The sequence below is a fragment of the Gorilla gorilla genome, chromosome 17 (genome assembly GCF_029281585.2).
Source record: "Gorilla gorilla gorilla isolate KB3781 chromosome 17, NHGRI_mGorGor1-v2.1_pri, whole genome shotgun sequence".
NCBI classification, from domain to species: domain Eukaryota; kingdom Metazoa; phylum Chordata; class Mammalia; order Primates; family Hominidae; genus Gorilla; species Gorilla gorilla.
The window spans coordinates 29,879,792-30,023,970 of NC_073241.2; the positions used below are offsets into that span (position 1 = coordinate 29,879,792).

General features: G+C 35.7%; 1 protein-coding gene, 1 long non-coding RNA gene and 1 pseudogene across 2 annotated transcripts; all 3 read left to right on the forward strand.

The window, feature by feature from the left end:
• Positions 1–1,194: 1,194 nt before the first annotated feature.
• LOC129528460 (histone-lysine N-methyltransferase 2C-like) lies at positions 1,195–37,794 on the forward strand. The gene is given in 12 exon segments (XM_055368857.2): positions 1,195–1,233; positions 4,106–4,225; positions 6,994–7,110; positions 12,560–12,661; positions 12,854–12,958; positions 18,209–18,390; positions 18,646–18,810; positions 20,131–20,240; positions 20,746–20,811; positions 22,077–22,289; positions 35,458–35,593; positions 37,659–37,794. Coding segments are annotated over 12 exon segments (1,491 nt in total).
• A 6,483-nt stretch (positions 37,795–44,277) lies between these two features.
• Positions 44,278–61,451, forward strand: LOC134757390 (uncharacterized). Its single transcript, XR_010131277.1, has 4 exons — positions 44,278–44,409; positions 47,304–47,412; positions 50,059–50,115; positions 61,376–61,451. It is a non-coding gene; the product is annotated as an uncharacterized lncRNA (long non-coding RNA).
• Positions 61,452–67,097: 5,646 nt separating this feature from the next.
• LOC129528461 (putative tyrosine-protein phosphatase TPTE) lies at positions 67,098–102,396 on the forward strand (annotated as a pseudogene).
• The last annotated feature ends 41,783 nt before the right edge of the window (positions 102,397–144,179 follow it).

Genomic DNA, 144,179 nt, shown 5'->3' on the forward strand with positions numbered 1-144,179 from the left:
TTGAAAGGAGAGCAGTTGCAATTATAAGGAGCAAAATATGGAATGATGAAAAAAGATACTTTAAAGAAAGTTTTCCTCAGTACTTTGCAATGCACTTGCCACCTTCTGAAGAAAGCTGGCTCCTCCTGGAACCTTAGGGTATTTGGACCCATGCTTTGGAATGGGGTGACCATCAGCATCAAGCTAACTTAAATTCAAATTTGTGTGCATAGGATAAGAATAATTGGGTTAAATAAAATTCACTTTTAATCTAAAATGTCATTCATTAATTTGACCAACTTTCCTTACCACTGGCCACTTGGTCCTTGTCTTGTTTGACAGGGTTGTCAAACAAGGTTTGTTGTTTCCTTCTTTGAAGGAAAGAGTCAGTGTTTCTTCCATTCCAATGCATCCACTTGAGGAATTTTTAATAAAGTGGGCAATGAATGGGCAGCAGAAGAATTTACAGGCCTGCTAATCAAATGCTAAGTAATAAACCCTGGAAATTCTAAACTCGTTTGCATGAAGACCTTGCTTATTTTGTAACTATTATGTATTATCAAACATATACTTAATTCTTTGAATGTGTTAGTATGTGTTCAAAGTACACCTTAATTTTATATATACATATATTTAAATTACATAAAATAAATAAGCCACTAAAAATTTTTAAACATTTTCTTATATTTCCTTTCAGTATTTTTATGTGCATGCAACTGTACTTGGTAATATTGCTGAATGCATGTTTGCATTGACAAAGCCTCTCCCCTTGCCCAAACTCTAGTCAGGATCCTCTAAGCCTCCTCTCAGCCTCAGCCTTCAGTGTTCGTCCTAGTCTGGCCCACATCTCTCAGGTTTAGGAAGAAACTTGCAAAGAATCCCCCACTCTCAGTACTGATCACCTTTGATATCTGATCAAATTTGTTATCTCCCACCACCCTCCAGATGATTTCTGATCAGTCTGGCCTGCCTTCAGTAAGAATCCTGTTCGATCTGTTTAACCCAAATCCCCTTTGCCCCTGATGTTTCCTCTTAGTATCCCCAGTTGAGCCAATTTTTAACCATTAAAAAAATCTTGGAAAAATTAAGTTCAGATAGGTTCCAGAGTGCTTATGTTCATTTCTTGGCTTTCTGAAGACCTGGCATATCCTCTTTAAATTGCCTCAATACAAGAAAATGCAAAATGGAAAGAAGTAGACATTAGAAATTGGAAAAATGGAGAAATACAGGAATGAACATAAGTTTCTATTTCAAGTAATTAGGTAAATTGTAAGGTGTTTATATTTAACTTTTTCTCATTAGCTTTAGCCCCTTGAACCTTTGAGAACATGTTATTACTATATTTATCGAATGTCATATTTTTTATTTTAACATAGAATGGCATTTTCACTCAAATCTCTTGAAACATATATTTATAGTCAATAGTTAAATTTTATTTAATATCAGTTGTTTCTTTTTATTAGTATTTTCTTAAAAAATAATATTGGCCCGGCGCAGTGGTTCACACCTGTAATCCCAGCACTTTGGGAGGCTAAGGTGGGCAGATCACTTGAGGTCGGGAGTTGGAGACCAGCCTGAGCAACTTGGAGACAACCTTTCTCTACTAAAAATACAAAAAGTAGCCGGGCGTGGTGGTGCTTGCCTGTAATCCCAGCTACTCAGGAGGCTTGAGGCAGGAGAATTGCTTGAACCTGGGAGGTAGAGGTTGCAGTGAGCCGAGATCGCACCACCGCACTCCAGCCTGGGTGACAGTGCGAGACTCCATCTCAAAAAAAAAAAAAGAAAGAAAGAAAATGCCAGACATTTGTTGAAGGGCTGGGATGGTATAGTGAAGTGTTCTGAGTCAGTTGGGCTCTGATTGATAAAGAGCTTGGCATGTTTGAAGGACAGCAAGGAAGCCAGAATAGCTGGAGCATAGCAGCAGGGAGACAAGTGCCACAAGATGAGTTGGGGAAAGGTTTGTCTTTTAAGTGCTCTGAGAAGCAATTGAAGATTTGAAATAGAATAGTGGCTTGCTTGATCACATTTGTACTTTTGAAAAGTTCCTCTGGCTGCTGTGGGGAAAGGCTTGAGTAGATGCAGGGTGGGAGAAGCATAACCAGCAGTAGACTCTTGTGGCAGGTTAGGTGAGAGATGGTGGTGGCCACGACTGGGCTGCTAGTGGTGGAAGTGACAAGAAGTAGAAGGATCGGAGACAAAACTTGAAGATAAAAAGTCTTGAATTTGCTGATGATTTGCATTGACGAAGTGTTGGGGGAGAGGACTGAAGGAGCAGAGGAGAGTGACAAGGGACTGGATGCCATTTATAAGGATGGGGAAGACTGGGATGAAACCGGTTAAGGGAGAAATTTTAAACATGGCAAAATTAAGAGGGGTTTTATGTGAGAAAATGGAAATGCTAAGAAGGAAGTTGAAAATCCTGCTAATTTGGAGATCTTTGATTAAAACTAGAAATAAGAATGTGGGAAGCATCAACTTCCAAGATGCCCTCATTGTAGATAACACCATTTAGGATCTAGGCTCAAGCCCTGGGAAACTCCAGGGCTTCGGAAGTCAAATAGAGGAAGAACACGTACAGGAGATGAAGAAAGATTAGCGAGGAAGTCAGTGAAATATCCACAGGTGGGCTGCTGCCAAATCCAGCAGAACAGTATGCCAGATGTTAGGAGCATGAGTAAAATGAGAAAAGAGAAATGGCTTTTGACAACACTTCCCTACTAATAGTAGGGAAGAAGACATAGGTACAGATTCAAGTTGATTTCAAATTATGAAAGTGAGATAATTGACCTGCAGTGGTTGCTGCTCAGTGAAATCAGCATAGTGATTACCTGAGCTAGGTTAGAGATTTGATGGGTAAGAAAGAACACCTGAGGGTAATCCTGGAGGGGAAAAAAATAAAGTGTTTGCTGGAGAGAATGAGTTGGATTGCTGGACTTCAATGTGTGTGGGTTGAGTTTGTGACTTAAAAATGAAACCAGTCTATTGCTTGTGTGGCTTTTCCAAAATACTGTTATTCCATTACCTATCTCTTACCCCAAGAGTAGTCACATTCTTATTTCTGGTTATTTTAATTCCTGGTATTTGTACGTGATTAATGAGATAGTACTTGTTAATTTGATGATATTCTAGAAACCTGGTAAGTACTATGTACCTTGTCTTAAGTTTTGGTTACTTGATTGGTAAAATTATGCATGCACCATTGAATTACCTAATTCAAAATATATTCTTTTATTGTTTGACATTTGTCTTGTTTTTCTTTAAAATGTTATCTTTGTGGAGTAAACATTTTTCTTTATGCTGTTTAGCATCTTCAGATTAGTTCAGGGTATTGCTGAATGTGGTTGTTTGGAAGTAAAATGCTTTAGTTTTAGTTATATAGATTTTAATAAGATAATACTTTCTATATAATTTATCAGGTACTTTAGGCATTTTAATTTGCAAATTTAGGACAATTTGCTTTAACGTTTCTTCACTTTTGTCCATTGGATGTAATTTCCATAAAGTATTCATTTCTCTAAGTAAAAACCGAAACCAAACCGACAACTAATGGTCACTGAAGAAAGAGTGATTAAATGCTAAGGTTATAATGGTATTTGCATTTGAATGTTACCAGCTCTCTACAGTGTAAAGTTTATGCATTTATCGATTGCTTATGTTTCTCATTGCATTCTTTGGCCTACTGGTTTTGGTTGTTTATAGCCATAGAATATAGAATTCCTTATGGTTATCCATTTCTCCTTTTAAGTAGAGTGATAGTTGTTAGAAGAAAAATAACCCCCCAATACTTTCTTCTAGTGTTAATTCTTAAAGTGTGATTGACTTTTATTTACTTTTTGGTGCAGTAATTGCAGTTCATGAGTCAATGTTGATATCATATAAACCTTAATTTTTAAAGTTTCATTGTAGTGATGTCTCTGTAGCAGCAAACATTTAAGTTATTTAAGTTATACTTAAATGTTTAAATCACTGTTAGTGATTAGCTTATTTTGCCTTCCTTGAAGCAATTTGTACTAAATTTCCATACGTTTGCATTTGTTTTTGCTGTTCTAAAATTCCTTAGTTGCTGGCTTTGACCTTTTATGTTGCTGAGTTTTACACATCTATTTTCTCAACTGCCGTATCCTAGGAGGCTTGGAGTGCCCAAAATACAGTGAGCCCACCTTCCTGGTCCCCAGACATTTCAGAAGGTCGGGAAATTTTTAAACCCAGGCAGCTTCCTGGCAGTGCCATTTGGAGCATCAAAGTGGTAAATAAAATTGCATTTACATTCATATATCATTTCTGTCTGATTTGTTTTGCCCTACTGGGTGTTAAGAATTTAATCTTTCTTTTCTAGATTGAGCTTCCAGAAACACTATTTAAATCTAAAAATTGTAATGTAAAGAAATAATATGCTTGCATTTAAAAATCAAGTATACATTTTTAATACCTCTTTTTATGGTTAATTCCTTTTGTTGTGATTACTACTGGTTTTATGAGGGAGAAGTCCTTGACATGTAGACCAAAAGGTAATTAAGGACCTTTTCATTCATGATATCATAAAGCTTTGTTGCTTAGAAAAAAGCAGAAGAAAAAACTCCATTAATTTATTATGTTCTCATGGAGAAGAAATACCAAAATTGTGGCAGATTTCATTGTCTGTTTAATACCTTAAAATGACAAGGCTTTTTCCCCCATGACATTGGTTGATGGCTCTGCCAGTCCTTGAAGTGAGTTAAGTAGTGTGATGCATTTTGAAGAGAAAAAAATTAATTTGAAAAAGTATTAACTCAAAAGTTAAAATACTTCATTGACTGGAGATGACAGTTTTTCTTCATATTCTATATTTAATATTCTGGAATATGGCTGTTTAATTCAGACTAATGAAGGATTTTAAGGAATTCTAGGTTATACTTTATTTTCTTTCATGACTGGAAGAACTATTTTTTTTTTAACCTCCCTACCTCCCCATGATATCATCCAAGATATTGAGGTATAAATATACCTCATTTGACAGTTTGATAATATAGACCACCAATTTTTACTTACTTTTTTTCTGGGTCAGCATTTCATGTTTGAGAAAATAAATTGAGAGACTACTGTAGTCTTGATTTTTAATCGCTGACTTAATTTTTCAAAAATCTTTTATACCAATTTAATAACAAAACAAACTCGGCCGGGCGCAGTAGCTCACGCCTGTAATCCCAGCACTTTGAGAGGCTGAGGGGGCAGATCACTGGAGGTCAGGAGTTCGAGGCCAACCTGGCCAACGTGGTGAAACCCCGTCTCTACTAAAAATACAAAGAGATTTAGCTGTGCATGGTGGCATGTGCCTGTAATCTCAGCTGCTGGGGAGGCTGAGGCAGGAGAATAGCTTGAACCCAGGACACGGAGGTTGCAGTGAGCCAAGATCACACCATTGCACTCCAGCCTGGGCAAAGAAGCGAGACTCCATCTCAAAAACAAACAAACAAACAAAAAACCCAAAAAACTAACCTGACCCCATCCATCTGTTGTGCAAAGAAGCTGATGCACTTCTCAAAAGGGATCTCAAGGAGAGCAGGGTAAGAGAAGACAGGAGTGGCAGTTTGAAGCTGGGAGCTGGCTGTATTTATTACATCCAAAGGGAAAAAAGCCATTCCTCCCATTCCTTTTGTTCATGTGTTTCTATTTTATGCTTACAGTATCACCATCAATTTTTGACTTGGAAACCATTCTGCTAAATAGGGAATAAGTTCATTTCAAACTATGATAGGGACATCAGTTGAAGATATGACATATTATTTAACTTATGGTGAGGGAAACACCTAAGTATTTTCCTGAGCATCTGGATAATTTTAAATATACATAATTCATCTACTTAGGTAGGTGCCAGGTTTTTTCAAGGAGTAATTAATTAGTACAAACAAGGGTGAGGGGGCAGGGAACACCATACTCTGGTACTTAATGTCTGAAATTATCAGGGAATTTAACACATTTTCCAATAGGTTTATTTCTTGTGTAAGAAGTCAGATAAATTATTTCCATTTCAAGTATTTATTATTCAGATTATTTAAAGCAAAGCTTTCACAAAGCCTTTTGTCAGCTTTCCTGTAATCCTCAAATAATTTTTCCTGGCTGGACGCTTTGGCTTACTCCTGTAATCCTGGCACTTTGGGAGGCAGAAGCAGGAGGATCACTTAAGCCCAAGGGTTCTAGGCTGCAGTGAGCTGTGATCACACCACTGCACTCCAACCTGAGTGACGAAGAAAGTTCTTGTCTCAAAAATAAAAGTAATAACAATAATAATAAATTTTCCTCTAAATACAATGGTGAATGAGGTAGAAATGTTGAGTTCATAAGAGAGCTGTTGAATAGTGAAGGAAACTGACTTAATTTTAATGACAGGAAGAATACTGTTACACACTAGCAAAAATGAACTTTCATGCTGATGTAGCAGTACAGAATATGCTTCCAACCCAGGGACGCTGGAGCCAGACTTGCTAGCTACGCGACCTTGGACAAGTTACTTAACCCTTTTATTCCTCAGCACACTCATCTCAAATGAGGATAATAAAACCTACTATATGGGATTGTTGAGAGTAAAAAATACTTAGATTAGTACATAGTAAGTACTCAACAGATGTTAGCTATTACTGTAATCACCGCGAGACCAGTTAATGAGAGAGTTCTTCCTTATCCTTACTCTATATTGAATACAACTTGTTGCACTTCGAAATATCTGGATAAGGCTATAGTTGTTGTCGTCACCGAGAATGTAGGAGTGGGAAAGAGAAAAATCATGCAAAGCCTTGCTGATAGCGTTCACAGTGACAGCCCGAAAGTATGATTCTAAGGTTGTAAGCATTTTATATTTAGATTTTTAAGTTGTGGAGTATACTTTTAAAGATAAAAATAATAAGCCAGGTCTCTTAATACTTATCTAAAGAAGTGTTTGTATAACATTTAATAAAATATTTTATCTCAGTGGCATTTGGATTTAAAAATTATTTTGGGCTGTCACAGAATGTTGACTTTTCCTAATCTATTACATAGGGCCGTGGGTCTGGATTTCCAGGAAAGCGGAGACCTCGAGGTGCAGGACTGTCGGGGCGAGGTGGCCGAGGCAGGTCAAAGCTGAAAAGTGGAATCGGAGCTGTTGTATTGCCTGGGGTGAGGCTTGCTTCATGTATATTTTCTCTAATCTAAATGTCAGTTAATGATGAAAATCTCATAGCAAGTTATTTTGAACTTAAGAGTCATATAAATAGGTCAAAATGTTTATTTTACTGTCCTACTTTGCTTTTTTTTTTGAGCCTCTGGTTACGTTTTCTTGTATATTTACTTTCTCATCCTTTCTCTTTTCTTACCTTCCTCTTTGACTCCTTATCTTTCTATGCCAACCCTCTCTAAAAAGTCAGTATGTAATATAGTTGCTCTTTAATTTAAAAATTTTAAGATTGATATTTGCTTACTATCATGTTATGAGGCTTTATTTATATGTGTATTACAAATATATTTGCTAACTACTAGCAAATATTTTATGTAATAACTTTGCTATTTATTAAAATCCTGTTTTTAAAATTCTGAAATGTCATTTTAAGTATAGGAGACAGGTGAAATTGTTCAAGTTTACTACTAAACCAGGAATAAGGAAGCTTAGATTCTCGTCCTTTTTTCAAAAAGAAAAATTTTCAAACCAGGCTTATTGAGGTATAGTTGATATAAGCTATATTTGACATGTACAATTCCATAAGCTTTGATATATACATATACACCCTTGAAAACGACACCACAATCATGATAGTGAATATATTCATCTCCCAACGTTTCTTCATGTCCCTCTGTAATTTTCTGCATTCCCCCTGCCATCCGTCCTTGTCCCCAAGATTAGTTTACATTTTCTAGAGTTGTATATAGGTGGAATCATACAGAACTGTATGCTTTTTGGACTGATTTATTTCAGCACAATTATTTGGAGATTCATCTATGCTGTTGTACTTGTTAACAGTGTACTCCCTTTTCTTGCTGAGTATTAATAAAACTGTGGATGCACCACAGTTGTAGACCTGTGCACTTTTTTTCTTCTTCTTCTTTTTTTTTTTTTCGGAGACAGGTTCTCTTTCTAATTCCTGGCTGGAGTGCAGTGGTGCGATCATAGCTAACTCCAGCTTTGACCTCCCACCTCTGTCTCCCAAGTAGCTGGGACCATAGCTGTGTGCCAACACACCCAACTACTTTTTAAAAATTTTTAATAGAGACAGCATCTCACTATGTTGTCCAGGCTGGTCTCGAACTTCTGAGCTCAAGCAATTTTCCCACCTTGGCTTCCCAAAATGCTGGGATTACAGGCGTGAGTCACCATGCCCCCACCTGTAGTCTTACATTCTTGTAATGTCTTCATCTGGTTTTGGTATCAGCATAACTCCAGCTTCATAGAATGAATCAGAAAGTATATTCTCATCTTCAGTTTTCTGGAAAAGTTGTGTAGTAGTGGAAATGTATCTTCTTATATTATACATGAATTTATTAGTGAAAGCATCTTGGCCTGAAATTTTCTTTGTGGGGGGTTTTTGTTGTGTTTTCTTTTTTTCTTCTTTCTTTCTTTTGAGATGGAGTTTCGCTCTTGTTGCCTAGGCTGGAGTGCAATGGCACAATCTCAGCTCATGCAACCACTGCCTCCCAGGTTCAAGTGATTCCCCTGCCTCAGCCCCCTGGTTCACCATGTTGGCCAGGCTGGTCTCGAACTCCTGACCTCAGGTGATCCACCTGCCTTGACCTCCCAAAGTGTTGGGATTACAGGCGTGAGCCACCATGCCCAGGCTGGAGTGCAGTGGCGTGATCTCTGCTCACTACAGACTCCACCTCTCAGGTTCAAGCAATTCTCCTGCCTCAGCCTTCTGAGTAGCTGGGATTACTGGCATGCACCAACATGCCTAGCTAATTTTTGTGTTTTGGGTAGAGATGGGGTTTCGCCATGTTGGCCAGGCTGGTCTCGAACTCCTGACCTCAGGTGATCCATCTCCCAAAGTGCTGGGATTACTGGATGAGCCACCGGTGCCCAGCCTGTGGGACAGTTTTTAACAACAAATTGTATTTCTTTAATAGGTACCTATTTAGGTTATCTGTCTCTCCTTGCATAAATTTGCACCTTTCAAGAAATTTGTTCATTTTGTCTATCTTGACAAATTAAAGGAATGGAGTTGATCATAATGTTTCTTATTATTTTAATACCTGTAGAATCTGTAGTGATTTCACCTCCCTCATTCTTGATACTAATAATTTGTATCTTGTCTTATTTTTTTCCTGATCAGTCTGGCTAGAGATTTATCAATCTTATTGATCTTCTTGAGTCAGCCTTTGTTTTCATGGACTTTTCTCTGTTTTCTTTCCTCTTTCTGTTTTATTGATTTATATTCTCATCTTTATTTTTTCCTATCTTCTCACTTTGAGTTTAATTTGATCTTCTTTTTTTGTTTACTCTTACGTGTCCCTGCTTGGAAGGGACACTTGTGAAGTTTAGGTCAGAGCTTTCTATTCTCCTTGACTTATATCTGTGGTCTAGGAAAATGAAATTTCTATCACCTTCTGGATAAATCACACTATTATCTATGCAGGCAACAATAGCACATATTTTCTCAAAGATTACCTTTGCCCTCAAGTTAGGTTTTATTTTTCTAGCAGTCTAAAGGTCATGAAATAAATTATAAAATAAAAACAGTGGGTCTTCAAGCTAGATGATACTGTTTTCTTTCTTGCGTGGACAATTATTTTAAAATATTTTGGTTTTTCTGCACTTATTATTTAAATATGACTCCCCACCCCCACTTGAATCTAGGGACATTGCAGTTTTCTACTGCAGACTTTGTTTCTGGTTTATACTGGGAATATATTGTTTATCATTTTCAGTGAAAGCATCCACTGGTTAAATTTCCTTTTAAAAATAATAATGGATCTTTACAATTTCTTTGAGCTGCTCAGTGTGTACAATGTGTTGAATTTTCTGTTAGTAGTTGGGAGGTAGAAATAGATACTTTATCTCTATTTTAGCCATTTCCCTAATTATATATCTCAATAGTCTTGTCAATGCATCATTAGTCCTATGACTGAATTAATGATTACTTTTAGTAGTCACTTAATTTCTTACTGATGATGATGATTCTACTTCTGTGAATCATCTTGGATGATTCTCTAAAATCTTAGAAAGCTAATTTTGTTAATACTATGCATATAACACATCAATACATTTTCTCTATTAAAAAAATTAAAGCGCTATAGGTAGATCAGAATTTACCATTACTAACTCCTCAGTCCTCCTTATTTCCCTGTTACCAGTTTGGTATATTTATATATTAGGTTGATCCATATGAAATTGCCAATATTATTTCTGAACTGATGAAAAGCAGCAATTTCTTATGATTCAACCTGTTATATGTGCCCATAGACTACATGTAATGACTTTGCAGGTTTTTATATTATAGTGCTATACCTCAAATACTGTTCTGCAATTTATTTTTTCACTCAACAACGTCTTTTGTAATTTCTTTCATGGCAGTCTATACAAGTTTCTACCTCCCTACTTTTAAAATGTTGCATAATTTTCTAATGTTTGGATTTGTCATGGCTTTACTTACTCCCTAATGATGAATATTGGCATTATTAACACTTGTAGTCATTAGGGTTCATATGACTATAAATTGCTCTTATAAAGCATTAGTACTATCCATTAAAACTGCTTTTAGGCTGGACACGGTGGCTCATGCCTGTAATCCCAGCACTTTGGGAGGCTGAGGTGGGTGGATCATGAGGTCTTGAGATCAAGACCATCCTGGCTAACATGGTGAAACCCCATCTCTACTAAAAATACAAAAAATTAGCCGGGCATGGTGGCAGGCACCTGTAGTCCCAGCTACTCGGGAGGCTGAGGCAGGAGAATGCCATGAACCTGGGAGACAGAGCTTGCAGTGAGCTGAGATTGTGCCACTGCACTCCAGCCTGGGTGACATAGCAAGACTCCATCTCAAAAACAAACAAACAAAAAAACAAAAAAAAAACTGCTTTTAAATGTATTTGTATTGAAAAATACTGAGATGTAGTCCTTCTATTTAGTTAACCAACCAACCTTCCTTCCTTCCTCTTTTTTTTTTTTTTTTTTTGGAGACACGGTCTCACTCTGTCACCCAGGCTGGAGTGCAGTGGCATAATCTTGGCTCACTGTAACTTCTGCCTCCTGGGTTCAAGTGATTCTCCTGCCTCAGCCTCCTGAGTAGCTGAGACTACAGGCATGTGCCACCACGCTCGGCTGTTTTTTGTATTTTTGGTAGAGACAGTATTTCACCATGTTGCCCAGGCTGGTCTCCAACTCCTGAGCTCAAGCAATCCACCCACTTCAGCCTCCCACAGTGCTAAGATTATAGGCATGAGCCACCACACCCAGCTGGTTAATCTTCTTTCAGTTGTTCCTCAAGAAAAGTAATTCAATTGTTTTATGTTTTGACCTTGAACATAACCTGTTGTGTTTCAACTCTGTCTTTCCAGGCTTAGGTTATAAGCTTTTTAAAGAAACAGGATTGTATTTTATGATTTTGGCAGTGCCCTCCTTGTCTTCTTTCTACAACTTCTAGTTCAGAGCTTTATTTTGTTTCATAATCACTCTAGAAATTATTAACAAACCAGTGGGTACTTAGTTGATTTAGTCAAATAGAACTAAGTCCAGACTGAACAATATTGGTTGATAATCATTTGGCTGATACTGAAATTTGGATGTTATTAAAAATAATATTCTAAAGCGGTGCTAATAGAAATATAATGAGAACCACATATGCAATTTAAAACTTCCTAGTAGCCACATTGAAAAGTTACAGTGAGCTGGGTGCAGTGGATCATTTGAGGTCAGGAGTTAAGAGACCAGCCTGACCAATATGGTGAAACCCCGTCTCTACTAAAAATACAGAAATTAGCTGGGCATGGTGGTGGACAACTGTAATCCCAGCTACTTGGGAGGCTGAGGCAGGGAGAACAGCTTGAACCAGGAGGCAGAGGTTGCAATGAGCCGAGATCGCGCCATTACACTCCAGCCTGGGCAACAAGAGTGAAACTCATCTCGAAACAAAATAAAGGTTATAGTGAACAGGCGAAATTAATTTTAATGCCTTCCATTTTGACCGATATATCTAAAATATTACCATTTCAACATGTAATATGTAATTATGTGCTGTATTTTATGTTTGCAGGACATCTCAGTTCAGACTAACTACATTGCAGATCCCAAGTGTGTGTCATTAAAATAGTGATAGATTTGTGTGTGTACATACTTATAATATTATCATTTATAGTTTCTTGATTAGAATTCTGCATAATCAAGTCTTACTAAGACAGGTTTATTATATTTTCTCATTACTTCTTGGTCTAAAGGAATACTACCTCTAAAGAGAGAATGAGTTGAATAATAAAATGTCATGACTCCATTTTACTGTAGTATCTTAGCATTAATATTTGGAATTGTTATTCTAGGCCTTAGCAAAAATATATGTTTTGATTATGAATTTTCTGAAGCTTTCCAGTTAAGTGTAAAACAAGTGAAAAATATAACTTTGTATTTTGTGTATTTTGCTTTTTATAGGTGTCTACTGCAGATATTTCATCAAATAAGGATGATGAAGAAAACTCTATGCACACTACGGTTGTGTTGTTTTCCAGCAGTGACAAATTCACTTTGAATCAGGTTTGAACTTGACAATTTACTGTCTTCCTCATTGAATTCCTCCTTGTATATTTCTGCTTTATCTCATATACACAGAAGTGATCCAATATTTAGCTATAGAGCTGTATTAGTTAAGAAGGTATTTTTAAAGTAAAATTTGTAGGTTTTTAGCTTAGTCTCCATTTAAAATATGTTCTGTTTTCTTAACTTCAGGATATGTGTGTAGTTTGTGGCAGTTTTGGCCAAGGAGCAGAAGGAAGATTACTTGCCTGTTCTCAGTGTGGTCAGTGTTATCATCCATACTGTGTCAGTATTAAGGTAAACATCCTTAAATTGAGTTAACAAATATGTATTAATTTTTATTTGGTTTTAGTAGTAACATGAGCTCCCAGTTCTCACAATTAAGTATTATGATTATTAAACATATGTGACAGTATTTAAGTACTTTAAATACTGCTTTTAAGGGTTTGCTATCTGAAGAAATTTGCTTCTCTATAAATCTTATATTGTACTGATATCCTGCTTTTGTCTTGAAAAAGTAAAACATAAAAATATATGCATTTAATTTAAAAGACAATTTATACTATTCACAAAGGTTTTAGGTTTAGCTGATTCATTTTGTCTGTTGATTTATAAAGCTGAGAACTGGAGTATTTAGTAAAAAATTATTAGCCCATTCTGTTCTTTCCCACATTCTCTCTCCTCTGTGCTCACTCATACACAAAATGACATTTTCTCCTTATAGCCAAAAGAAACAAGTGTCATATTTAATGCAATTGGTAATAATCGAGAGTCAGCACTGCTCACTTTCAAGCATTTCAGGATAGAGGCTTTCTGGGGAACCTTTTAAGTGGTATCGTGTGCTTGGTTTCAAATATGGACAGGTCTCAATACTTCACTAGTTGTATCTAAGGTTCTTGGTTTTTTCTTTTTAAGAACTCAGTCTTAATAAAACTTACATATTTGAATAAAGTGTCATGGCCACTGGAAGCAAGCATGGAGGTATAGCTGTACAGCAGAGGTCTTAAACTGTATACTCCACAAGGAAATCTTTTCTAGTATTGCCATACCTTGTAATATAAATACTAACCTCAGTTTCAATAATAGGTTGTGAATCATGAGTGATTTTTATACCATTCTCCCTGCCCTTCAGACATCACTGTGTTATATCATTGTCAGTAAAATGTCAGTATAGTAAGCCAATCAACATTATCTCCTTCAGAATTCTTTGTTGATAACTACAGTAGTATTTATTTTATAGGGTAATACAGGTTTTTGTGAATTTAGGAATCAAAATGAAAGATTGTAATTAATACTATCCAAAATAGAAGACTAGTACGGTTAATTTATGTAGTTTTTTAAAATTAGTTGCTCATGGTATATGACTGAAAAACACAGAGTATATAAAGCCAATTAAAAATGAAGTTATATATGCATAAAACATGTTTCTTTTCTTCTTTGTGCTTTATATTCTGTATAAAAGTAGCTGCTATCATTAGATTTTGTTTTTTAGAATACTTAATGTTTTGGACCTAAGGAAATTGAATAAGATCCCTTTCAAGATAGTAATATATTTCTTTTAACCCATCCAACAATTACCGAATTCCCATTTTACAGATGAGTACGACTTACATAAGTTAAGTTTGGACAATTAGTGCACTATCAGACACCTAGTTATTCCTGTTTTTAAAAATTATGTGTGGTTCCTTTTACACAACACTGTTTTGGACAGTATAGAATACTGCAGTCTCATTGAGAAATACAGCAGTATCTAGAAATATACTAGGGATATGTGAATTGGCTCAGCTTGCATTTTTATTGCAGGAGGCAATTGTTTGTGGATAAGCTTGATACCTTTGAAGCTTCTTTTTAAGCTTGCTGGGGCAAGTCTAGAAAGCCTTCACTCTAAGGTGGATATTTTCAAACTTTATGGTTTTAGAACCTTAACAGTCTTTAAAATTACTGGGGATGCCATAGTTTTTGTTCATGAGGATTTTAACTATGGACTATTCAGCATTTTAGAAATTAAAACTAGGAACATTTTGTAACACAAGACTACAGAAGCACAACCTGTACAATGTCAGTGTAATATTATGATACAACATGTAGCTTCTATAAACACCACTGTATAATTGTGAATAAAGTGAAAAAAGGCAAATTAAATCTTAGTATTATTTAAACTTGTTTTAAGTTTACAGACCCACTGGGGTTCCCTAGTCCACATTTTGGTAGCTGCAGTCCTAGCATTAGTTTAACCCTATACTTAAGTTTCTGGGATCACTACTGAAATCTACCCCCTGTTCACCAGTGTCTTTGTACTCTGACTGGTTGTGCTTCACTTGTCTTTGAGCCTTTTGCAAGCTCTGGTAATTGTGCAGCTTACAAATTCCCAGTAGATGTACTTTCCCCTGGTTGTGGGTCTTTGGGCTTCTAGAAGTACGGCTTGGTGTTCCACCAAAGACTTCAGGGGATCCTTTGTAGATTTCTGGAGCTCTTAGTCCTTATTGCTTCTTCATTTTGAGTACTGTGTCCTGCAAATTCCACTGCCTCACCTTCCCTAACCTCAGCGAGGCCATTGATTGTACTCTGCTGAGGTTCTCCCTCCCTGGGCAGCGTTCTGGAAAATGTTTCTAGGCAGAATATCATAGGACTCCCTGAGTGTTTCCTTCCTCTCAGAGACCACTGTCTCCTTTACTATGTGTTGTCCAATATCTGAAAACAGTTGTTTCATACACTTTGTCCAATTTTCTACTATCTTATGGGAGAACAGGCTGGTCCCATCTACTCCATTATTGTTGAAGCATGTATCCGTATTCGATTATAAAACATATCTGTAACAACTTTGGACATGGTACCATGGATGGAATCCTGGATGACATCTTATTTGAAAAAACTTTTAAAACTAAGGCTAAACTGGTTCAACAGAAGAAAAAAATGATAGTACAACCCCAGTACCTAAGTTAAAAGGAAATTTCAAAGAGGGAGAAATTGTTGAAGTGTTGAAGTACTAGAAGTCAAGAAACACAAACACTAATGTTTCCATTAGATTTGAGAATAAGAAGGTCTTGACAAGCCTGGCTTAAGCAGTTATGAGTGGATGTGGGTGTAGAGACCAGACTGTAGTGTTTTGAAGAGTGAATATAAGCGGAGAAACTTGAGAGTTTGGTTGTAAAAGGGACCACAGGTATCTGTGAAGAAAACTTAATAGGAATGAAGATAAATATTTTAAAAATTCTGCCACTAAACACCTCAGATCTGTCTGCCACTTTGTCTTCAGGTCATTGTTTAAGCCAGGGTCGGGCAGACTGGCCCATAGACTAAATCTGGCCCATTTCCTGTGTTTGCAAATAAACTTTTATTGAAATATGGCCATGTTCTTTTGTTTACATATATTTGTAGCGGTTTTTGCATTACACTGGCAGAGTTTTTATAAAGTTGCAACAGATCATATGGCCCTCAAAACTTTGTGTTTACTCTCTGGCCCTTTATTGGAAATGTTTGCTGGCTACTGCTCTAAGCCACCCTGATCTTACCCCAGGCCATTTCCTTCATTTGGGCAAATAACATACTAACTTGGTAATCTAAGACAAATTCTTAAAAATCAATAAGCTAATCAAAATAATAAATATACATGTTTAAAAATCAAATGACATTAAAAGCCTTGTAACGGGTCGGGTGTGGTGCCTCACACCTGTCATCCCAGCACTTTGGGAGGCCGAGGTGGGTGGATCACTTGAGGGCAGGAGTTCAAGCCAGCCTGGCCAACACAGTAAAACCCCATCTCTACTAAAAATACAAAAATTAGCCGAGTGTGGTGGCTCATTCCTCTAGTCCTAGCTACTCAGGAGGCTGAGCCAGGAGAATTATTTGAACATGGGAGCCGGAGGTTGCAGTGAGCTGAGATCACACCACTGCACTCCAGCCCAGGCAACAGAGCAAGACTCCATCTCAAAAAAAAAAAAAAAAAAGGCCTTGTAATGAACAACCAACTCTTGTCTTACTCTACCTCCACATCTGAGGCAATCACTTTTAATCTTTTCAGGTCTTTTTTCTTGTGGTTAATGTTACAGCTCTAAATAATCAACTGGTTTACTGCTTTATCAATGCTAGATTTTGTTGACTTTCTGCTATGAATAAATAAATTCTGATTTAGCTCTTAAAATACACCCCCTTCCTTCTCCCAATATAGTTGTATTACTATGTTTAGTTCAATTAATAAGGTGTTGGTTATGACTCAGTAAATGTTCACTGCAGATCTAAACAGTATACTATGAGTTTCTTTTGTCTTTCATGGAGTTTTTAATAACAAGAAAGTAATAGTGACTCTCCATTCGTTCTTTGTTTTTGCCTACTATAGAACTATCATATAAGATTATTTTTTAAAGCACTGTTTTTTTCTGGGAGAAGTCCTACCCTCCTTCTAGACATTCCCTTCTCCTGCTCTGATATGTGCCAGTGGCTTCTGGGTGTGTTGTTCTCATCCTTAAACTTCCCTGGCCTGATGTTCTTTGTTGGATCTGTTGATTTATAGATCCCAAGTCTTCCTTTTCTTTGTAATACATCCTCATTCTGTTCCGCATATCTCTAAGTAACTTTATTAGAAGGAGAATGAAGGAGCTGAATTTTGAGTCTTCCTGTGTCTACAACGTATTCTCTCTTCACACATAGTTGCTTGTGTAGCTAGGTTGAGAATTGTACTTTGAAAAGTATTTTCCTGTAGAATTGGAAACTTATACTCTTCTAGCATCTGGAGTTGGGAAGTTTTGTGCCATTCTGATGGGTGTTCCTTTGAATTTAACTCTTTTATTTTCTTCTCTGGTAGCTTTTAGGCTTTCATGTACCTCATGATCTGAATTTTTATTCCGTACCCTCATTACTTGCTGTTTCATTATAATGTGGGCACTTGATTGGCTCTGTCTGACGATCCTAGTCTTTTGAGATGTTAAAGAAGTTCCGCAATCTTAATATTACATGGTGTGGTTTCCTTCAGGAGTTTGTTAGGGATTTGGAGATTCCCAAATATTCTGCTAACTTATACCCTTGAGAGAGGGGAGAATAAACAGAGGAATGAATGTGAACTTCAGAATTCCTAGCTTCATAGTCTAAATAGAAATCCTCTAAGATCATAAATGTCCCTAAGAACTCACGCTTTACATTAATTTTTTTGGTATTTTTTCTATTGATTCTAAGCATGGAAATGTAGATGGAGATTTTGTTGATGTATTTTCAAATTATGTATCAATAACAGTGAAGCTTACTTGATTTCTTTAAAATCTGGTCACTATATCTATAAATATAGTGGACATTAAATGTACAGCATAAGGTAATTATGTGGACTTTAAAAAGGCATTAAAATATGTGCCATTTTCTATTATTCTGCTCAGTAGGCTCCTAAAAGCGTGTATGAACATGCCCAACCCAGTATTGGGCCTCCGTAGGTGCTCAATAAATGTTAGTTGATTGCCCCTTTCTGCTTCTAGGTACATAAGCACCATATTAATTTATATAGTATATTTGATTATGTTAGGTTAATGCATAAATCACATGGATTGGTTGTTTCTTTCACAGATCACTAAAGTGGTTCTTAGCAAAGGTTGGAGGTGTCTTGAGTGCACTGTGTGTGAGGCCTGTGGGAAGGCAACTGACCCAGGAAGACTCCTGCTGTGTGAAGATTGTGACATAAGTTATCATACCTAGTGCCTAGACCCTCCATTGCAGACAGTTCCCAAACGAGGCTGGAAGTGCAAATGGTTCTCTAGGGTTTGTTTGCCTTGTCAGTCTTTCAAGTTCAGAGCTTTCTCATACCACTTTAGTTTTTAAAAATTAGCCATACCTATTTAATTGAATAATACACATATTCTATGATAGATACCACTAATCAGAAAAATTTTCACATACACATTAAATCATTTGCCCCATTATGTTCGTATGTAGCTTCCTGAATTACAGTAACTGAATAACTAAGAAAATAAAATTGAGACTTTTCGGGGGGATTTGGATTTCAGGTGTGTTTGGTGCAGACACTGTGGAGCAACATCTGCAGCTCTAAGATGTGAATGGAAGAACAATTACACACAGTGCGCTCCTTGTGCAAGCTTATCTTCCTGTCCAGTCTGCTATTGAAACTATAGAGAAGAAGATCTTATTCTGCAATGTAGACAACGTGATAGGTATTGTGCTATTTTTTCATCTTTTTAAAGCTTTTCTCTTTGAAATGTAGCAAAAAAAAAACTGGAAAATAGCTTTTCCTTAATCACAAGTTTTAGGTATGGAACTTTTTGCCTTGTAGATTTTTAGTCACCTAGAAACTTACAGAATTGATTTCCTGTTTTGAATTCTCAACTCCAGACTAAAGTTTTGTTTTGTTTTGTTTTTAAATTTAGAGACAGAGTCTTGCTCTGTCGCCAGGCTGGAGTGCAGGGGCGCTATCTTGGCTCACTGCAAACTCCACCTCCGCCTCCTGGGTTCAAGCGATTCTCCTGCCCCAGCCTCCGGAGTAGCTGGGACTACAGGTGCATGCCACCACGCCCAGCTAATTTTTGTATTTTTAGTAGAGACGGTTTCACCATGTTGGCCAGGATGGTCTCCATCTTTTGACCTTGTGATCCGCCCACCTCAGCCTCCCAAAGTTTTATGATTATAGGCATGAGCCACTGTGTCCACCCAAGACTAAAGATTTTTAATTTAGGCCTTTTTGAGGGTTTAGGAATCCCTTGAAATTAGATGGAGAATTATTGCCTTCATCTATGCCGTTTCTTATGAAGGGTTTCTGAATCTTTTAATAGATTATAAAAAATATCTAACACTTTCTGTTCTCCTTAAACCACTTTCTCTTAAAGCTCTAGATACTAGATATCTAGGTATTAGATAGCACCTTCTGCCCTCCCTACATAATTATGTGGAATTTCAAAATCAAGAATGTTTCTTTGCTTTCATTGGTATATTGTTGTACTCTTCAGAAGTTAAGCAGTGAACATATATTGATAGTATTATTTTATCAGTAGTACAGTATTCTTGGGACTCTGGCTACTAATTATCTGTTCCATTGCAAGACAACTTTTTACTTTATTTCCCAATTACCATTCAACATCGCTTTCCATGAGATATGTCTACTTCAAGTTAGATGCATTGCCTGGAGCCCATATATGCTAGCACTGCCATTTGCAGTTTTCTGAATACCTTTGTGTTTGCCCTAACTAGCTTCCTTGCTGTCTTTGAAATATTTAATATATGATTATAAAATAATTAGCTTCCTTATGTAATGTGCTTTGCTTCCTCTCTAATAGTTGTTCTCATTCCTTTTTATTTCCTCCTTAGCTCTATGAAAGTTTTTCTGTTAATAGGGATAGTTAGGAGAAAAGGGCAAGGTAGGAGGAGCATGTGAGGCTTAGGGCTTTTAAGTTTGAAGACTCAGTGTTACAGGTTTAAAAGGTAGCAGTTCTCAGTATATTCCATTTTTTTAAAAAAATGTACAAATATGGTCTTTTTAGATGGGTGCATGCAGTTCGTCAGAACTTAAATACTGAGGAAGAAGTGGAAAATGTAGCAGACATTGGTTTTGATTGTAACATGTGCAGACCCTATATGCCTGCGTCTAATGGTAAGAGAATAATTTAAACTGTGAGTCTGCACTCTTGTACCACTCATTTGCACCTTACTGTCCATAACCAATGAATTAGCTTAGCTCTACTCTATTTTATCTTTGTGAAACTTACTTTGACAAGTATTTTATGAAAAATATTATTGTTGGTTATACATGACTTATCACAACTTGTTATAAAACAATTTACATGAAACAATAAAAAGCACATACTTTAGATGTAAACTATAATTTTGCTTCCAAGGAACATGATCTTGTAGTTATTGACAATATGTCAAAATCCAATGTGTTGATTCTTTCTTAGCCAGGTTTTCCTCCATGACTTGAGTATTTCCTTCATCACTTCTTGTTTTGTTGTTGCTTTAAAAAGTGCTTTTAACTTTAGTGTTCAAACATTTATTTTAATAAAATGAGTATAGAAACAGAAAATTTAATCATATATAAGTATGTAAATACACTTTACCTTTTCTGAAAAGAATTACCTGGATTTTTTTTTTCATTTCAGTGCCTTCCTCAGACTGCTGTGGATCTTCACTTGTAGCACAAATTGTCACAAAAGTAAAAGAGCTAGGTAAAATTTGAACTGCTTTACTTAATTTAATTAATTTACTTTGCTTAATTTTTACATAATTGGCTTACCACTTGTAAAATCTGCTTCAATCATATGGGTGTTCTATCCAAATTCCATAATGTTGGTAATCATTTCCACAATGATATATAAAATGTCATCCAGCTTTACTGGGGCAGTATTCCTATAAATTTCAGCAAGTTGGCAACAAAAATAACAGCTCTTAGAATAACCATTAATGCCATACTTACTTTGGTTTCATTGATATATTACTGTGCTTAATTATCAGTTAGCAGAAAATACGGCCTAGTTAGCAAGCAGATTTCTTTTAGAATTAATTCAATCTGTTAATTTTTAAAATAATTAATAAGCCTAGTATGGTGATTAATATGACATTCTTATTAAACAGTCATTCTTTTGAATACTTGTATTTAATAGTACCTGATACAAAAACATTTGGATAGTACAGGAATTGTTCTAAGGAACAACAGTTTTGTACATTTAAAATTAAATCTGCAGGATTTGTACTTATTTATTACTTCTCCCTATTAGTAATTATGTTGATACTCTGATTTTTCCAGATGAGCTTCTGGAGTATTCTCTCTTTTCTTGTGTAAATAGATCCCTGCCTTTTGATCTTTTCCAGGAAAAAGCTCATAGTGGATTAGCTGAGCATTGCATTTCTTTGCAGTGCTTCTAACTCTTTTTGTTGGGACATGAAAATAGAAATGCCAGGAAGACTTTTTTGAGACGGAGTCTCGCCCTGTCACCCAGGCTGGAGTGCAGTGGCACGATCTCGGCTCACTGCAACCTCCGCCTCCCGGGTTCAAGCGATTCTCCTGCCTCAGCCTCCCGCATAGCTGGGATTACAGGTGCCCGCCACCACGCCCGGCTAATTTTTTGTATTTTTAGAAGAGACAGGGTTTCACTGTGTTAGCCAGGATGGTCTCGATCTCCTGACCTCGTGATCTGCCTGCCGCCTCGGCCTCCCAGAGTGCTGGGATTACAGGCATGAGCCCCCGCACCCGGCCCAGGAAGACCATTTTTTAAAAACATGTAACATTTCTGCCTATAATCCAAGGAAGTTTGACCTATTTTTCCTAGTTTTTATTGGGTTTCATGAAGTTAATTATTCATGCATTTCATAGATACGTAATTGCTTTCTGGAACTACAGTCACATTCCCTTGACATGGGTATCAGTAATCAGTAATCAGTCAAATTTAAAATGAAAGTTTAGATTTGTATTCTTGGGATTTTGTAATTTTAGACCCACCCAAGACTTATACCCAGGATGGTGTGTGTTTGACTGAATCAGGGATGACTCAGTTACAGAGCCTCACAGTTGCAGTTCCAAGAAGAAAACTGTCAAAACCAAAACTGAAATTGAAGATTATAAATCAGAAGAGCGTGGCCATCCTTCAGACCCCTCCAGACATCCAATCAGAACATTCAAGGGATGGTGATATGGATGATAGTCGAGGTAATACTAATTTATTTTCCATGAAATATGTGTGCAAGAATTACAGCATATAAAGTAACTTTTGAAATATGTGTATGATTTACCAAAGGGTAAATCACACTGACTTAGATAACCCCGATGTGACCCTTGCCATCTCCAAATGAGTGATCTTCTTAGACCTTGCCTTTTCAGGTTCTCTTCCTTTCACACGTTTTAGAACAGACCTACCTTACAGAAATCTCAAGGAGCACCATATCTTTGAAGATCACAGGTGGGGAAATACAGAGGGCTTGACTTTAGTTTGCTAGATAATGACACAAACCTTCTCAGATACTGTGAGCTTGGATAATACCATGTTTAAGTGAAGGTAGTTGATGCATACATTCTAGAAATGGAAAAGCTGTCATTTAATATTACTTCAGGTATAACTTCATATTCACCAGTGTGCATCATAAAGTATTGGTTTATAAACATTTTCTTAATCAAAGTAAATATAAGGTTTTTCTAGCTGAATTCTTTTTTTTTTTTGGTTGGGAGACAGGGTCTTGCTCTGTTGCCCAGGTTAGAGTGCAGTGGCATGATCTTGGCTTACTACAACCTCTGCCTACTGGGTTCATGCGACCCTCCTACCTCAGCCTCCTGAGTAGCTGGGACCTTGGATGCGGGCCACCACGCCTGGCTAATTTTTGTATTTTTTTGTAGAGATGGGGTTTTGCCATTTTGCCAAGACTGATCTTGAACTCCTGGGCTCAAGCTATCTGCTCTGCTCAGCCTGCTGAATCCTTGAGATAGCAAAATGTTTTAATAGTAACCTAAAATCCAATATGAATTAAAGAGGATTACTGTAGGTTTCCTCATTTTTGGGGTGGTTATTTATTTTCAACTGATTCAGAATTGAAGCGATAATTATTTCTGTTCCATTACATTTTATTTCATAGTTTTTTTTTTTTTAAGGGGCAGTGTCTTGTTACATTGCCCAGGCTGGTTTCCAACTCCTGGGCTCAAGTGATCCTCCTGCCTCAGCCTCTCAAGTAGCAGGTACTATAGACATGTGCCTCTGCAGCCGGCTTTGAGACAATAGAATTTATTGAATACCTACTGTATGTCAGATGTTGGAAATCATATCAGTGTACAAAACAGGTAGAATTCTCTGCATAGAGTTTATATTTTAATGTTAGGTAACTCAACTCTTAAAAAAAATCAGTTAATTATAATGTGTTTGGCAAGTCCCATGGTAAAAATTAAGTTTGATAAAGAGGAATTGCCTGGCCAGGCACAGTGGCTTATGCCTGTAATCTCAGCACTTTGGGAGGCCAAGGTAGGTAGATCACTTGAGGTCAGGAGTTCGAGACCAGACTGGCCAACATGGTGAAACCCGTTCTCTGCTAAAAATACAAAAATTAGCCAGGCTCAGTGGCATGCACCTGTAATCACAGCTACTTGGGAGGCCAAGGCAGGAGAATTGCTTGAACCTGGGAGGCGGAGGTTACAGTGAGCCGAGATTGCACCACTGCACTCCAGCGTGGGTAACAGAGCAAGACTCTGTCTCCAAAAAAAAAAAAAAAAAAGGAATTGGAAGTACAGACAGGTGTTTAGGGTCCATATGAACAGAAAGCAGTATTTGAGCACAGATTTTAAAGAGGTGAGTGAGTGAGCCACTTGATTACCTGAGAGAAGAGCATCCCAGACAGTGAGGAAGCCAGTGTAAAGGCTCTGGGTGAGAGTGTGCTGAGCATGTTTGAAGAGTGTTGTGGAGACCAACAGAGTGAGCAGAGGGGACAGTCAGAAGGTGAGAAGATTAGAGATGTGAGGACAAGAAGGACGGCTCAGTATATCTCACACAACCATAAGGTGATGTGTCAGTAGTTTGTGCTTAATAGCAATGGAATAGGAGGCCATTGAATGTTCCTGAAAAGGAGAACACCATGATCTTATTTATATTTTAAGAGGAACACTCTCCTATGATATAAGTAGATGATTAGATGCAAGAGTTATGACAGGTAGATCAGTGAGAAACAATGGTCCAGGTGAGAGGTAATTGTGGCTTTGAAAAGGTATGTCTTTTGTGGCCAGGCTCGGTGGCTCATGCCTGTAATCCCAGCACTTTGGGAGGCCAAGGCGGGTGGATCACCTGAGGTCAGGAGATCAAGACCATCCTGGCCAACATGGTGAAACCTTGTCTTTACTAAAAATACAAAAATTAGCTGGGCGTGGTGTCAAGCACCTGTAATCCCAGCTATTTGGGAGGCAGAGGCAGACGATTGCTTGAACCCAGGAGGCAGAGGTTGCAGTGAGCCAAGATCGAGCCACTGCACTCCAGCCTGGTGACAGAGTGAGACTCCATCTCAAAAAATAAATAAATATATGAAAAGATATGTCTTTTGTATGTTCTTGATAATTTTTGTTTTTTAGTGTGTTTTGGGTCTATGTTGCTGGGAGAAACACTTTCTGATGCTTGTATGTAACTGATTTTCAGATACAGTTGAACAGGTGATTTGATTTGGGGGCTTGGAGTTTGCAAAGAAGTAGTCCATATACTTGGAGGAATTGATCAGATCAGCATTAACAAGAATTTCCATTTCTGAGGATGTTAAAAAACGTCTGAAAAAGGTTTCCATAGTCTCTTAAATTGGGGAAGTGCTCCATTTCACAAAATATGAAAGGTTTCTTGATAATAGTACACATTGTTTCCCAAATTATGTGATTATAATACCTTTTTAAAACAACACAGAAGACCTTGGAAGGTTTTCCTTGTGACTTACCACTTGTAAACACTGAGAAATGGTGATATGTTTCAATTTCATATTTTCTCATTGACTCGTATCGGTAAAAGAAAATCAGTTGAAAAATTGCCCTTGATTTTTTAAAATTTACGTGAAAAAAATAGCCCATCTGAGTTTACTGAATTTGTCCTTATTTATATTGAATATGAAAAAAGATTCTTTAGTGTGTTGGATGTTAAATGCTAAGACAATTTTAGAATTTAAGGAATTGAATATACAGTATTTTCATGACTAGTCCCTCATGTTCATTTACATGCCAGGATCTCACATCCTTTGCAGAAGGAAAGGTGCATTCCTAGGGATAAAATAAATGCATGTTACTTGGACAACATTTTTGCTTTCTGTTTGCTAAATAAAAATCATTTTTAAAAATTTAGTATTGCCACACTTTGCCATATTAAAAATGTTTTAGATTACTATATTATCCTGAAACTACATGTACACACACACCCCTAAAATAAGTTTTATGGTATTTCATATGCCTGTATGGGAGAAAAAATAGGAAAAGAATACAATCATCATAAGTTCTTATTATTACGTTATGCTGAGATTTCTAATAACGCTGCCCCTTTCTGGGTATTTTTTATTAACCTAAAATTTGTGATGTTTTAGACTGTTTCACTAACATGTTTTGATAACGTCTCAGTACCCTTGGGAAAGCATTATAAAGTAGTGGGCAACGATGAAACCTACTCTGGATGTTTTTAGGCAAATTTTTTAACTTCTCTGATGCTAGTGTTCTCATTTATAAAATAGGTTAACCAGGATGAGCCCATAGGATAGTTGTGCTGATGAGGTGCAAGGATGCATGCCAGGCACCCAGCACTGGCTCTTCCCAGACATGGAGTGCTCAGTAACTGTGAGCTATTAGAATACAAGTGCCCAACCAGTGCTTGAGCAATTGTGTTCTCTGTCCAACAGAATTCAACAGAATCCCACGTTTGTCTTTATATGTGAATTCAGTTCCTTTTGAGTTAGTAAGAAATTATGCCTGTGTTGGGGTAATTGAACTTTCAGGAGGAGGGAATTGTCTGCCACAATTATTCTCTGAGCTTAATGTTTCCATGTCTTTTTCTTCATTTTGGAAGTTGTGGAAAAATTATAATGAAAGAGTATATAAACGTTTTCCTCTGTATTATAGCGTATCTGACAGTTTCCTTTATTAAAAAGTATGATATATTAGGGAGAGACTTGATGAATTTAAAATTAAAGTTTGAAAAGTGTTACTGACTATAAGTGATCTTCAGCTGTGCAGTTTTCAACTTGAGGTTGTCAGAATGTAATATTACACATTATATTACACACATCTACAGAATCCAAATTGTGATGTTCCTGGAGTATTGGAACAATGCCTATGACTTTTTGTTTCTATTGATTTTTAACTCTTCTAATAACCACTTCTTTAAGAAAAGTCATACATCATCACTTTGGTGTATCAGAAACAAATTCCTTATGCAATAAAAGCATACTTCTTTCTCATTCACCTACTGGGATCTACAAACCCTGTTAATGCAAGAAAAAAATCCCAAACCTCAATAAAATAACACTCTGTTTGTCTCAAGAGTGGAAACACAACACATTTCCTCTCAACTGGTGATCCCAGATCGACCATCACAGTGTATGGATGTGTTTGGAGGTGTGGGAATAGGACTGCACTGAGGCTCTAGAAGGCCAGCAGGTGGGGCAGACTGAATGGAGGGAGGAGAGTGGCATTCAGTAACTACTGGAGCGTGGGAAGAGTGAGGTAGACTGTCCATCTGTTGAAGGTGGCTGCTTCCTTGAGGTTTGTTACTTTCTGTAATGTTAATTCCCTCAACTTTTAAAATTTGATTTTTAGACAAGTTATACATTCAAATGATTTAAAAATTGGAAAATAATAAAAAGGTAAACAGTGAAGTCTCTCCCTTTCCCATGCCTTCATGCCCCCAGTTTACATCTCCAGAAACCTCAGAGGTTTCTCGTGTAACCTTCCAGATGTGTTTTATGCATGTACAAGGAAATGTGTGTGTGTATATATATATATATTGTGTGTGTGTGTGTGTATATATATATTTTATTCTTTTTGTCTTACTACTTTTTACTTTCCTTCATTTTTTTATGGCTGCAAATATTCCTTTGTATGGATATATAAGCAGTTTAATTTACCTGTTCTTTCCCCTGTTGATAGACCTTTGGGTGTCTTTCAATCTTTTTTTTTTTTTTTTTTGAGACAGAGTCTTGCTCTGTCACCCAGGCTGGAGTGCAGTGGCACGATCTTCGCTCACTGCAAGCTCCGCCTCCTGGGTTCACGCCATTCTCCTGCCTCAGCCTCCTGAGTAGCTGGGACTACTGGCGCCCGCCACCATGCCCGCCTAATTTTTTTGTACTTTTAGTAGAGACGGGGTTTCACCATGTTAGTCAGGATGGTCTCGATCTCCTGACCTCGTGATCTGCCTGCTTCGGCCTCCCAAAGTGCTGGGATTACAGGCGTGAGCCACCGTGCCCGGTTTTCTTTCAATCTTTTACTGTGAATAGTACAATGAATCAACTGGTATATTTATACTGTTGTATGTAAGTGGGCCTGCAAAGGTGAATTCCTTGCTAAATCCAAAGACATAATGCATTTGAAACTGTTTTTGGAAGGTAGGATACAGTTTTTTGTTTTTTTTTCATTTTTTTATTATACATATCTGAGGTATACAACATGCTTTGTATACATAGTGAAATGATTACTATGGTCAAACAAATGTCTGTATCCTTCACAAAATGTCTGTTTCTGTGTGTGTACACCTAAAATCTCTTTCAGCAAATTTTCTGTACACAATATTATTAACTATGGTTCTCATGCTGTGTATTAATTTGATCTCTAGAATTATTCATCTTACCTAACTGCAGATTTGTACCCTCCGACCTACTTCTGCCCATCCCACCCATTCTCTACCTCCAGACCCTTGAAAACCACCATTCTACTCTCTATACGTTCAGCTTCTCACCCCGCTGCCTCCCATTCTGCTTATTAAGTGAGATCATACAGTATTTTTCTGTGTCTGGCTTACTTTATTTAGTATACTTTCCTCCCGGTTCATCCATGTTGTCACAAATGGCAGTATCTCCTTTCTTAAAGCTAACTATTCCATCGTATAAAGTCCTCATTGTCATCAGTAAGTTCTTACAAACTGTGGTTAAGAGGGGAAAAAAAGTATGACAAAACTGATTTTTTTTTCATTTTGCATTATGCCAAAATTAGATTGAAGGAAACAGTGTTACTTGAGGACCTGCTGTATGTTCATTTAGCTTAACGTCTCAGTTCCCAAGAACCTATTGATGACATTAAGGGAGGACTTAATATATGTATATACAAACGTCACAATTTCTTTATCCATTCATCTGTCCTTGAATGGGTAAGTAAATTGTCCATCAGGACACTTAGTTTGTTTCCATATCTTGGCTATTGGAAGTAATGCCGCCATGAACGTGGGAGTGCAGATGTCTCTCTCAGATGCTGATTTTATTACCTTTGAATATATGCCCAACAGAGGCATTGTTGGATCTTATGGTAGTTGTATTTTTTTTTAAGGAAACTCTATACTGTTTTCAATAATGGCTATACTAATTTACATTCCTATCAACCATGTACAAAGGTTTCGTTTTCTACACATCCTCACCAACACTTATGTCTTTGCCTTTTTGATAATAGTCATTATAAGAGACACGAGATGATATCTATTGTGGTTTTAATTTTCATTTTCCTCATGATTATGATGTTGAGCATCTTTTCATATACCATTTGACCATTAGTGTGACTTTGGAAAAATGGCTATTCAGGTCCTTGCCTATTTTAAAATCCAGTTATTTGGGTTTTTTCTTTTTTTTTTTGCTACTGAGTTGTGTGAGTTCCTTATATGTTTTGGATTTTAACCCCTTATCAGATGTGTGGTTTGCCAGTATTCTCCCCTAATCCCTGTCCTACCTTTTTACCCCTGTTTTGTTTTGTTTTTTTACTGCTATGCAGAAGCTTATTTGCTTGATGTAGTCCCACTTGCTTATTTTTGCTTTTGCTACCTGAGCTTTTGATGGGATATCCAAAAAATCATTGTCAAGGAGGATATTAAGAAATTTTTCTCCTAAATTTCCTTCAAGGAGGTTTATGGTTTCAGGTGTTAGGTATTTAATCTATTTTGAGTTGCTTTTTATGTATGATGTGTAAGATAGGCATCAGGTCCAGTTTCATTCTTTTGCATATAGATATCTAGTTTTCTTACCACTACTTATTGAAGACACCATCTTTTCCCTATTGTATCTTGTTGGACTTGTCAAAAATTAGCTCATAATATATGCTTGGGTTTATTTTTGGGCTCTGTATTCAGTTCCATTAATCCATGTGTCTGTTTTTATGCCAGTACCATACTGTTTTGATAACTATCACTTTGTAATATAAGTTGAAATCAGGTAGTGTGATACCTCCTACTTTGTTTTTCTTTCTCAAGATTCTTTTGGCTATTCAGCATCTTTTATGATTTAATACAAATTTTAGAATTGTGTTTTCTATTTTTGTGAAAAATGCCTTTGGAAATTTGATAGGGATTGCATTGAATCTGTAGATCACTTTGGATAGTATGGACATTTTAACAATATTCTTCCAATCCACAAACTTGGGGATATCGTTATATTTATTTGTGTCTTTAGTTTTTTTCTGTTTTTTGAGACAGAGTCACACTCTGTTGCCCAGGCAGAAGTGCAGTGGTGTGATCTCAGCTCACTGCAACCTCCGCCTCCTCCTGGGTTCAAGCAATTCTGCTGCCTCAGCCCCCCAAGTAGCTGGGATTACAGGTGCCTGCCACCACGCCCGCCTGGCCAATTTTTGTATTTTTAGTAGAGACAGGGTTTCGCCATGTTGGCCAGGCTGGTCTTGAACTCCTGACTTCAGGTGATCTACCCGCCTTGGCCTCCCAAAGTGCTGGGATTACAGGCGTGAGCCACCATGCCCGGCTGTGTGTCTTCAGTTTACTTTGTCTGTATTTTATAGTGTTTAGTATATAAAGCTTTCACTTCCTTCATTAAGTTTGTTCCTCAGTGTTTTATTTTTTTGATGTTATTTTAAGTGGAAATGTTTTCTTGATTTTTTTCAGATCATTATTTGCATAAAGAAATACATCTGATTTTTGTATATTGATTTTGTATCCTGCTACTTGACTGAATTCATTTATTCTAGTAACTGTGGAATTTTTAGGGGTTTCTACATACAAGATCATGTCATCTGCACACAGGGATAATTTTACCCCCTTTTTTCTGCTGATGCCTTTTATTTCCTTTTCTTATGTGATTGCTCTGGCTAGGACTATGTTGAATATAAGTGTTAAGAGTAGGCATCCTTGTCTTGTAGCAGATATTGAAGAAAAGCTTTCAGTCTTTCCCTGTTGTAGGTTTGTTTTTGAATAGGCAATACCTGTGCATGATACAAGAAATACAAAGGTCTTAAAAAGAGTGAACAATGTTAAGTTAGCCTACCTTTTGGCCATCCCTTCCTTGGAAAGAACCAGTGTTTTCTTATAACTTTCCAGAGATTAGTCATCTAGATACAAGTATGTATATATGGGAGAATTTCTCATATTTGGGTGATAACGGTCTTTTTCTCTTTTCTTTTCTTTTCTTTCTGTCTTTCTTTCTGTCCTCATCTCATCTCTTCTCTTTTCTTCGTTTCTTTTGATGGAGTCTTGCTTTGTCGCCCAGGCTGGAGTGTAGTGGCACAATCTCGGCTCACTGCAAGCTCTGCCTCCCAAGTTCATGCCATTCTCTTGCCTCAGCCTCTGGAGTAGCTGGGACTACAGGCACCCGCCACCACGCCTGGCTAATTTTTTGTATTTTTAGTAGAGATGGGTTTTCACCGTGTTAGCCAGGATGGTGTCTGTCTCCTGACCTCGTGATCCACCCACCTCAGCCTCCCAAAGTGCTGGGATTACAGGCATGAGCCTCCGTGCCTGGCCAATAACGGTCTTTTTCTTTATTTCAGCATGTGGGAATCAGAAGGCCCTTGTGAAGATGTTGGTTAGAAGAGACTTTAGCTACAGTGATACCACTTGTGTTAGGGCACTGTATGTGCTACTTTATGCCATTTGTCTCAACATGTATGCTTACTGGTGTCACTATGAACCTCATCAATAAAAGTGCTCTCTTGGTTTTTACTGTCCTTGTGTGCATTGTTTCAGGTGAAAGGTGGTCTTTGTACTAGATCCAGTGCTATCCTTGGCCACAAACCATTACATATGATTAATTTGGGGATTTCCTCTTTATCATTCTGGAGATCATCTTCTGTTTTCTCCTGTGTTACATGTGTTTTCTGCAATTTCATGAATTTCCCTTTATTTCTTCCCTCAATTTGGGTGGAACGTATCTTCCGTAGCTCCCTGACAGAGAATGTGTGGAAGGTAAGTTTTGAGCATTATATACTTCTGAAAATGTCTTTATTTTACCTTCCTACCTGACTCATCTTTTCCAGGTTGGAAATACATTTTCATTTATCATTTTTAGTCAATTGATCCACCGTCTTTAGTTTCTAGTATATGAAGAACTCGGTTTTTTCTATGTGACCTGCGTTTTCTTGGAAGCTCTTAAGATTTTAAGAAATTCTTTGTCCTCAGTGTTCTAAAATTTCATGAGGATAACGTCTGTTTTTGTCTATTTTTGACATTTAAAATCTGTTTTGTTAGGCACTGAGTGGTCTCTTTCAGTCTGCTGTCTTATATCCTTCAGTGGTAGGAAATGTTCTTGAACTATATTATTGATAACAATTCCCTCTCTTTTTCCAGAATTCTGCTTTTCAGATGTGAAACATACTCAGTTTTTCTCTGCTTCTTTCCAATCATGTCCTTATTTTATCTTCCTCTACTGAGTTTTGTTTTTATTTCAGTTATTTCAAGAGCTTTCTTTCCTCCCTTTGAATGTTTCTTTTGTAGCATCCTATTCTTGCCTCAAGGGTATCTTATATTATCCCTCAGAGGATTTTAATCTTTTTGAAGATTTTCTTTACTTCCTACTTAGTCTGTTAATTCCAAATTGTCTTTTATGTTCTCAGGTCTCTGTCTTTTATGTTACAGATCAAGGGTGTTGCAGATCTTCTGGCTTCCATGGCCCACATTGGAAGAAGCATTGTCTTGGGCCACACGTAAAATACACTAATGATAGCTGATGAGCTTTTAAAAAAAAAACAAAAAAACCTCATAAAAAGTCTCATAATGTTTTATGAAAGTTTATGAATTTGTGTTGGGCTGCATTTAAAGCATCTTGGCTGCAGGTTGGACAAGCTTGTTATAGACCATTGTCAGATAATCTTTATGGTACATGCATGATTAAAAGTGAAGAACTAAAGATGGAGACTGGATAGATAGTATTTTTATTTTTAAAAAAGGAATTAAGTAGTTGATTAGAAAGCTTTGAGTATGTGGTGGTGCTTGTCGATTTGTAAGTTTAGTGGGGTGATTTGTGCTGACCATTTGGTGAACCCTCTGGTTTCAGTATCTTTAGATGTTCTTCTTGAACTGATCAGGTTCCCCACAACAGTCTTTTCAAACCTCATACTTGGAGGCTAGAGATCTGGCTGATAGCTTTCTGAGAATTCAGTGGGGAAATGTGGGGTCCGGCAACGGGAGCAGAATGGGGTTGTCCACCCTTAGTATGCCCATATTTTCTTGGTCCTATTTTCGATCTTCATCCCATTGTTCCATTTAAGGTCACCCAGGAATCCTGCATCCCACAAATGAGAGTAGCAGCTTCTCAGTGTGTAAACCTAGGAAGCAGGTGTAGGGAGTATAACTTCTGCAGATAATTAAATCTCTTGTTGCTTCAGTTTTCTCCCACTTATTTCCAAAGGTGGCCAGTTTTCCTAGTTTCTCAGCCTTCTGAGGATTGTTATAAACTGGATTCTTTTTTTCAGTTCTTTCTGCTCTCAACTGAGAATTTGCCTTTGTTAAGTTGTTTTTCTCCTTTCCTATTGTCTTTTTTTTTTTTTTTTTTTAAGGAGATTGGGTCTTTCTCTGTTGTCCAGGCTGGAATGCAGTAGTGTGGTCATAACTCACTGTAGCCTCAACCTTCTGGGCTCAAGCAATTCTCTTCTCCCACCTCAGCCTCCCAAATAGCTGGGATTACAGGCATGCCACCATGCCACAGCTTGATTTTATCTTTTAAAAATAGATTATTTCAGTGTGTTTTTAGTAGGGTTTCAGGAGAATAATTTTAATGTATGAATTTAGTCTGCCACCTTAACCCAAAATTCCCTGTCATTAACTTTTAGGTGGGTTTATTTGAAGGTAAACAATTGGTATTGTCATCTTTGGTGTTTGTTTTTTTCAGTAATTTTCTTTTTTCTTTTCTTTTCTTTCTTTCTTTTTTTTTTTTTTTTTTTTGAGACAGAGTCTCGCTGTCACCCAGGCTGGAGTGCAATGGTGCCAACTCCGCTCACTGTAAGCTCTGCCTCCCGGGTTCACGCCATGCTCCTGCCTCAGCCTCCCACGTGGCTGGGACTACAGGCACCAGCCACCTCACCTGGCTAATTTTTTGTATTTTTAGTAGAGACGGGGTTTCACCGCGTTAGCCAGGATGGTCTCCATCTGACCTCATGATCCGCTCACCTTGGCCTCCCAAAGTGCTGGGATTACAGGCATGAGCCACCGCGCCCGGCTTTTTTTTTTTTTTTTTTTTGAGAGATGAAATTTCACTCTTGTTGCTCAGGCTGGAGTGCAATGGCACGATCTCGGTTCACTGAAACCTCCCCCTCCCGGGTTCAAGCAATTCTCCTGCCTCAGCCTCCTGAATAGCTGGGATTTTAGGCGTGTACCACCACGCCCAGATAATTTTGTATTTTTAGTAGAGACTCACTATGTTGGTCAAGCTGGTACGGAACTTCTGACCTCAAGTGATCCACCTGCTTTGACCTCCCAAAGTGCTGGGATTATGGGCATGAGCCACCGTGCCTGGTCTATAAACTTTTCTTTTCATGGTTTAGTCATAAGTCCATAGCCATTATCAGATTGTTATGGAATTGGCCTCAAATATAGACCAAATATAATAAAAAAGAAAAGACAAATACCCTGTTCATGCCATTACAGAAATACGTTATCTCTAATACTGAGAATATTGAAGGAGTTAACAACTTGATTTTAAAATGTATTTGATAAACATGTCTTTTTCCTGCAATACAATGTAAAGCATATATAACTTGGAAAAGTTTGATTACCACAGTGTTAAAATAGCATTCTCTAAAATAGCATTCTCTAAGCATTCCATTTACCTCATTCAGTGAAGTATTTATTGAACATGTGTTAGGTATCCTACTAACAATACATCTGTTACTAAGAAAATCTGTGTACCTGTTCTCATGGAGAATATAATCTAGCAGGGACACAGATTTTAAAGGACCAATAAAAATGAAGCATGACGTTCACACATACGAGCATAAAACTGTTTGACATAATCTTATCTAAATATCAGGAATTCTTTAATACAGTGAAGTTTAGAATAAATCCTGAAAGATAAGTTAGGTAGAAGGCAGAAACTGGGGAAGATAGTGGAAGAAAGAGCTTGATACATTCAAAGAACTGAGTGTAGTTCACTGGTGGGAGTGAGATGAAGCTGGAAAGTTTACAAGAGACTGTTGTAATGGGCCTTGCAATTTGAAGTTTATTTTGAGGGCATTGGGAAGACATGAAAGGATTTTAAGCAGAAAATTGATACATATTTATAGAAAGATCATTTATGCAGTAATTTAAAGAATTGATTGGAGAGAGGTAAGCTTTGAGGTGGGGAACTAGATAGGAGCATATTGTATTAATAGTGAGTCATCTGAGGTTGGACTAAGATGGTAGTAGAGAGTGATAAAATGCATTTCAGAGGTATTGAGGAGTCTTGGTTGTAGGAGGAAAGAGATTAGGAATGATTAAGGTGGTCTTCCAGGCCTCTGTCTTCTCCAGGTTACATTTCCATGCCTTTTAACGATGATAGGTAACATGGGAAAAAGGAGAAAGTTTATTTTAAATTAATAGTTCATTTTGGATATACAGTTTTCAGTAACTAGGTAATATTCAATTATAGCTGTGGTTGAAGCTCAGAAGAGAGTTCTAGTCTAGAGACCTGGACCTGAAGACATAATTAAAAGCAAATGAATTTGTTAAGTGCAAATGGATTGCACTTAACAGAACTCTGAGTTCTGTGTTCCCCTTCTCTGATTATGTTTTATTTCATGGGAACACTGCACTAAGCAGCACAATTTCTACAACCATTTGGGGCTGCTTCTATCTCCTTTCATACTTTCCCTACCAACAGGGATGTACAATTAAAATGGTTCAGCAACAACCCTACTTTTTATTCCCCATTATGTAGGGATTATATATTTGATAGGGTTTTCCAGTTTTGTGTATATATTTACTTTTTTCCAGAAGGAGAACTTATGGATTGTGATGGAAAATCAGAATCTAGTCCTGAGCGGGAAGCTGTGGATGATGAAACTAAGGGAGTGGAAGGAACAGATGGTGTCAAAAAGAGAAAAAGGAAACCATACAGACCAGGTATAGTGCCTGAGGTAGACATTTCAATATCATCAACACTTGGTTAATTAAAGAAAAATACAATACTGAAGACTTCAATTAAAATTAAATATTCAGGATTAAGAACTGTCTAAACAAAAATATGTGTGCATAAATTAAAGAACTAAACTATTTGAATACGACTTTTTAGCTCCAGAGTTCTTTATTTTGAATATGTGAATACTTCACAATGAACCATTATTGAATGCCTTATCCCAAATGTTAACCATTTTATTAAATGCTTTACTAGATTGGCTTTTGTTCATACTTGGAGTTTGAAGGCCATTTATATAGTTCCTCTGGATGTGTACTTCTGTAACGCTTTTAATTTTCAGTATTCACTTTCTAATATCTTTTTTTGAAAAAACTTATTTCAGTGTTTATGCAGGAATGCCAGTAAGTATACAGTGTGAAGGGGAACAAGACAGAGTTATTATGGCTCCTAGAATTTATAGTCTAGTTAAAAACCATGACTGATTAAACACTCATTTCTTATCTGCCTCAGGAGTGGAGAGAAAAGCGGTCTTGCTTGTCAGTTTTATTTGCCTTATTGGAAAAAATTATTAAAATTGTCACAATACAGAAGTTGTAGGCTTTTATGTATTTATTTAAAAAATTTTTTCCACTTTTCACACGTGTTGAGTAGGCTTTCCTTAGCCAGTTTATTAATGTCTGTTTACCAATGAGGTTTTAAATTGGATTCGTACAATCTTTATGCTTCTTATTGCTTATATTTTATTGGTAAGAGTGATCTAAATCCCTTTTGATATGTAAGGAAGAACTTTCTTACTTCATTCGTATTCCATGAGACCTTAAAAGATAACCTGTCTTTTAAATAGGTCATATCTATAATAAGGACCTAAGATGAGTTGCTTCTAAATCGTTTTATGAAAATGATTTCATTTCTTCCTAATCATGAGGCTTATAAGTGTACTTTTTTAGACATTGCAGATTTCTTCCAGGAACTTGTATTTACTGTTTTCTTTTCCTCTGCCTCACATGGAAGTCAACCCTCTAATTGAGGGACCCATTAGGTCACAGAGTATATTGCTAGACAGCGATATCATTTCACAAAAGCTTATAGTGTTGACTGTGTACCAGACCTCTATTCTAAGCACTTCACTTATGTTATTTGTCCTTTTAACATATGTATGAGAAGCTGCTTTGCCTTACCCCCATTTTTAACCAGTGAAAGAATTGAGGCATTGAGAAGTATTTAGTGAGTAAGCAGAATTACATAGTCTGACTCCAGATTCCATGCTCTTAACCACAGGGCTCTATGTGTCCCATGTATAAATGCCCTCATACGTTGGAGTACCAGACACCGTTCCCCATGAAATCATATCAGTCAAAGAATATTTGTGTCATCTAGGTAGTTTGTGTCTTCTGTCCTCCAGCTAATGTACCAGTTAGCCGGTTAATATACAGACACAGTCATCCATCACTTAAGTTCAGAGAAATACATCATTAGGCATTTTCATCCTTGTGTGAACATCATAGAGTGCACTTCCACAAACCTAGATGGTATAGCTTACTACACACTTAGGCTGTATGGTACACTAAATTCATTTTAAAAAATAAAGTAATTGTGCTACGGTGTTATAACTATGGTGATGTCTGTATGTGGTGGGAATTTTTCAGCTCCATTATAATCTTATGGGACCACTGCCTTAACATGCAGCCCTTTGTTTACCAACATCATTATGCAGTGCATGACTGTTATGTGATGTATGAGACACTAATATTTGTCAAATAGATAAGCCAGCGTAATTTAGTGTTTGATATTTACACTGACACTGTTTAGAAGAGGAAGTGCACACAGGTCTTTTTGTATTCTGTTTGATAAGTGATAACAGTGGCTTTGCCTTTTTTTTTGTTGTTGTTGTTGTTTTTAACTTCTATTTTACCTAAAACTCAGGTTATTTATTTAGACTAGCACAGATTTAATTTTGGAAAATGACTTACTATTCAAGATAAAGCATTTTTAGCCTGTGTACTGTGGAAACGTAGGGAGAAATTATTTATCAGTTTACCCAATTTCTTTTTTGGATAAGTATTGGTGGATTTATGGTGTGGCAAAGAAGTCGAACTGGGCAAGGGAAAACCAAAAGATCTGTGATCAGAAAAGATTCCTCAGGCTCTGTCTCTGAGCAGTTACCTTGCAGAGATGATGGTATAGTACTGACTTAAAATTTTTTTTTTTTTTTTTATGTAACCCCTTGATCCTGATATTTCTATTGGAAAGAACTATCCTAAATAATGTTACAGTCAATAAGAACCTTATTGCCTCTTATTGTTACTCAATAAGAGTCTTATTGCCTTTTATTGATGAAAGGATTTGAGTGCATATAGAGTTCATATCTGTAATACAGCAATCAGGTTTTATAAGGAAATGGTTTAAATCCAATAGACTTTATTCTTTTGAGATTTTTTGACAAGCTCTTTTTTCCTGTATCAAGTTATTAAATATATTTTCTATATTTAAATATAAATGGTTTAGGGACTTAATAACTTAGTTACATAAGGTACTTTCTGGTCATCTCCAAAGCCTTTCTTTGACTGCTTTAGATACTTATCACATAATTTGAAATTCTCAAGTGACAGTGCACCTCAATTTTTATCTATGTATGTATGTATGTATGTATGTATCTATCTATCTATCTATCTATCTATCTATCTATCTATCTATCTATCTATCTATCTGTCTATCTTAGGGTCTCACTATGTCACCCAGGTTGGCGTGCAGTGGCACAATCTTGGGTCACTGCAGCCTTGCACTCCTGAGCTCAGGCAATTCTCCTGTCCTCAGCCTCTGATGCAGCTGGAGACCACAGGCACACAACCACCATGCCTAGCTAATTTTTAGGCTTTTTGCAAAGACAGGGTCTCACTTTGTTGCCCAGGCTGGCCTAGAACTCCTGTGCTCAAGCGATCCTCCTGCCTCAGCCTCCCAAAGTGCTGGGATTACAAACGGGAGCCACTGCGCCCAGCCGTTAGGGAGTTCTGTTATCCCCATCTGTAAAATGGGGAAAATGGAGTCAAAGAGAGTTCAAAGGAAGCCCCAAGGTGGCACAGCTGGGGAATCGAGTTTTGATTTGAACCCAGAGAGCCATTTTCAAGAGCTCAGCCCTGACCTGCTGTGGGGGTCACTGCTCCTAGGTGCCACTTTGTATTCTGGGAGACTTGGATTCCAACTCTGCTGGGGGATCTCAAAATGGAGGATGGCGTGCTTGCCCCAGAGTCAATGCCCAATCAGTGATTGTTATTATTCTGTTTTCCTAAGGCCAAGGTCAACCACTTAAGACAGAAAAGAATGGTATGAGTCAGCATGGCTTTTGGCATTGGATCTGGGCTAGAATCCCACTTTCTTCTAGTTGTAGATCTTCAAGTAAGAGAATTAAGTCAGAAAGTTAACATCAGGCCCCAGTTTCCTCATCTGCAAATGGATTTAAGCATGAAGGTTATCAGGAGAACTAAGTAACACCATAATATAAATCAGCTTTGGATCTGAGAGTGGTACATAGTGGGGGTGCAGTAAATCATTTTGTTTTTCCCCTTTTATTATTATTATTATTTTGAGGCAGAGTCTCTGTTGCCCAGGCTGGAGTGCAGTGGCTCCATCTCTGCTTACTGCAACTTCTGCCTCCGGGGTTCAAGCGATTCTCCTGCCTCAGTCTCCCAAGTAGCTGGGATTACAGACACGTACCACCATGCCCGGCTAATTTTTGTACTTTTAGTAGAGACAGGGTTTCACCATGTTGGCCAGGCTAGTCTGGAATTCCTGACCTAATGTGATCCTCCTGCCTCTGCCTCCCAAAGTGCTGGCTTCCCACCGAGCCTGGCCTGTTTTTCCCCTTCTTATCCCTCCTCTTCTCCTCCCTGTTCTTCTTATTTTATTTATTTTATTTTTTGAGACTGTCGGCCAGGCTGGAGTGCAGTGGCACTAACACTGCTCACTGCAGCCTCAACCCCTTGGGCTCAAATTATCTTCCCATCTCAGCCTCCTGAGTAGCTGGGATTAAAGGCGCATGCCACCAAGCCCGCCAAATTTTTATTTTATTTTATTTCATTTCATTTCATTTCATTTCATTTCATTTCATTTCATTTTATTTAAGACAGTTTCACTCTTTTTGCCCAGGCTGGAGTGCAATGGCATGATCTTGGCTCACTGTAACCTCCGCCTCCTGGGTTCAAGTGATCTCCTGCCTCAGACTCTTGAGTAGCTGGGATTACAGGTGCCTGCCACCATTCCTGGCTAATTTTGTAATAATTTTTGTATTTTGTAGAGACAGGGTTTCGCCATGTTGTCCAGGCTGGTCTCGAACTCTTGGACTCAAGCAATCTGCCGGCCTTGGCCTCCCAAGGTGCTTGGATTACAAGCATGAGCCAGCCACTGTGCTCAGCCCTCTTCTTACTATTATTATTATTACTGTTATGGTTGTAGAAGTAACCTGAAATAGAGATACATTTAAATATCTGAGTGATTTCAGCAAAGGAGAGAGCCCCTGTGTTACTATTTTAGGAGTGCTCTTGATTGTGTGAACCCACTTACTAACCGAGCCCGGCCATTTTGCTCGGATTATTCAGAGCTCTCAGGACCATTCAGAATGAAATTCAAAATCTTTACCATGGCCAGAAAGATCCGTGCAATCAAGATGCACCATCCCTATCCTAATTTCCTGGCTTGTCTCCATGCCAGCCACAATGCCATGCTGGCCTCCTTGCTGTTCTTTGAAACACTGGGTGCACTTTGCTTCAAGGACTTCGCTTGCCTGTCCCTGAACCTGGAATGCTCTTCCCCTAGAACTCCTTGTGGCTGCCACTGTCACCCCCTTCAGATCTTTATTTAGATGTGTCTATGATGAAGCCTTTCAGGGCCAATCTGTTTAACATTTCCCTCACCACCCCTCCACTCTGTAGCCCCTTTGCCCCTTGTATTTCTCTCCATAGTACTTATTATAATATCTAACACACTATAATATCAAATGTTAACTCCATGAGGATAGGCATTTTGATCTATTTGGTTCCCTGCGGCATCTCCAGCACATAGAACAATGCCTGGTGTACATAGTGGGTGCTTATTAGGTACATGTCACATGAAAGAGGAAAAAAAACGAGTGTATTAAAGAATCCAGGAGCCGGGTGAGGTGTGTCATGCCAGTAATCCTAGCACTTTGGGAGGCTGAGGCGGGTGCATCACCTGAGTTCGAGCCCAGCCTGGCCAACATAGTGAAACCCCGTCTCTACTAAAAATACAAAAATTCAGCTGGGTGTGGTGGCAGGTGCCTGTAATCCTAGCTACTAGGGAGGCTGAGGCAGGAGAATTGCTTGAACTGGGGAGGCAGATGTCGCAGTGAGCCAAGATTGCGCCATTGCACTCCAGCCTGGGCAACAAGAGTGAAAAACTGTCTCAAAAAAAAAAAAAAAAAAAAGAATCTAGGGAGGCCAGGAGCAGTGGCTCACACCTGTAATCAATCTCAGCACTTTGGGAGGCGGGCAGATCACTTGAGGTCAGGAGTTGGAGACCAAAATGGTGAAACCCCATCTCTACTAAAAATTCAAATATCAGCCAGGTGTGCTGGTGCACGCCTGTAATCTCAGCTACTCAGGAGGCTCAGGCAGGAGAATCACTTGAACCCCAGAGGTTGCAGTGAGCTGAGATCACGCCACTGCACTCCAGCCTGGGCGACAGAGTGAGACATTGTCTCAAACAAACAAACAAACAAACAAAAACCCAAGGAGCACAGAACAGCTACATATTGGAACAGCTAAATATTGGAGCACCTACTGTGTGTTGACCGTTCCACAGCATGGAGGAAACTGGTCTTCCCTTGGAAGAGCCTCCCCACTATTCAGGTGGTAAGAGAAATAACATACCCAGGGCTGGGCATAATGCAGACAGTGTTATAAAGGAGGCATTGAACAAAGGAGAGAGTAACTGAAGGAGGTGGCATTTTGAGTGACCTTGGGGCCGATTAGGGTGGTTACAGGTTGATGTTTATATATATGGCATATACGTTGGGGGATTGGGTGGCGGGGAGGGGGGCAGGCATTCAGAATAGAGCAAAGAGAGGAGTAAGTATAGAATGGTGTATCAAATGTTTATCCAAAAGCAGGATATGGAACTAGTAAACATTTTATTCACAGTGTGTATTTTTTTTTGAGAGGAAGTCTTGCTCTGTTGCCCAGTGGCACGATCTCGGCTCACTGAAACCTCTGCCTGCTGGGTTCAAGTGATTCTCCTGCCTCAGCCTCCCAAGTAGCTGGGATTACAGGCGCACGCCACTACGCGCGGCTAATTTTTGTATTTTTAGTAGAGACGGGGTTTCGCCATGTTGGCCAGGCTGGTCTCAAACGCCTGACCTCAGGTGATCAGACCACCTCTGCCTCCCAAAGTACTGAGATTACAGGTATGAGCCACTGCATCTGGCCTGTTGTCTATATTCTATTTTTTTTTTTTTTTCTGAGATGGAGTCTTGCTCTGTCACCCAGGCTAGAGTGCAGTGGCACGATCTTGGCTCACTGCAACCTCTGCCTCTAGGGTTCAAGCGATTCTCCTGCCTCAGTCCCCTCAGTAGCTGGGATTACAGGCGCCTGCCACAGCGCCCAGCTGATTTTTTTGTATTTTTAGAGGAGACGGGGTTTCACCATGTTGGCCAGGCTGGTCTTGAACTCCTGACCTCGTGATCCACCGCGCCCAACCTGTTGTCTATACTCTAAAATTTGGATAATTTGGATATGGTATAGTTTATGTGGCAATTTTCTTTTGGAGAACATGTAGGTTGTTTCTAGCTTTTCGCTATTGGAAACAGTGCTGCATCCTTGTGTATGCTTTCTGCATGAGTGATATTTCTCTAGGATACATACTGTAATTATATGCTTGTCTATTTTTTTGTGTTTTAATTTATTTAATGTCTGTGCTTCCTGTTAAAATACAAGCTCCATGAGGGGAGGAATCCAATTTGTTTTGTGCCGCACTCTTTAATTACTATCTAGCCAAGTGCTTGGGAGAAAGGAGAGGTCAATAAATATATACTGAGTGAATCAGGCTGAAAGATTGGCTGGGGCCATGGTGTGGTTTTGTATCCTAAGAGAGGGAGCCTGACTTATTTTGGAAAAGTAAAATTTTTTTTGGAGAATTTCACACAAAGCAGTAGCAGGATGGTTATTGGTGGAATTTAGGAAAACGTCTTCTGGACTAGAAAGAAGGCAGGTACAGGAGGTGCGATTATGAGATTATTACACAGGCCAGAAGGAAACAAAGAAACATGGGTGGTGAGAATAGAAAGGAACGGGTACATACATTTCAGAGAGATTAGAAGGATAGGATTTGTGAGATTTACTAAGTAGCTATAAGGGGTGAAGTAAAGAAAGCATAGAAGGAAAGTTGATTTCTAGCGTAGAACATTTTAATTTTACAAACATTTATTCTCTCTCCCAGCTCCATGGAAGAAGTACTCACTAATTGCTGTTGGTATATTAATTTGTATTACATTTTCTTCCCCACTTTCTCTTTTTTTTTTGAGACAGGGTCTGTGGCCCAGGCTGGAGTGCAGTGATGCCATCTTGGCTCACTGCAGCCTTGACCTCCTCGGGATCAAGAGATCCTTCCACCTCAGCCTCCTGAGTAGCTGGGACCATGGGTGCCAGCCACCATGCCCAGCTAATTTTTTTTTTTTTTTTTGAGACGGAGTCTCACTCTGTCCCCCAGGCTGGAGTGCAGTGGTGTAATCTCGGCTCACTGCAGCCTCCGCTCCCTGATTCATGCCATTCTCCTGCCTCAACCTCCCAAGTAGCTAGGACTACAGGCACCTGCCACCACGCCCGGCTAATTTTTTTTTGTATTTTTAGTAGAGACAAGGTTTCACTGTGTTAGCCAGGATGGTCTGGAACTCCTGACATCGTGATCCGCCCGCCTCGGCCTCCAAAGTGCTGGGATTACAGGCGTGAGCCACCGTGCCCAGCCCTATGCCTAGCTAATTTTTATATTTTTCTTAGAGACAGGGTTTCGCCGTATTGCCCAGGCTGGTCTTGAACTCTCGGGTTTAGGTGAGCGCCTTGGCCCCCGAAAGTGCTGGGATTATAAGCATGAGCCACTGTGCCTGGTTTCCCTTTCAAAAGAGATTTTGGGTGTTTCGTGTCACTGTATCCACGCCGCGTGCGGTCTCTTGTGCGTGGCTTCTTTTCCTGAGCACGCACAGCTGCCTTCTAACCCGCGAGCAATGGCTTTAAGGTTTTTGTTTGTAATTCGGGGGTGACCCAGGGGTTCGGGCCGCGGGCCCCTCCCCTCGCCCAGGCACACCTTGCAGAGGAGGGGGCGGCGGGGACAGGACCCGGGTCTGTGCCTGCGCACACCCTCGCGGGCCAACCCCACCCCCCCGCCGGGTACCTGTCACGGCTACTGCCGCGGCGCGCGCCCGCCAGGTTAAGCCGGATGGCGGGAGGAGGGGTGCGGGACACGGGGTGCGGGGAGGGTGGCACGGCGCGCGCGTGCGCAGGAGTCGCCGAGCAAGAACTGGTAGTGCGCGCGCTCGCCGCTCGCTCGCGTCCCGGAGGCGGAGTCTGCGGCGGCGGGCGGAGCGGGGGCGCGCCTATGCTAGTCACGTGGGCGCTGGGGCGGGGCCGGGGCGGGGCCGGGCGGCCGTTCAAGGCAGGGGGCGGGGCGCCTCCGAGCGGTGGGGCCAAGGGAGGGCGCAACAGCTGCTACCTCAACACTTTCTGACCCAACGGTCACCCAGCGCCGGACTCGCTGCGCCCCGGCGGCTCTAGGGACCCCTGGCGCCTACACTTAGCTCCGCGCCCGAGGTGAGCCCAGGCCCTAAATCCTCCGGGCGGGGGTAGGGGTGAGGGACGCTCCTTTTTTGTTAGGGCGGGGGTCTTGGAGGCGCGAAGGCACTAGGCGCCTCGGCGGATGGCTGCACCCCTCGCCCGCTGCTCCCCGTGTCTTTTTGGGGGCCGGGTGCGGGCGCGGAATCCGAGAGGTGTCCGCACAAAAGGCCGAGAAAAACTCCGAGACGCCTACCTCCCTCCCTCCGCCCTCCCCGCCACCTCCTCTCCGCGCCCGCTCCTCCTCATTCAAACCCGGCCCGCCTGTGTGGTGTCAGCTCAGTCCTGGCCGCCGCCGCATGAGGAAATGGCCGAGGAGCCGGAGCCGCAGGTAAAGGGGGCGCGCCCCCCGCCCGCGCCAGCCGGGGCGCCCGCCCGGTCCTGCGGAGGCTCCCGCGCCGCCCCCGAGGCGCCCGGCTCTCGTTGTCTTGTCCCCTCCCCAGGCTGACCTCAGTTCCCCGTGTCAGCTTTCTAGCCGCTCCTCTAGGGCGCGGCCTCCCCAGCCGGCTCCTGCACTTCCGCCCACGGGAAGGTGCGGGCGATCCCGGGCTGCATCCGCTCTTGGCCGTCACACTCACACTGCACGATTTAGAAGGGCTTGGGGTGCGGGGTTCCCTGAATCTCCGCTGGGAGCGGGGGTCCGGGGGTCTGCGGTGGTGGGCGGTGGGGGTCTGTTCCGAAAAGTTGGGTCGCCCCGCGGGGCGGGTCTCCCAATTTGCCCAGTTGGCCCTTGGGGCGCGGGCGGAGGGGGGCCGTCGGCGTAGGGTCCCCAGCGATACCCCGGGAAGGGCCGGGGCAAGTTGGAAATGGTCAAAACAATGCGTCTGGACTGGCAGCATTGCTTCTTATTGTAGTTTTAATCTGCATTTCTCTAATAGCTAGTGATGATGACCAGTTTTTCATTTGCTTATTTGCCAGTTGCAAATCTCTATTAGTGAAGTATCTGTTCACATATTTTGCCCATTTTTTAAAAGTTGGGTTGTTTTCTTATAATTGAAGTTTATTTTTTCTTATACTCAAAATTTTAATTCACACATAATAAATTGTACATATTTATGAGGTACAATGTGATGTTTCAGTACATTTTACATTGCATAATGATCAAATCATGGTAATTAGCATATCCATTGCCTTAAACATTTACCATGTCTTTGATGTAAGAATATTCAAAATCCTCTCTTCTAGCGAGAATATGAGTGTATTTTAAATGTACATCTATTTGTTTTCTCACAATCCTATAAAATGATAGCTTGAGTCAATGAGTTATCCCCCCAAGTCCTATCAACCTTGTCTATTTTAGTGAAATTTAATATTGTCTAGAAAACACTAAGCAAACATAGTTATTCAGAGAGCATAACTGAGCCCTCTGGTTATTCTCTGTAACCCACAAAGGAAGCTGAACACTTGATGTAAACTTCTTTATCAGAGTAAATAATAAGAATCCTCTCCATTACATACAAAAGAAAAAATAACTGGAGAGATAGTCTCTGCTCTGAGGTTATTATCCTGTGGTCTTTGGTTTCGGTACATTCTCCCCCACCCCATGCCCTTCTCCCTCATCTTTAATGAGTATCTGTATGTATGGCAGAACAGTATTTTTTTTTATTATACTTTAAGTTTTAGGGTACATGTGCACAATGTGCAGGTTAGTTACATATGTACACATGTGACATGCTGGTGCGCTGCACCCACTAACTCCTCATCTAGCATTAGGTATATCTCCCAATGCTATCCCTCCCCCCTCCCCCCACCCCACAACAGTCCCCAGAGTGTGATGTTCCCCTTCCTGGGTCCATGTGTTCTCATTGTTCAGTTCCCACCTATGAGTGAGAATATGCAGTGTTTGGTTTTTTGTTCTTGCGATAGTTTACTGAGAATGATTTCCAATTTCATCCATGTCCCTACAAAGGACATGAACTCATCATTTTTTATGGCTGCATAGTATTCCATGGTGTATATGTGCCACATTTTCTTAATCCAGTCTATCATTGTTGGACATTTGGGTTGGTTCCAAGTCTTTGCTATTGTGAATAGTGCCGCAGTAAACATACGTGTGCATGTGTCTGTATAGCAGCATGATTTATAGTCCTTTGGGTATATACCCAGTAATGGGATGGCTGGGTCAAATGGTATTTCTAGTTCTAGATCTCTGAGGAATCGCCACACTGACTTCCACCGTGGTTGAACTAGTTTACAGTCCCACCAACAGTGTAAAAGTGTTCCTATTTCTCCACATCCTCTCCAGCACCTGTTGTTTCCTGACTTTTTAATGATTGCCATTCTCAAAGAACAGTATGTTTTTAAGTGTCTGCAGTCTTGGGCCAAGCTCGTTCTATTCCCCACTCTACAAGAATCACAAGAGCGCTAGGATTCTGTTTGGGGTTGCTGTGGACACAGAGTTCTTATTACAGAACTGACTTATTCTCAATAGGAGGTAAAGACCTAGAGGTGAGGTCTCTAAGCAAGGGAGTCCCATCCCATCCTCTGCCCTCTCTGTTGGCTGTTGTCCTCTCATCTTCATCAGGAGAATTAAAATCATGTAAAGTTTTGGCGGGGGGACTAGATGGTGGTCTCTGCGGCCCATAGACAGGAAAGTTTGCTTATACCCAGCGGGGGGGGGGACCACTAATTGACATTCCTTTCCCCTCCCAGGGACCTTACAGAGTCCCCTTACCCTCACGGTACTGGGGGACAACCCGTGGGTGTAAGGCCAAATAGCAATAACCTTGTTACTTGCCAGGAATTGGGTCAAGATTTGATTTAACAAGCTTGGTTTTGGGAACTAAAAAATGAAAAAAGGAAAAGCCATAATCTTGAAAGGCAACAAGAGAGAAAACTGCTAACAGGATCTTGATTAAATTTCTCCCTCTTAGAGAATGTTGGACCGACGACACAAGACCTCAAACTTGTGTTATTCTAGCAGCTGAACACACCCCAGGCTCTTCTGACCGGCAGTGGCTCTGGAAGCAGTCTGGTCTATAGGTAAGCATGTCCAGGGCTTACAGGGAGAAGCTCCCAGAAATCCAGCTCTGCCTTGGGTTGCCCCGGTTCACGTCCAAAGATGTGCTTGGGCCACATCTCTGGAGCAAAAGGTGGTAGACTGAGAGCTTTGATATTTCTACTCCTACGGCAGTTGAGCTGGTATAACTCCAAAGGTATGGAATTTGCTGTTGTCTGTGACCCAGCAAATAAAAATAGGAAAATAATTCGATAGAAAAATAATAGAAATAGAAAAAATTTAAAAAACAAACCAAGCCTCATTCTATGACATTTTAGGCAGTGTGATAATATGCATATACTGGTCACTTTAATCTTTCCTACAGGGGCAGCTGGTTGCCCTAATGTTGGATGCTCTGTTCAAGGATGGTGAGCTAGTGTTCAGCTCAGGAAGCCACTCCACAGAGATGGCCACCAAAAGGGCTTCAGTGGTCCCATCTCAATTAACACCTGAAACACTGTTAATAATTACAGTAAAGGTCACAAATGGGTTTTTATTAGTGAAATTGATGGCTTACAAAGCAGCATGATAGATGTTACAATTATATGACATTTTAAGATCTGTTAATCAACTAACGTGTTTTGGAGACAGCCCATCCTTGCATAAACAGGATAAAGGTGTATGAGGGTGGCCTGTAGTGTATATTTAGAGACGACACCCAAGGCTTGATCCTCATATGGTCCTATCTCCAGGAAGGTTTAGGAAGATTTTGGCCTCTGAAACATTAGAAATCTGTTGAGAATGAAGCTTTCATGCTTGGAGCACCTAAAGTGCGGAAAGCTTACAGAAGCTTGTGTACTGAGTCTGCTTGCTACTGAATGTTTTGTTAAATGAATATCTGTATGTGTGGCAGATTTGGTCGGAGACCTACTTTTCATTATAACCTGGTAGCATGATTATAAAGATGTAGCTAACCTTCAGCTAACTCAAACTTCTGTGGTTGCTCCTATCTACCAAAAAGCATTTAAGAATTCTGCATGACCACTTCAGTTTAGGACAGTTTGCAATTCTCACCTTCCTTAGAGGGCAATTTAGCTAGTTACTTATTCATGTCCCATGAGGGAAGTCATTCTGTGCCCCAAAGCAGCTTATCAAAGTATTATTTCAGACTTCATGCAGTACTCTCCCTGAAAGGAATTCAGGTAACATCTATGGATGTCTCGTGCCCTTTTTGGAGATTAGTTTCCCAAGGAACTTGCTTAGCAATCCTGGCTTGTCACCTGAATCTGGAGTAATTTGAGTGTCTTCCAGTTCTCTTGCTCAGTAGAGGATGTCTGAAAAATCCAGTAATCATTTAATAAGGCTGCTTATGTCAGAAACTCAAATTCTTACCTTTTTGGTGTTTTGAACATTTTCCCCTGTTATGATTTATTAGTGTATTCTGCATAGACAATCCAATTATTCATCCTGCTGAAAAGTAGCGGATGCCTATAGATGCCTTTCTTTTTGTAAAAGGTATTGTTTTTCCTGAGACCTGGATGAATTTCCAGGAGCCATTCAAGGACATGAGAACACCCACTTAGAACTTGAAAGGTTCACCTCATGGCCCTCAGACCAGGCTAATGAGATGCGATAATTTGAACTCTGGCACTCCTTTCCTCACAGGCTGAAAGACTAGCACAATATTAGTGTCTATCTGTGCTTAAAGGCTGGAGCTATTGATCAGAGTCCAAAATTAGTTTGTGTAGGGGAACTTTTCTTAAAGACATAAAAAGATACCATTTAATATATTGTTTCCAAAATGTGTTTCTCACACATTTCCACTGTGAGAAAGAGGTTCTGTGGTCAAATAGGTTAAGAAACCTCAGCACACTCTTAGAGAATCCCAGTTGTTATCAGCAGCAAAAAAATGTATGTGATCAGTTTCTTAAACTTATTTAAATGTTTGAAAAGTTAGAAAATTGTGGCAAAGAGCATTAATTCTTGAGTCTTGCGAGTGTATTACCTTGATGAGAATGTTTGTGTATTTGAAACTAAAAATGTGTATCAGTTTATATTGCCACATACTGATTTTTATGGCATAATATATGGTGTAGAGAGCAGGTTGTCTAAAAACCAATATTGGCAAAATGCTGAATATTCAGCATGGTTTTATGAAGTTGACAGATGTGGAGTGTATTTTGCATGTGTCTTAACTTACAGATGAGGAAATGAAGTAGCAGAGAGATTAAATTAGCCAAGCCAGGGGTTTCGGTGCTAGGAAGTCTTGATATTGTAAAACATAGCCATATAACTTTAAGAAAATGAATCCAGACAAAAAGAAAACAAAATCATTGTAAACACATAGTCCACTTTAAATTCACAAAATGTTTTAAACATAATTAAGGCTATGCTTGACTTATCTACTTGTTTATTTCCTACCAAGGATGACCGGGAACTAGCCATTGATATAGAAACATTCATTATTCTTACATTTTCTTTCTTTTTTCTGTGTCCTCTCTCTCTCTCTCACACACACACACACAGTCTCAGAAGTACTAGTGCTGTATCCTGAAATTGTTTCTTTAGTTCTTGTCAAAATTCCTCCGATTTTATTTTTTGTGTCCTGAAATACTGTTGACATTAACATCCTCATTGCCTTCCAAAATATCTGACTTTATTTTTTGTATGTGCTTTTTACTCTTTGGTAGAGTTATGGATTCACTACCAGATTCTACTGTATGCTCTGACAACTATGACCACAATGGGTGAGTTGACTGATCTAAGTGGTGAAAAACACTGGGAGCACCAATGGCAATAACAGCTTTCTATCAGAGACTTTAAGCATCTTTGGTAACATTGTTTTTGAACCAGAGTGGAAAAAATAAGATCAGGTCAGAAGAGGGATGCTTGGTACTCAAAGATTGTTTGTGACTCTAAGTAATTAGCAAACAAAACCTTAGGAAACTATCAGAATGCCTGTGTATGAGACTCTCTCAAGAGTGATGCAAGAGAGTAGAGAATCCTACTTGGAGAAAGAAGGTGGTAGCATTGGACAGGCAGCAGAGGAGCCCTCAGCATAAAGAAAGGAGCTAAGAGACCCTGTATCTGTCCCTCACCCTTCAGAGCTGGTGCCCCAAACTCAAAGCCATCATCACATTGGATGGAGCCCCTGCCTCAGGTTTAGTCACTTGATCCTATTTGAGGAGAAGCAAAGATATCTGTGACTCATGAAGAGCATGAAGGTGGTGGAGGGACTTGATAATTAGGAAATCAAAATGGGCAAGAATAATGTGTGACTACAAATGGGACATGAATTTGAAGGAAATTTAAGTTAAATTTGCTGCCACACATGATGATCAGGTTCAGTAATAAAGAATTGTATTTAAATCTTGATTCATTAAACTTTTTTGAGAGTCCTAAACAATTTTTATTACCAACACATAGAGACTTGTTTCTAGAGAAAAATCAAGTACCAGGTGCCAAATAACAGATTTACATGAGAATTTTTAAGGACAACACATTGTAATTTGTAGCGCAATCATAGCCAATTTGAACCAAAAAAAAAAAAAAGTCGTGTATGCATTTATGTTGTTTCTTACTATTTACCTTTCAATCCTTTGAACTGACTCCAATGAATTGACATCAGAAATCTGTGCTGGAGTCAACAATGAAAGGTGATGTCATAATATATATTGGAGATGGGAGGAATTCAGGTTTGTGAAATTCAGTCTCAGAATTATTCATGGGAAAATAGTTTCCTGGACACTGATTCTAAAATTCTTTCTAAAAAGTTGGGTCTTAAGTAAGCTAAGTCATATTTATCATATCTTTTAGATTCAAGGAATTTTGTTGTTCAAATAAATTGGTCATATCACCGCTCCATGTGGCAAATCTCTAATAGATTTTTGCATTTGATGTTTGAAGTAAAATGCAGCAACCTTACATAGAGCTTTATAATAAGCTTCATGTGTTCAAATATAATTGGTACTTTTATAACCGATGCTGTTTGTTATACTCAGAAAGTTATTTCTTATCGTAAGATTACCAATATAGTCACCAAAATATTTTTTTATATTTTGAATTAATTTTCCACATTTAAATAAAACAAGCGCTGCTGCTGTTGTTACTATTCCCTTTTAACATCTCCCCAAATTAGTGTTTTATTCTGTACACTTTATGAGATGGCAGCTTAACAATACCCTTAATATGGCCCAAGGATTCTACAAAAGGAAATGCTGGTGTGTTTGTCAAAAGTGTTTTCTGGCTGGGCATGGTGGCTCAAGCCTGTAATCCCAGCACTTTGGGAGGCTGAGGCAGGTGGACCACGAGGTCAGGAGTTCAAGAACAGCCTGGCCAATATGGTAGAACCGCGTCTCTACTAAAAATACAAAAATTAGCTGGGCATGGTGGTGCATGCCTGTAGTCCCAGCTACTCAGGAGGCTGAGGCAGAAGGATCACTTGAATCCGGGAAGCAGAGGTTGCAGTGAGCTGAGACAGCACCGCTGAACTGCAGCCTCGATGACAGAGCAAAACTCTGTCTCAAAAAAAAAAAAGTGTTTCCTGTGCAGATTATCTATTCACCACTTGCAGATTTGAAGTTTACTAAGCATGTGTGATATCTGAAAGTTCATTTGAAGAATAAGTTTCAATGCCAAAAATGTTTAAAAGTGGGATATAGGAAGATGATGCAAAGATCGAATATCCAAACATTTCCATTTTCACCAGGAGGACTTAATAGAATGTCTAACAGCTACTTTTAGATATTTTTGAAATGTGAGAGGGGTGAGTTAACATAAAGTAGACTGTGAGATTAAAATGTCTGTTCACTCTAAAATCTCAGCATTCACTTTCTTATTGTCAAGTTATTCATCAGACTCTTTTCAGAGACAACCTAAATGCAAGCTCTTAGAATATTACAACATCTTTTATATGAGATGACAGGAAATAATTTCATGGCCTTTTAAAGGATAGATGAGGGATTTGAATACCACTTTCAGATTAAGTAACTCCTCTATTGAATATTACACTGTTTTATGGTTCATATCTCTATTGTAGTTGAGAGGTATTGCCAGATTTAATCGCTGACAAGTAAATATTATTCAGTTTATAATTAATATCCACGTTGGGGGGACATACTTTAGTCTATGTTAAAACTATCTTCAATGTTCAGTATCCTGTTCCACATAAAACTTTCATGCCCTAGTTTTAGCATTCATTGATTTTTATGTGAATCAGTTGTAACTGTGATCATTACAAAATGGTGATTTCTTTTTAAAAAAAGTAGTTTTTCTGTGTTTAATAAGTATCATTCTATTATAAGGAGAGCTATTCCTACCCCTATTTGTTCACTATTACTATGAACTTATAAATTCTTACATTATTTCAATGAATTACAATCCTTTCTGTCATTATTTATTTTGATCTTTAAATGGTCCCATATTTGGCCAGTGGGACTCCCTAAAAGCTAGCCCCTGTGTCCTTTTGACTTGACATGTTCCCATCACTTTTTGAGCATTTCCCCAGCCCTGGAATCAGCCATTTACCCAAAGAACCTCATGCCCTTTAGAAACCAATCAATATTTTGCATTTGGTATGCTGATTGCCATTGGCTCATTGCTACTTGTAGGCCTTTTTAATATATAGATGAGAGTACAGTTATACATATTGACATATACAGATATATGCACATATGCAACAATTTTAATGTTTAATACACAGTATATACATTTATATGTGTTCTGTAAACTACGTATTATTGTTTTGCCTATATGTTTTTAAATTTACTTAAATGGTATTAAGTTGTATCTCATTTTGTTAGTTTTCTGCTTAGTAACATAAGATTATTCTTCTTGTGCATACCTTTTGTTGTTGCTTTTAACTGGTATGAAAAATTGCACAGCATGCATGCATCCCCTAGTGAGGAACACATATATTGCTTCCTACCATTTGCCTTCACAAAGAGTGCCGCTAAATGATTATCCTTATGCCAGACCCCTATAGACCTGTTTGAGTATTTCTGTAGGAATATGAAACAGGACTTGATGGGCCATGGGATTGCATATTTTGAATTTTACTGAATACTGCCTATTGCTCTCACAATGGTTATACCAGTCTGCATCTCATGAACAGTGCATGATGGTTCCTACACATACACATTCACAACAACACTTGACATTATCAAACTTTCTAATTTATATAATCAATCTAATAGGTCATAACATATTGCATTATGTTTTACTTTGAATTTATGTGATAACTTATGAATTTGAGCATCATTTTATGTTCTTATAGCATTTGGGATTTCTTCTGTAATGGTCCATTCATGAACTTAGCCCGTTTTTCCACTAGTGTTCCTATCTTTGTCTTGTTAATTTACGTGTGCTGTTTTTGAATATTTTATATTTTAGAATAAGTTAATCAAATTTCTTTTAAAATTATGTTTAATTTTCAAAGTGATTATGTTACATTTGTAAACAATATAGCAATGATTCACTCTTTTTAGTAACATTAAAAACATGGTGCTATTGTTTGGAGGTTTGTACCCCCAAACTGCATGTTGAAATTTGATCCCCAATGTCGGAGGTGGGGCCTAATGGAAGGTGTTTGGAAGATGAATAGATTAATTCCCTCCCTTGGAGTGAGGGTGAGTGAGTACTCACTCTATTAGTTCTTGCAAGAGCTGGTGGTTTAAAAAGAGACCAGCGGCTTCCCGCACCTTGATTCCCATCTTGCCATTTGATCTCTGCACGTGTCAGTTCCCCTTCATCTTCCACCATAAATGGGAGCAGCCTCAGAAGCAGATGTTGGCATCAGGCTTCTTGTGCAGCACACAACTGTGAGCCAAATAAACCTCTTTTCTTTATAAATTACCCAGCCTCAGGTATCCCTTATTAAACAGACTCAGATGCATGGAATCCCATTCAAAAGTTTGGACTATCGCTTTATGTATTCAAATCATCCTTCATGTCAGTTTGAGACATTGAAGTTATGTTCTCTAATCCGTCATCTGCCTGTTAGCTTTGGCATTGTTGTTCTTCATTCTCTTCATGACAGAACTTTTTGCCTTATTATTTTACTTTTGAAGTTTGAAATTTTCCCACTTTCAGTCTACAAAGGTAATTTCTAATCCTCATAGTTTTAATTTACACATTTAATGCTTTAATCTACTTAGAGTCTACCCTTCAATATGGTGTTAGGTAGGGATTTGGTTTCATTTTTCTCCCAATGGTAGGCTGATTTTCCAAATACCATCTATGAAACAATTCATCCTTTTTGCTTGTTTATGTAATCATCGTCAGTGACATATATCTACATAGGTTTATCTCTGAGCTCAATATTTTGCTCCATTGATACTTATGGCATCCCTACACCTTTTTTTTATTAGCATGATTAGTTAAGTTATTAATGGAGCCTTTATATGTTGACATAGATTTTGTAGTAAGTATGTCAATATTCTAAAAAATTTTGAAAAATACCTATGTGGGCCCTGTGGTGTTTGGGAGAGGGAAGGGCTTTAAATACTAGGTTGATTTCTTTGTTACTTGAGTATTCTATTTCTATATAAATATATTTTCTTGCACTAATGTTAGTGTTTTATATTCGTCTAGGAATTTTTCCATTCCATCTAAGTTTTCACATTTATTAGCATATAATTGAATAATCTTATTTTAAAAAATTTTAGTTGTGTTCTAGTTATGCTCCCTTCTTGTACATTTTATTTGGATATTCACTCTGTTTGTTCTTGATTATTATTGCCACAGGTCTATTGTAGTAATCTTTTCAAAGAGACACACTTTTGTTTTGTTAATCTTCTCCACGGTTTTTTCTTCTCCAGTTCAGTGACTTATGCTTACCTCCTTATGTTTTGCTTCCTTATTACTCCATAGACTTTGCCTTGTGCTCCTTTTCCAACCTCTCTACTTAAATGTGTACTCTTTGCTTTTAACCATCTTGACTTCTTATTAATGCTTATATATTGGTAAATTTTCTTCTAAATATTGCTTCATTGTATCCTACAAACTTTGTCATGTTATTATCAATCAGTTCTTAGTATTTAAAATATTTCATGATTTCCCTTTTAACATAAGAGGCATTCAGTAATGTGTAATTTAGTTTCAAATGTGGGTTTTTTTTAAAAAGCGAATCATATTACAATATATTCAGAGAACAGCAATATGATATTGATCCTGTGGACTTTATCCTGTGGAAGCTTTCTTTATGGTACAGAGAGCTATGATGTTGGTCTGTCCTTGTGCCCTCATAGGTCTTTTGCTGTTTCTAGAAGGTGTTAGAATTTTCTCTTTGTCTCCATTAGATACTTAAAGCTGATATGTTTCTTCTTTCTTGAATTTTGGGAAATTTATCATCATAAATTTTCACATTTTATTTTGCATTTTTAGTTTTCATTTCTTCTTAGATTTTCATATTCTAGATGTTAGATAGCTGTTTTTATCCTCCATAACGTTCTTCTTTAGTATGTTCTCTTTATTCTTTTCTACTATTTTCTGGGTAAGTTTCTCAATCTAATCTTCTAACTCTAAATTAATTAGCTTTTCACATGTATCCAAACTACTATTTATCCCTCAACAAGTTATATTTTTTTGAACGTCATACTTTTACAGTTAAGGCTTTCTCTTTTATTTTTTCTTACGACTCCGATTCTCATTTCATGTTTCAACATCTTCCTTTGTGTCCTCTTATCCTTAAGAATATTTGTCATGCTTACTTTAAAATCTTGGTCAGTGTGTTCCAGTAGTTTTGCTACAGTCGGTATGCTGTTGTTCAGCTTGTTGTATTTCTTTTTCAGTAGTTGTATTCCTCAGATATCTAATCATGTTGGTTTGTGAACTCAGATTTTTTGTGGCTGTTGGCTACTCTGGTCATTTGTATTGGGGAAGGACTGAAGGACAATCTCAGTCTGCTGCTGTTCTTGCAACATAATTATTAATAGCACCCACTTTTTCCTTTCAAAAGTGTCCTGGTTTGGGCAGGAATTATATAGTCAGTCTCACTGAAATCTAGGACGTAAGCTGTGTCATTGTCAGTAAGTTTAAAATGAAGAGAAGTGATGTGCCCCAGGGTAGAGAGTCTCAGGAACCATGAAACACTGACCAGGCAACTCCTCTGGGTTGTGAAAAGGAAAAACTTTAGACAAGGTAAATTTAAGAGTTTAATAGTGCAAAAATGATTCTTGAGTTGGGAAGCTTTTAGAACGAGAACAAGTTCTGAGAACTGCAAGCTGGCAACGTGGCCAGACAGCATTATGGACAGAAAATGGAAGTGAGGTCCAGAAACAGCTTTGTTGTTTACAACTGGTTACAGCTGGATGTTTTGTCTTATTTGAATCAGTCAGCCACCCGCAATTGACTGAAGCTCAGCTGCTGCAATTGACTGAGACACAGCTATCTGTTACAAGTGTATATTCTATTCATAATTATGCTGTTAGTTTACACACTAGGTTAGCTTGCAGTTTGTTGCATAAGGACTCAAGTACAGAGGCAACCACAGGGAAAATTTTGTTTAATTAAACAACTATATCACCTTGAAGCTCCTGAACAAAGCAGCATTGGAGGAGACAATCTCTCTGGTTTGTAACCTGGGCTTTGGAGATGGAGGCAGGTGGAGGAGTGAAGGCCCAAGGATGGCTCTTCAGCCCTTCCCTGTTTTCATCAGCCAGCCTAATGCTCTCCTAATTTTACTGTAACTACTCCTGGGTAGTTGCTGTTGTTGTCTATGGAGACAGGCAGGGATGGTCACTATTGTTTCCAAATGGCTAAATTGCATGTGTTTTGTTTTGTTTTGTGTTTTTAGAACAGCTAGTTTATTAGTTGTAGGGTTATTGTAGCTAATTTGAATAAAAATTAAGCCTACAAATTCACATGGTATTTGATTATGTACAATTTAGTTTAATTCTTTAGCTCTGACCCAAATGAAGTGATATCACTAACCCATGATGGAGTCCTCAGTGAAAGTGAAACGATATCACTAGCCTATAATGGAGCCATCAGTGAAAGGTGTTATGTGTGTGTACGTTCATAAAGATACACACAAATGTTAACTATAGAGTTTCTTGGACACTGTTTCTAAAGTACTGGTAGTTTCAGCTTCTGTATGTAACATCCTTTTCTTTTTTGGGTCTAGTTGGATACAAGATAAGTAGATCACAAGAAGTCTACTTCTTCTTCCTAGCTGAATTGACTAGTAGCTAAAACTTTTAGAAAACTGTTGGATTGCCTGTGTATGAGATTCTACCAGGTTAGGCTATATTAGTTTCTAGGGCTGCTTTAACAAAGTATCACAAACCAAGTGGCTTAAACAAAAATTAATGATCTCATAGTCCTAGGGACTAGAAATCTGAAATTGAGGTTGTCAGTAGGGTTGGCTTTTTATGAAGGCTATAAGGAAGAATCTGTTTGATACCTCTTTGCTAGCTTTTTCTGGTTGCTGGCAATCTTTGGCATTCCTTGGCAGGTAGACTCTTGTCTAGAGTAACTGCAGCTATTTGACCAAAAGTGTAAGTCCAAATTGTGTTTGTATCTGAGTAATATGCTTTTATAATTCCCCAGCCCACAGCCAATTGAGTCGATGGTAGTAACCTATGATAGAGCCACCCATGAAATGTGAATGAGAAACAAAGATTTATATACAAGTAAGTGTATATATACATATATACACATAACATACACGCATGCATACACATACACACACAGAAACATAAAACAATGAAAGAGAAAGAGAAGTTGATATTTGTAAAATTCACTGTCAGGCATACCCTTGGAAATACAGAGTATCTTTGACAGTATCTCTAAATCTTCTCACTGTAGGATCTATAGATAACCTTCTATTTTTTTTTCAGACCAAATTGGATAAAAGAGGATGAAGTCATGAAAGGGATGCTTCTTCCTCTTAGTATATTTGTCACTCTAAGTTAGTAGTATCCAATCCCTTAGGAACCTCTGAGGTTTTCCATTTATGAGACTCTCCTACTACTAGAGTGGGCCAAAGGGAGAGAGAATCCTATATGGAGCAATGGGGAGGTAACAGGTGGCAGGGAGGAGTGAAGCACTCAGCAAAAAGAACAGAGTTCATGAGACCGTAATGGGTTCCTCACCTTCTAGAGTTCTACCACCATGTGAGGCTGGTGCTCCAAACCCAAACCCACAATCATTTTGTAGGGAGTTCCTGACTCAGGCCTACAGCTACATGGTCATATCTTCTGGGCAGGAAAGACAGCCATGATGGGTGAAAGTAAAGAAGTGACAGAAGGACTTAGGAATCAAGAATTTAGATGGGGTAAGAGGCATGTTTCCTTACAGACTGCAGTTACATTAGAAATAAATGCCACTGGCCAGGCATGGTGGCTCATATCTGTAATCCCAGCACTTTGGGAGGCCAAGACAGCTAGATCACTGGAGGCCAGGAATTTGAGACAAGCCTGACCAACATGGCAAAACCCTGTCTCTACTAAAAATACAAAAATTAGCCAGGTGTGGTGGTGCATGCCTGTAATCCCATCGACTCAGGAGGCTGAGGAAGGAGAATTGCTTGAACCTGGGAGGCAGAGGTTGCAGTGAGCCAAGATGGCACCACTGCACTCCAGCCTCAGTGAGAGTGAGACTCCACCTAAAAAAAAGGATACACCTAGTTCGAATTAGTGATATACACATGAATATTTAAATGTCAACCAGATAGTACATCGTAGAGTAACTGTAGCTGTTTGATTCAAAAAGTAAGTTTAGAATTACATGTGTGTCCAACTATCTACTTTTATATTCCTTTAGCCTGCATACAGAATTGACATCAATGACCTATGATAGAACCACCAATGAAATGTGAATTATAAAATATATATACACAAATATTTAAAGAAATATATATGTAGATATACATACTTCTGTCTATCTAGACACACAGGGAGAGAGAGAAAGGGAGAGAAAGAGAAAAGAGAGAGAGAATCGACAGAGAGAAAGACGAAGATTATGTGCTTACACTCAGGATCATCTATGGCCATACAGAATGTCTTTTACACTGTTTATAAACCTCCTCACTATAGGCCCTGCGGGCCCCTTATCCAACTTTTTGATTAAATTGGATAAAAAAGGAACAGGGCAAAAAAGGGAAACTTCTTGTTATTGTCTTGTCACCCTTAGTAGCAGGCACATACTTAGGAAAGTCAGATTTTCTGTGTATGAGACATACTAGAGTGGACCAAGGGAAGAAAATCCTATGCAGAGCAACAAGCGAGTAACAGTGGACAGGGAGCAGTGGAGCCCTTAGGGAAAAAAACAGAGCTAATGGCCCTGGCAGGGTTCCTCACACCCAGAGCTCTACCACCATGTGAGGCTAACACTGCAAGCCCACACCCATCATCACATTGTATGGGGCAGTTTCTTGACCCTGTGTGAGAGCAGAGAAGACACCTATAATGGCAAAAATAAGGCACTCATGAAGGGATTTTAGTGTCAGGAAATGAGATGGGGTCAAGGAGATTTGTATATAGAAACTGCAGCTGAATTTGAAATAAAGTAAACCACCAAATTCTTAGTTTGTGCTGTATTCAATTGTAAAGAACTAAACATCGCTTGTGAGTAATTCAAACCAGAAAGTGAAGTCCAGGATGTCATATTGGTGTTGGACGATACATATATATATTTAAATTCTGTAGCACTGCCAAGTCTAAATTCAAATCAGTACCCTGGAGTGGAGCTGTCAGTGAACTGTGAGACAGAAATAATATAGAGGCTGGGCGCGGTGGCTCACGCCTGTAATCCCAGCACTTTGGGAGGCCGAGGTGGGTGGATCACGAGGTCAGGAGATCGAGACCATCCTGGCTAACACAGTGAAACCCCATCTCTACTAAAAATACAAAAAATTAGCTGGGTGTGGTGGCGGGTGCCTGTAGTCCCAGCTACTCAGGAGGCTGAGGCAGGAGAATGGCATGAACCTGGGAGGCGGAGCTTGCAGTGAGCCAAGATCCTGCCACTGCACTCCAGCCTGGGCAACAGAGGGAGACTCCCCCTCAAAAAAAGAAAAAAAAGAAAAAGAAAAAGAAATAAATCAATATAGATATAACGATGTATGAACAAGGGAGGAAACGATTATATACCATTTATATATACCTATATGCATTCATATTAAATCAAGGCATGCACCCACAGGTACTGCAGAGAAATATAAAGGTTGAGATTAGGGAAGTTCCCATTCAAGGGCATTAATGGAAAAACAAAAAACTTTTGACACATGTGTCTGCGTGATCTCACTGTGGGATATGAAGGTGACTTTATGTCTTGAATGAATTTAGATAAAAGATGGCCACATAAAAAGAAGAATGATTTTTCTTACTAGTCTGTTTGATACTCTTGAGTAAAAATAAAAAATAATTTTCAGACTGCCTGTATGTGAGACCTTACTATAATGGCTGAGGACAGCAGAGAATCCTCTTTGGAAACAGGAAAGCACAGCAGGGATGGAGAGTAGTGAAGACCTCAGGAGAAGAGAAAAAAGCTAACAACCCTAGAAATGTTTTCGACCCTGCAGAACTCTGCCACAATACAGGGTGGTACTCAAAACCCCAAATACCATCATATTGGATTGTGTCCTTGACTCAGACCTGCAGTTACTTTACCGTACTTGTGGACCAAGAGAGACAATCAAGTGAAGAAGTAATGGAGGGCTTTCGAGGCAGCACATTTAGTGGAATAAGAGGGCTGACTACCTCCACGCAAAAGTTTAGTTTGAAATAACTGCCACCACAAAGGCTGTCACGCATTGGGACTGAGGTCATAATAAAGAGGTTTATTTAAATCTGAAAGCATTACTATTTTCCCCAGCCTAAGATGTTGGTTGCCATCATATAAATCCTCCTTTTTAATAAAAAAATGACATTTTAGAACCAAATAGTGCTATACACATGAATAGTCAGAACTTAACTGGTTTATGTGCAGAGTAATGAAAGTTAGTTTTACCAGAAAAGTAAATTTTGAATTGTGTCTCCTGTCTGACTGTATTCTTTTGTCATCCTCTAGTCCACCCACAAATGAATTATCAGGAGTGAACCCAGAGGCACGTATAAATGAAAGGTGAGTTATGCATATGTGTGTCTTTATTTATCGAATTATAACTGAGCATAGAAGTATTCACACACACAGGCACATAAACAAATATATCCATCCATCCATCCATGCATCCATCCATGCACACTTCTCTCAAACACATCCACTAACAAATCCATGCATACAGTGGAAACATACAACAAGGAGACAGACGGCCGGACATTTGTGGAGTTTATTCTGGGAAGCCTGCGTGGCCATAGAGAGTGGTTTTTAACAGGATTTCCAATTCTTCTCCTCGTAGCCTTTGTAGGTAACATTGCTTCCTTTTCTAACGGAGTGTTATAAAAAGGAGCAGGTCATAGGAGAGCTGCTGCTTCGTATGTTAGTGTATTTGTCACTGTTAGTTCCTAGTAAGCAGCTTCTTAAAGGACTCAGATTTCCTGAGTTTGAGAGCCCACCAGATTGACAGAAAGGAGGAGAAAATCCTGTTTGCAACACGGAGGAGATAGCAGCTGACAAGGAGCAGTGAAGCCCTGGGCAGAAAAGAACAGAGCTAATGGAACATGGACTTGTCCCTCACACTCCAGAGCTCTGTCAACATATGAGGTTGGTGCTAAAACACAAACACAAGCACACCACCTCATTGGATGCAGCCCTTCCTTAGGCCCACAGCTACTTGCCTGTGTCCCATGGACAGGAAAGACTAGCATGATGGGTGAAAGGAAAGACGTGATGGAGAGATCCAGGAAGTGGGCCATAGATGGGATTAGGAGGAGGAATGCCTACACAGTGGAGTTGAATTTAAAAGAAATTCACCCACAAAAGGCTGTCTGTCGTGCATTGGCCAGCTCCAGTGGTAGAGTTTTGGTGAACTCTTGAGTAGTGAGTCTTAGATAGATGTGCTGCAATCATATAAAGTATGATGTGTAGGGTAAATGGCATGGTAGATTCCAAAGAACCAAATACACACATGACTTCTGTAAGGGTAAGGCAATTTACAGGTTGAAAAGTAGTTGGAAGGTCGGGTGCGGTGGCTCAGGCCTGTAGTCCTAGCACTTTGGGAGGCCAGGGCGGGTGGATAACGAGATCAGTAGTTCAAGGCCAGCCTGGCCAACATGGTGAAACCCCATCTCTACTAAAAATACAAAATTAGCCGGGTGTGGTGGCGGGCACCTGTAGTCCCTGCTACTCGGGAGGCTGAGGCAGGAGAATTGCTTGAACCCGGGAGGCAGATGTTGCAGTGAGCCGAGATCATGCCACTGCACTCCAGCTTGGGTGACTGAGTGAGACTCTGTCTCAAAAAAACCAAAAACAACAACAAAAAAGAAAAACAAAAAACCAAAACAAAAGCAGTTGGAATTATTTTGAACTGAAAACCTTAAGTCTAGGAAGTTACATGTTGTCTTAGTATGTACATGTTAACTTCTTTGGCATGGCCCTGTGTGTGAATTGAGAGTACCTTCTAGTAGGCTGGCCAATGCACCATGTGATATCAAGGAATACAGTTATACATGTATCTATGCATATACAAACACATACATACATGCATTCATACACACAAGAGAGACTGAGTAGGGCTATTGAGTGTGACAGGCATCCATGGGAACAAGGAGTTCCCTTGAAACTATTTCTAGAGTCCTCTCAGAATGAGCTTTGTATGCAATATTGTTTTGTTTTTTGGATGGAGGTAGGAAAATGGGGAGGAACTCATAGAGGGAGACTTTTTATGTTAGTGTTTGTCACATTACCTTTCTGTGAGAATGAGACTTTCCTAGTAGCATGAACCAAGGGAGAAGCGAATCCTGCTTGCAGGGAGAAGGAGATAGGAGTGGACAAAGATCAGAGAAATCCCAGCCAAAACAAAGAACAGAGCTAATAACCCTGGAATTATTTCACCCCCTCCAGAGCTCTACCGTTAAGCGAGGCTGACTGCCTTTGCCCAGACCCACTCTCACATGGGATGGAGCCCTTGCTTGAGGCCTCCAGCTACTTGGCCGCAACTCTTGGGCAGCAAAGAAAACTAGGATGGGTGAAAAGTGAGGAGGTGATTGGAGGTGATAGAGAATGAGGAACTCAAATGGGATTATAAGAAGGGAGACTCAGGAACTAAATTTGAACTAGAATTAAATGCTCTCCAAAAATGCTGTTACACCTTGAGGTGTAGATACCCTTACTTAATCTGCATGCATCGCTATGGTCACAGCCTAAAATGCTCACTGTTGGCATATGAAACCTCATTTCTAATAAAAAGACAAATGCCATCCCAGGTCAATTTAGTGATATACATACATGCGAATAATAAAAGTGTAACTGGGGAATGACACATAGACTAACTGTAGCTATTTGTTGCAAAACATTAGAATTACGCATTGTGTCTGACTCTGACCATATTTGTCCTTTAGTCCCGATCCGACTGACCTGGTGGGAGTCATCATTGGCTCAGCCCCAATGACAGGTGAGTTATAAAAGATGTACACATGACCAGGTGCAATGGTTCACACCTGTAATCTGAGCACTTTGGGAGGCTGAAGCAGGCAGATACCCTGAGGTCGGGTGTTTGAGACCAGGCTGGCAAACATCGTGAAACCCTGTCTCTACTAAAACTACAAGAACTAGCCAGGTGTGGTGGCAGGTGCCTCTAATCCCAGCTACTCAGGAGGCTGAGGCAGGAGAATCGATTGAACCTGGGGAAGTGGAGTTTGCAGTGAGCTGAGAACATGCCGCTGCATTCCACCCTGGGCAGCAGGAGCGAAACTGTTGCAAAAAAGAAAAAAAGAAAAAAAAAAAGATGTACACACACACACAAAACAGTGACAGAGAAAGAGACCGAGATTAGTGGGATTAACTCTCAGATGTGTTCATGATAATACAGTGTTTCTTTCACACAGGTTCTTTATCATCTCACTGTATCATGTATAGATAACTTCCACATTTTTACATTGTTTAGAAAAAAAGAAACTGACTATAGATAGAGGCTTCCATCTGTTACTGTCTTGTCACCCTTAGTAAGTAGCGGGCAAATGCTTTGGAAAAGCAGATTTTTTGTGTACCAGACATACCAGAGTAGGCCCAGGGAAGAGAGAATCCTGTTTGGAGTGAGGAGGAGGTAGGAGTACTTGGGGAACTGTGAAGCCTTCAGCAGAAAGCAACAGAGGTATGAGCCTTAGAGGTGTTCTCCACCCTCCAGAACCCTGCCACCACAGAGGCTGGTGCTCCAAACCTTAAATCACCATCCTATTGGATTGTGCCCCTGTGTCAGACCTCTAGTTACCTGACCCTTTTTGTGGGACATGAGAAACCACCATGCTGGGTGAACATAAGGAGCTAATGGAGGGCCTTTTAAGCAGGACAGTGAATGGAATAAGAGGGCTGACTACCTACAAATTGGAGTTGAGTTTGAAATAACTGCCACCACAAAGCTGTCACACATTGGGACTGAGGTCATAATAAAGAGGTTTACTTAAATCGGGAAGCATTACTATTTTCCCCCGCCTAAGATTTTGGTTGTCGCCATATAAATCCTCATTTCTAATAAAGAGGAAAAGACATTCCAGGTTCCAGTAGTGCTATACACATGAATAGTCAGAAATTAATTGGTTTCTGTCTAGAGTAATAAAAGGTAATTTTTCCAAAATATAAATTCAGAATTATGTCTCCTCTCTGACTGTTTTCTCTTATCATCCACTAGTCCACAGACAAGTGAATTTAAAGGAGCAATCAAGGAGGCACCTGCGAAAGAAAGGTGAGTAATAAATAGTTAAAGTCACCTGTCAGCATAAGTGTGCATAGAACTATACACACACAGGCACATGAGCAAGTATACCCCATCCATCCATCCATCCATCCATCCATTCATCCATCCATCCACACGTCTCTTCAACACACTTACACAAACTAATCCATGCACATGATGGAAACATAGACCAAAGAGAAAGGAGACTGGTGGACATTTGTGGAATTTACTCTCAGGAGCCTGCATGGCCATAGAGATTTTTTTTTTTTTAACAGAGTTTCCAATTCGTCTCATTGTAGCATTTGTTAGTAACTTTGCATCCTTCTTTGGTGGAGTTCTATAAAAAGGAGCAGGTCATAGGAGATTTGCTTCTCCCTGTGATGTATTTGCCACCCTTAGTTCCTACTAAGCAGTTTTTTTATGGGACTCAGATTTCTGACAGGAATTCATTGGTTTCTGTCTAGAGTAATAAAAGCTAATTTTCCAAAAAAGTAAATTTAGAATTGCATCTCCTATCTGACTGTATTCTTTTATCATCCTCTAGCCCACACACAAGTGAATTTAAAGGAGCAGCCCTGGTGTCACCTATCAGTGAAAGGTGAGTTATAAATACATGAAGACACACGTATGCATAAGAGTGCATAGAGCTATACACACACCAAGCACATACACAAATATATCCATCCATCTTCATCCATACACACTTTTGTCAACACATTTACACAAACAAACCCATGCAAAAAATGGAAACACAAAACACGGAGACAGATGGACATTTGTGGAATTTACTCTCAGGAGCCTGCATGGCCATACAGAGTGTTTTTTAACAGGGTTTCCAATTCTTCTCATTGTAGCATTTGTAGATAACTTTGCACCTTTTTTTGATGGAGTTGTATAAGGAGGTCAGTTCGTAGGAGAGCTGCTTCTTCCTGTTAGTGTCTTTGTCACCCTCAATTTCTGCTAGGCAATTTTTTAAGGGATTCAGGTTTCCTGAGTTTGAGACCCTACCACAGTGTTCCAAGAAAGGAGAGAATCCTATTTGCAACATGGAGGAGATAGCAGCCAATAAGGAGTAGTGAAGCCCTGGGAAAAAAAGAACGGAGCTAATGGAACGTGGACTTGTCCCACACACTCGAGAGCTCTGTCCACATGTGAGGTTGGTGCCTAGACCCAACCCAAACCCACCACCTCATTGGATGCCGCTTTCCTCAGGTGTGCGGGTACTTCACTGTGTCTTATGGGCAGGAGAGACTAGCATGATCAGTGAAAGGAAGGAGGTGGTGGAGGGTTTTCCCAATCATGTGAAAACCTCTCCTGGAAATAAATCATAAAGTTGTAAGTAATATGGAAAACCTGATTCAAGTTAATTATAGTGTAATGCTCAAGAAACCTTGCAAAATGAATGAGATTTTACAGAAGGAATAAAAGGATTGTGTTTAATCAGTGGCTGATTAAGGAAACATCTAGGTGAGAATTCTTAGCTGCTCATTAAGCAATAGCATGTGAGTTTTGTATGTAGTATTGATTTTTAAGCCAATAAATAAATTTTTAAAAGAATTTATTTTATAGGACATTGGAGGCATGGGCAAATTAAAACGTATTTCTATTATTATTATTATTTTTTGAGATGAAGTCTCGCTGTTGCCCAAGCTGGCATGCAGCGGCGTGATCTCGGCTCACTGTAACCTCCTTCTCCTGGGTTCAAGCGATTTTCCTGCCTCAGCCTCCTGAGTAGCTGGAACTGCAGTCATGTGCTACCATGCCAGACAAATTTTTTGTATTTTTGGTAGGGGCAGGTTTTCACTATATTGGCCAGGCTGGTCTTGAACTCCTGCCCTCGTGATCTACCCGCCTCAGCCTCCCAAACTGCTGGGTTTACAGTCATGAGCCATCAGATTGTATGGAGGCCCTGCCTTGGGTCTGTAGTTACTTAACCCTATCTGAGGGGCAGGAAAGACATCCATGATTGGTGAAGAGTTACTGGTGGTATTTGAACGTGAGAAGGCAGAAAATTACAAGGGCGAGCAAGGTGGGTGTTTACAAACTAAAGTTGATTTTATGTAAATTTTGCCAGAAACAGTAACTTGGGGATTAGGTTTAGGAGTAAAGAAATGTATATAAACTTGATTCATTAAGTTTTTTTCACAGGCTGAAAAATTTCATTACAAACATCTAAAACCTCATTTCCAGAGAAAAATTAAATACCGTGTTTCAAATAAATAACTGATTAATGTCCATTTTTCAGGGGAACTAGATTATAAATTGAAGAATAATTATTACTAATTTGTATCAGAAAATTAAGTCTAGGATAACATGTGGAGTCTTGCTATGTTCATTTTTAATCCTTTAGCTATTACCTCATTGAATTAAAAAGAGTAATGTGTGGTAGAGTAATCAATGATGGGTGAGATTTCAAAATACGGAGAGAAAGAAGAGAGGCATATATTAAGATTGGTAAAATTCACTCACAAATGAAGTAATAAAGAACTGCACTTAAATTGTGATTCATTAGTTTGTTTTTTAAGGCCCAAGAGCACCTTTACATAATATAAGGTTTTCTTCTAGGAAAAAATGATATACGCATTGACATATACATTTTCAGAGTTCAGCCAGTTTATAAATGTAGAGCAATTGTACATAATTTCAGCCAGAAAAGTATGTCTCTGAAGTCACTTGACCTGAAGTGTACATTTTTAATCGTTAGCACTGGCCCGGATAAAATGACATCAGTAGTCTTTCACTAATTTGATATATATTTGTTATAACTCACCTTTCAATGGTGGTGTCATTGAAAACTACTGACATTATTAATTTGGGTCAGTGCTAAAGGATCTATCTACACACACACACATATAACACACATGTATGTGTGTGTGTGTATATATACAGATATATCTTTTAGCTATATATGTAATATATATAGATATATAAATATGTATTTGTGTGTATATAGATATACATATATCTATATACATATGTCTACATATGTATATAGATACACATATCTATATACATGTCTACATATGTGCATATTTAAATGTGTGTATATATATCTATATATACATATCTATATATAGATATATTCTTTAGCACTGACCCAAATTAATAACATCAGTAGTCATATATATCATTTAATATACATATAAGCATGTGTGTGTATATATATGTAAACATATATGTATATATCCTTTAGCATATATATGTATATATACACATATATAGTTTATATATACATATGTGTGTGTATATGCAGGTATATCTTGTTTTATTGTGCTTTATTTTATTGCCCCTCAGATATTACTTTTTGTAAACTGAAGGTTTGTAGCAACCCTACATTGAGCAAGTCTCCTGGTTTCATTTTTCCAACAGCGTGTTCTCACTTTGTGTCTCTTGTCACATTTTAATAATTCTTGCAATATTCCAAACTTTTTATTATCATATCTGTTATGATCTGTGATCAGTGATCTTTGATGTTACTATTGTAATTGTTTTGGGGCAACACGAACCATGTCCATATTAAGATGACAAGCCTAATCAATGACATGTTTGTTGTGACTGCTCCACTGACTAGCCATTCCCCCATCTCTCTCCTTCTCCTTGGGCCTCCCTATTCCCTGAGACACAACAATATTGAAAGTAGGCCATTTAATAAGCCTATGATGGTCTCTGAGTGTCCTAGTGAAGGGAAGAGTCACATGTCTCTCACTTTAAACCAAAAGCTAGAAATGATTGTGAGGAAGGCTAGACTTCTTGCACCACTTCAGCCAAGTTGTGAATGTAAAACAAAAACAAAAACAAAACAAAACAGAAAAGCCAAAAAACTTCTTGAAGAAAATTAAGACTGCTACTCCAGTGAACATACAAATGTTGAGAAAGCAAAACAGTCTGATTGCTAATATGGAGAATGTTGTAGTGGTCTGGATAAAGGATCAAACCAGCCACAGCATTCCCTTAAGCCAAAGCGTAATCCAGGACAAGGCCCTCACTCTCTTTGATTCAGTGAAGCCTGGGAGAGGTAAGGAAGCTGCAGAAGAAAAGCTTGACGCTAAAAGGTTTGTTCATGAGGTTTAAGGAAAGAAGCCATCTCTATCACATAGAAGTGCAAAGTAAACAGCCAGTGCCGATGCAGAAGCAGCAGCAAGTTATCCAGAAGATCTAGGTGAGATAACTGATGAATGTGGCCAAACTAAACAACACATTTTCAATGTAGACAAGATAGCGTTTTATTGGAAGAAGATGCCATCTAGGACTTTTATATTTAGAGAGGAGAAGTCAATGCATGGTTTCAAATCTTCAAAGCACAGGCCAATTCTCTTGTTAGGGGCTAATGAAGCTGGTGACTTTAAGTTGAAGCCAACAATCATTGACTATTCTGAAAATCCTGGGGCCCTTACGAATTATGCTAAATCAAGCAAGATGGGTGACTAGAGATGTCTGGTGCTCATCTCCCCTACAAGAAAGAACCGAGGCAAGAAATACACATCTAAGATTTGATTAGAGTATCAAAGGGATAGTCCTGGAGTGCAGCAAAGGAGTGGAGACACATCTGTGGTGACTGAAAGTTGCCATAGTACGGAAGCACTCAGCCTGTGCAGCCCCTTCTGTCCCATCTGGATTGAATTGGCCCAGAGACAGGAGGGACTTCTCATTGCAGGGTGAAGGTAGGCAGAAGATCCCCACCAGCCCCACTGCCATCACAAACACAAAGTCTTTACAACAAGAGAATCTCACAGTCTTTGCAAGCCCTCAGGCCAGTTTGGAGTATTGCCAAGGATTCACACTGCTGCATGTCCTGGACTAGGAGTACAAGGTGAAGACTTCCCACCCCCAGAGACTTAAGCTGCAGCAACACAGCACCATCTTGAGAACAGAGTCATCTCTTGAGTGTGCCCTCCTCTGGGGGCCAGTAGTCACTGTGCCTCTCCAGCACTGGAGCTTTATCTTCAGTACACCAAGCCCACATGGGTGGGTTAAAGCCACAATCCCAGCTGTGTGGAGGTTGGTCCCAGGACTGGCTGTAACTCAAGTAATGCAGAGTAGGGAAATCAACCCCCACCACCACACTTCCAGACAGAGGAATAATCTGCAGTCCCATCCAGGGTAAATTCACTCTTAAGACAGCCAAACCACTACATGCCCTCTCCCAAGTGGGAGAGGCCCCTAAGCCTCTGAGCAGCTGATACACCCGCAGGTCAACAAAGTGACTATGAGCCCATGCTCAGGACCTGAGAAACAGCCTTGCGGGCCCCATCAACCACAGACATGCTCCTGGCGTGCCCAGTAGCCCTCTGCTTTTAATAAGGGCCTGAGAAACAGTCCTACAGGCTGCCCCCAGCAGGCACACCACCAAGTGGGCCTTGCACCTGTGTCTCATACCTGAGAGACAAGCAACTGTGTATGCCCAAGTCTCAGGGCTGAGAAGCAACCCTGGGAGCTTACTCAGGCCAACTAAGCAGCCACATACCTATGTCCCAGCTTGAGGAACAGCCCTTTAGGCCACCGCCCACAGAAACACTCCCAGGCCAACTAAGCAGCTGTGCAACCTTGGATGAGCCTGAGAAATACTCCTGTATCCATTCCCAGCAGATGCACCTCCAGACCAGCCAATCAGCCATGAATGCCCATGTCCTGGACCTAAGAAAGAGCTCCATGGGCTACTCCCAGAAGACATGCCCTTACGCCAGCTGAGCAGCCTCGTGTCCACATCCTGGCTCATAGAAGCAGTCCCCAGGGCTTCCCCTGGCAGGCACCACCCAGGCCAGCTGAGCAGCAGTGTGCCCACATCCTGAGCTAGAATAGCTCTATGGACTACCCCCAGCAGACACACATCTAGGACAGCTGAGAAGTCATTTGACTGTATCCCAGGCCTGAGAAACACCCCTCTTGGCCAGCCCTGGCAAAGATACCTTCAGTCCAGCTTAGCAGCTATGCACCTATATATTTGGCCCATGAGTTTCCCCCAGCAGACTGCCCCCAGGCCAGATGAGCAGCTGTGTACCCACATACCAGTTATGGGAAACAGCCCTTCAGGCCACTCCTGGAGTGCATGCTTCCAGGCCAGGCAAACAGCTGTGTGCCTGCATCCTGGGCCTGAGAAACTGTCCTGCAAAGCACATCTGGAAGTCATGCCCTGGTTGAGCAACTGCATCCCCATGCTCCTGGCTAGAGTGATGGCACCATGGCCAGCGGCATAAAGCCATACTCCAAGTTTTCTGACCCACTGTATGCCTGCACACACCCTTACCCTGAGAAACAGCCCAGTGAGCCCACCCCTGGCAAGGCTGCACCACCATCACTACAAACTTCCTTAACCTAGGCCACTGAGTAACTTGCAAATGTTACTAGTGTGGATCACAGCTGAATAAACTACATGGAGACTACACTTACTGCATCCATGTAGAACCAAGGCCGGTATACCCCCAATGAACTGACATCCAAGACCCGTTCATACAAATTAATTCATACAAGTAAACCTACTCCATAAAATTGGAAAAGGTGACTTTTTCACCAGATGCATAGAAATCAATTTAGAAACACAGCAACCATGAAAATGCAAGAAAACATGTCACCTACAAAGGGAAATAATAATTATCCAGTAATAGAACCCGATCATAAACATATGATGTGACAGAAAAAAGAATAATCTTAAGGAAACTCAGTGAGATGTAAGGTAATACAGATAGGCAAGTCAATGAAATCAGGTGAAAGAGAAATTCAGTAAAGATACAGATATCATAAAAATAACCAAACAGAAGCCCTAAAAGCTAAACAGTTCAATGGATGAAATGAAAAAATACAATCAATGGCTTTACAGACAAGAACAAGCAGAAGAAATAATTTCTGAACTTGAAGACAAGTCTTTTGAAATAACACAGACAGGCAAAAAAGGATAAAAAAGAATGAAAAAAGCCTACAGGATTTATGGGACACCATTAATTTGATCAAATATTCATATTATGGGCATTCCAGAAGGAAAAGTGTAGAGAAAATATGAGGAAAACATATTTAATAAAATAGCATAAAACTTCCTAACTCTTGAGAGAGAGCTAGACATCTATTTCCAGGAAGATCAAAGAACCCCAAATACATTCAACCCAGACATTATAGGCAAATTGTGAAAAATCAAAAGACAAAGATTTTTTAAAATAGCAAAAGAAAAGTAACACACTTATAATGGAATCCCCATTAGACTAACAGCTGATTTCCCAGTGGAAAACCTTAGGCTAGAAGAGAATGGGATGATACATTCAAAGTTCTGAAAGAAAAAAATCTTTCAGCCAATAATATTATAGCCAGCACAGCTATCCTTTACAAATGAAGAAGACATAAAATCTGTCATAGATAAACAAAAACCAAGATAATTCATCACCACTAGACCAACATTACAAGAAATGCCCAAGGGAGTCTTACATCTGGAAGTAAAAAGATGATAACCACCATCATGAAAACATGCAAAACTTTAAAAGTCACTGTTAGAGTCAATACATAAAGGAGAAAGAGAAAGGAATGAAACCTTATCACTACAGAAAACTACCCAACTTCAAAAGTAAACAGGAAGAAAGGAATAAAACATATACAAAACAACCAGAAAACAATAAAACGTTGGAAGTAACTCCTCACCTACCAATAATAACTTTGAATGTTAATAGATTAAATACCCCATGAAGGATATAGACTTACTGAGTGGATTAAAAAATAAGACCCAACTATATTTTATCTAAAAGAAACTCACTTTACCGGTATAGAAACACATAGACTGATAATAAAGGGATGGAAAAAGATATCCTATGCAAATGGAAGCCCAAAGTGAGCAGGGATAGCTATACTTGTATCAGACAAAACAGAGTTCAAGTTAAAAACCATAAAAATTGACAAACAAGAGTATTATGTAATAATAAAGGGTTCAATTCAGCAAGAAATATAATTGTAATATGTGTATAATTGTAAATATGTATGCACTCAAACACCAGAGCACCTAGATATATAAAGCGAATATTACTAGATCTAAAGAGGGAGATAGACCCCATTACAATAAGAGTTGGGCACTTCCGTATCCCACTCTCAGCATTGGACAAATCATCTAGACAGAAAATCAACAAAGAAACATCAGACTTAAACTCCACCATAGACCAAATGGACATAAATAACAAACATATACAGAACATCTCACCTAACAGCTCCAGAATACACATTCTTTTCATCAGCACATGAAACATTATCCAAGATAGACCGTATGTTAGGCTACAAAACAAGTCTCAAGAAATTTTTAAAAATTGAAATTCTATCAGGTATCTTATCTTACCACAATGGAATAAAACTAGACATTCATAACAAGAGGAACATTCAAAACTATACAGACATATGGAAATTAAACAACATGCCCTTGAGTTACAGTGAGTGAAGAAAGAAATTAAGAATGAAATTTAAGAATTCCTTGAAACAAATGTAACTAGAAACACAGTATACCAAAACAGGGGACGCAGCAAAAGCAGTTATTAAGAAATATGTTTTTAGCTTCATCCGTGTCCCTACAAAGGACATGAACTCATCATTTTTTCAGCAAACTGTCGCAAGGACAAAACACCAAACATCACATGTTCTCACTCATAGGTGGGAATTGAACAATGAGAACACTCGGACACAGGAAGGGGGACATCACACACTGGGGCCTGTTGTTGGGTAGGGAGAGGGGGGAGGGATAGCATTAGGAGATATACCTAATGTAAATGACGAGTTAATGGGCGCAGCACACCAACATGGCACATGTATACATGTGTAACAAACCTGCACATTGTGCACATGTACCCTAGAACTTAAAGTATAAAAAAAAAAGTATATTTTTAGCAATAAATGCCTGGATCAAAAAAACTAGAAAACTTTCAAATAAACCACTGAAAAATTCTACCTCAAGAAACTAGAATAGTAAGAACAAACCAAACCCCAAATTATTAAAAGGAAATAAATAATGAAGACCAAACAGAAATAAACAAATTTGAGGCAAAAATTACAAAAGGTTAACAATGAAAAGGTTTAAAAAATATCAACAAACCATTATCTAGACTAATTAAGAAAAAGGGAAGACCCAAATAAGTAAAATCAGAAACAAAAAAAGAGACCGCATAACAGATAATGACAGAAATAAAAATAATTATTAGAGACTATTATGAGCAACTCTACAATAAATTTGAAAACCTAGAGGAGGTGGACAAAATCCTTGACCCATACGACCTACCAAGACTAAACCAAGAAGAAATAGAAAACCTGAACAGACCAAAAACAAGTAATGAGATTAAATCAGTAATAAAAAGGCTTTCAACAAAGTCCAGGACCTGATGGCTTCACCACTTAATCCTCACTTGTGAAAGGAAGAGCCATTTGCTACAGCTAACTTCATTGTTGTCCTATTTTAAGAAATTGTCTCAGCCACTCCGACCATTGGCAACCACCACTCTGATCAGTCAGCAGTCATGAACATGGAGGCAACGCCCTCCACCAGCAAAAGGTGATCATTAGCATTTTTAAACCAATAAAGTAGTTTTTAATTAAGATATACACATAAGTTTTTTGAACATAATGCCATTGTAAACTTAACAGGCTACAGTGTAGGGTAAACATAACTTTTATATGCACAGGGAACCCAAAACATTTGTGTGAGTTGCTTAATGCAGTTTTTGCTTCATTGCAGTGGTCTGGAATGAAACCCACAATGTCTTTGAGATATGTCTATACACATATTATTTATATATTATATAACCATATACATATTCTTTTATATATCTTTATATACATATATATAGAAAGAGACAGAAAGAGAAAAGAAGATAAAAATATGCAAAATTCAGTGTTGGGAGTATCCATGAGGAAAGAGTTTCTGGTTAATGATTGTAATTTTCTTTCTTAAATATTAGGTCTTCCAGTGAGCTAAGTCATGTTTACTATATCCTTTAGATTCATGGGATTCTTGTTATTCAAATATATTTTTCATCACTATTTTGTGTAGCAAATATCTAATGATATATTTTTGCTTTTTTTTTTTTTTGGTGGCTAAAGTGTGTTAGCACGACTTTCCAAGTTTGAAGTTGAAGATGCTGAAAATGTTGCTTCATATGAGTAAGTCAGTTTGAAGTTTGAAAGGAGGGAGCCATTGATGGATCTCTTACCTTTAGTTAAACAGGGCTTCCGCTGAGGCAAGAAGGAAAAAGGGAAACTATGGAAAGATATCAAAATGTATGGGTGGGAGGGTACACCGTATTTACTCCAGTTGAATTCTTAGACAAGTATTATTTTGAAAAAAAAATTCCATCCATTCAGAAATAAATGTTCTTCTAGCTTGAAAATGTAAAAAGTATTCTTAGAGGAAATTAATTCCATTAAAAGTTTTTTTAAAAAAAAACAGGAATGCAGAATGCTACTTAACTCATCAATAGTGAACGTTTCTCATTTTTACTGGATATGGTGTGATTCCCAATTTTGTACATTTTGCCTATGAGCAAATAGTATTGATAGCAAAAGCAAACATATTTTGCTGACTAAGACCTCTTTATGCTCATTGGGATTTTATTCTTATTTGTTTCTAATCTCACTAGAGTACTTCCTGTTGCACTGACCTGAAGGCATTTTATCATGTACTCACTGTAATGAAACAATACATTCTTAAACTGGCTTGTGTCTGAACTGCAGACATATTCAGGAGATTTTTCTTCTGCTTCTTTCTTGCCCAGTTGTATAACCATTCACCAGCTTGTGTCAATGCTGGAGAGGAAGTACTGCCATAGAGGAAGTTAACTCACCATGGTTGTAAGCTGTTGGTGACTAAACAAAGATTGGAAACAAAGAGGGCAAATAAAAATAGTTCTTCAAATTACCCTGAATTTGCCACTGAATTAAACTGTGTGTCTGCAGATTAGCTATACGTTTTCTGTAATGGAGCTGCCCAGGGCTGAAACAAAATTAGACCGATTAAGCAAGGCAAGCATTTCCTTCTTTCCCCACTCCAAACAAAATAAAGCAGGTTTTCATTTTATTTTATTTTTAAATTACAAAGTCTCATTACATAGATATAGGAGGAATTTGCAGTAGTCCCTGTGAGAAATGCTGGTGTTTCATAACAGGGGAATGATATTGGATTTATAGTAAAAGCTGGAATCAGTGCTTGGCTTTGCCATCATATATTCATTCACCTGATACTCAGCAAGTCACTAACCCTCTTTAACTTTCAGATTATTCAAATGTAAACTGGCTATTATGCAATCCATGTATTGGATATTGTATTTAAAAAATTAGTAATAAAATGAAAATAACATGCAAAAATACTTTGAAAACTCTGTAGTTCTGTAAATAGGTTTTATTCTAAAAGCTAAAAATAACGTAAGAGTTCATTAAGGAAAATCTGAAAATACAATCAACAAATCTACCCACATTTAGTCATTCTTAAACTTTGATGCATGCACTTCTAAGTTCTTTAAGCATACACTTTTTTTGTTTACAGATATGAGACCATACTTATTCTTTTGCAAATAACCTTATTAATGACATCATAGCTATATTTTTTGTTAATATATATTCATGTGCACTTACAACATTATTTGTAACAGTTGTGTGATATTTCATGGTGTAGATGTGCTATAATTCATTTAATAGTCAGATATTGCTGAACAATTCAGTTTTTTACAAGTTTTTAACTTACAAAAATGAATATATTTGAGGCTAAATCTCCGTATATTGTTGGTTATTTGCTTGTCATAAATTCTCAGAAGTGGAAATTCTGTGTCAAAGGGAATGATTGTGACGCTATTGATATTGATATATGCTTTAACATCAAGATGCAAAGTGTACATTTCTCCCCTCCCACACTTAACACTAGCCATCATTAATTTCTCTGATATTAGTAAATATATTTGTTCTAATGCACGTTCTTTGACACACCTTCATTTATCCTTTTCTGTCTTTGGACTGAAAAGTTAAATCTATTGATCCTTTTTCTATTTTATGTAATATAAGCAATTTCTCCCAGGTTGTCTTGCTTTTCACTACATAAAAGCATTTAATCCTCATGTAATCAAATGTATCTGTACTTTTCTTTGTGATTTTGCCTTTAATGTTATTCTCAGAAAGTCCTTCTCACCCCAAGATTTTAAATATATCCACCAAAATTTCTGTTTTGAATTTATTTTCTTCATTTAAATAAAATATCTGCCCTGAATTTACTTTGTCTTAAGGTATAAAGTGTAGAAATTTACTTTTCTCCTAAGTGACTCATAATTATTTCAGCATGAACATGTCATCCCTCTGTATTGTCCTTACCCTGTTTTAGTGATCTAGAGTGAGCAGGAAGACCAGAGTCACTACAGTGTTTTTCATGCTTTGCATCATGGCCACCTCCCTACCCCCAGAGTCTGCACAAGAGAAAAATGTGTCCAGTGGGGGAGATAGCACCTGCCTTCAATACAAATCCCATTTCATTAAACACGGTCTTGTTAGTGTCATGTAGCTTCCACCTTCTATTGATAAAAAATGAGTCATGTTCATAGTTAATATTTGTGCTTTTAATTCAACTTTGATATTATTGGAACTTTCAGTGTATTAAGGTTTAGTATCTCATATCTTTTTTTCTCTCTTTTTTTTTTTTGAGCCGGAGTCTTGCTCTGTCACCAGGCTGGAGTGCAGTGGCTCCACTCAGCTCACTGCAACCTCCGCTTCCCAGGTTCAAGCGATTCTCCTGCCTCAGCCTCCTGAGTAGCTGGGAATACAGGCATGCACCACCACGCCCAGCTAATTTTTTGTATTTTTAGTAGAGATGGAGTTTCACCATGTTGGCCAGGATGGTCTCGATCTCTTGACCTCATGATCCACCCACCTTGGCCACCCAAAGTGCTGGGATTACAGGCATGAGCCACCGCACCTGGCCTCTATCTCTTTATTTTTGAATTGCCATTTAAATTTAGTTTTTGTCTCTCGTGTATAGCATGTAATGCCTTTAATTTCAAAGTTATCTGAGAGTATTTCTCAATATGCAATATGAGAGTAATATGTTTGTATTTATGATTTCTGGTACGTTTGGTTTTATTTATCATCTTTTTCTTTATTAAAAATACTTTGATATTTTCTTTGTAAATTTGTCTATGTTTTGCTATTAATTGATTTGTTTTTATCCCTTGCATTTTTTGTTGATATGCAAGTCAGAAGCCCATTTCTAGTCTATCAATGTTTATATTTAAATGTTTAGAAAACATAATTATACCATTTTTCCATCAATATCGAGAATAAAACTGGACTTGTACCTGTGAAAGATAAGAAATGCAACCTGCCTTTACTTCTATCTTCTTCCACACCTTGAATCCTAGTGTAAGAATGCCTAAAAATTCAAATCGATACTATTATTCATGATTTTATATCATTTATCTTTACTTTTAGGATCATTTATTTACATTTTCACCTGCTACTTTTTTTTTATTATTATACTGTAAGTTCTAGGGTACATGTGCACAATGTGCAGGTTTGTTACATATTCATGCATGTGCCATGTTGGTGTGCTGTACCCATTAATTCATCATTTACATTAGGTGTATCTCCTAATGCTATCCCTCCCCCATCCCCCCACCCCATGACAGGCCCTGGTGTGTGATGTTCCCCTTCCTGTGTCCAAGGGTTCTCATTGTTCAATTCCCACCTATGAGTGATAACATGCAGTGTTTGGTTTTCTGACCTTGCGATAGTTTGCTGAGAATGATGGTTTCCAGCTTCATCCATGTCCCTACAAGGGACATGAACTCATCCTTTTTTATGGCTGCTTAATATTCCATGGTGTATATGTGCCACATTTTCTTAATCCAGTCTATCATTGTTGGACATTTGGGTTGGTTCCAAGTCTTTGCTTTTGTGAATAGTGTGGCAATAAACATACGTGTGCATGTGTCTTTATAGCAGCATGATTTATAATCCTTTGGGTATATACCCAGTAATGGGATGGCTGGGTCAAATGGTATTTCTAGTTTTAGATTCTTGAGGAATCGCCACACTGTCTTCCACAATGGTTGAACTAGTTTACAGTCCCACCAACAGTGTAAAAGTGTTCAGTTTCTCCACATCCTCTCCAGCACCTGTTGTTTCTTGACTTTTTAATAATCACCATTCTAACTGGTGTGAGATGGTATGTCATTGTGGTTTTGATTTGCATTTCTCTGATGGCCAGTGATGATGAGCATTTTTTCATGTGTCTGTTGGCCGCATAAATGTCTTCTTTTGAGAAGTGTCTGTTCATATCCTTTGCCCACTTTTTGATGGGGTTGTTTGATTTTTTTCTTGTAAATTTGTTTGAGTTCTTTGTAGATTCTGGATATTAGCCCTTTCTCAGATGAGTAGATTCCAAAAATTTTCTCCCATTCCGTAGGTTGCCTGTTCACTCTGATGGTAGTTTCTTTTGCTGTGCAGAAGCTCTTTAGTTTAATTAGATCCTGTTTGTCAATTTTGGCTTTTGTCGCCATTGCTTTTGGTCACCTGCTACATTTTTGTTCTTCATTTTGATTCATTGCTCAGCTGACTCAAGCACTTTGAGTAATTGTTTTTAGGAAAGGTACATGGAGGCTATGCTTCGTGTTGCTTCATGTTGGAGTGTCTGTCTGTTGCTCCCGAGTGTGAACAGTACTTTTCCTGGATATGGATTTACTGAGTCATAGTTATTTCCCTGCAAACTCTGCACATAACTGCTTGAAGCTTCATTTACATAGTACTCTTTTTTTAAGCAAAAAAGTCTCAATTGTGTATTTACTTGGTATAGTTTCAGGATACACTGAAACAGATTAAGGGGCTAAAGCCACCCAAGCCACTTCTTCATGCCTTCGTAATCTGTCAGACTTGGTTCTGTATGGTGACATTGTCAAGTGAGTTCAGATTTATGACATTTCCTTGATACCCAGAGATCTAGTAGACTGTGTGGGATCAGAGGTTCTTGTAGTAAGGGAATGGCAACTTGAGGAGAGAGTTCACCTCTTTTGGCCAATTGATCCTCCATCTACATCAGCCTTAACTCTCCAAGCCTGGGTGGAGGTGGTGGGTCCAGGTGGAGAGGGGAAGATTAGAAGGATTGGGGATTTCCTTTATCTCAGGTTAACCTAACATCATTCATCAAAGACCAATGTTTTTTTTTTTTTTAACTTTTATTTTAGGTTTGGAGGTACACGTGAGATTTGCTACGTAGGTAAACTTGTGTCAGGGAGGATTTTTTTTATTTTTTACATATTATTTCATCATCCAGGTATTAAGCTCAGTACCCAAATAGTTATCTTTTCTGCTCCTCTCTCTCCTCCTGCCCTCCCCACTTAAGTAGACCCCAGTGTCTATTTCCTTCTTTGTGTTCATAAGTCCTTATGATTTAGCTACCACTGATAGGTGAGAACATTCAGTATTTGGTTGTCTGTTTCTGCACTAGTTTTCTAAGGATAAGAGCCTCCAGCTCCATCGATGTTCCCACAAAATACATGATCTCATTCTTTTTTATGGCTGCATAGTATTCCATGGTATATATGTACCACATTTTCTTTATCCAATCTGTCATTGATGGGTACCTAGGTTGATTCCATGTCTTTGCTATTGTAAATAGTGCTGCAGTGAACATTCATATGCATGTATCTTTATAGTAGAATGATTTATATTCCTCTGGGTATCTACTCAGTATTGGGATTGCTCAGTCAAATAGTTCTGCTTTTAGCTCTTCAAGGTATTGCCATAGTGCTTTTTACAGTGATTGAACTAATTTACACTCCCACCAACAATGTATATGTGTTCCTTTTTCTCTGCAACCTTGCCCGCATCTGTTATTTTTTGACTTTTTAGTAATAGCCATTCTGACTGGTGTGAAATGGTATTTCATTGTGGTTTTGATTTGCATTTCTCTAATCTGTGATATTGAGCTTTTCTTCACATGTTTGTTGGCCACAAGCATGTCTTCTTTTGAGAAATGTCTGTTCATGTCAAAGGCCAATTGTCAGTGCCCCAGTTCTGCTCAGTATCTGCCCTCTTTGTTCTCCCATCTTAGGCACAGGCTGTGAGCATTGTCTTAGGATTCATGGCTCTTGGGGTGGAATTTGAGTCCTGTGTTGGAGGCTTCAGTATGACAGAAACTTCCTGAAGTCTTCTCCTACTGAAGCTTCCTGTGTTGGAGGCTTCTCCTCCTGAAGAGCCTCCAACACAGGAGGCTTCAGTAGGACAAAAAAAAATTGTTCCTCATGAGCTACCTTGTCTCCAGCCATAAGGTAAAATGAGGCATTATTGGAGGCTCCATCAAACAGGTTCTCCTTCCTTTGATTAATGGAAGGAACCCAGTCTTTCAGGTGTTTCTCCTTTGAAGTATATCTTACTAAAACGTCTTACCTCTGAAGTTCGTTTGCAACCTCATATGCGACTCTTGCTAATGTGTATCTGTTCACTAGGTGTCTAGTTTGAGGAGATGACAAGAGCACCATTTACTCCCTATGCTCATTCCTGAAACACCTTATTTTATTGCAGTGGAAACTGAGATCTGGCCAAAGTTTGATGATTTGCCCAGGCTGGCATTAAAATACAGTTCTCTTCTACCACCCTTTTCTGTCTTCATGCTATACTCCTTGAGATGATGACCACAAGTTTAAGTTTAGTATTGCCATAAAGTTGGGGTTGGAGCTTTGCATGCAATGGAAATGTTACTAAACATCCAAAGTTTACTGTCTTATTTGCATATATTCTGGATAGCATAGTAAACAAGTAAAATACTCATGGAGCAGGAAGAATAAAATTTTAGCTATTAGTAAAAAGCATTTTGTTATACAACTTCTGAATAATTTTCTTTTGAAATTATATTTATAAGGCCCTTTGTTTTTTGGTTAAATTTACAATATATGTTAGAAGAAACCTGATTAATTTTATTTTTACTTCTTTTTGCAGCAGCAAGATTAAGAAAATTGTGCATTCAATTGTATCATCCTTTGCATTTGGGTATGTGAGACATAGAAAACACCATGTATTAAATATATCTGAGACTTGGCTGGGCACGGTGGCTCACGCCTGTAATCCAAGCACTCTGAGAGGCCGAGGCGGGTGGATCACATGAAGTCAGGAGTTCAAGACCAGCCTGGCTAACATGGTGAAACCCCATCTCTACTAAAAATACAAAAGTTAGCCAAGCATAATGGTGGGTGCCTATAATCCCAGCTACTCAGGAGGCTGAGGCAGAAGAATCGCTTGAACCGAGGAGGCATAGGTTGCAATGAGCTGAAATTGCACCATTGCACCACAGCCTTGGTGACACAGCAAGACTCCATGTAAAAAAAAAAAAAAAAGAAAAGAAAAGAAAATATATGAGTCTCATATATATCTATACATACATATATATATATATATGAGACTTAATACTTCAATGAGAAACACTGAAATAAAATAACAAAAAAGCATTTCCACTGTCCATCAGTTGCTAAGTAGCCATGTGCCCCATCTAATGTAATCTAATTTATCATGGAATTTTGGTTTAAGCTGGACATTAAGAATTGCAAATAAATGGCTTTTGCCTAAGATTAATAGTAATATATTAATATTGTATTTCTTCCATCTGCAAAAGTAACATTAATGAAAATCAAATGTTAAAATTCTATAATTATTAGTAAAGTGTTTTATTAGTACCTTATACATCAGGAATTACTCTTTAATTCTGGAAACAATTTACTTAGACTCTTCTCTACATAAGAGTAAGATTTCATACTATGATATAGATTTATGCAATATAATTGTTTCCTTTTGAATTAATAATATTTGAATTTGAGCTGCAAGTTTTTAAAAAAGTACTTCAAAGATGAATTCACCTTCATAGACTAGGCAAATAGTCTAATCAATTTATGGAGAATATATTTAGAATATGTAACAGCAAGTGGCAGGAGGTACTTTAGAGTTCAAGACTCATGTGCCCATCACTCTGCTAGAAGCACCCATAAATATGAAATCATGTGCTTGTTGAAAATGTCACTGATGAAAAATCTTGGTCTTTTAAGAGCTTATGTTACTCATGCTTTCATTTGGTTTTTATTAATAAATTCTTTAGAATTATCCAGATTAATGAGGGTTTATTTTTTATGAGAAATTGGTATAAACTTCTTATGAAATTCGCAAATTTTAAGAAGAGTTTGTAAACACACAGGTGATTTTAATTCAGTTTTACTTTTCTCTCTTGAGGTGTTGGCCTGGTGTGTTTACTGTAAAAGGCCACAATAATATCTTGTGAAGTGGTTTGGTGAGAATTTTGTTTATTAAGAACTGCTTCTATTGGGTGAAAACAGTGATTTTTCTGAGATTCTAAGGCATTACAGTTTTTCCTGCCACTGGGCAGCTTAATACTAAATAATAACATTTTGGTACCTGATCAGTGGCTTAAATATAGTATAGCTACAGGGACAAATGCCCCTTTATCTTTGCATTTATTTATTTATTTATTTGTTTATTTTAGACTATTTGGAGTTTTCCTGGTCTTACTGGATGTCACTCTCGTCCTTGCTGACCTAATTTTCACTGACAGCAAACTTTATATTCCTTTGGAGTATCGTTCTATTTCTCTAGCTATTGCCTTATTTTTTCTCATGGATGTTCTTCTTCGAGTACTTGTAGAAGGGTAAGTTTGATTATTTTTATAATGCATTAAGCTACTTTGTAGTTTTATAAGAAGCACTTTCGGAGGCTGAGGTGGGAGGATCCCAAGGTCAGGAGTTCGAGACAATCCTGGCCAACATGGTGAAACCCCGTCTCTACTAAAAGTACAAAAATTAGCTGGATGTGGTGGTGGTTGCCTGTAATCCCAGCTGCTTGGGAGGCTGAGGCAGGAGAATCGTTTGAACCTGGGAGGCAGAAGTTGCACTGAGCTGAGATCATGCCATTGCACTCTAGCCTGGGTGACAGGGTGACTCCATCTCAAAAAAAAAAAAAAATTTTAAAATAATTAACAGGAGCATTCACTACAAACTGACTTAAGAGCATTTGGGCCTTATGAGAACATTGGTGGTAGTCTGGCAGTACCCCCCCATGTCCTGTGTTTGAGGTGGCCATGGATTGATGTTCCTCTGCCTTTGGACAGGGGTGGAAAGAGTGGGAGGAACTGCATCTTGTGGTTTGAGTGACAGCTCAGCCATAGCACAATAAAACACTAGGTAGACTTTTACAGTTTTTGATCTAGGCCCTGATTCCCAGACAGCACCTGTGGATCCCCCTGGAGGCTAGGAGAACTTGCCATCCTGAAGGCAAGGACACAGGCCTGGCTGTTTTTACCATGTGATGACTGTAGAGCCCCAGGGCCTTCAGTAAACTCCTGCAATACCTAAGGAGTGGTTACAGCAGGTCTTGGGCAAGACCCCGTGCTGTGCTGGCCTCAGGTCTGACCCAATGCTGTCACAGTAGTGGTGGCCACAGATATGCTTATGTCACTCAACCCCAAGCTTTAGGTGCCTCAGAACAGAGAGAGAGACTCTGTTTGTTTGGGAGAAAGTAAGGGAAGAAAACAAGAGTCTCTTTTTGGTAATGCAGAGAATTATCCTGGATCTTGTCCAAGACCATTAAGGCAGTACCACTATGAGTCTGCAAGAACCAGAGTTTAGGAGGCTTGGGGTGCCCCCTAAAGCAGATAGAGATTAGATCACAGTATCCAAGTTCTTTCAAATATCTGGAAAGCCTTCCCAAGAAAGATGGGTACAAACAAGCCCTGACAGTGAAAACTACAATAAATACAGTGAAAACTACAATCAATACCTAACTCTTCAGTGCCCAGACACCAAAGAATATCTGCTAGCATCAACACTATCCAGGAAAACATGACCTCACCAAATGAACTAAATAAGGCACCAGGGGCCAATCCTGTAGAAACAGAGATATGTGACCTTTCAGACAAAGAAATCAAAATAGCTGTGTTGAGGAAGGAAACTCAAAGAAATTCAAGATAACACAGGGAAGGAATTCATAATTCTATTAGATAAGTTTAACAAAGAGATTGAAATAATTTAAAAGAATCAAGCAGAAATTCTGAAGCCAAAAAATGTAATTGGCATGCCGAAGAATGCATTAGTCTTTTAATAGCAGAATTGATAAACCAGAAGAAAGAATTAATGAGCTTGAAGACAGGCTATTTCAAAATACATAGAGGAGACAAAGGAAAGAATAAAAAACAATGACTCCTGCCTACAGGATCTAGAAAATAGCCTCAAAAGGACAAATATAAGTGGTATTGGCCTTAAAGAGGAGGTGGGGAGTGTAGAAAGTTTATTCAAAGGGATGGTAACAGAACGTCCCAAACCTACAGAAAGATATCAATATCCAAGTACAAGAAAGCTATAAAACACGAAGCAGATGTAACTCAAAGAAGACTACCTCAAGGCATTTAATAATCACAGTCCCAAAGATCAAGGATAAAAAGAGGATCTTAAAAGCAGCAAGAGAAAAGAAACCAATAATATACAATGGCGCTACAATATATCTGGCAGCAGACTCTTTAGTAGAAACGTTTCAGGCCAGGAGAGAGTGGCATGACATATTGAAAGTGCTGAAGGAAAAAAACATTTACCCTAGAACAGTGTATCCAGTGAAAATATCCTTCAAAGTGAAGGGGAAATAAAGACTTTTCCACACAAAAGCTGAGGGATTTTGTCAACACCAGACCTGTCCTAGAAGAAATGCTAAAGGGAGTATTTCAATCAGAAAGATAAGGACATTAGTGAGCAATAAGTAACAACCTGAAGGTATAAAACTCACTGGTAATAGTAGGTATACAGAAAAATGCAGAATGTTATAACACTGTAACTATGATGTATAAACTACTCTTACTCTAAGTAGAGAGACTAAACTATGAGCCAATCAAAAATATTAACTACAACTTTTCAAGACATAGATGGTATAATAAGATATAAATAGAAATAACAAAAAGTTAAAAAATAGGGAGACTAAGTTGTAGAGTTTTTATTAGTTTTCTTTTTACTTGTTTATGAAAACTTATAAGATTAAAATAATGGATTATAAGATAGTATTTACAAGCCTCATGGTAACCTCAAACCAAAAAATATAACAATGGATACACGAAAAATAAAAAACAAGAAACTAAATCATATCACCAGAGAAAATTACCTTCACTAATGAAAGACAGGAAGGAAAGAAGGAAGAGAAGACCCCAAAACAACCAGAAAACAAATAACAAAATGGCAGGAGTAAGTCCTTACTTATCAATAATAACATTGAATGTCAGTGGACTAAACTTTTCAATCAAAAGATAGAGTGGATGAATGGATGAAAGAACAAGACCCATCCAGGTGTGGTGGCTCACGCCTGTAATCCCAGCAGTTTGGGAGCCCAAGGCAGGCAGATCATGAGGTCAAGAGCTACAGACCATCCTGGCAAACATGGTGAAACCCTGTCTCTACTAAAAATACAAAAATTAGCAGGGTGTGGTGGTGCGCACCTGTAGTCCCAGCTACTCAGGAGGCTGAGGCAGGAGAATCACTTGAACCCGGGAGGCAGAGGTTGCAGTGAGCCGAGATGGTGCCACTGCACTCCAGTCTGGTGACAGAGCAAGACTCCAGCTCAAAAATAAATAAAATAAAAAAACCCATTGCTCTGTTGCCTACAGGAAACACTCTTCTCCCATAAAGACACATGTAGGCTGGAAGTGGTGGCTCGCTCCCATAATCCCAGCACTTTGGGAGGCAGAGGCGGGTGGTTTACTGGAGGTCAGGAGTTCGAGACCAGCCTGGCTAATATGGTGAAACCCTGTCTCTACTAAAAATACAAAAATTAGCTGGGTGTGGTGCCGGGCACCTGTAATTTCAGCTACTCATGAGGCCGAGGCCAGAGAATCACTTGAACCTGGGAGGCAGAGGTTGCAATGAGCTGAGATCACACCACTGCACTCTAGCCTGGGTGACAGAGTGAGATTCAGTCTCAAAAAGAATAAAAATAAGAACAAAAAACCCAAAAACCAAAACCAAAACCAAAAACATGCTAATATATCTGATAAATATTGATGCGAAAATACTCAACAAGATACTAGAAAACTGAATTCAACAATATATGGGAAAGATCATTCATCATGACAAGTGGGATGTGTCTCTGGGATGCAAGGATGGTTCAACATTTGTAAATCAATCAATGCGATACATTATATCCACACAGTAAAGGATAAAAACCATAAGATCATTTCAGTTGATGCTGAAAAAGCATTTGATAAAATTCAACATCCCTTCATGATAAACACCCTAAAAAAACTGGGTATAGAAGTAACATACCTCAACTTAATAAAAACCGTATATGACAGACCCACAGTCATTACCGTACTGAATGGGGAAAAAATGAAAAGCTTTTCTCTGCGATCTAGAACACAGTGAGGATGCCCACTTTTACCACCGTTGTTCAACATAGTACCGGAAGTCCTAGCTAGAGCCATTATAGAAGAGAAAGAAAGGGAATAAAAAAAGAAATCCAAATTGGGATGGAAGAAGTAAAATTATCCTTGTGTTTGCAGATGATACATTTTATTTGGAAAATACTAAAGACTCCACCAAAAAAACTATTAGAATTGATAAATTCAGTAAAGTTGCAGGATACAAAATCAATATACAAAAATCAGTAGCATTTCTATATGTCAACAGTGAACCATTTGGAAAGGACATTTAAAAAGTGGTCCTATATACAATAGCCACAAATAAAATTAAATACCTAGAAATTAACCTAACCAAAGAAGTGTAAGATCTTTATAATGAAAATGATAAAACACTGATGAAAGAAATTGAAGAGGACACCAAAAAATGGAAAGAGATTCCATGTTCATGGATTGGAAGAATCAATATTGTTAAAATGTCCATACTATCCAAAGCAATTTACAGATTCAATGCACTCCCTGTCAAAATATGAATGACATTCTTCACAGAAATAGAAGAAACAATCTTAAAATTTATATGGAGCCACAAAAGACCCAGAATAGCCAAAGCTATTCTAAGCAAAAAGAACAAAGTTGGAGGAATCACATTACCTGACTTCAAATTATACTACAGAACTATATAACGAAAACACCATGGCACTGGCATAAAAACAGACACACAGACCACTGGAATAGAATAGAGAACCCAGAAACAAATCCACACACACTTACAGTGAACTCATTTTTCATAAATGTGCCAAGAACATACATTGAACAAAAGACATCTCTTCAACAAATGGTTCTGGGAAAACTGGATATACACATACAGAAGAATGCACCTAGACCCCTACCTCTCACCATATACAAAAATCAAATCAACATGAATTAAAGACTTAAATCTAAGACCTCAATGAAACTACTATACTACAAGAGAACATTGGGAAGAATCTCCAGGACATTGGTCTGAGCAAAAATTACTTGGGCTATACCTGACAAGCACAGGCAACCAAAGCAAAAATGGGCAAATGGGATCACATCAAGTTAAAAAACTGCTTCATAGCAGAGGAAACAATTAGCAAAGTGAAGAGACAGCCCACAGAATGGGAGAAAATACTTGCAAACTACCCACCTGAAAAGGGATTAATAACCAGAATATGTAAGGAGCTCAAACAACTCTCTAGGAAAAAATGTAATAATCTAATTTTTTAAATGAGGATAAGATTTGAATAGGCATTTCTCAAAACATACAGATGGTAAACAGGCATATCAAGAGATGCTTGACATGATTGATCATTAGAGAAATTCTCAGTGTAGAAAACTACCATGAGATATCATCTCACCCCAGCTAAAATGGTTTATATCCAAAAGTCAGGCAATAACAAATCCTGACAAAGATGTGAAGATAAGAGAACCCTCATACACTGTTCATGGAAATGTAAATTAGTGGAACCAATTGGAGAACAGTTTGGGGGTTACTCAAAAAACTAAAAATAGAACTACCATATGATCCAGCAATCCCACTGCTGGGTAGATACCCACAAAAAAGGAAATCAGTATATAGAAGAGATATCTGCATTCCCTGTTTGTTGCAGCACTGTTCATAATGGCTAAGATTTGGAAGCAACCTAAGTGCCCATCAACAGATGAATGGGTAAAGAAAATATAGTACATATACACAGGAGAGTATTATTTAGCCATAAAAAACAATAAGATCCTGGCCAAGTGCACTGGCTCATGCCTCTAATCCCAGCACTTTGGGAGGCTGAGATGGGCAGATCACCTGAAGTCGGGAGATCGAGACCAGCCTGACCAACATGGAGAAACCCCATCTCTACTAAAAATACAAAAATTAGCTGAGTGTGGTGCCGGGCGCCTGTAATCCCAGCTACTCGTGAGGCTGAGGCAGGAGAATCGCTTGAACCCAGGAGGTGGAGGTTGCAGTGAGCCGAAATCACGCCATTGCACTCCAGCCTGGGCAACAAGAGTGAAACTCCATCTCAAAAAAAAAAAAAAAAAAAAAAAGAGATCCTGTCATTTGGAACAACATGGATGGAACTGGAGATCACTATGTTCGTTAAGTGAAATAAGCCAGGCACAGAAGGATAAACATCACATGTTCTCACTTATTATGGGGCTCTAAAAAAAAAAAAAAAAAAAAAAAATTGAACTCATAGACCTAGAGAGTAGACGGCTGGTCATCAGAGGCTGGGAATGGTAGTAGGGGCTTGGGGGTGGGGAGGTGGGGATGGTTAATGGGTACAAAAAAATAGAATGAGTAACGCCTACTATTTGATAGCACAACAGATTGACCATAGTCAACAATAACTTGATTGTATATTTTTAAATGACTGAAAGAGTGTAATTGGATTGTTTGTAACATGAATGATAAATGCTTGAGGGGATAGATACCCCATTGTCCACAATGAGTGTGATTATTACGCATTTAGTTATATCTCTTATTATGTTTGAATTGCCATGTTGGTGTTTTAGTCACATATAAGTGTCAAATGATGAATATAATTTTATTGTTTGAAAACTTCCCATGAATGTTATATTTTTCCCTTAGTCTACTCTAGAAAATACATTTTAAATAATTCTTGATAGTAGAATTCTTAATGGGGATGAGTCAATAGTTTGTGGTCTTTAAATATTCCTATCTCTTCTTGCAGGGGGGAATGAACTTATTTTTTTGTTTTATATTACAGGAGACAGCAGTATTTTTCTGACTTATTTAACATTTTAGATACTGCCATTATTGTGATTCTTCTGCTGGTTGATGTCGTTTACATTTTTTTTTGACATTAAGTTGCTTAGGAATATTCCCAGGTATGAAACATAAGACTTACCTCTCTTAAAGTTTTTCATTAATTTTAGCATTTTCTGTGCCTTTTATTCTATATAATCTTTTCAACTTCAAATGTTCTCATTCTATACCAAATACATTGCTTTAAAATGAAATGTTTAGGTAAATTCCCACATACTTTGAAACTAAAAGATTGTGATATTTAGGGACCGGTGAAGAGTATACAGGCTAAGTACCATTAATGGAATAAAGAAGATGCAGTACCCCAAAGAAGGACTTTTACTCTTGTACTAACTTTAACTTCTCTACATTTTGAAGTTCTCGTCAAATTCCCATTTGTATCATTTTTTGGCCTTTTGGCTAAGATCAAGCATAATATTATTATCAGTTTAATATCTGCTATATCAAAAAAATTTATATTGAAAACAATTCCCCTCTGTGCTTCAACTACAAATCCCTTACACATAATGTTCTGTCTGGATTTTTCCTACAGCCAAGAGGGAATTTATTTGAGCATACGCAAAATTAGAGTGACTTCAATCATGAGTTTCTAAAAAATAGCAAACAGAACAGAAACTAGGAGATAACACGTGGCAACACAATAGTAGAGTTTTGCAGTATAGTTGTGGTAGAAACAAAGAAAGCTTAGGCAAAGTTAGAAGTGTTAGGGATTGGGAAACTAAAGAGTATATGAAGCCCTGGTGACTCTTTTTTTACTGTGACAATGAGGAAAATGAAAGAGCAAATGTATACTGGGATGTAGACTGTGGCTTCCTAAGCTTGTTCATGGGTCAAATAGCTGGTTTCTTTTTGTACCCTAGCTTCCCTGGACTACAGCTCAGGCCCTAACTAAAAGCATGTTAAGTGATAGGCTTTTGGAGTTATTTGAAAATAACCTCAGCCAATGTGGTCCTCTGATTAGAAACGTCAGCATCACTTGACAGTTTGCTAGAAATATAAGAAGAAAAATACCTTAGGCCCCACCCTGGACCCACTGAATCAGTATCTCTGGGACCCAGCAATCTGCAGCTTAACAAGCTTTTCCAGGTGGCTCTTATTGATGTGTGCCCAAATCAGAGAAGCACCAGTCCGGACCATCAGTTCTCTGCTTTGGTGGTTCTGATGGTAGGGGAGATTCCAGCTAGCACACTTCAGAAGTATCTCAATCTGTTGCCTCCCTGATGTGTAGTAGCAGCTGTAGTGAACATCTGTTACTCATGGGAATAACAAAGATGAACAAGAATAATCGATTTGTTTTGATGTGGAAAAATTGAAAATGCTAGTCTTAAATCCCAAAATTAAATTTACAGATGCTAAGAGTCTATTGTATCACTATTTCTCTAGACCAGAATTTCTCAGCCTCAGCATTACTGACATTTTGGGCCAGATCATTGTCATAAGAGGGTGGTGAGCAGTTATATTAATTGTAGGGTGTTTAGCAAAATTCCTGGCCTCTATTCACTAGATGTAAGTAACACACAGACACACACACGCACGCACGCCAGTGGTGAAAACCTAAATGCCTCCAGACATTGCCAAATATCCCCCAGGTAGGTAATTGGGGAGAGGAGGGAAAATTGCCTCTGGTTAACAACTGCTGCTCTAGACATAGTTTATATTGATAAAATTCTGTTTCTGAAGCAAAAATGGATCTTTTAAATTTATTCTTAGATGGACACCTTTACTTCGACTTCTACGACTTATTATTCTGTTAAGAATTTTTCATCTGTTTCATCAAAAAAGACAACTTGAAAAGCTGTTAAGAAGGCGGGTAAGTGGGCAAAACATGCTTATGATTCGCAAAAATATTTTGTGTTTTGGGACCCATTGACAAGGGTTGATATCTATACTATATAATGTTTTTTATTTTTATGTTGATGAGTGTTTCACAAACTAATGATGATTTTAAACTGTCAGGTTTCAGAAAACAAAAGGCGATACACAAGGGATGGATTTGACCTAGACCTCACTTACGTTACAGGTTTGTGACACTTAACCGTTGATTTACTTGTATTACTTCACTTTTTCTTGTAATTGTATTTTTTTGCCTCATCTAAGACACATTCATTCAAAATATTCTTTATTCATGAGGATATATGCTACTGTGATAGTGTGACATATTTGTGGTTTAGCCCTGGCAATGGAAGATCTGCATGTCTTCTCCATTCAGGACTACTCAGTTGCAGCATAGGAACTCGAATGGATTTTCAGCTGACTCCATTTGAGTTTCAATTTATTAACCTCTAGTAGTTATTTCTGAGTCCCAAGGATCCCACAGAGACCTCTTCTTATCCTAGAATCCTAGAGAATGAGGTCAGTGCTTTGTAGATCTCAGGTTTTCTGAGTCAGAGGGCTGCAAAGCACCTTGGGAGTTCCCACCATCACTGGTGCCCAGAAATCTTGGATTTTCTGTGGTATTTAAGATAAGAAATAAATTCGAAGAACAGGGGGAACTTCAGACTGAGGCCATCATAAATACATGGCATACAGTTAGAACTAGTGGAGACTTAAGAACTCCATGGCAGTTTAATGGTCATTGTGTTGTATAATTTGTTATTTGATTATCCTGAGTATTAGCTCTTTTCTGTCAACCTCAATCTTAAAAGGTTTTTTTCTGTGAAAATGGAGTCTGATCATGTATAAGTTAATTTTTTTGTATGTTATATGAAATCTATAATAATGTTTGTAATAGTGATGATTTTGACTTTTAGAACGTATTATTGCTATGTCATTTCCATCTTCTGGAAGGCAGTCTTTCTATAGAAATCCAATCGAGGTAAGGGTCTTTATCTGACAAATACTCATTTCTTGGTGAATGTAGACTGTGTAGTCATAAGTTTAATACTGACCCAGATATGGCAGTATTCTTTTAAAAATGTACTCTTTCAAGGAAAAAAATCATAATGGATTGATACCAGTTACAATTGTGCCAGTGGTTACAAACCACCCCAAAACTTACTGGCTTATAACAGCAACTATTTATTTGGCTCATGATACTGTGGTTTGTGAATTTGGTATGGGCTTAACTGTCCAATTTAGGTGCTTGCAGAAAGGATTTCCTGTCTCAACTAAGCTCATTCATGTATCTGTGGGCAGCTACTGGGTCATCTGAGGACTGGCTAGTCTAAAATGACTTGGCTGCCTTCGACTGACAGAGCCACTGCATGCTAAATGCACCCCCCAAGGCCCAAGGCCCATCCCATCTGGCACCCACTGCTGCCAACAGCCCCACCCCCTTCACCAGCAGAGCCCCCATTTGCCGCATGCACTTCTAAGGCACTGAGGACTGGCCTGCCTGGTGCCTGCCCTGCTGTTGGCAGTACCCCACAACTAGCAAAGCCACTGCAGCTAGCATGCATATGCCTAAGGCCTGAGAACTAATCTGAATGATGGCTCTCACACCAAGAAAAGCCATACCACTGTCTCCACAAACACTCACCATCAGGCCACTGAGGCACTCACAGACACCACTGAATGCTGATTACAGCCAAAAAAGTCACCTGAAGACTATATTACTGTACCCACCCAGATCCAAAGTCAAAGCACCCTACTCAATGAACACTATAGGAGACAACTATTGGAAAAAGTATTTCTCTGTGAAAACTCCCTAACATTGGAAGAGGCAACTGTTCCCCCAGATGTGCAAAAATCAGTTTAGGGCCACAAGAAACGTGAAAAGCAAGGAAACATTACACCTCCAAAGAAACACCATAATTCCCCATTAACAGACCCTAAATTTAAAGAGTATATCAAATGGCTAAGAAGGAATTCAAAATAATGATCTTAACGAAACTATGAGATACAGAGAATACAGATAGACAAATCAATGAAATTAGAAAAACAATTTATGATCTTATGAGAAATTCAACAAGGATATATATATCATTAAAAACCAGACACAGATTGTGGAGCTGAAGAATTTAAGGAATAAAATAAAAATACAATCAAGAGTCCAGGTGAAGTGGTTCACACCTGTTATCCCAGCACTTTGGGAGGCCAAGGCAGTGGATCACTTGAGGCCAGCAGTTCAAGACAAGCCTGATTAACATGGCGAAATCCTGTCTCTAAAAAATACAAAAATTAGTTGGGTTTGGTGGTGCATGCCTGCCATCCAAGCTACTTGGGAGGCTGAGACACAAGAATTGCTTGAATCCAGGAGGTGGAGGTTGCAGTGAGCCAAGATTGTGCCACTGCACTCCAGCCTGGGTGGCAGAGTGATACCCTGTCTCAAAAAAAAAAAAAAAAACAATAAAGAGCTTTAAAAACAGACGTGGGAGAGATATGGCCAAAATCTAGGAAGCTCAAAGGTTCTCAAATAGATTCAACCCACAAAGGTCTTCTCTGAGGTGCATAGTAGTCAAAAGTCAAAAAGAGGGAATATTCATCAGGTGAGGTGTCTCACACCTGTAATCCCAGCACTTTGGGAGGCTGAGGCTGGTGGATCACTTGAGGCCAGGAGTTCAAGGTGAGCATGGCCAACATGAAGAAACCGCATTTCTACTAATAATACAAAAAAATTACCTGGGTGTGGTGGTGTGAACCTGTAGTTCCAGTTACTTGGGAAGCTGAATCACGAGAATTGCTTAAACCCAAGAGGTGGAGGTTGCAGTGGGCCAAGATCACACCACTGCACTACTGCCTGGGTGACAGAGCAAGACTGTATCCAAAAAAAAAAAAAAAAAAGGAAATGTTAAAAACAGCAAGAAAAAAGCATCAAGTCACATATAAGGGAAACTCCATTTGATTAGCAGTGGATTTCCCAGTGGAAACTTTACAGGTCAGTAGACAATAAGATGGGATGATATATCCAAAGTACTGAAGGAAAAAAAAAAAACCAACTGTCAACCAAGAATACTATACCTAGTAGAGCTATCCCCTAGAAATGAGGGAGAAATAAAGTATTTCCTATACAAGCAAAAACTGAAGGAATTCATTCCCACTAGACTGAACTTACAAGGACTGCTTAAGGTGGTTCTACATCTGGAAGCAAGAGGATGATTACCATTGTCAAAACACACAAACGTGTAAAACTCACCTGTAGTGCAGATATACACATGAGAAAGAGAAAAGAATCAAACTTTGTCACTACAGAAAGTGACCAAATCACAAAGATTTAAAAAAAAAAAAGGTGAAGAAAAGAACAAAGGATATACAAAACAACCAGAAAAAAATGAACAAAATGACAGGATAAAACCTAATCTATTAATAGTAACCTTGAATGTAATGTAAACAGATCAAATTCCCAATTAAAAGATACAGAGTTGCCTGCCAAGATTTAAAAAAAAAAAAAAAAAGACCAAACTGTATGCTGCCTACAAGAAACTAACTTCACCTGTAAAGGATCATACAGACTGGAAGTGAAGGGATAGAAGAAGATATTCCAGGCAAACAGAAAACAAAAGCGAGCAGAGGTAGCCATACTTATCAGATAAAAACAGACTTTAAGTCCAACTGTATGAAGAGACAAAGAAGGTCATTGTATAATAATAAAGAGATCAACTTAGCAATAAGATAGAATAATTGTAAATATGTATGTACCCTACACTAGAGCACTCAGATAAACAAGGCAAATATTTTTAGGTCTAAAGGGAAAGATAGACTCCAATGCAGTAACAGTTGGGGCCTTTAGCACCCCACTCTTAACCACTGGACAGATCATCTAGACAGAAAATCAACAAAGAAATATCAGATTTAAGCTTACAGATAGGAATAAGTTCTGGTGTTCTGTAGTGCTGTAGGGTAACTACAGTTAACTATAATTTATTGTATATTTTTAAATAGAGAGGATGTTAAGTGTTCCCAACACAAAGAATGATAAATATTTGAGGTGATAGATATGGTGATTATCCTGATTTGATCATTACACATTGTATACAAGTATTGAGATATCCGTCTCTACCTTATAAATATGAACAAGTATTATGTGTCAATTAAAAATATTTTTAAAGAATGACGGAAACAGATTTTTTAAATGAAAGGAAAGAATATTACCTGACTTGGCTGAATGGCCCCATGTGGTCTCTCGTTCTCCAGTAGGCTACTTCAGGCCTGTTCACATGATGGCAGAGGCAAGAGTCTGAGGAGTGGCAACAAAACAATGCAAATCCTCTTCAGGCCCAGGCTCAAAATTATATATTAATTCTACCCCATTTTATTGGACAATGCAAATTACACTACCAGTCTGGATTCAAGGAGTAGAAAATAAACTCCAACTCTTGATGGAAGGAATTATAAAGAATTGTGGCCGTTTTTGATAGTCTACCATAGGGAAGAAAGATGGGGATGCCATAACCCAAAATGTGTTTTCTTAGGTTGAGATCCTAAATTATAGTCGGGGCATATTGCTTTAGGCTCTGTGGATGACTAAATTAATTTCAAACATATAATGCTGTTTACTGTGAAATGCCAGCTTGAAAGGATCATTGTTTAATTTTATGTAATTTACAATACTTATTATACCTCAATAAAAGTATAACTATCTAGGGCTGGTATCAGTTGCCGAGAGGTGGAAGGAGTACCTCTCTGCAGTGTGTTAGCTCAGTTCTGAACAGGACAGGGCTGCAAGTTTAGCTACTTCCCAGAAAATGTCCTGGATACCTGGCCTGAGTCATCATCCCATGACTAGAGAACGTGGATGGATTGTTTTATCAAGAAACTAGTGATAAACCAAGGGCTGTAGGAATTAAGAACTAGGGCTAAAAAAGAAATGTTTAGAGTGATGCAAGATGGCCAATTAGAAGCAGCTGCAGTCTGCAGTGCTCACAAAGAATGAAAAGGGGCGAGGAAATTCAGCACCTTCAACTGAGATAACCAGGTTCTCACATTGGGACTGACTGGATGAACAGGTTGACCAATGGAGAATGAAGACAAGCAGGCAGGGAGTGCGATGGCCCAGCCGGGGGCGGCACGGAGCCAAAGGAACCCCCACTCCCAGCCAAGGGAAGCTGTGAGTGAGTGTGCAGTCCTGCCCGGGAAACCGTGTTTCTCTCATGGATCTTTGCAAGCCGTGGATCAAGAGATCCCCTTGTGAGCCCATGCCACCAGGGCTGTGGGTCTGATACACAGACCTGTATGGAGTCTGGGCACATCAGCTGCTCAGGCACACACAGAAACCCAGGAGTTTTACACACTCTAGCCCCGGGGATCTTCAGCACAGTGGGAAATCTGTCCATACGTATCTCTGGGAAGGGGGCTGAATCCAGGGAGCCAGGCAGCATCATTCTGCAGGCCCCATTTCCTTGACACCTCACAAGTTAAGACCCACTGGCTTGGAATCCTAGCCTGCCAACAGCAGCAGGTTGGAATCCACCTCAGATGGGTCTGAGTTCCCGGGGAGGTGGGGAGAGGCAGCCAGCATCACTGTGGTTCATAGACTCAGCCACTCCAGCCTGCCAGCTATGGAGAATACAGACAGTCTGGACAAGGAAGAGTTCCCCACGACACAGCACAGCTGGCTTGCCAGATCATGACCAGACTACCTCTTTAAGCAGGACCCCAATCCATTCCTCTTCACTGGGCAGGAATCCCTGTAGGGGCTTTAACCACTCCAGCAACAGTTCTATGGACAGAGCTTTGATCTCTCCCTGAAATGGAGCTCCTGGTGGGAGGGGCAGCTGCCACCTCTGCAGTTTGGTCAACTCAGCCACTCCAACCTGCTGGCTTTGGAGAATACAGGTGGTCCGGAGGAGGAAGGATCCCTCACAGTGCAGCACACCTGCTCTACCCCAAAGCAGCCAGACTGTTTTTTTGGCTGGGTCCCTGATCCCATGCCTCCTGACTGGGTGAGAATGCCCAACAGGGGTCTCCAGCCACCTCTTGCAGGTATGTGCGGGCTGGCTACAGGTCAGTATCCCCCTGGGATGGAGCTTCCAAAGGAAGGAGCTGGCTGCCATCTTTGCTGTTTCTCAGGCTTCACTGGTAATATCTCCTTCAGAGTCTATGAGGAACCTAAATTTACAAGAAAAACACAACCCCATTAAAAAGTGGGCAGAGGATCTGAACAGACACTTCCCAAAAGAGACATGCATGCAGTCAACAAAAATATGAAAAAAAACTCAACATCACTGATCATTAAAGAAATGCAAACAAAACCACAATGAGATACCATCTCATGCCAGTCAGAATGGCTACTATTAAAAAGCCAAAAAATAACAGATGCTGGGAAGGTTGCAGAGAAAAAGAAATGCTGTTGGTGGGTGTGTAAATTAGTTCAAGCCATGTGGAAGACAGTGTGGCAATTCCTCAAAGACCTAGAGGCAGAAATACCATCAGACCCAGCAATCCCATTATGGGGTATATACCCAAAGGAATATAAATCATTGTCTTATAAAAATACATGCATGCACACATATGTTCATTGCAGCAGTATTCACAAGAGCAAAGACATGGAATCAACCTAAATGCCAGTCGATGATAGATTAGATAAAGAAAATATGGTACATAGAGCGGGACATCTGGCTTCTGAGCGGGAACCTTTGTAGTGCCAGTGATGAAAGAGAGAATTAAATATGGGTGATGCTGAGAAAGGCAAGAAAATTTTTGTTCAGAAGCGTGCCCAGTGCCACACCGTGGAAAAGGGAAGCAAGCACAAGACTGAGCCTAATCTCCATGGTCTCTTCAGGTGGAAGACAGGTCAGGCCATTGGATTATCTTAACATAGAGATTGATAAGAACAAAGCCATCACCTGGGGGGAGGATACACCTGAAGTATATAAAACTATTTATCCTTGCCTCCCCCACTATGCAGATTCAGAGTGTTCATCTTTTTGACTTATTATTTCCTCTTAACAGAGATAGCCAGTTTAATAAATGGATGACTTTGATACCTTCATTTTATTTTTCTCAATATTAAGCCAGTAAACATTGCTCTGAGGGTACCATACTAATCAGTTTTAAAATTTTGTGTCATTTTTGTTGTTGCACAGAGATATATACGTATGTGTGTGTATGTTTCAGAAAGATGTATTTACTGAAAGTTGGATTCATATAGTGGTATTGATTGTATTTTAAATTATAACTACTATTTGTTTTTCATTTTAAAGGTTATACATATATACATATATATATATATACACACACACTTATAGGTACACATATATCTTCATTTAAAAAAATAAAGAGAACAAATGAGCCAAAAAAGTCTCCATATTGTTACCAGTTATTTAAAATTTGATATGTTTATCTTTTTCTATCACACATACACACAATCATACTATATACTTTTTGCATTTATTTGTTTACATGGTGCTTAGATAGACTGTAATATGCAGATCACTCTCTAAAGATGTATCTATTCAGAATTAAATTTAAATAAGAACGAATATGAATTAGATTTAAACAAGAACCATATTAACTGTGAATTAATGATTTAGAACAAATTACTTAAAGTTAGTTAACCAGCTAATTTACTTATCTGATAGCTTTAAACAGTGTGTATTTACAATAGAGACTCATCTGAGTAGGCAAACATACTTGTGGACTATTTGAAAAATCACAGTGGATTAGAACTTGAAATTTGCATACCCTCTTATTCCCTGAATCTCCCCTAGAAGATGCTAGTGAGAGACAAACTAATAAATGTAATAACCATTTTAGGTTCCCCCTAGGAAATAGCTTATGTTGGTGCCATGTAAATATGTAAGATATGTGTTTGTCTTTTTTAGGAAGTTGTGCGGTTTCTAGATAAGAAACACCGAAACCACTATCGAGTCTACAATCTATGCAGTATGTACATTACTCATATATTGGGCTTGATTTTTTGAAAATATTTTAACTAAAAATCTTAAACTTGAAATCAGTCAGATGGTGGTTTTCACCAAGGAAGTAAATGAGTGGATGGCTCAAGATCTTGAAAACATCGTAGCGATTCACTGTAAAGGAGGCACAGGTAATAGCATTTTCCTTTTTATTTCTCCATTTCTAAAGATATGTAAATATACATAAAGTACAAGAACAAGATACGTATTGCTATTAATATGTATTAATAATTGTTAGCATTTTTAAATATTAGCTCCAAGACTGAAAGAATGGAAGGAGAAAGGAAAGAGGAGACGAGGAAGGGTAGGAGATAGGGAGAGGATAAGGAAGGGAAGAAAGTAGGAAAAAAGAACTAAGGAAGGTTGAGCATATTTTCCCTTGTTTTACTAGTATTTGGATTTCTTTATTTTTGGTTTGCCAGTTTATATCTCTCAAAATACAAACAGTCTTTAATTTTAGAATATCAGAGTACTTTTATTTAAGGCTGATCTTTTTTATTTTTAAATTAACAAATAAAGAACCAATATATTTATGGTGTACAACATGATGTTTTGATATACGTAAACATTGTGAAATGGCTAAATCAAGCTAATTAACATATGCATTACTCCACATATTTTTGTGTGAGAACATTTAAAATCTACTGTCTCAGCAATTTTCAAGTATACATGATTATTAACTGTGGTCACTATGTTGTACAATAAATTTCCTGAACTTATTCTTCCTGTCTAACTGAAATTTTGCATCCTTTAATCAACATCTCAGGCTGGGCACAGTGGCTCACACCTGTAATCCCAGCACTTTGGGAGGTTGAGGCAGGTGGATCACATGGTGAAGCCCCATCTCTACTAAAAATTACAAAACATTAGCCAGGTGTGGTGGCATGCACCTGTAATCCCAGCTACTCGGGAGGCTGAGGCAGAAGAATCGCTTGAACCTGGGAGGCAGAGGTTGCAGTGAGCTGAGATCGCACCATTGCACTCCAGCCCGAGCAACAAGAACAAAACTCCATCTAAAAAAATAACAATAATCATAAAGTAAAAACCAACATCTTCACAATCCCCCAAGTTTTGTCTCCCCAGCCCCTGGTAACCACCATTCTACTCTCTGCTTCTATGAATTTGACTTTTTTAGATTCCACAAATAAGTGAGACATGCAGTATTTGTCTTTCTACGCCTGGCTTATTTCACTTAGCATAATGTTCTCCAGGTTCGTCCATATTATCTCGAGTGACAGGATCTCCCCTAAGGCTGAATAGTGTGCCTTTAATTATATGTACCATATATTATTTATCCATTTATCCACTGATGACATTTAGATCGACTCCATAGCTTGGGTATTATGAATAATGCTGCAGTGAACATGGGAGTGCAGATTTCATTTCCTTTGGATATATACCCAGAAGTGGAATCTCCAAATCATATGGTAGTTCTATTTTTGGTTTTTTGAGGAATCTCAGTGCTGTTTTCCACAATAACTACTAATTTACATTGACACCAACAGTGTACAAGGGGGTTCCCTTTTCTCTTCATCCTCACCAACTCTTCTTTTGTCTTTTTGTTAATGACCATCCTAACAGGTGTGAGGATATCTCTTTGTGGTTTTAATTTGCTTTTCCCTGATGATTAATGATGTTTAGCATTTTCTCATTATACCTCTTGGCCATTTGTGTGTCTTCTGTTGAGAAATATCTTTTCAGGTTCTTTGCCCATTTTCTAGAGAAGTAACTTATTCTCTTGCTATTGTGTTGTCTGAATTCCTTTTTTAAAAAATCTGTTAACCTATTATCGAATGTATGCTTTGTAGATATTTCTCCCATTCTGTAGGTTGTCTCTTTACTCTATAAATATTTCCTTTGCTGTGCAAAAGCGTTTTAGTTTGATACAGTATCATTTGTCTACTTTTTCTTTCGTTGCCTATGCTTTTCAGTCATATCCAAAAACATCTTGGCCCAGACCAATGTCAAGAAGATTTTCACCTATCTTTTCTTCTAGTAGTTTTCCAATTTCATGTTTCACAGTTAAGCATTTACTTTGAGATGATTTTTGTATATTGGGTGAGATAGGTTGCAATTTCATTTTTCTGCAAGTGGATATTCAGTTTCCCCAGTATTGTTCATTGAAGAGACTGTCCTTTCCCCATCTTGGATTCTTGGCACCTTTGTTGAATATCAGCTGAGTATAAATGCATGGATTTTTTCTCGGCTTTGTATTCTGTTCCATTGGTCTATATGTCTGTTTTTGTTCCAGTAATATTTAAGGTTGTTCTTAAACTTTGTGAGAACATTTTAGATTAAGGGAGCCAACAGAGATGCTATATCAAAAATTATACTGGAATTTTTATAGTGTAATGATACGAAGAAGTTGACATTGGTGGGGTGAAAATGGGGGAAAAAAGCCATTTGTAAATCCAACCAATTTAAGTTTAGTTAGATTTTCTCTCATTCAGGTTTAGGCTTTAAATAATCATCTAAGCATATTTCACAAATTTTGACAAACATAAATAATTACATTTTTAGTGGGCTGTAAATCAATTTTTATATCAAATTCCAGGAAAACATAGCACCATCAACTGACTTATATAATTCAGTAAAATCAAGTTTTAGTCTTATTGACTAGTTTCAAGCCCATCAGTTAAAATACAGGTTCTGTGTTTAGCTGTATATTAGTTAATATACAGGTTCTGGGTTTAGCTCTACAGGTTGGAATATTGTATATAAACTGGCAATTTACAGTACCATAGTTAAGAATATAGAGGTTGAATCATTTGAAATTGCCAGTTTTTAACCATCTTTTGCTTTAAAAATGGCCATTTCACATTGTCCAACCTAAAATGTTATTATTAAAGAAGTCAGCATCAGTTTTCTATTAACTAATGCTAATTCCTTGCTTGAAGGAAAACAATCATTTCAAATTTGACTTTTTTTCTTTTTTGCTGAGAGGGGGTTTACATTATTCTGTGTTCACATAATATTTTGTTGATTTTGTTAGAGGTTGTTTAGAGGGCTAATATTCAGCTGGTATGTACGAGAGCAGCCTCTTTTTTATGTGTTCATTCATATTAGTCTTGCTATCTTCTGGTTGGTTGCTGCCTGCAGGTTACCAGTAGTATCATGATAGTAAAAATATTTTATATTGATTTATAGGAGTTCTTTAAAGAATCTGAATGCCAATTTTTCTTAGTATTATAATTATATTCTCCCCACATGTTGCCTTTTAAATTTGATTGTGATTTATTTTGTTGTACAAAAGTTTGTAAATTTTTGTTTTGTTTTGAGACATGATCTCACTGTGTCACTCAGGCTGGAGTGCAGTGGCACGATCTCTGCTCATTGCAGCCTGAACCTCCCGGGGTTCAAGCGATCCTCCCATCTCAGCCGCTCTGAGTAAGTGGGACTACAGGTGAGCGTCACCATGCCTGGCTAATTTTTGTATTTTTTTATAGAGACAGGGTCTCACTGTGTTGTCCAAACTGGTCTCGAACTCCTAGACTCAAGTGATCCACCCACCTCAGCTTCCCAAAGTGCCGGGATTACAGGCATGAGCCATCATGCCTGGAGAGAAGTTTGTAATTTTGAATATAGTAAAATTTGTTTTTCTATGTGTGTGTATATATTTCACGCTTTTCTGTCATGTTTATGAAATTCACCCCCCTATACTGATGTAGTAAAGATATTCCACATTTCTTCAAAAATATTCAAGTTCCATTTTCAATATTTGGGTCTTTAATCTAATTGGAAGTTGGGGGAAGTGTTTTTTTTCATATAGATAGCCAATTGTCCTAACACCATCAATTGCGTGCTGTTTTGTTCTCCATTAATTTGTAATCCCTCTCAGTAATATACCAAGTTTCTATAAATATTCAAAACTGCTCCTAAGTTCTCTCTACCACACTTTTGTAATTATTGTAGCTTTATAATGTGGTTTGATAAAGGCATAATAGTCTTGCTCTTCTTGGAACTTTATTGTTACATTCAATTTTAAAATCATTTTGTGAAGCGCCATAATAAAACATTTTTAGGATTTTTATTGGAACTACATTGAATTTATAGATTAACTTGAGAGAAGTGACAACTTTGCGATATTGAGTTGTACATGTGAGTCATCTTGTTCATTCTTTAATAATATTTTATACTTTTTTAATCATGTCTTTGCACATCTTTTCAAATATTCATTCTTGCACAAATTGTGACTGAAAATGGAATCTCTTTCTTTCTATTACATTTGGGTTGTTTCCAATTTTTATTGTGATAAATTATGTTTTTTGTTTTTTTGTTTTGAGATTAAGTCTCACTCTGTCACCCAGGCTGGAGTGCAGTGACATGATCTCAGTTCATTGCAACCTCCGCCTCCTGGGTTCAAGCAATTCTCATGCCTGAGCCTCCAGAGTAGCTGGGATTACAGGCGTCCACCACCACACCCAGCTAATTTTGTATTTTTAGTAGAGATGGGGTTTTGCCATGTTGTCCAGGCTGGTCTCAAATTCCTGACCTCAAGTGATGTGCCTGCCTCTGCCTCCCAAATTGCTGGGATTACAGGCATGAGCCACCATGCCTAGCCCAATAATACTGCTTTTAAAAATACACGTTTCTTGTTGCACATGTGGCCACATTTTTGTTGAATGTATACCTCAGACTAAAATTGTTCTGTCTTAGGGTAATGAATCTTGAACTTTATTTGATAATGTCACCTGTTTTCTAAAACAGTTGTACCAATTTTTACTCCACTGGTGTTGTAGACTTCAAGCATTCCATATCTTCCCCAATACTTGCAATTCTGAGTATTTTTATCTTTAGCCTTTGGGTGTTTGTGTGATGGCATCTTGTGGTGGTGATCATTTGCATTTCTGTAATTAATAAGATTGAGGAAGTTTTTTTAAGATTAAGTATCTGGATATCCTTTTTTGTAAAGTAACTTTTTAATTTTCTTAACCACTTTTCTCCTGGATTATTCATCTTTTTTCTCCTGATTGTAGTTCTTTGTGTATTCTGATTTCAATTCTGTTATTGGTCATAAATGTATTTCAAGAAAGCTTTTCTGCTCTGTGATTTGCCTTTTCTGTCTCTCAGGAGTAGCTTTTGGTTAACAGAAGTTCTTAGTTGTATTACCATCATATGTATCATGCTTTCTCTTTATAAAGTTTGTGTTTTTGTGTCCTGATTAAGAAAATTTTCCTTGAGTTTAAAGGACATTTTACTACTGTATTTTCTTCGGGAAGGTTCATTCCTTTTAAAATTGATCTATGTGTGTGGTGTGAGGAAGGCGTCAGGTTTCATCTTTTTTCGTGTATGGCTATCCAGTTATTCCAGCACACTGGTTCAGAAGATTTTCATTTGTTTACTAACCTGAGGAACATGAATCTGTTTCTGACCTTTCTCTTCTGTTCATTGATTTTTCATCTGTGTGCCAATAGCACAACTATCTTACTGTAGCTTTCTAATATATCCTCATCATCTTCTTCTTATTCTTCACAATTGTTTGGGTATTTTAGGTCATCTATATTTCCATATAAATTTGAGAATCAACTAGTCAAGTTACACACACTGGGTAGAAATTTGTTTGGAATTGCATTGAATTTATAGACTGGGGAGAATTGAATCTTTACAATATTGACTCATCCAACCCATGAACAGAGGTATTCTCTCATTTAATTAGGTCCTCTTCAATTTCTCTTTACAATGCTTTCTCATTTTCTGTATAGAAAGCTTGCATATTTTTGGTGAGATTTATTCTTAGATTTTTTTTGTGGTTATTTAAATGATATCCCTTTAAAATGTTTATTTTCTAAATGTTTTTTGTTGTTTTAAATGCACTTCATTTTATTTATTAATCTTGCAGTTAGCAACTTTCCTAAACTCACTTTTTTTTTTTTTGAAGCAGTCTCATTCTGTCACCCAGGCTGGAATGCAGTGGCATGATCATGGCTCACTACAGCCTCAACCTCCCTGGGCTCAGGTGATCCTCCTATATCAGCCTCTTGAGTAGCTAGCACTGCAGGCAGGTGCCACCATGCCCAGCTAATTTTTTCATTTTTTTGTAGAGATGGGGTTTCGCTATGTTGCCCAGGTTGGTCTCAAACTTCTGTGCTCAAGTGATCTGCCAGCCTCAGCCTCCCAAAGTGCTAGGACTGCAGGCCTGAGCCACCGTGCCCAGCCTAAACTCACTTATTAGTTCTACTAATTTATCTATAGATTCTTTTGGATTTTATGGTACATGATTACATCATATGAAAATAATAAATTATACTTTTTCCATTTCCGTCATTCATCTCCCCTATCACTGGCTAGAACATTCAGTACAGTGTAGAATTAGAAGTGGCAATAGCAGCCATCAACATACAGTTCCATTATCAAAGGAAAAGCTTTCAACATCTCTCCAAATGCTTTGCGAGTGTGTGTGTGTGTGTGTGTGTGTGTGTGTGTGTGTGTGTATTAGTGACCATTTATCAATTAAGAAATTCCTTGGCTGGGCGCCTTGGCTTACACCTGTAATCCCAGCACTTTGGGAGGCCCAGTGGGGGCAGATCACTTGAGGCCAGGAGTTTAAGACCAGCCTAAGCAACATGGTGAAACCCTGTCTCTACTAAAAAATACAAAAATTTGCCAGGTGTGGTGGCACATGCCTGTAATGCCAGCTACTCCGGCTGAGGCACGAGAATCACTTGAAACCAGGAGGCAGAGGTTCCAGTGAGCCAAGATCGCACCACTGCTCTCCAGCCTGGATGACAGAGTAAGACTCTGTCTCAAAAAATGAAACAAAAAAAAAAAAAAGAAAGAAGGAAAAAGGAAATTCGTTTAGCTTGCTAAGAGTTTTTTTAAATCATGAATGGATGTTGAATTCTTAAAGATTTTTCTGAATCTTTGAGATGATAATTTTTCTACTTTATCCTATAAATAAATGTGGTTAATTACATTGATTAAATGGTAAACCAACATGTTTCTGGAATAAATGTAATTTAGTTGTGCTGTATTATTTTGTTAAATACTTATTAAATTATTTTATTATTAAATTGCTGGATTCTGTCCGTTAATATTTTGTTTAGGATTTTCAAATTCATGTCGTCTGAGCGACTGGTTATAATTTTCCTTTCTCATAGTTTTTTCAAATCTTGGCTTCGTAAAGTGAGTTAAATTTCATTTTCTCTGTTTTTATTCTCTGGGTAAATTTATGTATGCTGATTTTTTTCCTTCCTAAGTGTAAAGTGAAATTCACCAGTGAACGCACATTGGCCTAGAGTTTTCTCTGGAGAGGTCTTTAAATTATGGCTCAATTCCCTATATAGAATGTTTTTATAATTTTATTTCTTTTGCCCATTTTGGTAGATTATAGTTTTCCCAGCATTTGTCCATTTAATCTAACTTTGCAAATTGTCTTGACATCAAATTGTTCACAATATCATTTTACCATTTTAGTGTCTGCAGAGATGTTCCCTTTTTTATTCCTGACTTTGCTTTCTTGGTGCCTTCTCCCCTTTTTTCTTCTGAGTAGTCGCACCAGGGATTTATCAATTTTACTAGTCTTTTAAACGAACCAAGTTTTTGGCCTATTTGTGGTCTCTATTTTTTACTTATTTTTTATTTCATCAATTACTATTATATTTAGTACTTTCTTCTGTACTCCTTGGATTAATTTGTTCTTTTCCTGACTTCTTGACATGGATAATTCTTAGAGTGTCAACCACTATCTTTTCTATTTACCATTTAAGGCTACAAGTTTTCCTCTAAGAATTGCTTTAGTTTCGTCCCATAAATTTTTATTTTTAGTGTTTTTATTTTACTTAGTTCAAACTATGTTCCAACTTTGTGCTTGTTTTTTTTTGACCCATGAGTTATGTAGAAGTATACTTCCTTATTTCCAAACATATGAGAATTTTGTATTTATCTTTAAATTTTTGATTTCTGATTATATTGTGTGGTGGACACAGAACATACTATGTATTTTTTTTTTTTTTTAGTTCTTTGAAATTTGTTTAGACTTGCTTAATGGCCCAGAATTTGGTCGATATTGTCAAATGTTTTCTGTACATTTGAAAAGAACATGTATTATGCATTGTTGAGAACAGTGTTCTATGTACATCTATTTTATTTAACTCTTCTGTTTTCCTACTGACATTCTGTTTCCATTCGATTGAATTTTAATAATATAATTCTTTCCTTCTCACCGTCTGTCATTACCTTGGAAGTCATATACTCTTTTTCTATGTTTTTAGTAATTACTGTAAAGATTTCAACCTGCATCCTTGATTTAGCTATTAATTTTTATGTTGAGCCTGCATCTAGAAATCTTCCTGAATTCTCTCATTAGATTATGGAGTTATTCTAAAGATTTACTTACTACACTGACTTTCTACACTGGTTAGGCTCTGTAGTATACTGTTAAATGGAAGAAGTGAAGAGAGGGCATTTTTGTTTAATTCCAGGCTTTAAAGAAAATGCTGTCAATATTATGTCATTAATGTGATGTTCCTGGTAGGTATTTTGGTAGATTCTCTTTGCTGAGTTAAGGAAGTTTCCTAGTTGTTAATTTTTAAAGTCACAGGTGCAGGCTGAATTTTAGTGAATGCTTTTTTCCTGCATTAATTGAGATAATTGTAAGGTGTGTCTTCTTTAATTAATGAATATGATAAATTGCATTAATATAGATTTCTGATGTAGGATGATTCTTGTATTTGTTATTATTTGTTTTTTAATGGGCAAAAGACTTTGTTTTTCTTTTTGAGCTTAGATTTTTGGTATAAATTAACTTTTAGATTTGGAAGTGCATATACAGGTTTATTGGTAATATTGTGTGATGCTGAGGTTTGGGGTATGATTGATTGCATCACCCAGGTACTGAGCACAGGACCCAATAGTTAGTTTTTCAACCTGTGCCCTTTTCTGCTGTGACCCTTCTAGAACTCCCCAGGGTCCATTATTGCCACCTTGATGTCCATGAGCACCCATTGTTTAGCTTTCACTTATGAGTGAGAACATATGGTATTTGGTTTTTTGTTCCTGCATTAATTTGCTCAGGATAATGACTTCCAGCTGCGTCCATGATGCTGCAAAGGAAATGATTTCTTTTCTTTTTTTTTTTTTTTTTTTTGAGAGGGAGTTTCACTCTTGTTGCCCATGCTGGAGTGCAATGGTGCAGTCTTGGCTCACTGCAACATCCACCTCCCAGGTTCAAGCGATTCTCCTGGCTCAGCCTCCCAAGTAGCTGGGATTACAAGCACCTGCCACCACACCCAGCTAATTTTTGTATTTTTAGTAGAGATAGGGTTTCACCAAGTTGGCCAGGCTGCTCTCGAACTCCTGACCTCAGGTGATCCACCCACCTCAGCCTCCCAAAATGCTGGGATTATAGGCATGAGCCACCGCGCCCAGCCTATTTTTTGTTTGTTTGTTTTTGAGATGGAGTCTTGCTCTGTCACCCAGGCTGGAATGCAGTGGTGTAATCTCGGTCACTGCAACCTCCGCCTCCTGGGTTCAAGCGATTCTCCTGCCTCAGCCTTCTGAGTCACTGGGATTACAGGTGTGCACCACCATGCCCGGCTAATTTTTGTATTTTTAGTAAAGACGGAGTTTCACTGTGTTGGCCAGGCTGGTCTTGAACTGCTGACCTCAAGTGATCTGCCTGCCTTGGCCTCCCAAAGTGCTGGGATTACAGATGTGAGCCACAGGGACATGACATGGGAGATTGTGGGATACTGGTGATGACAGAGGTGAGTGTGGTGAAGCCCTAGGGGATGGTGAATGGTAGCTCCGGATCCCTGGTGAGGAGCTTCCTCTTAAGTCTGAGTTTCTGAGAGGGGAGAGGGAGAAGCTGGGTGAGGCTAGCATGGATCTTGGGGAGTCCGGGCTGGGGGACCGTTCATAAGAAGAGCCAGACAAGACCCTAGTGCTCTTAGGTGCAGACATGATTAGGAAACCTGCAGCTCCCAGAGACCCCTACTAATTTCCAAACCCGCAGAATGAAGGAGTGTGTGTGTGTGTGTGTGTGTGTGTGTGTGTGTGTGTGTGTGTGTGCGTGCGTGTGTGTGTGTGTTTGTGTGTGTGGGGTGTGAGGTATGTGCTCCTTAAGAAAATGGAAATAAACCAACCAATGAGACAGACAGACAGACAGACAGAGATTCACTTGCCCAAGTGTTCTGTCCTGTCCTCTGAATCCGCTTCCAAGTCACCAGACGCTGTGAGCTCCAAGTCCACGCAGAGTCCGCCAAACGCTCCGGCCGCTGCTCCGCTCTGCGAAGATCTGAGTACAGGCCAGCCAGGGTGGGTTTAAATAGCCTCGGGCACAACCTCGCAGCGGAAAGGGCGGAGCTTCACTCCTCCTTTCCATCAGTCACCCCCAACTTTCCCAGGCTACACCTCGTAGGAAACTGTTCTCCTGATTTGATTTCATGCGCCACCTTTGGGACAATCTGAGAGCTTACAAGTTTTCTTGACCAAAGGTATGATGAATTAAATGCACGGAAACACTGAAAACCAGCTAGGGGTTCTGTGGTTCCCACGTTGTGGTTTTGACACCAGCAGCATCCTTGTCACCCTCAAACCCCGGAGATCCACAGATCTGTGTGGTAACAAGCCCTCCCCCTGACCCTGATGCATGGCAGTTGAAGAATTACCCGTGTAAGCGAAAAGACTTTGAAGAAGAGGTGGAGATAGGCGTTGTAGAAACATCCTTTTGCTCTGGAACCCCGTAGAGGCTTGGGAGCCAGTTGGGTGGAGCATTCGTTGGATGAGGGTGCTCGGGTTAGGAATATCAAGGTGTGGCTCCAGATAATTCCATCATCTAGTTAAGTTTCCAGTTATGCTAATCTGTTTTAAAATTCCGTTTGTGTAAATTCTTTTACTCAGACTGAGAATGGCAAAGCCTCAACCCCAATTTCCAGGGAGGGTTGAGAGCCTCAGGTGGGGTTGATGACCAATAGCCTATGGTTTAACCCATCATGCCTATAGAATGAGGTCTCCATAAAAACCCAAAAGGACTGGGTTTAGAGAGCTTCTGGATAACACTTCCTGGAAGGCAGTGCGCCCCTCCCCACATGCCGGGCCCAAAAGTTTTTTCTGAAGTTTTTGCAATATCCGCTAAAATACAGAAAATGGGAAATGTCAGTGTTTCCCTGCGTGCTGTGAGCTCTTCCAGCAAATGAATGCAACTAAAACTGGGAGTGGTGGAAACCTGATTTACAGCCAGTTGCTGAGAAGCACAGGTAAAACAATGTAGGGCTTCCCATTGTTATTAGTGTGGGAGGCCAGTCTTGCGGGACTCGGCCCTTTGGAATCTAATGCTATGTCCCGGTAGATAGCGTCACCGTTGAACTCGAAGCCACACGTATGTTGAGAACAATTTTTCTGGTCATCCGCTGCATGTCTTCTTTACAATACGTAATCAAATTCTTTATCCTGACCTTAAGGCACCTGGGTCGAGAACCATGATTTGAATCAAAAATTGGTCTGTCACTTTCTGAGTTTGAAACTTTGTTTTGCCGTTAGCGTTTTGCTATTGCTTTCTCGTTTTCTTTGCTTTCGTTTTGTTTCTAAGTTCTGAGATATATGGGCAGGGTGTGCAGATTTGTTACTAAGGTAAACAAACGTGTGCCATGGTGGTTTGCTGCACCTGGCAACCCATCACCTAGGTATTAAGGCCAGCATGCAGTAGCTGTTTTTCTTAACGCTCTGCCTCCCAAAAGGCCCCAGTGTGTGTTGTTCCCCTTCCTGTGTCCATGTGATCCCATTTTTCAGCTCCCATTATAAGTGAGAATGTGGCGTTTGGTTTTCTGTTCCTGGATTGGTTTGCTGAGGATAATGACTTCACATCACCAGTGTCTCTGTTTTTTATTATAAAGAGTAGTATTTTATTGAATAAGATTTACTTCCAGAAAAATAAGCTTTAATCTACCGTGAATGTCAGATTCTACAGCAGAAAGCAATTTTCTCAGTTTTCCACACACAAAGGTTCCTACTAAGTGAAAAAAGCCACAGAATTTCATACACAAATGTACTACTCTGTCTCAAAACATCTCACATAAGCATGCACTGTACTAATACCATTAGATCAGCTCTTTAGTCAGGTTAAAGTATCCCTCTAATAACTGATTTTTATAATGTTATCCACATCCACGCCCAATCAGTCTGCGATTCTTAATGGTGTACAGCATTATTGAAGACAATGGAATTGATGGAGCCCATATCCACTGACAAACCGTGACTTATGTTGGTTTGATTTATGGTTTTTCAACGTTATGATGTGTTTATTGGAATATTATATGCGTTTCTGAGATACACTGGGTTTATGAGTATGCGACCCTATACTCCAGAAACAGGTGTATAAAGAAAAACAGGTGTACCTAATTAAAATATACTTAGTGACCTGGGATAAACCAATAGATTCTTACAACTGATGGAGAACCATGAAAGAGAGAGAGCGGTAAATAATCACAATAACACAATTTTCCAGCACCTGTTGAGGATTCCCCCAAAGGACGCAGGACGTAGGATGCACCTAAGGCATATGAAAGAGAGAGGGCAGAGGGAATAAGAGAGAAATAGGAGGAAGGAAAGGAAGGAAGGAAGGAAGGAAGGAAGGAAGGAAGGAAGGAAGGAAAGACGGAAGGAAAGACGGAAGGAAGGAGAAAACACCCGGTGTTACTGAAACCACAAAATGCGGTTTCCCCCTGTGGGTAAGACTGCAATGTGGATGAATCTTGAAAATATTGTGCTAAAAGTGTTATGTCAGTCATAAAAGCTCACGTATTGTGCAATTCCGTTTATAGGAAATGTCCACAATGTGGAAATCTATGCATATGGGGTTGATCGCTCTATGCAGTTGTTACCTAGGGCTGAGGGTCAGGGAGAGGGTTTGAGACAGAATGAGGAGTGACTAATGTCCACAGGGTTTTTCTCTGGTCGGGGGTGATAAAACCTTATAAAATGGATTGCGAATTAAAATTGAATGTGCACAAGCACAAATATACTAAAATCCACTCAATTCATGACTTTTAATGGGGCAATTTTATCTGGCACACTCTTCTGGAGACCATGGCAGACATAGTGAGAGAGAAAAAGGTGAGTAAATCTCTGAAACAGAGGCAGAAACAGAGAGAATGAGAAGCCCTGTGAATGGAAGGGAGAGAGAAAAGGGAAAATGGTCCTATTTACAAATGACAGCTGTGAAACTGGGGTTCACATCAGCAGTGTCACTGCCAGGAAGGAGGGTCATGCGAGCCATGTCACCGGTAGCGTGGCCCTCAGGGACGCCGACATGCTGGAGTGTCGTGCCAGCATGGGCTCTGGCAGCCACGTGGGGCAGCAGGAGGGTCCCGCTGCACAGCTGTGGGGTGAGGATAGACTGTGCGGTGATATCGGCCATTACAGGGGCCTCTTCTTCTGGCAACAGTGTGACAGTAGCAAGTGGATGGAAAGGCCTGTGTGTGAGGACGGAATGCAGGAGGGGCTCTTCTGCGGCTGGGTGTGGGTCCCTCCCCAGAAATGTGGAGACATGGCCAGGTAGCTGCATCATGTTGGCTAGTAGATTGGCCAGGGCTTCGAACTGAAGGACAATAACGGGGAGTAGCTGTCAGGCCCTGGGAGTGTCTGAGTGTAAGTGGAGATGGGTTTGGGGTCCCTGAGGGAAGCGTGGGAGCCATCCCTGTATAGATACAGGTCATTGGGAGGTAGCCTGGTGAGGCCTGTGAGTGTCCAGGGTTCCCCTGGGTGCCTGGGGCTGACTGTGGCAGAAATCTGGGGAAGGCTGGAGAGAATCTGGGAGGCACAGGAGAGTCCCTGAAGGCAGGGGGTGAAGAGGTGAAAGAAATGGGGGAGGGTTGCAGCAAGGTCCGTGAGTTTGTAGGTGATACCTGGGTGTGGGAAGCTGACCCCAGGTGTAATGTGGAGATGGTTGAAGAGTAGCTGAGAGAGACAGAAGAGTCCCTGAGGGCTGGGGGTGAGAACATGAGAGAGACTGGGGAGTAAGTCAGCGAAATTCGTGAGTTCGGTGGTGTGTCGTGGGTGCCTGGAACTGAGTCCAGCTGGAAAGCTGGAATCTAGAGAAGTTTTGAGAGTAGCTGAAAGAGACACAAGAGTCCCTGTGGGCTGAGGGCAAAGACCTGAGAGAGACCAGGGAGGACCTCAGTGAAGTCTGTGAGTCTGTAGGTGATTCCGGAGTGTGGGAGGCTGACTCCCTCTGAAATCTGGGCGTGGTGGTAGAGTAGCTGGGACAGACAGGAGAGTCCCAGGGGGCTGGGGATGAAGACATGAGAGAGACTGGGGAGTAACGCAGTGAAACTGCTGAGTTTGTATGTAATTCCTGGGTGCCTGGAACGGACTCCTGCTGAACTGTGGGCGTGGTTGGAGAGTAGCTGGGACACACACTAGAGTCCCTGAGGGCTGGAGGTGAAGACATGAGACAGACCGGGGAGTAACTCAGTGAAACTGGTGAGTTTGGTGGTGACTCCGGGGTGCCAGGAACTGACTCCAGCTGAAATGTGGGGGTGGTTGGAGAGTAGCTGGGACAGACAGGAGAGTCCCTGAGGGCTGCTGAAGACATGAGAGAGACTGGAGAGTAATTTAGTGAAATTGGTGAGTTTGGTGTTGATTCCGGGGTGCAAGGAACTGCTTCCAGCTGAAATCTGGGCGTTGTTGGAGAGTAGCTGGGACAGACAGGAGAGTCCCTGAGGGCTGGTGAAGACATGAGAGAGACTGGGGAGTAACGCAGTGAAATTGGTGAGTTTGGTGGTGATTTCTGGGTGCCTGCAACGGACTCCCGCTGAAATGTGGGCGTGGTTGGAGAGTAGCTGGGACAGACAGGAGAATCCCTGAGGGTTGGAAGTGAAGACATGAGACAGACCGGGGAGTAACTCAGTGAAACTGGTGAGTTTGGTGGTGACTCCGGGGTGCCAGGAACTGACTCCAGCTGAAATGTGGGGGTGGTTGGAGAGTAGCTGGTAGAGACTGGAGGGTCCGTAAGGGCTGGGGGTGAAGACGTGAGAGAGACTGGCGAGGATCTCACTGAGGTCTCTGAGTTTGTAGGTGTTTCTTGGGTGTGGGATACCGATGCCCGCTGAAATCTTGGCGTAGTTGGAGAGTAGCTGGGACAGACAGAAGAGTCATTGGTGGCTGGGGTGAGCTGCTGGATGATGGCAGTAAGAACATATGGTATATTATTAATGAATGGGGTGACTGTGAGGAATCTCCCGAGGAGGACACGGGAGAACACAATGACATGAGTGATTGTCCTTCTTGGTTAGGAAAGGGAAATGTAAAGTTGTGGAATTCTGTCGATGACGGATGTGACAGTGGTGAAGCCCTGCGGGATGATGTAGAGTACTTCCACATCCCTTGTGAGGAGCTGCCCCTTGGGTCTGAGATCCTGGTAGGGGAGAGGTAGATGCTGGGTGAGGCAGGCATGAATCTTGAGGAGTCAGGGCTGGGGGACCGCTCATATGCTCCCGAAACCTGTGAGTCTCTGGGGGACTCCTAGGTGCATGTTGCTGATTCCCGCAGGAACCTGGGGATGGCTTGAGAGTAACTGGGAGCCACAGGAGAGTCCCTGAGGCCTGGGGGTGAAGAGATGAAAGACACAGGGGAGGAGCACCGTGAGGCTCGTGAGTTTGTAGGTGACTCCTGGGTGTGGGGGGCTGACTCCAGCTGAAATCTGGGGTTGTTTGGAGAGTAGCTGGGAGACCCAGGAGACTTCCCGAGAGCTGGGGGTGAGCTGCTGGGTGATGGCAGTAGGAACATGTGGTATATTACTGATGAACGTGGTGACTCTGAAGAATCCTCAGAGGAGGACACGGGAGAGACCAATGGCTTCATTGATTGCCCATCACGGAGAGGACAGGGAAATGGGAGATTGTGGGATATGGGCGATGACAGAGGTGAGTGTGGTGGAGCCCTAGGGGATGGTGAATGGTAGCTCCGGATCCCTGGTGAGGATCTTCCACTTAAGTCTGAGTTTCTGAGAGGGAAGAGGGAGAAGCTGGGTGAGGCTAGCATGGATCTTGGGGAGTCCGGGCTGGGGGACCGTTCATAAGAAGAGCCAGACAAGACCTTATGTTCTTAGGTGCAGACATGATTAGGAAACCTGCAGCTCCCAGAGACCCCTACTAAGTTCCTAACCAGCAGAATGAAGGAGTGAGTGTGTGTGTGTGTGTACACCAAATATATCTTATATAGTGTACAGAAAATATCAAAATACAAAATAATATATATTTTATACTGCATAGAAGATATCAAAGTAGACCAAATATATATTATATACTGTACATAAAATATCAAAGTATACATAATATATATTATATACTGTACATAAAATATCAAAGTACAACAAATCTATACTATATAGTGTACATAAAGTATCAAAGTACACCAAATATATATTATGCACTGTACATAAAATATCAAAGTACAGCAAACATATATACTGTACATAAAATATCAAAGTACACCATATATAATATATATTGTACATAAAATATCAAAGTATAGCAAATATATTATATACTATACATAAAATTTCAAAGTACAACAAATATATATTATACACTGTATGTAAAATGTCAAAGTACACCAAATGTATATTATATACTGTACATAAAATATCAAAGTACACCAAATGTATATTATATACTGTACATAAAATATCAAAGTACACCAAATATATACTATATACTGTACATGAAATATCAAAGTACACCAAATGTATAGGCTGTATATAAAATATCAAACTACAGCAAATATGTATCTTATACTATACATAAAATATCAAAATACACCAGATATGTATTGTATATTGTACATAAAATATCAAAGTATGCCAAATTTGTATCATATGCTGTACATAAAATATTAAAATACACCAAAAATATATACTGTACATAAAATAATAAATTACACCAAATATGTATCATATACTATACATAAAATAACAAAGTACACCAAATATGTATCATATACTGTACATAAATTATAAAAGTACACCAAATATGTATCATACACTGAACATAAAATATCAAAATACACCAAATATGTATCATATACTGTACATAAAATATCAAAGTACACCAAATGTATATTATACACTGTACATAAAAGGTCAAAGTACACCAAACATATATTATATACTGTACATAAAATATCAAAGTACACCAAATGTATATTATACACTGTACATAAAAGGTCAAAGTACACCAAACATATATTATATACTGCACATAAAATATCAAAGTACACCAAATATAAATTGTATACTGTACACATATCACAGTACATAAAATATATATTATATAATGTACATAAAATATCAAAGTACACAAAATATGTATCATATGCTGTACATAAAATAAAAAAGTACACAAAATATATATTATACACTGTACATAAAATATCAAAGTACACCAAATATGTATCATATATTTTACAGGTAATATCAACCTACACCAAATATGTATCATGTACTGTACATAAAATATCAAAGTATACAAAATATGTATTATAAACTGCATATGAAATATCAAATTACACCAAATATGTATCATATACTGTATGTAAAATATAAAAGTACACCAAATGTGTATCATACTCTGTACATAAAATATCAATGCACAGCATATATGAATCATTTACAGTATGTAAAATACCAAAGCACACCAAATGTTTATCATATACTGTTCCTAAAATATCAAGGAACACCAAATATATATAATATACTGTACATAAAATATCAAAGCACACCAAACATATAAACTGTAAAAAAAATCAAAGCACACCAAATATATATTATATACTGAATATAAAATATCAAAGCACACCAAAAATAGATTATATACTGTATATAAAATATCAAATCACACCAAATATATATAATATACCATACATAAAATATCAAAGCACAACAAACATGTATTATTTACTTTACATGAAACATCAAAGAACACCAAATATATATTATGTACTGTACATAAAATATCAAAGTAAACGAAATATATATTATATACTGTACATAAAATATCAAAATACACCAAATACATTTTATATACTGTACATAAAATATCACAGTACACCAAATATGTATCATAGACTGTACATAAAATATCAAAGTACACCAAACATGTATTGTATACTATACATAAAATATCAAAGTACAACAAGCATATATTATATGCTATACATAAAATATCAAATAACACCAAACATATATTTTATACTGAACATAAAATATCAAAGTGCAAGAAATATATTTTATATACTGTACATAAAATATCAAAGTACACGAAATATGTATCATATACATAAAATATCAAACTACACCAAACATGAATCATATATTGTACATAAAATATCAAAGTACACCAAATATGTGTCATATTCTCTACATAAAATATCAAAGCACACCAAATATGTATTATACACTGTACCTAAACTCTGAAAGTACACCACATATGTGTCATACTGTACATAAAATATCAAAGTGCACCAAATATGTATCATATACCGTACATAAAATATCAAATTTCACCAAATATGTATCATGTACTGTACATAAAATATCAAAGTACAGCAAATATGTATCATATACTGTAGAAAAAATATCAAAGTACACCAAAAAGGAATCATGTAGTGTACATAAAATACAAAGGTACACCAAATATGTATCAAATACTGGATATAAAATATCAAAGTACACCAAATATGTATCATATACTGTACATAAAATATCAAAGTACACAAAATATGTATTATATACTGTACATAAAATATCAAAGTACACCACATATATATTATACTCTGTACATAAAATATCAATGTACACCAAATATATATCATATACTGTACAGAAAATATCAAAGTACTCCTAATATATACAGTACATAAAATATCAAACTACACAATATTTATATTATACTCTGTACATAAAATATCAAAGTACATCAAATATCGTAGAGTGCGCATAAAATGTCAAAGTACACCAAATATGTATCATATACTGTACATAAACTATCAAAGTACCCAAAATATGTATCATATACTGTACATAAAATAACAAAGTATGCCAAATATGTATCATATACTGTACAAAAAATATCAAAGTACACCAAATATGTATCATATACCGTACAAATAACAAAATACACAAAATACGTACAATATATTGTACTTAAAATGTCAAATTACACCAAATATGTATCGTATACTGTATATAAAATATCAAAGTACACCAAACATATATACTATACATAAAATACCAAATTTCACCAAACACGCACTATATACCGTACATAAAATATCAAACTACACTGTATATATATTATACACAGAACATAAAGTATCAAAGTACACAATACATATATTATATACTGTATATAAAATATCAAAGTAAACCAAATATATATTATATACTGTAATTAAAATGTCAAATTACACCAAATATATATTATATACGGTACGTAAAATATCAAAATACACCAAATATGTATCACATACTGTAGATAAAATATCGAAATACACCAAATATGTATCATATACTTTACATAAAATATCAAAGTACAGCAAATATGTATCATATACTGTACATAAAATATCAAAGTACAACAAATATGTATCATATACTGTACATAAAATATCAAAATACACCAAATATGTATCACATACTGTAGATGAAATATCAAAATACACCACATATGTATCATATACTGTACATAAAATATCAAAGTACAGCAAACATGTATCATATACTGTACATAAAATATCAAACTACACCAAATGTGTATCCAATACTGCACATAAAATATCAAAGTACACCAAATATATATTCTATACTGTACATAATATATCAAACTACATCAAATATATAGTCTATGCTGTACATAAAATATCAAAGTACACCACATGTATACTATATACTGTACATATAATATCAAATTATGCAAAGTATATATTCTATACTGTACATAAAATGTCAAAGTACCCAAAATATACATACTATACTGTACATAAAATATCAAAGTACACAAAATATATATACTATACTGCACATAAAATATCAAAGTACCCATCCTATATATTATCTACTGTACATAAAAAATCAAAGTTCCCAAACTATATATTATGTACTGTACATAAATATCAAAGCACCCAAAATATATATTATGTACTGTACATAAAATTTCAAAGTACACAATGTATATATTTTGTACTGTATATAAAATATCAAAGTAGCCAAACTATATGTTATGAACTGTACATAAAACATCAAATTACCCAAACTATATATTCAATACTGTACATAAAATATCAAACTATACCTAATATATATTCTATACTGTACATAAAGTATCAAAGTACATCAAATACATATTTTATACTGTACATAAAATATCAAAGTACACCAAATATGTATTCTATACTGTACATAAAATGTCAAAGTACAACAAATATATATTCTATACTGTACATAAAATATCAATATACACCACATATATATTCTATACTGTGCATAAAATATCAATGTACTCCAAATATATATTCTATACTGTACATAAAATATCAAATTACACCAAATATATATTCTATACTGTACATAAAATATAAAAGCACACAAAATATATATTCTATCCTGTACATAAAATATCACAGTACCACAAATATGTATTTTATACTGTACAATAAATATTAAAATACCCCAAATATATATTCTATACTGTACATAAAATATCAAAGTACAACAAATATATTCTGTATGCTGTACATAAAATATCAAATTACACCAAATATATATCCTATACTGTACAGAAAATATCAAAGTCCACCAAATGTATATTCTATACTGTACATAAAATACAAGTGTACACCAAATATATGTTCTATAATGTACATAAAATATCCAAGTACACGAAATATATATTCTACACTGTACATAAAATATCAATATAGAGAAAATATATATTCTATACTGTACATAAAATATTATATATGTTATATGACATATTACATATGTTATATATTATATATAATTATATAATCTATTATATATGATTATACTGTATATTATATATAATATGTCTTAATATATAATATATATTATATCATAATATATTATATATAATATATAATATAATATATAATATATCACGATATATTATATATAACATATCATAATATATTATATATTTTATTATATTACTGTACATAATGTAATATATTATATAATATTTTATGTAATATATGTCATGTATATAATATAATATATAATATATTCCTATATAATATATGATATGTTATATAACACATAATATATAATGTACAATATACTGTATAATTTATATCTAATATAGTATCTATTATGAATATTATATATTACATGTAATATATAATACATTATATATTATATGTAATACATAATACATTATATATTATATGTAATATATAATACATTATATATTATACCATATCATAAATATATACTGTGTTATACATATGATATGCTATATTATATAACATGATATATTAGATATATATTATATATACTGTATATTATTATATTCTATATAATTATATATAACTGTATATGTATCTAATTATATATTTTGTTATATGTAAAAATTAGATATTATTACATGTATTATATTGTATATAATAATAACACATCATTATATTTTATATTATACATAAGACATCGTATATAATATAAGGATGCAGGATGTAAAAGAAAATTATATATATGTTATACATACTACATAAGTTATATATATTACATTATATAAATTATATATATATATACAGACATATATATATATATGTTTTTGGGGTGCCCTATTTCCCATCTCATAACTTATTTTAAGAAGTACGGCATAGTAAAATGTGGGCTTGGGATTCAGTTTTTGAAACAAAACACTGAGCCTTCAATGACCTTCCTGTACATGTGAAAGCACTCCTGACTGCCTGGCAGCAGTTGGACCTCACAATGTGGATTGTGCCTTCACCCTGGAATGTTTATGCCCTATCGCCGTGGTGATGGGATTAAGGATCTCCCGCCCTTGGTCCTAAGTGCCACTGTCTGTGCTGAGTTTTTCAAAGCTCAGAGCAGATTGAACCTTTGTGGTTTCATTTTCCCTGATTTTGATTTTTCTCATGTGGAATCTGTGTTGCTGCATTCAAGGTACGTTCATACTGGCCTGTCAAATGCAAACTCTTCAAATTATTAGTTAGTGCTTTCCAAATATGTTTTTTAAAAGATTATCCTCTGTATTTTCCATATGCAGTTATCAATATGTTTCATGATTATGTTTTATTCCTCAATTTATATATTTGATTATTGTACCAAGCAGAGTACCTTTGAAATTTTTCTTCATTTAAAAAATATGTATCTTGGCTCAGGACTCTAATCCAAGCACTTTGGAAGGCCAAGGCAAGAGGATCACAACGTGAGGAGATCAAGACCATCCTGGCCAATACAGTGAAATCCTGTCTCTACTAACACTAAAAAAATTAGCCAGGCATGGTGGCAGCTGGAGTAGTCCCAGTATGTCCCAGTAGTCCTAATAGTCCCAGCCTGGGATGCTGAGGCAGGGCAATCGCTTGAACCCGTGAGGCAGAGATTGCAGTGAGTCAAGACGGTGCCATTGCACAACAGTCTGTGCAACAGAACAAGACCCTGTCTAAAAACAATTATATATATAATAATAAAATATCAAAGTACCCAAAATATATATTCAATACTGTACATAAAATAAACTACCCAAAATATATATTCCATACTGTACATAAAATATCAAAGTACCCAAACTATATATTATGTACTGTACATAAAATATCAAAGTACACAATCTATATTCTATACTCTACAGAAAATATCAAAATACCCAAAATATGTATTCTATACTGGACATAAAATTTCAAAGTACCCAAATTATGTTATCTATACTGTGCATAAAATATCAAAGTACCCAAAATATATATTCTTTACTGTGCATACAATATCAAAGTGCACCAAATATATATTATATACTATACATAAAATATCATAGTATAACAAATATACATTCCACAGTGTACATAAAATATCAAACTACACAAAATATATATTCTATACTGTACATAAAATATCAAAGAACACCATATATATAATATACTGTACATAAAATATCAAAGTACACCAAATATATATTCAATACTGTACATAAAATATCAAACTACACCAAATATATATTGTATACTGTACATAAAATATCAAAGTACACCACATATATATTCTATACTGTACATAAAATATCAAAGTATTCCAAATATATATTCCATACTCTACACAATATACCAAAATACACCAAATATATATTGTATACTGTACATAAAATATGAAAGTACACCAAATATATATTTTGTACTGGACATAAAATATAAAAGTTCACAAAATATGTATTCTGTCCTGTACCTAAAATGTCACAGTACCCCAAATATATATTTTATTCTGTACATTAAATATCAAAGTACCCCAAATATATATTCTACACTGTACTTAAAATATCAATGTATGTCAAATATATATTCTACACTGTACATAAAATATCAAAGTACACCAAATATATATTCTATACTGCACAGAAAATATCAAAGTACCCAAAATATATGTTCTATACTATACATAAAATATCAAAGTACAGGAAATACATATTCTATACTGTACTTAAAATGTCAATGTACAGAAAATATATATTCTATACTGTAAATAAAATATGTATTATATATGATATATATTACATATGTTATATATTATATATAATTATATAATATTCTATCATAAATGATTTTATTGTATATTATATGTAATATAACAATATATAATATGTAATATATCATAATATATTATATATATATCATAATATATTATATATTTTATTATATTATTACTGTACATAATGTAATATATTATATAATATTTAATCCAATATGTCACGTATATATTATAATATATATTATATTATTATATAATATGATATGTTATACCATTCATAATATATAATATGTAATACATTGAATAATTTATAATATCTAATATATTAAATATTATGTATAATATATTACATATTATATGTAATATATAATACATCTTATATTATATTATATATTAAATATCATATAATTTATCATATATTATACATATGATATTCTACATTATAAAATATGTTATATAATAGATATTATATATTATATATTACATATAATTATAATATTTATAATATACATAATTATGTTAAATATATTTATACATATAATTATATAATATATATAATTATATATTATATTATATATAAAAATTACATATTTTTGTTTTATAATGAGAATAATAAATATGTATCATTATATATTATATTATACATAATATATTATAAATAATATAAGTGTGCTGGATGTAAAAGGAAATTATATATATGTTATACATATTGTATATTTTATATATATTACATAATATATAATTATATATATATACACACATATACATATATTTGGTTGTGCCCCATTTCCCATCTCATAACTTACTTTAAGAAGTACAGCATGGTAATGTGTGGGCTTGGGATTCAGTTTTTGAAACAAAACACTGAGCCTTCAATGTCCGTCCTGTACATGTGAAAGCACTCCTGACTGCCTGGCAGCAGTTGGACCTCATAATGTGGACTGTGCCTTCACCCTGGAATGTTTGTGCCCTATCACCATGGTAATGGGATTAGGGATCTCCTGCCCTTAGTCCTAAGTGCCTTTGTCTGTGCTGAGTTTTTCAAAGCTCAGAGCAGATAGAACCTTTTTTGGTTTCATTTTCCCTGATTTTGATTTTTCTCATGTGGAACCTGTGTTGCTGAATTCAAGGTATGTTCAAGCTGGCCTGTCAAATGCAAACTCTACAAATTATTAGAGCTTTCCAAATATGTTATTTAAAACATTATCTTCTGTATTTTCCATATGCAGTTACCAATATGTTTCAAGGTTAACTTTTTATTCCTCTATTTATATGTTTGATTGTTGTACCAAGCAGAGTACCGTTGAAATTTTTCTTCATTTAAAAAATATGTATCTTGGCTCAGGCCTCTAATCCCAGCACTTTGGGGGGCCAAGGCAAGAGGATCACAACGTGAGGAGATCAAGACCATCCTGGGCAATACAGTGAAATCCTGTCTCTACTAAAACTAAAAAAAATCAGCCAGGCATGGTGGCAGCTGGAGTAGTCCCAGTATGGTGTAGTCCCAGCTACCTGGGAGGCTGAGGCAGGACAATCGTTTGACCCCATGAGGCAGAGGTTGCAGTCAGCCAAGATGGTGCCAATGCACCCCAGTCTCTGCAACAGAACAAGACTCTGTATAAAAACAGTTATATATATAATATATATAATATATATGCATTATATATTATATAATATATCTGTAATATATAATATATAATATGTCACAATATACATAAAAATATTATGTCATATTACCTATATTATATATTATATATATTATATATAACATATAATGTATAATATATATTGTATGACATTATATATCACGTATAATATATATTATTTATATTATATATAATATATAGAATATATGTTATATATTTTAACTAATATATAATGTGTATAATATAATGATCTAAAAAATATATTTTATGACATGTATATTTATATATATATTATATTATATATGATATAATATATATTATTTATATAAGATATATATTATATATATTTTACATATATATCATATATTGTATATATGATATATTAATATATCATATAAAAAAATAAAATATACTCTTTATATATTATATGTTAAACAAAATATATAATATATAATATTCAAATTATACATTATATGATAAGTAAATAATATATTATAGGTAATATATACTGGCTATAATATAATATATCACATATATTATATTACATAAGATATATATAATTTAATATATGATGTCTATTATATGATATGTGGTATATAATATGATATATAATATATATTATGTAATATATGCTATATAATATATAATATATTTTATAACATAAGCTATATATTATATAATGTATGATATATATTACCTTGAACATATCATATATATTATTGATAATATATGATATATAATATATAGTATATCATAGATATTACAAAAAATGTAAGATATATGTAATATATGATACATATTACATATAACATGATATTTATATATCATAAATAAAATATCAATGTACACAAAACATATATTATATATTGTACATAACTTATCAAATTACACAAAATATATGTTATATAGTGTACATAAAATATCAAAGTACACAAAATAGGTATTATATTGTACATAAAATATCAAATAAAAAATATATATTATATGTTGTGCATAAAATATGAAAGTACACAAACTATAGGTTACATATTTTACATAAAATATCAAAGTACACAAACTATATCTTATATATTTTACATAAAATATCAAAGTACACAAACTATATCTTATATATAGTACATAAAATACGGAAGTACACACAATATTTCTTATATATTGTACGTAAAATATGAAAGTACACAAACCATATCTCATATATTGTAAATAAAATATCAAAGTACACAAATTATATCGTCTATATTGTACATAAAATATCAAAGTAAAGAAACTATATCTTATATAGTGTACATAAAATATGACACTACACAAACTATATCTAGTTGTACATAAAATATCAAAGTACACAAGCTATAACTTATATATTGTACATAAAATATCAAAGTACACAAACTATATCTACTATATTGTACATAAAACATCAAAGTACACAAACTATATTTTATATACTGTACATAAAATATAAAAGTACACAAAATATATCTTATATATTGTCCATAAAATAAAAAAATACACAAAATACATCTTATATATGGTACATAAAATATCAAATTACACAATATATATCTTATATATTCTACCTAAAATACCAAAGTACACAAATTATATTTACATATTGTACATAAAATATCAAACTACACAAAATGTATCTTATATATTCTACATAAAATATCAAAGTACACTATATATGATATATATGATATATAACATATAATATATATTTATGATATATAACCCATAATATATGATATGTATAACATAAAATGTATGATATAAGTAATATATGATACATATTATTATGTAATATATGATAGCATATCATACATAAAATATCAAGATACACAATATTTTTATATATTGTACATAATATATAAAAGTACAGAAAACATATATATTGTACATAAAATATCAAAGTACACAAAATATATATTATATATTGTACACAAAATATCAGACTACTCAATATGTATATTTTATATTGTACATAAAATATGAATTTACACAAAAATATATATTGTTCATAAAATATCAAAGTACACAAAATATATATTATATATTGTACACAAAATATCAAAGTTCACAAAATATGTTTTATATACTGTACACAAAATATCAAAGTACACTAATTATAGATTATATATGGTACATAAAATATCAAAGTAGACAAAATATATATTTTATATTTTACATAAAATATCAAAGTACACAAAAGAGATGTTGTATATTGTATATAAAATATCAAAGCACACGAAATACTTGTTAAATATTGTACATAAAATATCAAAGTACACAAAATATATATTATGTATTCTACATAAAATATCAAAGAACAAAAAATATATGTTATATATTGTACATAAAATATCAAATACACAAAATGTATATTATATATTGTAAATAAAATATGAAAGCACACAAAATGTATATTATATATTGTACATAAAATATCAAAGTACACAAAATATATATTATATATTGTACACAAAATATCAAAGTACACAAAATATGTTTTATATACTGTACACAAAATATCAAAGTACACTAATTATAGATTATATATGGTATATAAAATATCAAAGTAGACAAAATATATATTTTATATTTTACATAAAATATCAAAGTACACAAAAGAGATATTGTATATTGTATATAAAATATCAAAGCACACGAAATACTTGTTAAATATTGTACGTAAAATATCAAAGTACACAAAATATATATTATGTATTCTACATAAAATATCAAAGAACAAAAAATATATGTTATATATTGTACATAAAATATCAAATACACAAAATGTATATTATATATTGTAAATAAAATATGAAAGCACACAAAATGTATATTATATATTGTACATAAAATATCAAAGTACACAAAATATATATTATATATTGTACATAAAATATTAAAGAACACAAATTATGTTATATATTGTAGATAAAATATGAAAGTACACAAAATATGTATTATATATTGAACATAAAATATGAAAATACACAAAGTATATATTATATAGTTTACATAATCAAAAATTACCCAAAATTTATATTATATATTGTACATCAACTATCAAAGTACACAAAATATATATTATGTATTTTACATAAAATATCAAAAAGTTCACAAAATATGTATTATATATTGTACATAAAATATCAAAATACACACAATATATATTATATATTTTACATAAAACATGAAATTTCACAAAATATATATTACATATAGTATTTAAAATTTAAAAATACACAAATTATATCTTATGTATTGTTCATAAAATATCAAAGTACACAAATATATATTATATACTTTGCATAAAATATAAAAATACACGATATATATTAAATATTCCACATAAAATATCAAACTTCACCAAATATATATTGTATACTGTACATAAAATGTCATAGTACACCAAATGAATATTAAATACTCTACATAAAATATCAAAATACACGAAATATATATTAAATACTGTACATAAAATATGAAAGTACAACAAATATATATTATATACTGAACTTATAATAACAAAATACACCAAATATGTATTATATACTGTACATAAAATATCAAAGTATACAAAATATATATTAAATACTGTTCATAAAATATGAAAGTACAAAAAACATGTATTATACACTGTACTTAAAATAACAAAGTACACCAAATATATATTATATACTGCACATAAAATATCACAGTACACCAAATATATATTAAATACTGTAGATAAAATATCAAAGTACACCAAATGAATATTATATACTGACATAAAATATCAAAGTACTCCAAATATATATTTAAGACTGTACATGAAATATCAAAGCACACCAAATGAATACTATATACTATTTGTAAAATATCAAAGTACAACTAATATATATTATATACTGTACATAAAATATCAACACCAAATATATATTATACACTGTATATAAAATATCAAATTACACCAAATGTATATTTTATACTGTACATAAAATATCTAAGTATACCAAATATATATTATATACTGTACCTAAAAAAAAAAGTACCCCAAATGTATATTATATTACTGTACATGAAATATCAAAGTACACCAAATATATATTATGTAATGTACTTAAAATATAACAGTACACCAAATATATATAATATACGGTACATAAAATATCAAAGTACACCAAATTTATATACTGTACATAAAATATCAAAGTACACCAAATATATATTATATACTTTACATAAATTATCAAATTACACCAAATGTATACAATATACTGCACATAAAATATCAGACTACACCAAAGATATATACGGTACATATAATATCACAGTACACCAAATATATAATATACACTGCACATCATATATCAAAGTACACCAAATATATATTATATACTGTAGATAAAACATCAAATTACCCCAAATGTATATACTTACATAAAATATCAAAGTACTCCAAATATATATTAAAGACTGTACATAAAATCTCAAAGTACACAAAATATATATTACATACTCTATATAAAATATCAAAGGACACCAAATATGTATTATATACTGTACACATATCACAGAACAGCAAATATACAGTATGTACTGAAAATAAAATATCAAAGTACACCAAATATATATTACTTAATGTACATAAAATGTCTAAGTACACCAAACATGTATTTTCTACTGTACAAAAAACAAAGTACACCAAATATATACTGTACATAAAATATCAAAATACACTAAATATATATTATATACTGCACGTAAAATATCAAAATTCACCAAATATATGTTATATACTTTACATAAAATATCAAAATACAGCAAATACATATTATATATTGTACATAAAATATCAAAGAACGTGAAATATATATTATATACTGCACATAAAATATCAAATTACACCAAATGAATATTTTATACAGTACATAAAATATCAAAGTACTCCAAATATATATTAAAGACTGTACATACAATATCAAAGTACACCAAATAAATATTATATACTGAACATAAAATATCAAATTTCACCAAATATATTTTCTACACTGTACATAAAATATCAAAGTACACCAAATATATATTATACACTGTAGATAAAATATCAAAGTACACCAAATGTATATTATATACTGTACATAAAATATCAACGTATACCAAATATATATTATACACAGTACCTAAAATATAAAAGTAGCACAAATGTATATTATGTACCGGACATAAAATATCAAAGTACACCAAATATATATAATATACTGTACGTAAAATATCAAAGTACACCAAACATATGTTGTATACAGTACATAAAATATCAAATTACAATTAATATTTCATACTGAATATAAAATATCAAAGTACACCAAATATATATTATATACTGTACATAAAATATAAAAGTACATCAAAAACATATTATATACTGTACAGAAAATATCACAGTACACCAAATATATATAATATACTGTACATAAAATATCAAAGTACACCAAATATATATTGTACTCTGTACTTAAAATATCAAACTACAATAAATATATATTATATACGGTGCATAAAATATCAAAGTACAACAAACATGTATTATACACTACATAAAATATCAAAGTACAACAAATATATATTGCACCTAAAATATCAAAGTACACTAAATATATATTATATAGTGAACATATATTATCAATTTTCACAGAATATATATCATATACTGTACATAAAATATCAAAATACAACTAATATATATTATCTACTGTACATAAAATATCAAAGTACACCAATTTAATATATACCATGCATAAAGTATCAAAGTTCACCAAATATATATTATATACTGTACATAAAATATCACAGTACACCAAATATATTTTTTATACTGCACATAAAATACCAAAGTACACCAAATATATACTGTAGATAAAATATCAAAGTACACCAAATGTATATTATGTACTTACATAAAATATAAAAGTACTCCAAATATATATTAAAGACTGTACATAAAATATCAAAGAACACCAAATGAATATTATATACTGTTCATAAAACATCAAAGTACACAGAATATATATTGTATACTGTGCAAAAAATATCAAAGTACACCAAACATATATACTGTATATAAAATATCAATATATGCAAAATATATATTATAAACTGTACACAAACTATCAAAGTACACCAAATATATATTATATACTGTTTATAAAATATAGAAGTCTGTGAAATATATATTATATACTGTACAAAAAATATCAAATTACACAAAGTATAAATTATATAATGTACATAAAATATCAAAATACACCCAATATATTTTATACTGTACATGAAATAACAAAGTACACCAAATATATATTATATAAAGTATATAAAATAACAACTTACACCAAATATATAATATACACTGTACATAAAATATGTAACTGTACCAAATATATATTATATACAGTACATAAAACTTAAAGGTACACCAAATGTATATTATGTACTGTACCTAAAACATCAAAGTACACCAAATCTATATTGCATACTGTACATAAAATATAAAAGCACACCAAATGTATATTATATACTGTACATAAAATATCACAGTACTCCAAATAAATATTATATACTGCACATAAAATATCACAGTGCACAAAATATATTTAACGTACTGCACATAAAATACCAAGGTACCCGAAATATATATTATCTACTACACATAGAATATCAAAGTACACCAAATATATCTTATATAGAGTACATAAAATATCAAAGTACACCAAATAAAAGTTTTATACTGTACATAAAATATCAAAGTATACAAAATATATATTATATACTGTACATAAAATATCAAAGTAAACCAAATATATATTATATACTGTACATGAAATATCAAATTACACCAAATGAATATTATATACTGTACATAAAATATAAAAGTTAACAAAACATATATTATATACAGTACATAAAATATCACAGTACACCAAATATATATTATATACTGCCCAGAAAATATCAAAGTACAGCTATTATATATTACATACTGTAATTAAAATGTAAAAGTACACAAATTTTATATTATATACTTACATAAAACATCAAAGTACCCCAAATATGTATTAAAAACTGTACATAAAATATCAAAGTTCACCAAATGAATATTATATACAGTTCACAAAATATCAAAGTACACCTAATATATATTATATACTGTATATAAAATATCAAAGCACACCAAATATGTATTATACACTGTACATAAAATATCCCATTACAACAAATATATACTGCATAGAAAATATCAAAATACACCAAATATATATTATATAGTGTTGATAAAATATCAAATTACCCAAATGTATATTATATACTTACAAAAAATATCAAAGTGCTACAAATACATATTAAAGACTGTACATAAAATATCATAGTACACCAAATGAATACTATATACTGTTTATAAAATATCAAAGTACATCTAATATATATATTATACTGTACATAAAATGTCAAAGTACACCAAAAATATATAATATACTCTATATAAAATATCAAAACACACCATATGTATATTATATACTGTACATAAAATATCACAGTACACCAAATATATATTATATACTGTACATAAAATATCAAGGTACACCAAATTTATATTATATAATTTACCTAAAATATAAAAGTACTCCAAATGTATAATATATACAGTACATGAAATATCAAATTACACACAATATGTATTATGTACTGTACATAAAATATAACAGTACACCCAATATATAATATACTCTACTTAAAATTTCAAACTACTCCAAATGTATATTATATCCCATACATAAAATATCAAAGTATTATAAATATATATTTCCTACTGTACATAAAATATCAAATTACACCAAATATATATTATACACTGTACATAAAATATCAAAGTACACCACATATATATTATATACAGTGCTTAAAATACCAAAGTACACAAAATATATATCATGTACTGTTAAAAAATCAAAATACATCAAATATATATAATATACTGTACAGAAAATATCAAAGTACACCAAAAGTGTATTATATACTGTACATAAAATACCACAATACACCAAATATATATTATATACTGCACATAAAATGTCAAAGTACACCAAATATATATTGCATACTATAGAAAAATATAAAAGTAGACAAATTATATATTATATACTGTACATAAAATATAAAAGTTAATCTAATATATATGATATACTGCACATGAAATATCAAAGTACACCAAATTTATTATATACTGTACATAAAATATCAAACTACACCAAATATATATAGTATACTGTACATAAAATATCAAAGTACACCAAAGACATATGCTTTGCATGAAATATCACAGTACACCAAATATATATTATATACTGCACATAAAACATCAAAGTCCAACAAATATATACTGTAGATAAAATATCAAAGTACACCAAATGTATATTATATACTTACATAAAATATCAAAATACTCCAAATATATATTAAAGACTGTAGATAAAATATCAAAATACACCAAATGAATACTATATACTGTTCATAAAATATGAAAGCACACCTAATATATATTATAGACTGAACATAAAATATCGAAGTAAAACAAGTATATATTATATACTGTACATAATATATCACAGTACACCAAATATATATAATATACTGTACATAAAATGTAAAAGTTCACCAAGTATATATTATATACTGTACATAAATCATCAAAGTACAATAAATATATATTATATATGGTACATAAAATATCAACGTACACCAAATATATAGTGTATGCTGTACTTAAAATATCACAGCACACTAAATATATATTATATACTGTACATAAAATACCAAAGTACACAAAATACATATTATATAATGTTCATGAATTATCAAAGTGTACCAAATATATTTTATACTATACATAAAATATCAAAGAATACCAAATATATATTATATACTCTATATAAAATATCAGCGTACACCAAATGTATATTATATACTGTACATAAAATATCAAATTAGACCAAATGTGTATTATATGTTGCAAATAATATATCAAATTACACCAAGGAAATATTATATAGTGTACATAAAATATCACAGTACACAAAATATATATTATATACTTCACATAAAGTATCAAAGTACACCAAATATATATTATATACTGTACATAAAATATCAAAGTACACCAAATATGTACTCTACATAATATATCAAATTACACCAAATATATATTATATACTGCACATAAAATATCAAAGTACACCAAATATATATTATATACTATAGATAAAATATCAAAGTACAATAAATGTATATTATGTACTTACATAAAATATGAAAATACTACAAATATATATTAAAGACTGTATGTAAAATATCAAAGTACACCAAATGAATACTATACGCTGTTCATAAAATGTCACAGTACACCAAATATATATTATGTAATGTACATAAAATACCAAAGTACACCAAATATGTATTTTATACTTTAAATAAAATATCAATGTATGTGAAATATTTATTATATACGGTACATAAAATATAAAAGTACAGCAATTATATATTATATAAATTATATAAAAAATAAAAGCACACCAAACATATATAATATACTATACATAAAATATCAAATTCCACCAAATATATTATATACTGTACATAAAATATCAAAGTACAGCAAATATATACTACATACTCTGCATAAAATATCAAAATATGCCAATATATATACTGTACATAAAGTATCAAAGTACACCAAATATATATTATACACTCTATATAAAATTTCAAAGTACACCAAATGTATATTGTATACTGTACATAAAATATCAAAGTACACCAAATATATATTATATACTGTACATAAAATATCAAGGTACAACTAATATATATTATATACTGTTCATACACCAAATATATATTTTATACTGTACATAAAATATCAATGAACACCAAATATATATTATATAATGTACATAAAATATAAAAGTACACCAAATATATTATGCACTGTAAATAAAATATGAATGTACACAAAATAAATATTATTTACTGTATATAAAATATCAAAGTACACCAAATGTATATTATATAGGGTACATAAAATATCAAAATACACAAAGTATCTATTATATACTGCACATAATATATAAAAGTACACCATATATATAATATACTGTACATAAAATATCAAAGTACACCAAATATATATTATATTCTGAACATAAAATATCAAGGTACAAGAAATATATGTCATATGCAGTACATAAAAAATCACACTACACCAAATATATATTATATACTGTACATAAAATATCAAAGGACACCAAATGTATATTATATACTGTACGTAAAATATCAAAGTTCACAAAATGTATATTATATACTGTACATAAAATATCAAATTACACTAAAGATATATTACATACTGTACATAAAATATAAAAGGACACCTAATATATATTATATACGGTACATAAAATGTGAAAATACACAAAATATATATTATATACTGTACATAATACATCAAAGTACACAAAATATATATTATATACTGTACATGAAAAGTAAAAGCACACCAAATATATATTGTATACTGTTCATAAAATATCAAATTACACTAAATACATATTATGTTCTGAACATAAAATATATAAGTACTCCAAGTATGTATTATATACTGTACATAAAATATGAAAATACACAAAATATAAACTATATACAGTACATAAAATATCAAAGTACACCAAGTATATATTATATATTGTACATAAAATATAAAATCACACCAAATATATATTATATACTGTACAAAAAATTCGAAAGTACACCAAATATACATGATATACTGTACATAAAATATCACAGTACACCAAATATATGTTATATACTGTACATAAAATATCAAAGTACGCCAAATATATATTATATACTGTATATAAAATATCAAAGTACACCTATTATACATTATATACTCGACATAAAATATTATAGTACACCAAATATATATTTTATACTGTACATAAAATATCACAATACACCATATATAATATACTGTACATGAAATATCAAAATACCCCGAATATATATTATATACTGTACATAAAATATCAAAGTACACCAAATATATATTATATACTGTACATAACATATCCAATTACACTAAATATTTATTATATACTGTACATAAAATATAAAAGTACACCAATTATATATTATACACTGTGCATAAAATATGAAAATACAGAAAGTATACATCACATACTGTACATAAATTATCAAAGTACACCAAATATATATTATATACTGTACATAAAATATCAAAGTACACCAAACATTTGTTATATACTGTACATAAAATATAAAATCACACCAAATACATATTATATACTGTACATAAAATTTGAAAATACACAAAATACGTGTAGTACACTGTACATAAAATATCAAATTACACCAAATATATATTATATGCTGTACATAATAAATCAAAGCACACCCAATATATATTATGTACTGTACGTAAAATATGAAATTACACGAAATAAATATTATATACCATACATAAAATATAACAGCGCACCAAATATATATTATATACTGTATATAAAATATGAAAATATACAAAATATGTATTATGTTCTGTACATAAAATATCAACGTGCACCAGGTATATTTTATATACTGTACATAAAATATCAAAGTACACCAAATATATTTTATATACTGTACATAAAATATCAAAGTACAGCAAATATGCATTATATACTGTACGTGCAATATCACAGTACAGCAAGTATGTATTTTATACTGTACATAATATATACAATACAACAAATATATATTATATACTGTAGTTAAAATATCAAAATACCCCAAATATATATCATATACTGTACATAAAATATAAAATCACACCAAGTACATACTATATACTGAACATAAAATATCAATTTACACTAAATACATATTCTATACTGTACATAAAATATAAACAAACACCAAATATATATTATATACTGTATATAAAATAGGAAAATACACAAAACACATATCACATACTGTACATAAAATATCGAAGAACACCAAATATATATTATATACTGTACAAAAAATTCGAAAGTACACCAAATATACATGATATACTGTACACAAAATATCACAGTACACCAAATATATGTTATATACTGTACATAAAATATCAAAGTAGAGCAAATATATATTATCTACTGTATTTAAAATATCAAAGTACAGAAATGAATATTATATAGTGTACATAATATATGAAAGTACACAAAATATATGTTATATACTGTGCATAAAATATCAAACTACACCAAATATATATTATATACTGCACATAAAATATCAATTTACACCAAACGTATATTACATACTGTATATTGTCTATGTACAGCAAATATATATTATGTTCTGCACTTAAAATATCATATTACACCAAATATATATTATAAACTGTACATAAATTATCAAGGTACACCTAATATATTATATACTGTACATAAAATATCACAGCAAACCAAATATATATTATATAGTGTACATAAAATATCACAGTACAAAAAATGTTTTTTATATATTGTATACAAAATATCACAGTGCACCTAATATGTATTATATACTGTACATGATATATCAAAGTACACCAAATATATTTTATATAATGTACATAAAATGTGAAAATACACAAAATATATATTTTATACTGTACATAAAATGTGAAAGGACACCAAATGTATATTATATAATAAACAAAAACTATCAAACTTCACCAAATATATATTATATACCGTATATAAAATATCAAAATAACCCAAATATATATTATATCCTGTACATATAATATCAAAGGGCACCAAAAGTATATTATATACTGTACATAAGATATCAAATTTCACAAAATATATGCTATATACTGCACATAAAATATGAAAACACAAAATACAGATCACATACTGTACATAAAATATCAAAATACACCAAATATATATTATATACTGTACATACAATATCAAAGTACACCAAATATATATTATACACTGTACAGAAAATATCAAAGTACACCGAGTATATATTATATACGGTCAATAAAATATAAAATCACACCAAATATATATTATATACTGTACATAAAATGTGAAAATACACAAAATACGTATTATATACTATACATAAAACATCAAAGTACACCAAATATATATTATATGCCGTACCTAAAATATCTAAGCACACCAAATATATATTATGTACTGTAGATAAAGTATGAAATTACACTAAATAAATATGATAAACCATACATAAAATATAAAAGTACACGAAATACATGTTATATACCGTACATAAAATATGAAAGTATACAAAATATATATTATATACTGTACATAAAATATCAAAGTACACCGAATACATTTTATATGCTGTACATAAAATATCAAAGTACACCAAATGTACATTATATACTGTACATAAAGTATCAAAGTACACCAAATATATATTATATACTGTACATAAAATATGACAGTACACCAAGTATATTTTATATACTGTACACAAAATATCACAATACACCATATATAATATACTGTACATAAAATATCAAAATACCCCAAATATATATTATATACTGTACATAAAATATCAAAGTTCGCCAAATATATATTATATACCATACATGAAATACCAAAATTACATTAAATATATATATACTGTACATAAAATATAAAAGTACACCAAATATATATTATGCACTGTGAATAAAATATGAAAATACACAAAATATATACCACATACTGTACATAAATTATCAAACTACACCAAATATATATTATATACTGTACATAAAGTATCAAAGTACACCAAATATATATTATATACTGTACATAAAATATAAAATCACACCCAATATATATTATATACTGTACATAAAATGTGAAAATACACATAATACGTATTATAAACTGTAAATAAAATATCAAATTACACCAAATATATATTATATGCTGTACATAAAATATCAAAGCACACCAAATATATATTATGAACTGTACATAAAATATGAAATTACACGAAATAGATATTATATACCATACATAAAATATAACACTACACCAAACATATATTATATACTGTACATAAAATATGAAAATATACAAAATATATATTATATTCTGTACATAAAATATCAGAATACACCAAGTAAATTTTATATACTGTACATAAAATATCAAAGTACACCAATTATATATTATATACTGTACATAAAATATCAAAGTACACCAAATATACATTATATACTGTACATACAATATCACAGTATAGCAAGTATTATATACTGTACATAAAAAATAAAATACACCAAATATATACTATATACCGTACTTAAAATATCACAATACCCCAAATATATATCATGTACTCCACACAAAATATAAAATCACACCAAATATATATTATATACTGAATATAAAATATCAATTTACACTACATACATATTATTTACAGTACATAAAAAAGTACATCAATTATATATTATATACTGTACATAGAATATCACAATACACCATATATAATATACTGTACATAAAATATCAAAAGACACCAAATGTAAATTATATACTGTACATATAATATAAAATCAAACCCTATATATTATATACTGTACATAAAATATCAAAGCACACCAATTATACATTTTATAGTGTACATAAAATATCACAGTACTCCAAACATATATTATAGACTCTACATATAATATCACAATACACCTCATATATTATATATACAGTACATAAAATATCTAAATACCCCATATATATATTATATACTGTACATAAAATATGAAAGTACACAAAATATATATTATATACTTTACATAAAATATCAAAGTACACCAAATATGTATAATATACTGTACATAAAATATCAAAGTACACCAAATATACACAGTACACTGTACCTAAAATATCACAGTACTCCAAATATATATTATATACTGTATGTAAAATACCACAATACACCATATATATTATATAGTGTACATAAAATATAAAAATACCCCAAATATACATTATATACTATACATAAAATATCAAATTACACTAAATAAATATTATATACTGTACATAAAATATAAAAGTTCAGCAAATATATTTTATATACTGTAAGTAAAATATGAAAATATATCATATATATTATATACTGTACGTAAAGTATCAAAGTTCACCAAATATATATTATATGTTCTACATAAAATATCAAAGCGCACTAAATATATATTATATACCATACATAAAATATCAAAGTACACCAAATATACATTATATACTGAACAAAAAATATCACAGTACACCAATTATACGCAGTATACAGTACATTATATCAAAGTACACCAAATATATATTATATACTGTACATAAAATCTCAAATTAAACAAAATATATATTAAATACTGTACATAAAATATCAAAGTACACCAAATAAATATTATATCCTGTACATAAAATTTCATATTAAACTAAATACATATTTCATACGGTACATAAAATATAAAAGTACACCAAATTCATATTACATACTGTACATAAAATGTGAAAATACACTAAATACGTATTATATACAGTACATAAAATATCAGAGTACACCAAATATGTATTATATACTGCACATAAAATATCACAATGCACCATATGTATTATATACTGTACATAAAATGTCAAAATACCCCAAATGTATATTATATACTATACATAAAATATCAAAGTACACCAAATATATATCATATACTGTACATAAAATATAAAAGCACCCTAAATATATATTACATACTGTACATAAAATATCAAATTACACTAAATAAATATTATATACTATACATAAAATATAAAAGTACATCAAATATATCTTATATACTGTACATAAAATATGAAAATATAAAAAATATATATAATATAATGTACATGAAATAGCAAAGAAAACCAAATATATATCATACACTGTACATAAAATATCAAAATAAATCAAATATATATTATATACTGTACATATTATATAAAATCCAACCAATATGTACAACATACTTTAAATATAATATCAAATTACACTAAATACATATTATATACTGTACATAAAATATAAATTACACCAAATATATATTATATACTGTACATAAAATATGAAAATACACAAAATACATATCACACACTGTACATAAAATATCAAAGTACACCAAATATATATTATATACCGTACAAAAAACAACAAATTAAACTAAATATATATTATATACTGTACAAAAAATATAAAAGTACAGCATATATATATTATATACTATACATAAAATGTGAAAATACACAAAATACGTATTATATACTGAACATAATATATCAAAGGACACCAAATATATATTATATGCTGTACATAATATACCAAAGCACACCAAATATATATTATGTAGCATATATAAAATATGAAATTACAATAAATATTATATACCTTACATAAAATATAAAAGTACACCAAATTTATATTATATACTGTACATAAAAAAAGAAAATATACAAAATATATATTATATACTGTACATAAAATATCACAGTACACCAAATATGTTTTATGTACTCTATATAAAGTATCAAAGTACACTAAATATATATTATATACTGTACATAAAATATCAAAATACACCAAATATACATTATATACTGTACATACAATATCACAGTACACCAAGTAAATATTATATTCTGCACACAAAATATAAAAGTACACCAAATATATATTATATACCTTACATAAAATATCAAAATACCCCAAATACATATTATATCCTGTACATAAAATATCAAAGGGCACCAGATATGTATTATATACTGTATATGATATCAAATTTCAACAAATATATATTATATACTGCACATAAAATATCACTATACACCATATAGATTATACACTGCACATAAAATATCAAAATACCCAAAACATATATTATTTAATGTACATTAAATATGAAACTACACCAAATATATATTATATACTGTACATAAAATATCAAAGTACAGGAATACATTTTATATCCTGTACATAAACTATCAAAGTACACCAAATATATATTATAAACTGTACATAAAATAACAAACTACACCATATATACATTATGCACTGTAATTGCAATATCACAGTACACCAAGTATGTATTATATACTCTACATAAAATATCAAGGTACACCAATTATACATTATATACTCCACAAAAAATATTACAGTACACCAAATATATATTATATACTGTACAAAAATATCACAATACACCATATATATTACATATTCTACATAAAATATCAAAATAGCCCGAATATATATTATATACTGTACATAAAATATCAAAGTACACCAAATATATGTTATATACTGTACATAAAATATCAAATTACACTAAATATATATTATATACTGTACATAAAAGATTACTCCAAATATATATTATACACTGTGCATAAAATATGAAAATACACAAAATGTATATCACATACTATACATATGTCATCAAATTACACCAAATATTTATTGTATACTGTACATAAAATATCAAAGCACAACAAATATATATTATAAACGGTACATAAAATATAAAAACACACCAAATATATATTAAGTACTGTACATAAAATGTGAAAATACACAAAATACGTATACTATACTGTACATAAGCTATTAAAATACCACAAATATATATTATATACTGTACATAAAATATCAAAGGGCACCAAATGTATATTATGTACTCTACATAATATATCAACGTTCACCAAATATATATTATATACTGTACATAAAATATCAAATTACACTAAATATATATTATATACTGTACATAAGATATCAAATTACACTAAATAAATATTATATACCATACATAAAATATAAAAGTACACCAAATATATATTATATACTGTACATAAAATATGAAAATATACAAAATATATATTATATATGGTACTTAAATATCAATGTTCACCAAATATATTTTATATACTATACAAAAAATATCAATGTACAGCAAATATATATTATATACTGTACATAAAATATCAAAGTACATGAAACATACATTACATATTGTACATACAATATCACAGTACACCAAGTATATATTATATACTGCGCATAAAATATAATAGTACACCAAATATATAATATATACCATACAAAAAATATCAAAATACCCCAAATATATATTGTATACTGAACATAAAATATAATATCATATCAAATATATATTATATACTGAACATAAAATATCAATTTACAGTAAATACATATTATATACTGTACACAAAATATCAAAGTACACCAAATATATATTATATACTGTACATAAAATATCAAACTGCACCAAATATATATTATATACTGTACATAAAATATAAAATCACACCAAATATATATTATACACTGTACATAAAATACGAAATTACACTAAATACGTACTATATACTGTAAATAAAATATAAAAGTATATGAAATATATATTATATGCTGTAAATAAAAGATGAAAATGCACAGAACACATATCACATACTGTATATAAAATATCAAAGCACACCAAATATATATTATATGCTGTACTTAAGATATCAAATTACACTAAATAAATATTATATACCGTACATAAAATATAAAAGTACATCAAATAT